Raw genomic sequence first — 144,179 nt, 5'->3', positions numbered from 1 at the left:
CCAGCATGACAAAGCCACTTCTGGCGAACCAGAGCAGCCCACAGAAACGCCGTTTACCTTCCCGCTGTAGTGGTTCCTATTTATCTACTTGCATTTTGACATGCTTTTGAACTGCTAGGTTGGCAGGAGCTGGGACTGAGCAACGGGAGCTCACCCCGTCACAGGGATTCGAACTGCTTACCTTCTGATCAGCAAGCCCTAGGCTCAGTGGTTTAACCCACAGCGCCACCTGGGTCCCACCAGTGGTCTTAGTAGACCACCTAAAGAGTCTTTTGCCCATTGTAGCAGTTGCAATGCACCATGATAGATGCTGTATGGTTTCAAATTGCATTTTCACTGCTTCTTTCATTTCTCATGCTGTATTTTATTGTATTACAGTTTGCATTCCATAGAATTCAAATAGCAATAGAATAAAGTATAATAAATAAAAGAGTCAATCGTATTTTAATTAAAGATTGATATAAATATTCTATGTGGACATGCTGTGGACCACCTGGATAAAGCTCATGGACCAAGGGGACTGCAGTTTGGGAATCCAAACAATTAAAATCCTTCAACTCAGCTCTTGCTGGCTTTCCTCATCCTGGTGCCCTCCAGATATTCTGGAATCTAACTCCTATCAACTCTGACAATTGACCATGCTAGCTGGGGCTGGTGGACGTTGTATTCTGGAGAGTACCAGGTTCGGAAAGGCTGTTGTAGGCTACTGTGTGAACTCTGAGACACAAGGCGCTTTAAATATTCTGTGCTTGCAAGAGATCATTAGTAAAGGTGTTAGAGAAGGAACGTCTATTTCCTTTGCAATCTGACAGATCTACAAAAGGGACTCCACGGAGAGTTAGGAGTTACACAGAAAGTGAACTGAGGTGCCAATTCAGTGTTCTGTACTCTCGCTTCTGAAAAGTCCATTAGAGGTGTCCCAGAGCTTTCTAGGGGATTTCCTATGGTTTAATGCATCATAACATCTCGCTCAAAGTTTCAACTCTCATGTAAATTTCACAAGATGGAAGTCTGGAAATTAACAAGAAGTTACAAAGCCTGCCCACTGATACACACACGTCTCCTCTCTGCCTTCAGAAGGAACAGGACAGGGCTGGCTTCTTGAAAGCCTGGAGCAAGAAAGTCTCCTGAGAGGATAGACTGGAAATAGATGAGGGGTTGAATGTGCTGTGGAGAGAAATGTTCAGATCTCTAATGCAGAAACGGGAGATTTTGCTGGGATATGGAGGAAATGGTTCAACTCCCTGCCTTCTCACCATGGTCCTGATCCTTACACACACATACACACACACACACACACACACACACACACCACACCCCTGCTGTTTAGTAAGGTAAAGGTAAAGGGACCCCTGACCATTAGATCTAGTCGTGACTGACTGGGGTGCGGCGCTCATCTCGCGTTATTGGCCGAGGGAGCCGGCGTACAGCTTTCAGGTCATGTGGCCAGCATGACTAAGGCTGTTTAGTTGATATGTAGAAAAATAATCAAGTGTGGAAAACTTGTGGCCCTTCAGATGCTGCTGAACTAAAACTCCCATCAGTCCTAACCATTGACCATGCTTCCTGGGGATGATGGGAGTTGCAGTTTCAGCAACATTTGCAGGGCCAAAGCTTTCCCATACCTGATGTATACGAACATATATACTAACATATATGGTGGGGGCTTCCCATAGGCATCCCATTGGCTGCTGGGAGATCAGGTTGTGGGACTAGTCAGGTCATTGGCCTGACCCAGCACTATATTCTTATGTTTAATTTCACATGTATAATTTGGCCTTAAATCTGACCTCCACAAGCCATGCTGCAAATTCTACATGTAAGGTGTTTGTTTTATGCACCAAGCATGACATTTAAATCAGGACTCCGTTTCGAAAGCAGTTTGCCCTGTGGAATGGAGGCCTTAGGCTTGACATTAAATTGACATTAAAACAACAGTGCAGTCCCATGTGTATGTACTCAGAAGTGAGTGCCATTGAACTAAATGGGGCTTCTCTCCAGCTGTAATAAGTCTAACCATTGCTGGCTAGATAGGTGTTGCTGTTGTCCAGGGTGCTGAATAAAGATGGTTGCTGGTTCCTGCCTTCTTGTGGAAGATGCAGTTTAGTATTTAGGATGCAGTTTAGTATTTAGGATGCCAGAGGTCCAATCCTTAGCATATCTATTTTAAAAAGTCTTCGGGTGAAAGGTAAAACACTTTATGCTTGAGAACTTTGGGAGCTGCTGCCCAACAGCATAGACCAAGGATGGGGAACTTGTGGCTTCCAGATGTTGTTGGACTGCAGCTCCCATCATCCCTGATCCATGGCCATGCTGGATGAGAGTCTGTTCCACTCAGAGAGATTAAATTCCCAGAGTTCCCTGGGGAAAGGGACTGTTTGTTAAACCACTCTGAGAATGGTAGCTTCTGTGAGGGTGAAAGAACTCTCAGCACCCTTCCCAGGATTTGTTGGGGGGTGCCATAACCGTTTAAAGTGTTATGGTACTGCTTTAAATGTATAGCACAGATAGGCCTAAGCAAAGCTTTGCAACCAGCCACTTTTAATTAATAAAAAGATAAGGGTGATTAATAAAAAGATAAGCATTTGGGCCGGGGGAAGAGTCCCAGAAATGTTGGCAATTTTATGAAGCATTATGGTTTTTTTAAAAATCATTATTACCATCCCTCCCACCCACAACTGGATTTAGAATTAATGCCCTTTTGGAAAGAAAAATCCAAACAGGGGAGCCAGGAGAAAATTAGATCTTAGATCTACAGACTGCAATACACTTCTGCAGAATCTGGTATTGAAGAAACATTTTTACTCTTGCCTCTGCCGCCTCTTTTCATGTCTCCAGAAAGGACTCTGCCTACCACAAGTATCAGTTAGATAAAAATACAGACTTAGAAAATAGTTTAAGACTCTTCTCGGAGGCAGAAGTGCCAGAGAAATGATATATTTGAATTTCACCAGCTGAAAACAAGACTGGAGTTCTCTATATTGATAACTGTGAGATAAACTTAGACATTTCATTAGCGGTTGCTTGTTCCCAAATCTTGTGTATGTGTGAATTATTTATTATTATTATTATTATTATTATTATTATTATTATTATTATTATTATTTGTACTCTTTTCATCTGACAGGGTTGCCCCAGCCACTCTGGGCAGCTTCCAACTGCCTTCAGATGTCTACGGAAGGCCATATAATTGTTTATCTCTTTGACATCTGATGGGAGGGCATTCCACAAGGAGGGCACCACTGCCAAGAAAGCCCTCTGCCTGGTTCCCTGTAACTTCACTTCTCACAATGAGGGAACCGCCAGAAGGCCCTCGGAGCTAGACCTCAGTGTCCAAGCTGAATGATACGGATAGAGACGCTCCTTCAGGTATACAGGGCTGAAGCCCTTTAGGGCTTTAAAGGTCTACACCAACACTTTGAATTGTGCTCGGAATATTATTGTCCTTGAGAATACTGAAAGGAGAAATGCCCAGGATGGTTTGGGACAAATTTTCCTGTCCCAACAAAATGAATAATCCTCCTATTCTCTTAAACAGGGATTTCTGAAAACAGCAATGCAGGACAGAAAACAAGTGATAATGCTTGGTGCCACCATTTCCGGTGTTATTAACATTTTTTCTGCAGAAAACAACACTCTTACCTAAGCTGCAGAAAACCATTTCAGATTCTATCTGTGCCCAATGCAGGAGGACACAGTTAAGATGTACATGTTTTTCTATAAGGTTTGTTTGTGCCTGGAGATAAATAGGGGGCACTGGGGCACTGAAGCTTGAGCTCCTGTACACCCCTTTTGCTTTCATGTGAGAGGTGAGAAGCCAATTGCTTCTGAATGTCGGAATCCAGCAAAATGTGTTTTAGGAATTTAGCAAGTGCTATGATGCAGGCCCATCACTACAGCTGCCCTTTGTTTCTTCCTGCATAAAAGCTAGCCATGACATTCCCACAAATGCCCCCTCCTCTCAATTTGGCAGTTTTTAAAAAGCAGTTTCCACAGCAATGCTTGCTTCTTCTTCTTCTTAAAAAGAAAAAAAGAAAAACTCTCCACATGTCTCTTCAACTCGCCATGCCGTAAGCATAACCAATCACAAAAGGTTTAGTTCCCATGACAGTTTGAGAGAGGCAGACCTCTACTCTATCTTTCTTGGATTTAATTAAGCCTGCTGGAGTGGAAAAAGCCAATAGAAAAGGGGGCCAAATTCTCTTTTCTCCCTCCCCCCACTCCTTTGCAATAAAAGTTGCCCTGGATTTATACCAGACAAACTGAAGCCCACGAGGAAAAAAAGTAGGGGGGGGGGAGATTATTGGGGAATGGCAGGAGAGGAGAGGAGCTTCGAAGACAGTGTTATTTAGTAATAAAGTGCTGCTTTATTTTAATTAATCCCCAGGAAGCAGTACTGTTTTGTAAAATAAGTAAATGAAAACAATAAATACACCAGATATTATTTATTTATTTATTTATTTTGTAAGATTTATAAGGCGCTCAATTGCAATAAAGAATTTTATATACCGCTTAATAAACAGAAATAAGAAAACAATAAAATTATCAGTAAAAATATAAATATAAATTTGAAACCACTATTTGAAACATTTGAAAAATTGTTATAATCAACAATAAGCTAAAAACCAGGTTAAAACACATCTCAACATTTTACATGCCTGGAAAGGTTTTTAGCAGGTTCTGAAAAGTGTATAGTAAAGCTGCCTAACGCCAATAGGCAAGGAAGTCTAAGAGATCACAATGTAATAGCACATTCAGCCACATACTAATTAGGAGAGGGATTTCCACTAAAAGCAGATGTTAGGACTGGGTCTTTTAAAGGGTATTGGTGTTGAATGGACAACATACTTGGCAATAGGTATGCCTCTGATAAGGCCACTGTAATGAGATGCATTGCATTTCTATTTAAATTGTTGCCATTTTAATTCTTGTTATCTATACGTGAAAATTAGCATATGAAAATTTTATGAAATTGGATGATCTATTTGTTTTAGTTTTGGGAGAATAGTTTCCTCTTTCTTTCTTTCTTTCTTTCTTTCTTTTGGCAAAATAAGTGGTTACTTTAACTGCATAGGCAGCTGTGCAGTGTAAAGAAAGTGAGTTGGCCTGTAATTTCTCAGAAAACAGTATTAGCATATTTTTGGGAGGCTCCACCCAAGCTGTTGGGCAATTCTAGTGCCCATCCCCGAATACATTATGGAAAAACCACCTAGAGAATTTGGGGAGGTCATTTTTTTTTTGCTCAGCTCTAAAAGACAGTGACATCATAAGGTACAAGCACTCTTCAGCCCGCCCCGAGCATTCTAATGCCAAGTGTTAGTCGAGGCATAAATGCTGCTCCTTTACCTTCTGATTGTCTTCGGCGCAGGTGTATTTGCGTGTGCATGAGTGCACTTGAATTCAAATTGCATTGTGATAACATTAAACACTTCTATGTTGTGATAAGATTAAACATTTGGCAAAACAAGCATAAGCTGTAATGATTTAACCAAGGCTTTGTTGGAGAACATGAAACAGGAAAAAAAAAGTCTCACTGGGTGATCATCCCCAGGCACGCTCGCTTATAATAATGCGGCAGTTAACGCTGTGCAAACATCATTGGGGGAGGACAGCATCCCTGCAAAATCCTGCTTTCAGGGTATACAGGACCATTATTATACCTCCCCCCCCCCCCGTGATTGTTCTTAATTGAAAATGTGTGCTGTCGTCACCCCTTGCTCTGAAAACTTGGGGCACCAGACGCCTGTGGGAAACCAGTAAGCAGGACAGAAGCACAAGAGCACTCTCTCCTCCTGTGGTTTTCAGAAACTGGCATTCAGAAGCATTGCTGCCTCTGACTCTAGAGGCAGAACGTAGCCATCATGGCTAGCAGCCCTAAGTAGCTGTCTCCTTCATGAACTTTTCAATCCATCCAGGTTGGTGGCCATCACTGCCTCACCTGGGAGCAAGTTCCATAGTTTGACTATGGCCTATGCCCTGCGTGAAGGAGTGCTTTCTTTTACCTGTCCTGAATCTTCCAGCGTTCAGCTTCATTGGAAGTCCATGAGTTCCTTCTTGCCTGTTGCCTGACCCCACAAGATCAATGTCTCTGCTCCACAGCTGTTGAGCAGAGGCATCGATCCTGTGAAGGACAGGTGAAGCTACACAAGTGACTTGCCTGCAGGAGAGCTGCTTGCAAAGCAGCGCCATGCAATACTGGATCCTCCCATTTAACAGCTGGTAAGCAGTATGGTCCGATCCTGCATGGTTCCAGTCGCTGCTCCTTTGTGAGTGGATCCAATTTTGGAGGGTACGGTGCACACACACTCTACACACTTTTTAAAGACTCAGTTTGAACTATATGCTAAAATAGGCTCCCAAAACCCTTAGCCCTAACCCTAAATTCTTTCAGGGACAGATCTCGGATGGGGTGAGTGGTCCCAAAGAAGGCAGCAGGTGAACCACCCTGATCTGGGGGCCACAGATTGGGACCACGGGGCAGATCAAGGGGTCTGTGTGCAACCCTCTCAATTACCTCCCATGTTGGGAATTAGCTCTTTTCTCTGTTTTTCTTTAGCTATTTCATATACTCCCCGCCCCCCCCAAAAAGCAGCCCTGTGTAATTTCTATTTGTCTGCCTTTTGAATCCTCATGGTCTAAAAAGACTCCAGCCAGGAATGTTTAACGTTCAGTTTCTCCTTTCATTATGGCTGACAGTTCTCTTGAAATGCTATTTTAAGTTTCTGCCTATGCTTTCATTAAGTTTTAAAGAAGTGTTTCTTTTAAAAAAAACCAACAAAAAACAGTACATGCATTTGCTTTTTGTTCTGAAATGGAAAATGAGTCTGGAGCATAGCTTTCTGGAAAACATGGTCAATGTTTTGTCTGTTGTGCTGAAATGCCATCATATTGCCATGGGAGGCTTTATATCGTTCTAGTTTACTTCATAAAAGTTAGTGAGGGGTGAATGACTTTGGCTCAACTCATACTGAAGTTCCAGCTCAACATTAGCGGCATATCTGGAGAGCGTTTTATTCCACGCATTATTGCTTCAGGCCAACACATTATTGCTTCCGTTTGGCATATATCCTTTCATAAATGTGCCACGTTTCTTTTAGTGGGGACCTGAATGTATTGTGCATGCAATATAGTACAAGATTGCACATGTCCCCAAAGGCTGGATAGATTTTAATATATATAAATGACTATGTTTATGCGGCTGGTCCCTTTTACTATTATTATGTGGTGACTAAGGATGGGCTCAGTGGTCAATTTCAGTTTCTCTCTGTTTCTTGTTTCTCCAGTTGTAAATTCCATTCTCCACATTTCAACATCTGTTCATGATTTTCTTTTTCATTCAAAGATCCTCCTGCAAGCCCACCAACATTTTCGTGCAAATTTCTCCTAAAATGCAAATGTTTGCATGCAATGTTGCCTCTGCCTAATGTACACATTTTGGCAAAGCAATTTTCCTGGATGTGATGCATTTTGTTTGCTATTTTCACTAACGTATGCATTTTATGTGCACTTAACCCGCATTATGTACATTTTTGTATACTGTACATTACTTTGCTGGAGAACAGCAAGGCTAAATGCATGGCTGTGTTTTAGAAAGTGAAAATTAGGTAGGTTTGTGTTTAAATGCCAACCACATTGAACTTCTCCCCCAATCCTGAATAGCAGTAGCCAGGAAGAAAAGATAATTGAGAGGTGACATTTGAAGCGCCATCACATAGATTATCAGGCAAGTTTATTCTCTGTTGCTCCAGAGTGTAGGATCTGAACCAGTGGGGGCAAGTTAGAAGAAATGGGATTCCCAACTCAGCTTTAGGAAGTACTCCTGGTGGTTGTGCTGAACCAAAGGTGAACTGTTCCAGAAGCTCTGCAAACGTCATCTTGGTAATCAGGATAACCCCACAATTAATTGGTAATTGTTACAGCAATGAGATATTCACTTGCTTTGATATAGGCTAATTGGCTTGCTTTGACACTATCTTTATCTGTGGGCTTGGGGTGCTGGGCTCTGAGCCCAGAAAGGGGGTCTATCTGTAAGATTTGGGTAATTGCCACCTATAGTGGACTGCAGAAATTTTATATTTATTTATTGCATTTAAATCCCACCTTTTTTTCTTCAAGGAGCTCAATGTGGCAAACATGGTCCCCCCCCCTCATTTAATCACCACAACAACCCTGTGAGGTAGGCCAGGCTTAGAGGCAGTGACTGGCCAAGGTCACCAAGGCTGGATCTATATTCACTCTAACCATTCTTAGAATGGTGTTTTTGATATCGTTCTAAAACATAAAAGCATTTGGTTTATCCCTTTCTGTTTTACATGGGCTACCCACTTATTTGATGGGGAGAGCTCTACAGTGCCCTCTGGTGTCACATTTTAATAACACATTATTAACGTTTAAAAAAACGTCATATGCCTGTATGATTATCATAGCCCTTTTAAAACTGATTTTTAGCGTTAAAAACCATGAGTGTAGATGAGTTCCCAGGCCCTAGTCTGACACACTACATCACACTGGCTCTGAAGCCTTAAGAAGAGAAATGTCGAAACCGCCGTCCACCTGCCCATTTGTTTGTGTCTCTTGTTACTGAGCATTAAATTAACTTCCATTTGATCCAAGTATACCAGTAGCTTTATGGAAATGGTTGCTCCAAAACTTCCAAACAAAAGAAGTCGCACAAGCACACACAAACTTTGCATAAGCTAAGATCCTGTATCATAAAGGAAAACAGCTGGTTCCTTTTACTTTACAGCATTTAGCTAGGTTTATGGAGTGCTGTTCTGGTTCCACCCCTCCCTCCATTTCTATAATCATTTTTAGGCACATTTTCCTCCAATTATTGCAACAAAAGCACCTTTCAGGCTCTAGAAAATGATGCTATTTTCTTACAGGAGCTAGCACCTTTCTGTCGGAAAAGGGGGGAAAGTAACAGTGATGCTAAACATTGTCGACGATTGTTATGGAAATCCATTCCTCCGTATGCTGTTGTCATGGCAGCTGAAGATCAAGACGACGCATGTCACATACAGTAATTTATACTGATTTGAAAGAATGTTTTGGGGAAAACATTTAAATACACTACCAATTTTATTTCAAAGCCTTATCCCGATTCATCTTAATGTTGTTGTTGTTTTTAAATAAAGTAAGATGCATCATCTGGTTTGATCCAGGTGTACTCTATTATTGATGCTCATTGAATTGCTTTAATGGCCAATGTACTGGGCAATTTTATTACTTAGACATTCAGAATCTGCTTGTAGGAGGAGTTGTTTTTGTTCTTTTCCTGCTGCCCCCAGTTTAATTTTAGCCATGTTCCTGTCCACATCAAAGGATGGCATGATGTCACATAGTTTTCCCCCCAAGTAGTACAGATTACAGGGATGCAAAATTACTTTCTTGTACTGAATCCCCTTTGATTCATAACAGGGATGGGGTAGAAGATTAGATTCTCCCCGTCAAGGCACATGGAACCCATCTTTAAGCTCTGAGCAAATTAAATGCATTTTGTCAGCAATCTCTGTTTACATAACCACCATTGACAGCAAAGCAAATGCTATGTTTAAAAAATATTTTCAGGCAACATTGCCTTGTAGTGGTGTGGGGGTGGGTGGGTGGGTGTGTTTGCATTGCTTTTCTAATTGTAGCAGAGTTTTATCCATCTCTATGCTCAGCTGTTGTTGGAGCAATGGATGTTGTTGTGGGGAGCACCCAACACTGTTCAGCATTCTGGAAATTTCAAAATTAGGATCCTATCCTATGCTCTCTGCTTGGTGCCTGCATAAAGATGCTGCAGAAGATAAAAATGCAGAATTTTGGCTGTTTCATGCTTCAGGGTTTGTTTGTGTTTACTTGAGAGGTGGAGTGGTTTTTAACAGAGGTTTTAACATTTAGTCAATTTGTCGGTTAGATGACTCCATGATTTAAAACATTTTTTAATTCACCCTTTAAATGCTCAGCATTTATAATAATGTATTGTGGATGTGGCAGTCCAGCAGCAGCAGCAGCAATAAGTAAGTAAGTAAGAACTGGGCTGAGGTCTGAGCTGTGGCTCAACCCCAGCAAATCATGAGCTCTGGAACTTCGACCCCCAAAGCAGGACCTCCAAATCTGTGCCTTCTGAATGTGGGCCCCCTAAGGAATCCCCAGACTGACCCCCCTCCATGTTAGAGACCCACATCCCTAAGTTGCCATGTTAAGAGAGGGAGTATGCAGGGCCGGCCCTAAGGCAAGGCTGGGTGGCGCAATGCGCCAGGGCGCCGGGCCGCCAGGGGGCGCCGCGCTGTGCCCGCCAGACAGCCCGGCCGCCCTCCCTACTCCTTGCCTCCCGCCCGCCGCGGGTTCGAGTCCCGGCCTCAGCCTGGCAGGTCGGGTCAGGGGAATGAGGAGGACAAGAGGCCAGGTGCTGTGCGGCACCGCCCCCCCCCAGCAGAGGCCTCCACACAGGAGGAGCCGGCACCGGTGCCCCGGAGGACAACCAGGCAGCCCGGCCCACCCGCTGCGGTGCCCCTGAGCCCAGCCCACCCTCAGCATCCAGCTCGCACATACCATGTCCCTCCTCTGCGTCCGCGGTGAGTTGGGGGGGGCAGTGGCAGAGGGACCTTTGTGCCACGGCACTCGATGTGGTTAAGAAGGGCCTGGGAGTATGCACTCCCACAGGCAACCTGCAATCTCTGCCCTTGGTGAGGCCCTCAGTGCTGATTTCAGCCACACTTGTGTACATTTGGGGTGAGATCTCACCCGAAATTGTCATGATCTTGCTTGAAATCACCACCATTCAGCAGCAATGACAGACCATGCAACGGAAGTAGCAGGTCTAGTGGTGGCAGCAGCAGCAGGGTAGGCAAAATGGGATGCGCCGCCTCGCCATTACTATAGAAACTGGGAAGGGTGGGCAAGGGAAACTGGGGGCACTGTGGCATCAACATGCCAGCATCGCTTCCTGACAGAGGATGTGGGATGCAGGGTTCAAGGGAAGGATATGGGACGTGGTCCCAAAGCTCCCCCTATAAGGCACTGAGAAACTCTGCACACTGATGGGAGTGGCAGGCAATGCTTGGTTATACCTCAGAGTAGCACGTCAAAATCAGTCATTGGCATCACTTAAAACTGTGGTTACTCCAATAGAGGCTTATCCAGAACTTGTCTTCGAACAGCATATCCCAAAGAGGAGAATTAAAACGGAGAGGTTACTGTAACCTCAAACAATAATGGTATCTTAATAGCATTCTAATGAGGAGATCATAAATGAACATTAACATCATTTTGGCATTTTCTAATTCAGGCTGTAATGGCTTGCAAATGATAATTCAATGGGTGCCACTCTGCCCACCATTTAGCTGAAATTGTTTTGGCATTGTGATATCATAGCCTAAATGCACAGTAATTGGATCATATTATATTCTCCATAATCCTTTGCTGAGATTCTTCTGCTATTATGATTTCACATAGAGGGGGACATCCTCAAGTGGCTTCCTTGGGAAGAAAAGGCACACAGCCCAGTTAAGAAAGTGGTCAGAAGACATCCATAGTAAAATGCTGGGGATGGGGGAGAAAATCAGTTTGGTTAACGAGCCCTGCCTAACTTGTGCTTCCTGACCCAGGCCATGAACCATAACACAGCTGCCCTTCAAAACTGACATACCTCTGAATTTTGCAATGTGGTTCTCCCACAAACAAATATAGAATCATACAATCATAGGAACCATAGAGCAGGGGTCATTTGCCCAATGTGGAGCTTGAACCCATGACCCTGAGATTGAGAGTTGCATGCTCTACTGACTGAGCTATCCCAGATGTGTATATCAGGAGGAAGCATGCATAAAAAGGCACAAGACCAGATTCAGCACCCTTTCCCATTCTGGCGTGCCTTCTTATGACTCTGGACTAGGTGATCCTTGTGGTCACTACCAGGTCTGCAATTCTATGTATCCACCCAGGTGGCGCTGTGGGTTAAACCACAGAGTCTAGGGCTTGCTGATCAGAAGGTCAGCGGTTCGAATCCCTGCAACGGGGTGAGCTCCCGTTGCTCGGTCCCAGCTCCTGCCCACCTAGCAGTTCAAAAGCACATCACAGTGCAAGTAGATAAATAGGGACCGCTCCAGCGGGAAGGTAAACGGCGTTTCCGTGCGCTGCTCTGGTTCGCCAGAAGCAGCTTTGTCATGCTGGCCACATGACCCGGAAGCTGTCTGCGGACAAACGCCAGCTCCCTCGGCCTACAGAGCGAGATGAGCGCCGCAACCCCAGAGTCGGACACGACTGGACCTGATGGTCAGGGGCCCCTTTACCTTTACCTTTTACCCTTACCCTGATAGCAGCCATTTCTCCATTCAGTCTGCACACTTAGTCTCCTATGCACACTTAGCTGGGAGTAAGTGCTATTGAATTCGATGGAGCTTTCTTCTAAGTAGACACTACTAAGATTGCCCTAGAAACACCCTTTCCCTGGAGCTTGTGATTGCATGAGGTTTCATTGCAAAGTGCATGGGGAAGGATAAAGGAAACATAATTATTAGTGGTGAAACACAAGTCATAAATGAGAATAGTGATGTGTTCTGCATCTTTCAAAGACAGTAACATTACTTTGGGGAGTGGGGAGGTTCATTCCCCAAAGTATTGATTAAATAACTATATGCATTTATTAAATTATTGAATGAGCTCCATTAGAGTTTTTTCCCTGGGTTTGATGTCAGTCCCCACCACCACCACCTTCATCCCAATTAACTCAAGCGTTCAGATTAATTTTGTTTGGTTAGTCAAAGGGAAGATCTGCAGCACCTTCATTTATATAACAGCAGACGGTTGTTGAAATTGTTCCATTTAACAGCAGGGATACCAATTCACTTATGTCAATATTATAACAGGTATGACTGATGCAGCACATTAAGAGGATTGTTTTAGAAAGAAATGAGTTTTGTGGGGAAGCCCTAACCTGGTCATCACATACTAACACTTTCTAAACTCACAGAAGCTTTACATGGGGTGGAGGACTGGATGCCATTTCAGACATTCTCCTAACCCTTGGCAACTTATGCCAAAGTATGCCTTTCCATGATAAAGAACTTTGAACAATTTAATTCAGTAGCCAAATCTGGGAACTATAGGAAGCAAACAGCCTTATGCAATGACAGACCAGTGTCAGATCTTGCTCAGGAATGTCTTCAATCCACTGTAGGCTCTTCAGGTTTCAGCCTGGAGTTTTCCCTGCACCTGGAGAAGCCAGTGATTGAACCCGGGACTTTCTGCAGGCAAAGCAGGGGCTGTCCCACAGAGCTGCAGCCCTTCCCCTAACAGTTCAATCTGTTTTTTTTTTCATCCAGTGCTACACACTTCACATACAGGAGGTACCGTCTGAAATATGTTGTGATGAAGCCCAGATTAGATCTGACCTTCATGCAGGTTCCTCAAATTAAATAAGCCTCTTCAGCAGAATATGTGCTCTGGCAGACTCCATCCATATGCATATTGGAGATAAATGTTATTATTGCTCTGAGATTGCCTATTATACACATATCCAAGCTGTATACCTCCTTCATCCCTTATCTGCTAAAATGAATTATTACCCTTGGTTCCTCTTGTTTGAATAGGTAGCCACCTGTTGTCAACAAAATAATTCAAGTGAGAACTGGAAAATTAAGCTGCTTTCCCCCTTCCAAACATGATCAGCCCTCTCCATTCATGAAGTTACTGGAAATAATGCATTGTGGGGTGTTATTTTTTTGCTTGCCACTTCATGCTCTTTGATGGTTACTGGGCCCTTGGGTGACTGAGAAGATGCAAATTAATACCGTGCCACATCCTTGCTTTGAGTATAATGCCAGGTGGGCAACAGAATAGTCTCTCCTTATCGTTTAAATGGCAGAAATGTTAAGGACTTAACAGAAATATGAAATCTAAAGCTTTGCTAAGTCACCCTGTACATGCTGACAATCCCACTGTTCCAACACAGAAAACCTGTGGCTTTCCATGTTCTTGGAAGTGTCTGTCTGTCTGTCTGTCTGTATGTCTGTTTCCAAGAATCATAAAATCAAATGGTCCTGAGGGGTAGCTCAGCTGGTAGAGCATGGAACTCTTCATCTCAGGGTTGTGAGTTCAAGCCCCATGTTGGGCAAAAGAGTCCTGCATTTCAGGGACTTGTACTAGATGATCCTCATGGCCCTTTCCAATTCCTACAAATCTATGATTCTATAAAATGCCATTTTTGTAAGCGATCAGACCCAGCATAATATATAGCTTCTGGGATCCTTCAAAGGTCCACCACTGATTCCTGTCTTGACCATAGACATTGCTAAGTACTTGGGACACAGGCCCAGGACACAACTCTGCATAAAATTTCCATATGCTAATTTATATTTCTATCTCTACATATTTCTGAGCAAATCAAGAAAGCAGTTAGCTTGGGTCTCTCCACCGCTGCATATTGCTGTCCTGTAAACCGGGGACAGGGAGCCCATGGCATTCCTGGCATTGTTAGATTCCAACTCCCATCTGTGCCTTCCAGTGGGAAGGAAATAACAACAACAACAACAACAACAACAACAACACAACAACAGCTAGTTCACAAGGAACTGCTAGCTCTGCTGCTGCCCCCAGCCAGGCTCAAAATCACAAAATATTTGAAGTCTGCATTGCATCTCTCTAAGGATGGATGGTTTGAGAGGATATAGAGAATTGCCTTCTCTGAGCATTTAAGAGAGGCTACAAAACAAGGCCATTTTGATGCTGCATGGTTTTCGTTTATATGCTTTATGAATAAAAATAGAGCACTGTATAGGCCCCCAACAACACATGTCTCTATGTGGCAGAGCAACCTTGTCAATATATATGACTCTGGCTTCCAAAATGTCCCTTTGAGGAAGCTATTTTATTATGATGCCTGTAAGCATGTCCTGAGCCTTCTGTTTATTTTAATCCAACTGCAGTATTGCGCACACGAGCCATTGTTCTTTGTTTCTTTATTGTTTGAATATCTTTTTTATTTTTAAAAAAGTGTATTTGCTGGACACTTTATGCAAAAGAAGTCTCAAAAGTGGCTTAACTGGATAAAATACAAACACATAAGATCAATTAAAAGCCAAAGGAAAAGGAAAAGCAACAATATGCAAAACAAAAAATTCTAAAGTGCGCATAGAACCAAAGGCAGATTTGAGGGAGTGCAGCTATGACATCCAAGGGAAGGTGAAAGGGAGAGAAGGGAGTCGGATTTTGGCATCACACAGGGCACGACTGAGACGTCAAGGTCCGCCACTGCCTAGAACCAATACAGGCTGTCCTAGCTGAGGCTGATGGGAGTTGTAGTCCAAAATGTCTGGAGGGCACCCAGCTGCCGAAGACTGTTTCAGCATAGGAGGCAACAGATTATTGCTGTTGCTGTCTTACAAGTTTTTCTTTCTATTTTAGTTGCTTTCATTCAGTCCTGGAAGGACTGTCTTCATGTTACGCTCTTCTTCTTCTTCTCTGATCCAAATAAGACTATTACAGATGCTGCAGCTAAATTCCTGTTGAGAGCCATGAAGACACGAGCTGAAATCTTATCCAAATAAATGTAACAGCATTTTCCTACCTGCCAATAGATTTATTTGATCTAGTGTCTCGTTTTAAAATGCGAACAGGAGTCTCATTGTGAGACCTGTCGCCTAGTGTGATAAAGCAATTGAACTGGATAGTGTTTAAGAAGAGTTGTCATACACATTTTTTTATTTAAAAAAAAGCATTTATTTCTCAATATCAGGAAAACGTTTATTTTTATTTTATTCTATACACTCCACAATTTATGCTACTGAGGTTGAATTGCCCACAAGGAGTCTTGTGATGCTGAAGCTAAAATATACATGAAACTGAGGACCATAGCTTCCCTCTCAGGCTTAACATTCAGCCTAGGGCTGCTTGCTCTCTCCTGTTGGGAGCTGCCCAGAGTGGCTGGGGCAACCCATTCCAAAGGGCAGCATATCAGCAATGAAACTATTATTACTGAAATTATTATTACAGACGTGGTTCACCAGGTAAGGCAGAGCCACTACGCTACCTTCTTGGCAAGTAGGTCACTGACCTCCCTGTGAACTTGCCTCTACCTTTCTTGCTCCTGCCAATCCAGGAAGCCAGCGTATTGTCTGCGCCTCACCTAGTAAGCCGCCTTGCAGGATTGTTGTGTTCTTTTGTCTGTTGTTGTTGTTGAGTCGTTTAGTCATGTCCGACTCTTCGTGACCCCATGGACCAGAGCAGGCCAGGCACTCCTGTCTTCCACTGCCTCCCGCAGTTTGGACAGACTCATGTTCGTAGCTTCTTCAAGAACACTGTCCAACCATCTCGTCCTCTGTCGTCCCCTTCTCCTTGTGCCCTCAATCTTTCCCAACATCAGGGTCTTTTCCAGGGATTCTTCTCTTCTCATGAGGTGGCCAAAGTATTGGAGCCTCAGCTTCACGATCTGTCCTTCCAGTGAGCACTCAGGGCTGATTTCTTTTGTCTAGTGAACATCTTATACTACTATTATGTAAACTACTTAGAGGTTTGTTTATTTCTTGTTAAGCAGTATATTTTATAACCCTTGCTAAATTTAAATTAATACCTTCTCTTGTAGGGAGAAATTTGAAATTCACAAATAAGGAGTAATACTTGCATTTGTATTATTATTATTTTTTTACACGCAGCTTCAACTATTTTTAAGCATGGCCAATGTGTGAACCTGCAACCATGATATGGTCCAGGCAGGGAAGGAGTGGCTGTGTGAATATTAGCCTTAGACCAATTTATAAGTCCAGTGGGGGGTGTCTCTTTCAAAATGCTAACATTCAGAAGGTTTGTAAAAAAATAAAACATTGACAGCCATTATATATTTTTTCACTGCAATTGTCATGCAGCCTAATAAATCATTATGCAAAGTATTACACATCCGCTTGTATTCCTGAAGCTAGCTGATCTGAAGGACTGCTAAATTAAGCAGCCCCAATTCATCTCTGCTCTTTAGAGAACCAAATAAAGGGCAGCCTCAAAAGGGAGGGGCACAGAGGCCAGACAGAGGCAGATGATAAATTATTGTCGAATAAAGCTGTCCCCTCCAGGATTCAAAGTTCCCAAGATGTTTTGAAGGTTTGTGTGATTTTTCTCAACATGCTGAGACCTGATCCACAAAGGAGGTGGTCGCTAGGAGGCACTATAAATGGAGAGAAAGTGAGATGGATCAGGCCAGTGGCCCATCTAGTCCAGCATCCTCTTCTCACAGTGGCCACCCAGACTCCTTAATAGGAAGCCTGCAAGCAGCAGCTTAGTGCAACAGCCCTCTGCTGTTCTGTGGTTCTGATATTCAGAAGCAGAGGTGGAACACAGCTATCACAGTTCGTAGCCATGAGAAAAGTTGCTTGGATGGGCCAGGAAGTTGCTTCACATCTTCATGATACATTTTGAATTCACTTCTTCTTACATTGCTCAGATGCATCTAGACATCTAGCTCAGTGGTAGAGTTCATCCTTTGCATGCAAAAGGTTCCAGGATGGACCAGGTCAAACTCTTTGACTGCTTATCCCAGAACCTTCTGTTGATGGGGAAGGGTCACAGCTCAGTGGTAGAACGCAAGCTTTGTATGCAGAAGGTCTGCATTCTTGAACTTTGAGGTGGCGCGGCTCAGAGCACCCTCAAGTGGACCACCTCCTCCATCAAAAAATGCCCAGGTCTTCATGTTAAGGCTGAATTCTCTACAGTTAGACAATGGCAGGAATCTCCAGCTCAGTCTGGATTTTATATGGCCACTTTAAGGCTAACAGCAGCAAGCAAAGGATAACAGGGGGCTGTTTAAATGGTCAAGTCTTATTGTCTCTAGAGATGGTAAGAAGAAGAACTAATAAGTTTACACCAACTCATTGGTGGGGGGAGAAAAAAATCTGTTAATGATCATTTGCCATCTTTGCCATAGTTTAGCATCTTAAGCCTCACTAGAGTAGATAAATGAGATCATTGGGGCTGGGGGAATCTTGCTAATGACCGAAGAAGTTGAATGTGCTTTTAATTCATGGCCTCAGCCTTTGCGTGTTTAGACCTTTAAACCTCCCCCTTAAATAAATTCACATAAGCCCCAAATTTTGGTTTGGTTTTTGGCAGAATTTAGGCCACAACTTTATTGATTACAGCAAGTGAGTGGTTGCAAAGGCTCTGGTTCGACTAGCTTCCTGCACCATTGCAAGTAGCGCTAACCCAGAGCTCCATCATAGGTCAGCCTAGGGTGAACACCTGGAATGGCAGAAAGCCGGGGACATGCTATGTCCACCACCGAGATGTCCCCCTAGACTCAGGCATGGGCACAACCCCTTGCAGGGTTGTCCAAACCATTGAGTCCCTGGATTCCTTTAACGGAATACCCTTCACATAGGGATGGCGAGAGCGTTCCCCCATCCCTATCACCTGAACTAGAGCCTATCCGCAACCTTACAAGTTGTGACGATTTGCTACACGGCAGGCGAAACCCAAATGGCACCAGCCAATTAGCCAAGTGGGGACAATTCCTGCCTTGCCCCTGTCCCAACGACACACGACAGCATAGCAAGGTCAAGCATGCAAGCCCTAAATATCGGGAGAGGTGGGCGGGTATTCTGGTGCACTGACCAAGAAAGAAAGCTCAGGGTCATGTGCATTGGCATATATAGGTCCCTTGATCCATTTTGACTAGTGTCCCATTGGTCAGTTTAAACCCGGCATCAAGGGACCTACCAATCGGGTGTTGTGGCTATTCGATCGTACCCCCCCCCCCAGAACACAAGGGTTTAGTTGCCAGGTCTCACCGCAACACGTGCCCTCTTTGAGGGAGGACACGATCTAACAGTATTGAGCACATGTCATTTTAAATGATGTTCCCTCGGCACATGTGGACATGCTACAATCATAGGAGGCTCAAGGATTCTGCTGGATCAGGCCCAAGGAGGCTCATCTAGTCCAGCATCCTGTTCTCACATTGCCCCCCGCCAGGTGCCTGTTGGAAACCCACAAGCAGGACCTGAGCACAAGAGCCCTCTCCCCTGCGGTGGTTCCCATCAACTGGTATTGTCAGTTACTGTCTCTAACTGTGGAGGCAGAGCATAACCTTTGTGGCTAGTAGCCATTGATGGCTTTATACGCCATGAATTTGTTGGTCGCCATCACTGCCTCCTCTGGGAGTGAGTTCCAAAGTTTATGCACTGTGTGAAGAAGTGCTTTCTTCAATGGATGTCAAGGTAATTAACCAAAGACTGCATTAAAACTAGTCTATTTGAGGAATCCCAAAACCCTTCTATTCCTTGTGGCTTTTGGAGCAGCAGAAGTAACCTGAAACAGTAAGGGTCATTTCTCATGTTTGTGTTTGTGTGTTTACACATACGGAATCAAGACGTTAGGAGGTTGTAAAAATACTTATTTGTTCAGTGCCTTGCCTGTGCAATGGTCATCTGACCAGCTTGCTTGAAGAAACAGCATCTTGCATAAACCAAACCTCTTCTAGTCAGTCTATCAGTCCACATCCTTCTGAATCATGACCGGGAAAAGTATTGTCAGAAACTTAAAAGTACCGTAATACATGATTGTGTTGCAAGGCCTACAATCTTTCACTTCGTAGTGAGCTCTCCCCAGGTTCCAAAACACACATAGGAACTGCATAGGAATAGGTTGGCCTACTCATGCTGTAGAGAGTGATCAGTGCCCCTGTGACATCAGCAGCCATTACTGAAATCCCCATCCTCACTTCAGATCTATTTGCATGCTTAGCAACCAACAAACTTCATGCTAAATAAAGACGCAAAACGGTTGGCAGGTTTGAAAACAAAGCACAAAAGGGTGAATGTGGCATACAATTACCAGCACAGTTGCTTTCTAGAAACACAATTGTGTGACAGCAGGGGAAACAAGGGACACAGCTGACAGTGTCAGTGAATAAAGAGAGAGAGGAAAAGAAGAGAAGGGGAGAGAAAAGAAGAGAAAGCGGAGCATAGTCACCTGGGAAGAGCAACTATGGTTTGCTCTCATCTACCAAGTTCCGCTTCCATAAACATCCCCACATTTGATGGGCATTCTAACAGGTGTTTCTCATAGCTACACATAATCCACACTTCCATTTGTTAAACACCTATACGCAGAGCCGGCCTGCCCCTGACACAGAGTAAAGCACCCACCTCAGGCGGCAAAAGTGCAAGAGTTGGTACTCTGCCCACCACACCACTTCTGCCGCTGAGAGGGAGGCATTTCAATGTATGGCGTTGGCACTCATCTTACCCGCTCCCAGGTAGAGAAGCTGGGTGAGCAGCAACAATGAGGAGTGCCCTACCTCCCACTGAGTTTGACAAGAGAATGTGGTTTTCAATGCTGCCTTACAAAAAACACCCTGGAAGTAGAAAACTAGCTTGGCAGACAGAGGACTGGGCTACATCCTTTCTCCCTGATGTCCTAGATGTCTACTAACAGAGATTTTACTATGCATTCCTTTAAAAACTTGTCCACTGACTTGCAGCCTGAAGTGGTCCTATCCACAACCATGTGAAGGACTTCACCATCTCATTCTGCTACATGTGTAGATCTGGCCCACTGCAAGTGGGGGGGGGAACCACAGCAAAAGTTTGTGTTGCATTCTTATTTTTACCTTCCACCAAGTTTTCTGTAATTCCTGCCCCTCGGTGACCTCATTTAGCAAGGTGGAAGTCAAATTTTCCTGGTCTATTAAGACTTCAATAAAACCACCCATTCACAGTTAACCAAAATTGTACTCACATTTAGAGCAGAATATTAATTGTCTGATAATGAGAAGATAAAGCTGCTTCTCTCTGCAGGTGCACCAATCAATTGTAGTAAAAATGGGGAAAGTTGGGGGGGTGAATTTTTTTCTCTTATTGCATGTGAAATTAAAAAGTGATTTATATTTTCTAATAAAGTGCTTTTTCATTGATCCCCTTCTGAAAATGTATGGTTTCATTTGCACTCTTTTAAATTACAACAGTTTCGGATTGTATAAGAATGATTTTTCCAGTATAATTTTTTTGGCCTCCAATTGATTATTAGCTCTAATGTGACTTCAGAAGATGTTAGGGGGGGGGGGACACGGAAGAATTCTTTACTTTTAATAAACTTTGAAATACACGATCAGCAGAATGATTCAGCTAATACACAAATCAGCCCAGATGGCTCTTTTGAAGAAAAGTCTTTATTGACTCCATAGACTTTTTCATTGGCGTACAGTGGTACCTCTGGTTATGAACTTAATTCGTTCCGGAGGTCCGTTCATAACCTGAAACCGTTCTTAACCTGAGACACCACTTTAGCTAATGAGGCCTCCTGCTGCCACCGCATCGCTGGGGTGCAATTTCTGTTCTCATCTTGAGGTAAAGTTCTCAACCCAAGGCACTACTTCTGGGTTAGCAGAGTCTGTAACCCAAAGTGTTTGTAACCCAAGGTACCACTATACAGTTTTACTTTGCTATGACTCTTCCTCAAGAAAATAAATTATTTGCTTGAATACAAAGAAATACATAAACTTTCTTAAGATTTTTAAATTAGGTAAAACAAATGTAATAGACTGCAAGAGGTTCCCGGTGATTCCATTTGATGCTGGCTTGTTTTGTAACGGCCTGGGTTTTGTCAGCTGCAGATCTCAGTCTGAAGTGCTAATTAGAAGAATAAATCTATTCTGTAGTTCAGATTAACTCCGAAAGTTGTCCAAGCAACTTTGAAAGCGACTTCAGCAGGCTGTACTACGCAAAAATGCTGTCACTACTTCTCCTTCCAGCTCTGCCTCAAACCCCAGGTTTTTGTGCTGTTTAGTACGGGACAGTGAAAAATACAATGGTACCTCTGGTTATGAACTTAATTCGCTCAGGAGGTCCGTTCTTAACCTGAAACTGTTCTTAACCTGAGGTACCACTTTGGCTAAAGGGGCCTCCCGCTGCCGCCGCCGCACCACCGCGCCATTTCTGTTCTCATCCTGAGGTAAAGTTCTTAACCCGAGGTACTACAGGTTACCGGAGTCTGTAACCCGAAGTGTTTGTAACCCAAGGTGTTTGTAACCCGAGGTGTTTGTAACCCAAGCACTGTAAAACAAAGTAAATATCATAATATTAAATTAAAATATTGCAGGACAGCAAAGCATATTTCTAATATATTTTATGTCCTATAATCCAGAGCTTCCAGTCCAAGCCATGGGCTCCAGACAGAAGCACACAGTTTTAGGACAGAGCTGCCTCCTACATGAAACTGAGTCAAACCACCAAGTATAGCAATGAACACATATCACAATGAACATGCGTATCATAATGGCATCAGAACACTGGTCAAACTTAACTAGACCAAGGGTAGCCAATGCAATGCAATGCAGATGTTGTGGACCTCAACTATCATCATCCCTGACCATTGACCATGCTGGCTGGGGCTGGTGGAAGTCCAATCCCATCTTTAGGGCACCATGCTGTCTACCATTGAATTAGATGCTGCAGAGGAGCGGAATGGGGGATGGAAGTGAAACCTGTTAGGTTTTTCCTTCAAGACTGATGTGGTCAATGGTGCTACACAGAGATGTGTGTTTGTAACCTTCTTCTGAATGTTTAACACACCTGTGAGCTTTTGCTAATTTGAATAATTGAAGGTAGAGTTTGCCTACTGTAATGTGATTGGGTAATTGACTATTTTGAATTCTGTATTTAAGCTACCCAAATGGTTCATGGGTGTGGTGGTGGTGGTGATGTATTGTGAAATGAGAGGAAAGGAGTAGAGGAGTGTGGTGTATATAATTGTAAATAAAAGCAAGCAAAGATACTGAAGACGACTTTGTTATTTCGTCGACCCTGCCGCTGTTGCCACTCGGTTGGTGCGTATTTTGCCCAACATCCGGTTATGGGCCCAGAAACTGCGCATGGGTGTTTGAACTGCTTGCTAAGAGGGCTGCGAAGCTGAGCTGTCTGCCAGTCGAAAAGGAGCCAGAAGTATATCCAGGATGGATGACGGCGAAAAGACGGCGCTTACCTTTCCTCAACTAACTGATGGTAATTATAGTCTTTGGTCCTTTAGAATGAGGGGATTACTCGAATGTAAGGACCTGTTTAACTACGCCACAGACACCCCTCCTCAGCCACTTACCCCTGAATGGATACGGGGGGATAACAAAGCCAAAGAGAGTTTGGCTGCGGCCCATTTGAGAAAAGAGTCCGCATCAGCCTTGGCTTTTTACCGCCAGCTTTATCAGGCAAAGCTGCAACCTGGCGGTGACTTGGCAGCTCACCTGAGACATTTACAGGAAATCAGGTTGGAGCTTTTGAGAAGAGACGTTGTGGTTCCTGTTAATCAATTTTGTTTTATAATCCTCTGCTCATTAAACAAAGAGTATGACGCAGTCGCAAGCCAGCTCGCTTTGGTCCCTCCTGACCAGCTGAGTATTGAAGGCGTGACTGCAAAACTGATGGCGGAGCTGGACAGGCGAGATGCCTCTGTTATGCCAGTTCCCAAAGAGCAGAATGTTCATTCAAATGACAATAGGGATGTTGTAGCTTTAAGAGCCAACAAGAAATGTTTTGCCTGTGGCCTTTTGGGACATTTTGCTTCGGAATGCAGAGCAAAGAGTAAAAAGACTTCCTCTAGGTCGCAAAAGGGACACACAGCCACTCAGGCGTGGAAGCCTTCACAGCGACCGCAGCGAGGTAGTCGACCCGAGCCGAAAGCATTCTTTGCAGAACCACAGCCTTGTGAGGTTAAAAGAGGTAATTGGGACTCTTTCATCATCGATAGTGGCGCATCGCAGCATTTGAGCAGCAATCGCAGTCTCTTCATAACTTACACACCAGAGACTGGAAATGTGCATTTAGCGAATGGAATAGTTTTGCCCTCACTTGGAAAGGGTACTATAAAACTGCATAGTTTGAATATTACTATATCAGATGTTGTTTATTGCCCTGAACTGTGTGGGAACTTATTATCGGTTTATCAGTTTGCACGTCAAGGTGTTAGAGCTAAATTTACTGAAAAAATGTGCCGGTTTTATCGGTCCAACAAGCAGGTTCTCTATGCAAAACAGACTCATGGGCTTTACAGGCTCAAGTTTCACTCCTCTTCAGGAGGAAGCAATAGCTGTTGTGGTGTAGCCAATAGGAGCAGGCAGGGGTTGGCAAATTGCCAGCCACATAAAAACTGCTTACATGAAGCTCACCGCAAGCTTTGTCATAAAAACTTTGCAGATGTTTTGAAAACACGGGATATAGTGCATGGTCTAGAGATTAAACCGTGTAAATTTTACATGAACTGTCTGTCATGCTGCAAACATAAAATTAAGGTGGCACGAAAGGGCAAAAGCACTATGAGAGAAGTAGCAGAGCCTTTTGAAAGGGTTCACTGTGATCTAGTAGGACCATTGCCAGAATCACTTGGAGGGTCCCGATTCTGGCTAACACTTGTGGACCAGAAAACCAGATATGTTTGGACATATGCAATCTCTAAGAAGTCTCAAGCACTAGAAATGTATAAAAAGTTTTGCAATTGGGTTAAGACTCATTTTGGTAAAAATATACAAAATCTGTACTCTGATCTTGGAGGTGAATTTATGTCGCAGGATTTTGAAGAGTTCCTAAATGCGCAGGGAACAGTACACCAAGTGTCCTCACCCAGGAGTCCCTGGCAGAATGGGATTGCTGAGGTTGTTAACAAAAACCTACAATCTGGGATAAAAACAATGCTCCATGATGCTCAACTTCCTGATAGCTTCTGGGCTGAATGTTTGAGCTGTTACACGCATACAAAGAATCGATCCTATCATTCTGCATTAACAGTAACACCTTATGAAATGCTTTTTGGAAAGCGTCCCAATCTAAAGTATTTGTGTGTTTGGGGCAGTGATGTTATGATGCATTACCCAGCTAAAGGGAAGCTGCAGGAAAGAGGTGTCCCAGGTAAATTTATGGGATATCAACAAGGGAATTATCGCATTTATTTACCAGACACAAAAAAGTTTCACCTTACCCGTAGCATTATACCATCAGTACACTGGGATGGTGTAGCTGAGTTTCAAGATAGTGATGGTCTTAAAGAAATATCCCCAAAGAGTACAGCTGATGCTAACGAGCAGCCAGTTGATACCGATCCTGACAGTAATCAGTCAGAGATTGGAGAATGTGAGTTTAAGGGGAACAAGAGGCAATGGACAACTCAGACCATACTTTAAGTCCAAAGCCCTCTACTAGCCATATTTCTGAAGTTTCAGAAGGAAATTTAAAAGCTGACAGTGAAAGTTTACCAGAGCTTAGGCGCTCCAGTAGGATAACTAGACAGCCTCAACGTTACATCAATGAACAACAGCTACAAAGGCAGAAACGACAGGAGCAGTTGTTTAAACGTAGAAATATTGCTACTGTTGATGAGGAAAGAGAGGAAGTTGCAAACAATGTATATTGTAACCAAGTTAATTTTGAACCAAAAAGTTTTAAAGAGATACACACCATGCCAAAGTCACAAGCTCAACAATGGATGAAAGCGATAGACTCTGAGCTTGCGTCTCTAAATCAAAATAACACCTGGACTTTTGTGAAGCAAACACCTGATATGCGGGTCATAGACTCAAGATGGGTGTTCAAAGTAAAACTTAATGATAAAAATAAAGTAATGAGATATAAAGCTAGGTTAGTAGCAAGGGGTTACCAACAATTGGAAGGCATTGATTATGAGAATGTGTTTTCTCCGAGTGTGAAGTTTGAAAGTATAAAGTTGATGATGCTAGATGCTGTTAAAAATGGGTGTGAATTGTACCATTGTGATATTTCCACAGCTTATCTTAATGCTGATTTGCATGAAGACATATACATGAAAGTTCCGGATGGTGTAGATGCTGCACCTGGAGTAGTTTGTAAATTAAACAAATCTCTGTATGGCCTGCATCAAAGTGGCAGGAATTGGCACGAAACTTTAAAACAAACCTTGATTGAATTTGGGTTTGTGCAGGGGAAAGCTGATAATTGCATTTTTACCAAACAATGTGATAATTCTGTTGTCAAATTGGCCGTTTATGTTGATGATTTATTATTTTCATGTAAACATTTAAAGGAATACCAGTTGTTTATTTCTCAACTTGGTAAACGTTTTGATGTAAAAGATTTGGGGAAAGTTAAGAATTACCTGTCCATGCAAATAGACAGGGCTGCAGATGGTTTTTTTGCTGTACATCAAACTGCAAAAATTAAGGATTTAATAGAAGTGCTAAATTTGGAGAATGCAAAAGGAAAAGAAACCCCATTAACATGTGGATTTACTTTTACTAAAGAGGATGCACCTTTTCATGACAAAACACTTTACCGGTCGATATTAGGAAAGCTGAACTTTATTCAGCGCGTGTCCAGACCAGACATATCTTTCAGTTTTAATTTTCTTTCCACATTTGTGGAGAATCCAACCAAGCAGTGTTTTCGAGCGTTAAAAAGAGTGGTGCTTTATCTTAAACACACGCTGCATTACAGGTTACATTTTAAGGCGCATAATGATACAGGGTTCGATATTTTTTGTGATGCATCTCATGCGTCTGAACATTTCAAATATAAAGGTGTGTCTGGTTTTGTTTACAGATACAATGAATGTCCATTTGAATGGAGAACGCGCAGACAGCATATAATTTGTATGTCAACCACAGAAAGTGAACTTTGTGCATGTTCTGAAGCCATAAGGGACATTGAATGGTTTTTGCAGTTGTTTGCAGACCTAAAAATACAAGTAAAATTACCAATACCTGTGCACATTGATTCCCAAAGTGGAATAGCCATTTTGATGTCAGAAGGCAATACCCAACGTACCAGAACGTTACGATTACGTTTGGAGTTTGAAAAACAAATGATTAATGAAAAAATTATTACTTTTGAATACGTAGCTGGACTAGAGCAAATAGCAGATATTTTCACAAAAGCTTTGCCAACAGCTACGCATCTTAAACATACACAGAAGATGCTGAATGTTACTGCTACGCATCATTGACCAGCAGGGGGTTGTTAGGTTTTTCCTTCAAGACTGATGTGGTCAATGGTGCTACACAGAGATGTGTGTTTGTAACCTTCTTCTGAATGTTTAACACACCTGTGAGCTTTTGCTAATTTGAATAATTGAAGGTAGAGTTTGCCTACTGTAATGTGATTGGGTAATTGACTATTTTGAATTCTGTATTTAAGCTACCCAAATGGTTCATGGGTGTGGTGGTGGTGGTGATGTATTGTGAAATGAGAGGAAAGGAGTAGAGGAGTGTGGTGTATATAATTGTAAATAAAAGCAAGCAAAGATACTGAAGACGACTTTGTTATTTCGTCGACCCTGCCGCTGTTGCCACTCGGTTGGTGCGTATTTTGCCCAACAAAACCTACCTGTATCGAATCAAACCACAGAGTCCAGTTTCTACTCCAGAGATGAAGAACCCATGGTCCTCCAGTTGCTGTTGGTCATGCTGCCTGGGGCTGATGGAAGTTAGAGTCCAACAACATCTAGAGGACCACAGGCTCCCCACCTCTGGTTTACACCAACTAGAAGTTGGTCTGCAAGAAACCTTGCCCAGTCTTACAATCTGGTAGCTTTTTAACTGAAGGACCAGCGACCCTTTGCTTGCATTTATTTTATTTATTTTTTGCTATAGGCCCCCACCTTGACACTGTGTGTGTGTGTGTGTAATCAGAGAGAGAGAGAGAGACCGAGAGACATAGAAAGGGAGAGATAGGACTTTCTTTTTTAATTCAATATGCTTGAAAATGATTAAAACTTCTTTTCTTATGGCCAAAATATACCTCTGTCTTTGAAGGTTAGTGACTTTGCTAGAGATCTCTAACTGTGCTTTAAAAATACTTATGAATAAGTCATCAGCATTTTTTCCCCTCCTCTGTGGTATAAATCTATTTCATACGAGGAATTTTTAGCTTCTTAATGATATAGTCTAGCCATACCATATTATTGCACATTTAGAAGTAATTAGTTTTCCAACTGCAGTAGAGGAGAGTAATGCATTTAAATTAAAATTGATTTTTTAAAAACGTACTCAATGTTTCTAATGGTGGGGAGGGCATCAAGCTTTATTTTACAAGCTAAAAAGAGAAAGTATCTTTTTTCCATACTAATCTTTTTGAGCCATATGCCATACCCTCCCTTCCCCCTCCCATTAACGGGTGCAGGGGCACAAAATTTCATGAAGCTGCTTATGTACCTGTCCCATCATTTTAATTAAGTAGCCCATCCCTTGTCTGTGATTGTACCCAGATCTAAGGTATACTGTACTTGGCTTTCATGATAAGCAATCCTTGCACATCTTTTAGCAGGTATAGAAATGAGCTGTACTGTGCTGGTGGAATGGCTAATGAATCCCCTAAATGTTCAGCCTAGGACGAGATGGGTAAAATATATAAGAAGCAGGGAAATGCTTGACCAACAATGACTAGCACACATCCAGTATCTGCAGAAGCACCAACAAAACCCACCATAATGGATTTCTTTAAGAACTGAAAAAGCCTGTCACTATGACAGAGTAATGTTATCTGTGCAAGAGTTGCAAATAAGTATGTGGAACTCACATAGGTGCAAAAACTACCACAAAAGCACAAGTGCATGTAAGAATGAGGTGTCTCCATTGTAGCTAATGGGTAGCCTGTGTGTGCCTGCAGAGCTCTGCATTGGAGACACAGACTTCATGAGCATAGATTCCATTCTGTTGAAACCATTGTCAATGCCTCTTTGATGTGCTGAAGCATTAGTAAGACATTATCCAGGCTCAGCTACTGAAACTGTTGCATTGTTAATGAAATTGGTTTTTATTTAAGCTCCTTTAATTCACTGCTTCTTCTCACATTTCTGCCTGAAGGAGGGAGAAATCTTCGGTTTTAGAACTTGTGTTCTATCGTTGCAAACAGACGTTGAACCTTTTGCTGTATGCATGTGTACCGAAACCTAGAGGTGCACTATTTATTTGGCAGATTGGTTAGATTAATTGATTAAAAACAATGGGTTGAACTGAAAATATGCCTCGGATAGTAAGGAGGGCCCATAATAGAGGCTCTTGGGATGGGTGGCTTTCATGTTAAGGAGAAAGACAAGTTAACCAGTTCTGGATGGGAGTGGACTCCCTCTGAAGGAGCAAGTGCATGGCTTGGGGGTACTCTTGGCATGGAAGTATCCTCTGTGCCTTTTACCAGCTACATCAGGTTCACCAGCTACAGCCACTCCTGGACATGTATCTTAAGCACCAACTTGAGCAAGGTAGGGGGGGCACCCACCGCTCCTGCACACACTCCCCCCTTCTGTAGAGTGCATCTTGCTCTGCCACACACAACTGGGTACAGGCCTTCCCTTCTACCCCGCCCGCTTGCCTGTTGCTCCCCTTCCCCCTGCCCACACACAAGAAGTTTCTGCCCACTCATCCACTTCTCCCACCCCGCCCTTTCACCTGCCCGCCTCTCCTACCAGTCTACCTGCCCATCTGCCTCTCCCCAGCTGCTATAGCTCAGATGCACTTGGAAATGGTACCTAAAGCTGGGCAGCAAGCCGGGAAAAGAGGGTGTTGCCTGGCTGGGGGGCGGGGGAGGTGGCTGCCCAAGGGAAGTAAGTACCACTGAACCCAAGTTTAGGATTTCACCCTTGTTTTTATTTAATTTCCTGAAACGATAGTGATACACATATTGTTTTTCATTGAGAGATGTATTTGTTTGTATAGGGGGGGGGAGTGTCGAGGGGGTAGATGAAGAGGGAACTACCCCAGACTGGGATTTTTACATTACCCTTTTAGTTGCAGTAATGGGTAATGTTAGAGTTAAATATTGACTCTGATTATTATTATTATTGGATGGAGCTAAAACTCCTCCCTTTAGCTTGTTCTTGTAGTCGCTTTCATTTTGTTATGCAGTTGTGAATTAACCTGTTTTTCAGCAAACAACCTCTTGTTCTTGGCCTGCAAAGTGACTGACCCCCTGTCTTGTAGTAAATAAGCGCTTAACGCCAGTGAATTCTAAGGGAGCCATGGATGCAGTTCTGAAAAATCGCCCATCTTTTTTGCAGCAGGGCGAGGGGTTGGTTGATAACGCAGGAGAATGATCCTGCTGTATTGCATCAGTGCATAGACATCTCTCTCACTGGAGGGCTCTTAATTCCTTTTACACCAGTGCCATCTAGTGTCTCCTCATTCAAAAGTGCCAAGGACCATATTTGAGAGCAGACGGCGCGTCGTTTAGCTCCAGTGAGTTAGAACATTGCCAATGGACTTTCAAGTCTTTGATAGCTTTGCATTCAACAGATATTCCATGGCTGGGGGGTGGGGGGGGAGATAAAGAGTGTTCAGATGGTTAGCTGCCTGCACGTAACAACATGTTTACTTGGCAGATTAGCTAATTATGATCTTAAAAAACCACACAAAACAGATTATTGAGATGTGGCACGTTGACTTTGCCTCACAATCCAAACGTGTTATTTTTTTTAGATTGATTGGTTTCACTCGTTAATCACATGAACCTCAGGTGTAAGTCGAAGAGGGATTCTAGTTTTACATTAAACCCCCCTCCTCGTTTCTGAAGCTGGAACTAAAAAGCAGGATGCTATCCCAGGCCTTTGGTCTGATCTAGCAGGGCTCTTATATTTTGCTTCTACTGTGATTCAGCACATTAAACCTGACCTGGCCTAATCCTCCTTGGTACCGTTCTTTCTCCACTCAATCTTGCAGGATCCACATCTGACACAATGAACCATAGGTGCCAACTCCCAGATTGAAAAATCCGGGACCGGCACTGGAAGTCGCGCTGCGGCCATTTTGGAACTGGGCAGAGCAGCACTGGAAAGTTGCTTCTACGCATGCTCTGCCCATTTCCAAAATGGCCGCAGCGCCAGAAATCGCTTCTGCGCATGTCCAGAGACTCCAGACATGTGCAGAAGGAGCCTCCCCGGGCCGGTAAGAATCCGGGGGATTTACGGGGGGGGAGGTTTAAATCCGGGCTGCCAGTGGGAAATGGCTGGAAAAACGGGGGTTTCCCGGGGAATACGGGAGACTTGGCAGCTATGCAATGAACATAAAAAGAGCCTTGCTGGATCAGGCCAATGGCCCATCTAGTCCAGCATCCTTATCTCACAGTGGCCAACCGGATGCCTGTGGGAAACCCACAAGCAGGAACTGAGCCCAAGAGCCCTCTCCCGTCCTGCAGTTTCCAGCAACTCCTATTTAGAAGTGTGGCTGCCTCTTATCATGGAAGCAGAGCACCCAAGGGTCTTATTGTGCAGCGCGTAAGCCCCTCCACCCCCTGTGCACCATAGATGCAATACCAAGTTTAACTCTTAAGTTTCTACCTTGTGTATGCTGTCATGCAAAGAGTTAATAACGCCTTTCTACAGTCCCTGGCATGAGTAAGCATTCAGTGTTTTAGTTACAATGCAAAACTAATGTTGGAGGCAAGTTAAAACTTGCACAGTTGGCACAAGGAGAGGCCTGACAAAGGAGTTGAAATTAAGAGCTTGGAAGGTCTAGGTGCATCCTTGTGCCATTTTAATTAGTCAGCCAACTTACCCCCTGCTAAGCACATTGTTAAAAAGGAACTCTGGCGTGGGTAGACTTTGAAACAAATTGCGCATGATGTGCTCACTCTCATTTCTTGGGCTGTGTGCACACCCTACATCCAGAGCACAGTCAATTCACATTTAGTGCACATGACTTCTCCCAAAGACTCCTGGGAACTGTAATTCGTTAAGGGTGTTGGGAGTTGTAGCCTTGTGAAAAGTAAACTAGGGTTGCCAGGATTCTTGGGGGAGAGTCATGTGATTTAATTGCATTGTGTGTAAAGGTAAAGGACCCCTGGACCAGGGCCATCTTAAACATATCGGTCACCCTGGCGCCGTGGTGCGAAGATCACTCCGGCGGGCCCCCCCCCCTGCCCCATTTCCCACTGCAGCTGTCTGGTGGGCGCAGCTGCGTGGCGCCCCCTGGCAGCCCAGCGCCCTGGTGCCCTGCGCCCCCCCCAGCCTTGCCTTAGAGCCAGCCCTGCCCTGGACAGTTAAGTCCAGTCGAATTCAACTATGGGGTGTGGTGCTCATCTCTGCTTTCAGGCCAAGGGAGCTGGTGTTTGTCTGCAGACAGATTTTCCAGGTCATGTGAGTAGCATAACTAAACGCCACACAGAACACTGTGAGGAGTACCATAGCGCACAGAAACACCATTTACCTTCCTGCCGCAGTGGTACCTGTTTATCTACTCGCGCTGGTATGCTTTCGAACTGCTAGGTTGGCAGGACCTGGGACAAAGCAATGGGAGTTCACCTCGTTGCGCGGATTCGAACTGCCAACCTTCTGATCGGCAAGCCCAAGAGGCTCAATGGTTTGTGGGTTTGTGTGTACACAGCCTTGGTCACATATAAAGCAGGGAATGGGGAGATCTATTTTTTACATTAAAAGACGCACGTTTTACATCAAAAGTTTGTGTTCTAACAACAAACAGCCTCTTGTTCTAAGTGAAAAGATGCTCAGGGTGGTATTCAACTCAGAGTAGAGCTGTTGAAATGAATGAACATGGCTAAGTTAGATCCATTCATTTCAGTGGACGCACTGAAACTTGAATATCACCCTTGGTGTGAAATGCATGGAGACAGTTCCAGGTTCAATCCTTCAGTTGAGAAGAATGTAGCTGACAGGGCCGGCTCTAAGGCAAGGCTTGGTGGCGCAATGTGCCAGGGCGCCGGGCCACCAGGGGGCATCGCGTGGCTGTGCCTGCGGCAGCCACGCTACACACTGCACCCACCAGACAGCCGCGCTGGGAAACAGGGCAGGGGGCGCCGGAGGGATCTTCGCACCAGGGCGCCAGATACGCTTAAGACGGCCCTGGTAGCCAACACACAGTTTGGAAAGCTCTGCCTCACAGAATTTGGAGCCTAATCCCTAGTATGCCTACCAATGAATTCTTAGGGATAGCTGTTGGTTCAGGGGCATATACCAGTTTGCACAGGGTGCCTGAGCAGGCTTGGTGAGTCTTGAGGCCACATTATGTGAACTCAATCAATTTATTACAATCAATAGACCAAGAATAAAAAGCATGCAGTACACAAGAATCTCAGAGCAAAACAGATGGTGAAATACAGCATGAAAACAATCATACAAAACTACAATCATCTCAGGTTAGTTCCTGAATATAGTTCTTCCAGTTTTAAGTGGCGAGTTGTTGTCTTGTTAACTCTGCTGCCAATAGAAACTTAGCCACTACCAATGACACATTTGAGGGTTTTTATCTTCCATTAGATAGTCAAGATAATAGTAGTTATCTGGTAGTTTGGTCAGCAAAGGGCCAATTGTAATGCTGCCAAACTCCAGACTCCAGCAAAGAAATTACAGACCAGAAGGACATTTTCTATAGATTCTACTGCCTGGTGGCAAACCTTAAGGAAAGAGAGTTGCCAGCACACCTGCCCCAAAATGCTTGAGATGGAAGAATGTTAAATCTAGCCAGAATAAAAACTCTGCAATGTTTTTATTTTTAACCACTTGCAGTTTCCTAAAGTAGGCAGCTAACTAGAATGTATCATCATAAGAGATATCCTTGTGTGAACTGAGCATACTCTCTCAATGAAGCCTATGGCTAAGTGCTCTTCCAGAAGACCTACTTATTAAGCATTCGTTCTGATTTCTTTCTGCAAAGCTTACATGGAGGTTATATTATATCTGATCTTTACTGAGCATTCATTCTGATTTGTCTGCAGGGAGGTTATACAACTGTGAGCATTAATCCTGAATTCATCCTGACTTGCTTGTGCAATAGTTACACATTTCTCCATCCCTTCCCTAAAAAGTCAATTTGTTTGTTTGTTTGTTTGTTTGTTTGTTTTTCAAAAGTGGCTTTGTTGCACTAGGGTGACAAAATGCTTTAATCCACTTTAATTGCCCAGACCTACATTTCCCAGTATACCCTTCAGTCCCTCCCACAAAGTACTGACCGTCAGAAGTGTCCTAAGACATGGTGAAGAAAGCTGTTGTTCGCTACTACAGCAGTTCTTACCGAGAAGATTCTGAAAAGCCCCAGGGTTACCCAGAGCACAGTTTGAAAACCACAGAAAACCAATATAAGAATAGCCCTCGTCAGACATTTGGTATGCATGGGTACAGATTGCATGAAGTGACTGTTGAAAAGGTGCAAGCTAGTCCTGTCCCTCTAGAAGCTGGTACATGAACTGACAACAGGGGAGATTATGCATCTAGGGCTTCCTCCAAGGAATCAGAAACTTTGATTGACTGTTTCCATGAATGAACTTGTCCTAAGTGTACTCACACTTAGGTTGACCCTGACCAGACAACGACCAAGAGTCGTGGCTAAGGTGTACATTGGTTTCTAGATACCCATGGGTACCAAATGTGAACAGAGCAAACATCATATGCAGTTGTTTTTAAATGCAAAAACATTACAGTACATAATACCGAGGAAGCTATATTAAAGAGAAAAAGAGAGATCAGGTATAACAAATGTTGATCACAACTCATAACCTGAATCCCTTCAACCGTTTGCCATTTAGATCCAAGATCTTGAGCAATCAAGTCCAATTCATGGCTGTTAATTTGAACATAGGGTTGGAATTTCATCGACTGTATTCACACATGATACTGAAGATTAGAAGACGTGATCATATACAACTCTACTGCAAGGTAAGCCCTATTAAGCCCAAAGAGACTTACTCAGAGGTAAGAATGTATACGATTGAACCCATCATGACTATCTGGCCTTCAGCAGTCATGTAAACCTAAATATAGAAAATAAGATGGATAGTATGGTGATTTATATTTATATTTCATTTGCTTTCCTTGAAGTTAATTGTCTCACTTCAAACCTGGCCCAAAATGTTCAGAGAAAGTACTTTAAAGGTATGCAGTGCCTTCCCTTTCCTGAGCATTTTTGCTACTTGCGTTAAAACTACTTCTCTTGAAGTTCCTTAGATTCTTTTTAATTTCATGTGAAATCCTGTGGCAAACAAAACCATGGATAGTTTTAATTCTCTTGCACGAGATTTTGATTCTCGTGGACGTCCTTCAATCTTCTGGCCAAGTAGGAACCTTCAGAATCATTTAGAATTTTACTTTTGGCGAAAAAAATTCAGTGGCAACTCAAGTGGAATTGCAGCAAAAATGAGTCTGCCCGTAGGAGCAGCCAAATCACCTTTGGATTTCAATGTGGAGGAACCCCCAGTCTGACATCCAGGTGGAATATGAAATTGCTCCTTCCAGAAGTATCCCTTGAGCAGTCTTTAAGGAATGTGTAATTCATGAAAGAGTTTCTCCTTTCTTCCCACAGTCCTGATTGGGCAAGTAATGAAAATGAACCTCTTTGTTCATCTCACAGGCAAAGAAGAAAGACCAAATTGATTAAGTTCATTTGCTCAATCATAACAGGCTATTTTGGGAGGGGGCACCTCCTTTGCTTCAGCTTTTGCAGGTACCTTCTTTGGCAGAGGAGTTCTGTATGGAATCTGCCTTTGTTTCGGAGTTGGCATCCTGGTTATCTTCTTCTCCCTGAGGTGGGTCACCAGGCTTTTCAGCTACCTCCACGACTGTCGTTCTCTTACTGGCGGTGCAGCCCATCGTGGTCGTCAGTGGCAAAATCAGCCAAGGCCAAGGCTTCACGAAGGAGAGAATCTGAAGGCTGTGAGCATCTGAGTGGTTTCCGTACGTGTTCAGAGCTAAATAGCTCTTCCCACTAGAAAACACAGAACTAAAAGATGTTTGGGTTCCTTTGACAACCTATAGATGCTGCCACTCAAATCCTCCTTCATAAAGGCCAATAGTTCATTCTTTCACCTCTCCCACAAAGCAGCCTTGCAAACTAAGAAAAGAAGCTGACTTTCTGACAGCGCAGTGTTCTAGCCCACTGACTCACAAAGATCACACCCCAAAGAATTCTGTTTAATTTTAACTCTGAAAAAGCCCTGAAGCCTAGCTACCCAACAAACACTTCTGGTTACGGTAAAGGAGCCCTTGTTGTTATGGCAACACATTGTCTGGCCTGGTAAATATTTGCTGTATTCTACCCTGATACGATCTCTAGCATGACAGAGATATTTCTGTTATAAAAGCACACATATAATCAGGCAAGGGCTTGTAGTTTAGCAGGATTAGTCCCCCACAAGGGGCAAAGAATATACCACTATTGAATCTTATATTTATTTATTTATTGCATTTTTTGCTCTGTCGTTCCTTCAAGGAGCTCAGAGTTGCATGTAAGGTTCCCTATTTCATATTATCCTCAAAGGGACCCTGTGATGTAGGACAAGTTGAGAGGCAGAGTCTGGTCCCCCAGTGAGTGGGCCTGAATCAGGACTTGAATCCAAAATCCTCCAGTCCTGGTCTAGCATTCTAACCACTACAACACACTAGCTTACTATATAGTGATAATTACTTATACAGAAGTATTCTACCCCCAAATGGAGTTGACACTCTTTCATGGGGTTGTAGCCAACTAACTTTTATTCAGAGCTGGTCCACTGAAATTAATAAACGTGTTTGCTTTTTTAAGATTTCTTACCCACCCTTGACCCTAAAGTCAGTGCTTTTTTTCTATTAAAAAAAATGTTGAGGGGTACTCTCATTTTCCTACTCAAATTGAAGTACTGCCCCTCAGTGAGGCGAAACTTAGATTCACAAAATGTTTAGGGGTATGCGTACCCCTGCGTCCCTCCAGAAAAAAGCACTGCCTACAGTTATAACAATAGAAAGCATAATAATAATAATAATAATAATAATAATAATAATAATAATAATAATTTATTATTTATACCCAGCCCATCTGGCTGGGTTTCCCCAGCCACTCTGGGCGGCTTCCAACAGAAAAACGAAACAAAATAATCCATTAAACATCAAAAGCCTCCCTAAACAGGGCTGCCTTCAGAGGTCTTCTTTCTCTTTGACATCTGATGGGAGGGCGTTCGACAGGGCGGGCGCCACCACCGAGAAGACCCTCTGCTTGGTTCCCTGCAACTTGGCTTCTTGCAACGAGGGAACCGGCAGAAGGCCCTCGGTACTGGACCTCAGTGTCCGGGCAGAACGATGGGGGTGGAGACGCTCCTTCAGGTATACTGGACCGAGGTCAATGATGAAAACAAGGTAAGATAGAGTTGCCATACGTCCGGGATTTCCTGGATATACCGGTATCCAGACATATCGGCAGCAGAGTCTGGGCGGAAATCTCAAAAATGTCTGGGAAAATCTGGACGTATAGCAGCCCATGTTGGCCGTTTTTGCCGATTTCCCATAAAAATAGCTTTACAACGGCCAAACGACTTTGCCTTCAAAAAAATAGCAACCCTAAGATAAGATCACTCCAATACATAAAACTATTCCAATTGGAACAGAAGAAGAAAAATATGTTAATCATGCCCATAAATTTCAATGGGTCTAAAATGCAGGTTGTTTCATTGGTAGAACACATAGACCGTTTTCACACCATACATTTAATGCAGCGTCATACCGCTTTAAACAGTCAAGGCTTCCACCAAAGTATTATGGGAGCTGTAGTTTGATAGAGGTGCAGAGAGTGGTTAGGAGACCCCCACACACACACTTCCTCTCCCGGAGCTGCAGTTCCCAGGGCAGCTTAACACAATCAATCTGTCTCCCCAGAGAACTTTGGGAATTCTAGTCCCATAAGGATTCTGCTTTAAATGTATACTGCGGGGGGGGGGGGCTGAGTTGTATCCAGCCCCGTGGTAACCTTAATAAAGTCTGTCCTTAATTTTCCAGGGACGATCTCCCAACCACACAATTGGATACAATCCTTTGTGTCACATTTCCTCTTCTCCCACCCTGCCCCGCTCCCCACACTCTACTGCTCTTGCTATGTCTTATTTATGTTTATACCTGAGAAACAGCCTTTTGTGTACTGATGTGTTACAAACATTTCGCATAGCATCAGCACCGGTGCGGGCTGGCTCCAGCCAACCCCGTCTCCATAGCAACACAACTCGTTCTCCCTACCCCGCCCCCCATCCTGAGTTTCCAGTTCTCAAAGGAGAGACGCATAATAGTCCAACAAATGAGAATGTATGTTGCATGGTCAGTCAACTTTTATTTTTTTATTTTTTTTTAGCAAAAAAAGAAATAAGGAACCTCTTCACTCCTGTGTGAATACAGAAAATAATAAAAATAAATAAATTCTGACACAAACATATTGTCTGTGCTTTATAAGAACCAAAGGAGACAAGAGTATGCATGGATGCATCTGATATTTTTCAGTTACTCTCATTTTTTCAATCTTAAGTTTGCCACATTAGCTTGCTTTTCTTTCTTTCTTTTTTTAAAAAAATAGCTCCTCATGAAAATTCAGCAGCAGCTTAGGGCGGGTTTTTTTCTTGTAAACAAATTTTTGTAAAGCAATTTCCCCGAATATAACACAATTCATCGCTGTTGTTTTTACTGGTGTATGCATTTTTTTTTACTCATTACTTGGCTGGAGAACTGCACTGCAAAGTCTAGAGGACCACACATTTCAAAGGATAGCTGTCTTTCAGTCTGCATATTGTTTTGGAAAGGGGAAATTTGGAAACTTTGCTTTTAAATGCAAACCGAATAGAATTTTGCTCCCAGTCCATTTTAGATTTACCACAGTTTGTGGTGGAATTTTAAACCTAGGCTGTGGTTAATTTTAACTGTATTTTGTTGCAAACCAGTGGTTGGTTGGTTGGTTTGTTTTTAATTTTAAAAAGGTGCCAGTACGCACTATGAAGTTGCTACAATAAGTGCCACACTTTTAACATGGGGGAGGGAAAGGTGCCGGTACTGTTTTCCCTTGAGTACTCCCAGAAAAAGCACTGGCTAAGGTTAACCACAGTTTATTGGGTTTGGACAACATGGCAAGCTGTAGTTGGTTGATGTTAAAAAAATATTATTATTATTATTATTATTATTATTATTATTATTATTATTATTATTAATTTAATTTCTATACCACCCTATGGAACGCGGGTGGTGCTGTGGGTTAAACCACAGAGCCTAGGGCTTGCCGATCAGAAGGTCGGCGGTTCGAATCCCGGCAACGGAGTGAGCTCCCGTTGCTCAGTCCCAGCTCCTGCCAACCTAGCAGTTTGAAGGCACATCAAAGTGCAAGTAGATAAATAGGTACGGCTCCAGCATCTTTGAAGAGGGGAAATAATACCGTCTTTAATTACTCTGCTAACTTTTATGAATTTTTATTGGTTTACTATTTTTTAAACCACTTTTATGGACCTGAATGTAAATAAATGCATTGTTTAATGCGGATTATATGGCTGTAGCACCTTCACTTTTATGGATATGCAGTTCTCATTTTCTGCCGTTTTCAAAGGCAGAATATTAAAACCACCAGACACAAATCCTGTGTCTCCTTTATTAAATTCTCTCCACTATCTCTCAGAGGTCATATGGTTTCCATCTTTTTTAAACAAGCAACTTTTGACAAGTTTTATTCACCTTCTCAATAATCCCCTTTTCTCATTATATATTTTGGGCTTCTTAATTAGTTTTTACACTTTTCAAGCTCAGAATCTTCTTAATCCTTATTTATTTTCCCTGTGTTTTATAATGTTTCGCTCTACATGTAATATACCATCTCCGCTTAATAGCTTTCACAGTTTCTTTTAACAACTCACCTGCTTTGGTGTGTCACCCTCCTTTCTGATATTTTTTGCACAGTCTGAGCTTCATAGGAACTTCTATACCAGTAGAGGAGCCCATAACCCAATTTTGTTGTTGTTTAGTCGTTTAGTCGTGTCCGACTCTTCGTGACCCCATGGACCATAGCAGGCCAGCCACTCCTGTCTTCCACTGCCTCCCGCAGTTTGGTCAAACTCATGTTTGTAGCTTCGATAACACTGTCCAACCATCTCATCCTTTGTCATCCCCTGCTCCTTGTGCCCTCAATCTTTCCCAACATCAGGGTCTTTTCCAGGGAGTCTTCTCTTCTCATGAGGTGGCCAAAGTATTGGAGCCTCAGCTTCACGATCTGTCCTTCCAGTGAGCACTCAGGGCTGATTTCCTTAAGAATGGATAGGTTTGATCTTCTTGCAGTCCATGGTACTCTCAAGAGTCTCCTCCAGCACCATAATTCAAAAGCATCAATTCATCGGCGACCAGCTTTCTTTATGGTCCAGCTCTCACTTCCATACATCACTACTGGGAAAATCATAGCTTTAACTGTACGGACCTTTGTCGGCAAGGTGATGTCTCTGCTTTTTAAGATGCTGTCTAGGTTTGTCCTTGCTTTTCTCCCAAGAAGCAGGCGTCTTTTAATTTCGTGACTGCTGTCACCATCTGCAGTGATCAAGGAGCCCAAAAAAGTAAAATCTCTCACTGCCTCCATTTCTTCCCCTTCTGTTTGCCAGGAGGTGATGGGACCAGTGGCCATGATCTTGGTTTTTTTGATGTTGAGCTTCAGACCATATTTTGCGCTCTCCTCTTTCACCCTCATTAAAAGGTTCTTTAATTCGTCCTCACTTTCTGCCATCAAGGTTGTGTCATCTGCATACTATCTCAGGGCATTGACCAATGGAAAGTCCTTTAGGAGGTAATGTAAACGCTCCCGCTGGTGGTCAACAAGGGCATGGCTCGTGTACACAAGGAAACCATTTTTATTGCAATCCTGCTGATTTATGTAAATTCCATAAATAATGCAGATTCTGTTTGTATAATCATATGAGTGTGGATACAAAATATTTTTAGCACCAGCAGAAATAGTAGCAATTTCTCAGAGCCATCACAGAGACTGCAATCTTTTTCTCACTTTCCCAGGAGTAAGTCATCTCAACAAGTCTTACTTCTGAGTAAAGGTGCACAGGGCTGCACTGTTAAATACTGAGCCCCACCACCACTTAATATTTTAGATTTCCCATCCAGGTCCTTTGACCGAGCAATTTTGATTCATGCCAATTATTCCTTGCTTGGTGGTATAGAGAAATCCTACCTAATATCAGCCCATCTCATCAGTTACTCATAAGTCAAGCCTCAAGGCAGAAGAATGCTATTGAACGCAAAGCCAAACATGCCCCACAGCTGTTTACCATCCTTATTGGACACAAGAAAATGGTCACCCTAGAGGCTCACATTATTCTCAGCTTCATCCACCCTCCTATTCTGATGAACTGTCTGATGAATAGATGTATTGACTCTAATGGTGAATAGATTGATTGAAGATAAGGCTGGGGAAGAAATTCAAATCAGTTACATTTCACAGCGAGCTTATAAAGTTTGCACTTTCCAGAACGTGAACTGAAGCACAGCCATTCTTTGAACTTTGCACTTCTGTGAATTTTGCAAAGCAGTTAGTTCTCCACCCAAATATTGCAGATTGTAAAAGGTAAAGTTTGCATATATGTATGTGCATATATTAGTGTGAAGAACAAGAATATTGCCTTGCAGCAAATGTGTAATTAGGCCATATTGCATATCAAAATATGTATATTAGGAGAAATTCACACAAAAATGCTGATAAATTTTCACAGGGACTTACAAAAAACAATGCAAACTGATGTGGAAATTTGAAGAACAGAAGGAAGGAAGAATTGGAAACTGAGAGAAGCCAAAATTGGTTTCACATATACCTAACTGAAGATGGATGATAGATAGATAGATAGAGATAGATAAGATTAGATAAGAGACAGACAGACAGATCTATTGCCAAATCATGATCTTAATTTCATCTTCAGAAACACACATTAAGCATGTTAAAGTGCTTTGTATTAGAGGAGATACTTATTCACTGTACTGTGGATTATCAAGTTGGCTGATTATGATACTATTCAGTTACAAATAATAAATTCTGCAACTATCCCCTTGGTCAATTAAATTAGGCCAGACTGCAATTCAGATTACTGTTTCTTCCTGTGCCAATGTGCACCTGTGTTGTTTTGACTAATCCCAAAGAGGTATGGGGAACTTGTGGCACTCCAAATGTTGTTCAACCCCAACTTCTATCAGCCCCGACAAGGATGACCAGTGACCAAGGATAAAGGGATATGTAGTCCAGGGGCACAGGTTTCCCATCCCTGCTCTAGAGAACAGGATTTCTTTGATTTCAACATGTGAGAATTCAGAGGAAAAGGCAGTTTACTAAAGGACTTGTAGGAAGTTTTAGCAAGTTAGACTGTCTAGCTCCAAAGTGTCTACAGCAGAGGTGGGCAACCTTAAGCCGGGGGACAACTGTGGACCTTCAGGCCTTTATATCTGGCCCTCATAACTTTCCCTAGACATAACACCTCTCACTGGCCCAGCCCTGAATGTGTCTTGGCTGGAATGTGCCTGTCAGCTCTGATATCAGAACTATTCCATTTTAGTTTGAAGCTGGGGCTCCTCAGATCCAAGAAACTACTTTGCTCGCTTGACTGCACAAGCCTTTGTTGAGTTCAGATGCAAGGATCCAGCATTTTCACAGACAGAGTAGGCTGGTTTCAGAAGACTTCCTTTCCAGATTACTTGTGCTAGTGCAAATCATGAACTGTAGGATTGCCTTGGCAGCTAACGGCAGCTTCTCCCCTTGAAATGTGCACTGTGCAAATAGTAACAAACTTCTAACAGCAAAGTGCTTGCACTGGTCTAAAGTACACTTTAAAGGCATTCTGATAGCAAGTAAATTTCCATCGTTATCCAGGCGACATATTGTGCAGGGGAAATGTGCAGATGTCGGTGAAGATGTCATGCCAAGTTTTAAAAATATACAGACATACCACAAGGGGGCATCAAGACCTCAGAGCTGAGAGCTTTCCCAGCAAACTGGACTTGGTTTCATTTTGAGGCACACAGACATCACAGCTTCTCCATGGAACACGATGGGCTTGTGCTATAGCTTTGTTCAAGCAGAAACCAGGGGGGAATACCACTTACAGCAAACAAGTTTTGACCAACAATGGCATTAGCAACATTTAACTTACAGTTGCGGGTCGTTTCACATTTTTACATGCACAGTACGTTGGAGGATGGCTGTTGTATTTAAAATATAAATTGTGAATGAATTCAATAGGAGTTTGCATGTACCTTATATGTGGAAATACTGGGCTGGCAACCAGGATTAGCTGAATAGCAAGTATACATACCTGGTTGGTGGTTGTGTCATGTGGGAAGGAGCAAGGTGACACTACTGCAACGTGGTCCTGTTAGTGCCACTTACACTGGTGCCACTACTCTTGTGCCGGGGTACCCTGAGCCCATCTAGCCATAGAAGCAGTGCCGGATTTATGTATAAGCTAAGCAAGCTACAGCTTAGGGCCCCACTCTCGGGGGGGGGCTAAAAAGTTTAAAGGGGGGGAAACTGGATGTACATTTCCAAAATATAAGATAAAAAAACAAATAAAATAAAACCTACATACAGTTGGAGCTTGATAATGATTTCACTATTAATATACTTCTTCTTAATTGTATTTCACTATTAATGAAGCTGAGGCTCCAATACTTTGGCTACCTCATGAGAAGAGAAGACTCCCTGGAAAAGACCCTGATGTTGGGAAAGATGGAGGGCACAAGGAGAAGGGGATGACAGAGGACGAGATGGTTGGACAGTGTTCTCGAAGCTACGAACATGAGTCTGACCAAACTGCGGGAGGCAGTGGAAGACAGGAGTGCCTGGCGTGCTCTGGTCCATGGGGTCACGAAGAGTCGGACACGACTAAAGAACAAAGTAATATACTTCTTCTTAATTGTATTTCAGTTCAACAATTACTTTGTTAAAATACATATTTTGTTAGTGCAAATGCTTTAGATACCTATTAGGTCCATAAATTACCATGTAGCATATATTCAACACAGAAAAGAGCGACAATTTGTTGTTGACAAAGGACAGCTGGACATATAAAGGGCCCCATTACCTTCAGTAGCTTAGGGCCTCATCAAACCTAAATCTGGCCCTGCATAGAAGGCAGGTGTTGGATAGTTAATTCTTTATTGACAAAACTGCACATATACAGCAGCTCCTAATGTGCCAGGATACACACCCCAAACACATGCTTCTAGCATCAAGGCAGCTATTCCCAGGTCCATGCCATGTGGAGCAGTTGCAGCAACAGTAGGAACACACACACACACGCACACACACACACACACACCAGCTTATGTACCATCCTCTGACAGGGTGTGCTTATACAACCTGAGGCTTCTTCTACCCAGAAGCCATCATTGTTCTTCCCTCTCCAAGCCTCTTTTGGTCCTAGAAGACATCAGGTCAGGGGATGGTGGGGATTTGACTAATTCTGCCACCGCCACCCTCACCTGGAGAGCCTCTTCCTCTGCTTCTGACACATCCTGCACCCTCCGCTCTGCCTCTGACCCATCCTCGTTCCTGCTCTCTGGCTCCTGCCTTACGAGAGGCACCAAACCCCATCATGGCGAATAGTCATTGACAGACTTATTCTCCATGAATTTCCCCGATCCTTTTTTAAAGCCATTCAAAAGAGAAAATGTGCCCTCGAGGTGCTTTATTTATTTATTTATAATTAAGCAGTGTGTGTTTTTTTAATGAAATACAAAAAATACAAAAAAAATAAATGTGCCTTGAGAAAAAAATCACAACCATATTTTTAAACATACAAAAGTTTAAAATACTAAAAGGGATTAAAAAGCATGTAAAAATGCATCTTGTTTCCCAGGATGGAGAGATGTGTGGATAGAAACCTCTTGACTTTTGCATGGCTGGACTGTAGCCTACTGTACAAAGGAAGGTGCCGTTTGTGTTGCGCCGCCCACTTTTGCCTCTGGACCCGCCCGCCACTGACATGTCTCCCCTCCCTTTCGCTCACCCTGGAAGGGAAGGTTACCCATGAGGCAATGCGGCTCTCCGGCTGAAAATGTTTGGAGCACGTTATAATATATATGCGAAGCACTGGATAGTGAACATTTAAAATTTGCTTTTGTTTGAACACATAGTTTCCCACCCCACCTGCCAATCCTGGTCTTTTGAACTTGCTGTACCAAGAATCAGTGCAGGAAGATTATGAGGCAAATGTCATATGTTTCTAGGAAGCTAAACGGCCATGGGTTGCCCATCCCTAACCAGGTCAGAATGTGATGTTGTACTTAAGGTTCATGAAACTACCGGTAGGGAGGAAAGGATCTGCCCTTTTCGGTCCTCTCAGTTTCACATTTATTGAATCTTAAATTCAGCTCTCTGTATTTCTGCTGCAATTTGCTTTAAAAAAAAGAAGAAGAAATAAACCTTATTAAAATTCTTCAGCATCTTAGTGTGAATTTCTCCTAACACATTTTTGTTTATAGTTTTAAATAATATGCAGGTTTTTCTTGCAATTTCTCCTAATACATATAATGCATTTTGCATGTTGTTTTCAGTAGCGTATTTTATGCATATTTTCACCTATATATGAACTTTCGTAAACATCGTTTGGTTCAAGAATTGTATCACAAAATTGAGAAAAGTGTGCAATTTCGAAGGATGGCCATGTTTTAAATCTCATATTGTTTCAGAAATATGAAACAATAGGTGATAAACTCAGTTTTATGTAATGTGAGGCCCTTCTCTATGTCCCCTCTCCCTGAGAGGTTTGGACAGTGACAACAACATGAGAATTTTCTATTGTGGCTCCCCATATGTGGAATGCTTTCCCCAGAGAGGCTTGCCATTAAGTAATCTATGGCCTGTTAAAAATGGGGGGCCTGTTATTATGATTATTTTTGATTGTTTTTGTTGTTTAGTCATTTAGTCATATCCGACTCTTCGTGACCCCATGGACCAGAGCACACCAGGTACTCCTGTCTTCCACTGCCTTCCGCAGTTTGGTCAGACTTATGTTGGTAGCTTCAAGAACACTATCCAACCATCTCGTCCTCTGTCGTCCCCTTCTTCTTGTGCCCTCAATCTTTCCCAGTAGAGGAGCCCATAACCCAATTTTGTTGTTGTTTAGTCGTTTAGTCATGTCCGACTCTTCGTGACCCCATGGACCATAGCACGCCAGGCACTCCTGTCTTCCACTGCCTCCCACAGTTTGGTCAAACTCATGTTTGTAGCTTCGAGAACACTGTCCAACCATCTCATCCTCTGTCGTCCCCTTCTCCTTGTGCCCTCAATCTTTCCCAACATCAGGGTCTTTTCCAGGGAGTCTTTTCTTCTCACAAGGTGGCCAAAGTACTGGAGCCTCAGCTTCAGGATCTGTCCTTCCAGTGAGCACTCAGGGCTGATTTCCTTCAGAATGGATAGATCTTCTTGCAGTCCATGGGACTCTCAAGAGTCTCCTCCAGCACCATAATTCAAAAGCATCAATTCTTCGGCGACCAGCCTTCTTTATGGTCCAGCTCTCACCTCCATACATCACTACTGGGAAAACCATAGCTTTAACTGTACGGACCTTTGTCAGCAAGGTGATGTCTCTGCTTTTTAAGATGCTGTCTAGGTTTGTCATTGCTTTTCTCCCAAGAAGCAGGCGTCTTTTAATTTCGTGACTGCTGTCACCATCTGCAGTGATCAAGGAGCCCAAGAAAGGAAAATCTCTCACTGCCTCCATTTCTTCCCCTTCTATTTGCCAGGAGGTGACGGGACCAGTGGCCATGATCTTGGTTTTTTTGATGTTGAGCTTCAGAGCATATTTTGCGCTCTCCTCTTTCACCCTCATTAAAAGGTTCTTTAATTCCTCCTCACTTTCTGCCATCAAGGTTGTGTCATCAGCATATCTGAGGTTGTTGATATATCTTCCGGCAATATCAATTCCGGCTTGGGATTCATCATACCTGCCAAGTTCCTCTCTGAAAAATAAGGGACTGGACCGAAAGTAGCATACCGGAAGTAGCGCGACGACCATTTTGGAACTGGGCGGAGCATGCTCAGAAGTGACTTTTGATACTGCTGTGCCCAGTTCCAAAATGGCCGCCGCACCAGAAGTCGTGCTGCAGCCATTTTGGAACTGGGCAAAGCAGCATCTAAAGTCGCTTCTGAGCATGCTCTACCCAGTTCCAAAATGGCCACCACGCCAGAATAAACCGGGGAAAACAAAAAAATCCGTTTTTTCGGCTGGGGATAGCTGGAAAAACAGGGGTTTCCCGGGGAAAACGGGAGACTTGGCAGCTATGGGATTCATCCAGTCCAGCCTTTCACATGATGAATTCTGCATATAAGTTAAATAAGCAGGGAGACAATATACAGCCTTGTTGTACTCCTTTCCCAATTTTGAACCAACCAGTAATCCCATATCCAGTTCTAAGTGTAGCTTCTTGTTCCACATAGAGATTTCTCAGGAGACAGATGAGGTGATCAGGCACTCCCATTTATTTACGAACTGGCCATAGTTTGCTGTGGTTCACATACTATTCTTTATTTTATGTTTTTATTATTATGTTCCATAAAATGCATTTTTAATGTTGTACACCTCCCTGAGATCTTTTGATAAAGGGCAAAACAAACAAACAAACAAACTGAACTTCTCCCCCACCCTTGCATGAGATACAAAATGGTAACTCTGTCTAGGTATACTCACCATCCAAAACAATGGCTTTTGTGTATCAAGTCACTAAGCCCATGATATGCATGCATTTGAGTGTTACACCAGAAGTGATCTCATTTCAGTCCAGACAATTGAATTAAATCCATATAATCTGCTCCTCAGTATTTACGCTTCAGGAAGCAAAAACATTCCTGAACTGGCTCTGTGCTAAATTATTTCCTGCCTAGTTTGAGCCATCTTTTCTGTGATTCATGGAACAATTACTGCAAAATGAAAAAAAAAAATCAGGTTTGGGACTGATAAGCAAAAGAACCATATGCTTATTGGTCCAAAAACAAAAGAAAGTGAAAACTGAAACAACAGAAAAATGGGTTCTTGTAGTGTGAGTTGGCTAAGTTTGAAGTGAATCCTACAATGTTCAAGGGGACTTACCCCAAATTAAGTATGGATAGGGAAACCACCTTCAGCTAATTATGCTAGTCTCCTGGAAAGAGGTAATTTAGATAATTACTTTAGGTTACAATCCTACACCAATTTACTTGGGAGTAAACCTCATTGAACTCAATCAGACTTTATTTATGGGCTACATAGTGAGTGAATTAATCAGCCCAATGACTGGAAGTATTATGATGTGTTTTAAGTGTTATCTCAATTAACTGGTCAGCATATTTATTAAAAACACATGTGCTTTTAAAAATGTCACCATCTTAAGAAGCATTCTCCCCCATAGAAAGAGGCAACTGGGCTCTTGCCACATTCCAGGGTCAAGAGGCATGAGTGAATGGGCAGTAAAATGGCAAATGCAATTCAACGAAAAAAAGTGTAAAGTTGGGGCAAAAATCCCTTAATTTCACATATGCACTCATGGGGTTTGAACTGGCAGTGTCTGATCAAACAGGAGTGGGCAACTGGATCTGGCCAGGTTTGGTACCCACCTGTCAGCCATCTGATATCACAATGATCACCAGGTGACTTTTTATATCCCTGAGGATAACATACCCGAAATTCAGTACATTACAGAAAATGGCTACTCTGGCTGGAGCTGATGGAAGTTACAGACTAAAACGTCTGTTGCTGAAAGCTGTCCTAAGCGTTTAGCCAGCACTAAGCAAACAGTTGAATGGGAAGTTCAGTGTCCACAAACAAAACTAGCTGTACTCTCGATTGCCTTCAAAGTGTCAAATGAAGAGTCATCTGCACTGAAGAGTTTGTTGCCTTTATGAACATGGCTGCAGCCATTATATCAGGCTGTATCATGGGAACGAAGACCCAGGGCCTCTCCCATCAACACAGCTGAGAGGCCAGCAACTTTTGCTTGCATTAGAGGACGTTGGACTAAATGACCCTTTGGGATCCCTCCCAACTCCACAAGTCTGATTCTTCTCGATTTCCCTCCATCCCGGCGGGCTATTATAACAACTTGTAGCTAAGAGCTTGAACCTAATTTTGCTTATTTCCTCCTCCTTTCCACCCCATTCTCCTTTTGAGTCCTTTATTTTTAGATTGCAAACCTGAGGGCACGGACTGTCTGTTTTAATTATTTGTAAGCTGCTCTGGGAACCTTTCTTTTTTTTTGCTGAAGAGTGGGATTAAACAATTCTGTACAGAAATAAAGTAAAAATAGAATTTCCTCTGCGTGGGAGACACAGCAATTTGCTTAGCGCTCAACACATGATTTTCGCATATTTCACAGTGGAGGTGTGGCTGTGGGTACTTGAGTGCTGTTCACCCTCAATTGTGAAGATGGAGTCAGACTTTTGAGATGTGAGCTCCTCTTCTCTGGTGAGATTATCCCATTGCTTACCTGAGAGGGGCAACTTCTCCATGCAGCCCCACCTGTTGCAGTGGAATTGAGGTGGGTGTTTGTGCCAGAAGTCCTGAAGCAGGTTACCTGTGTGTACTCTTAAGAAGAGACACCCATTTGCCCTGCCTGCTGCTAGCCTTGGCTGTTGGCTGATTGTGCAAAGTGTTCCCTTTGGACAAAGTATGTTTTTATCAAGTTCTCCTTCAGCAAAGTCCACATGTGTGTCCAGGTTTACAAACCCGGGGACAAAGTGATGTTGCCCCGAGTTGTGTGTGTTGTTGTATGAGCTTTGTTCTTTGGCTGGAGCTTATATGCCTCTGTTGGTGTGCCATGATTGGCTCTATAGTCAGAATCCTATCTTCTGATCTGGCTGTGGGACAGAGGAAGTGAAGGCCATCCACTACAATGGGACCGTTTTTACTTAGTCATAAGAACATAAGAGCCGTCTGGACCAGGCCAATGGCCCCTCTAGTCCAGCATCCTGTTCTCACAGTGGCCGACTAGATGCCTGTGGAGAAACCTACAAGTACCACCCAGGAACAAGAGCATTCTCCCTTCCTGTGATTTCTGGCAACTGGGATTCAAAAACATTACTGACTCCAGCTGTGGAGGCACAGCATAGTCATCATGGCTGGTAGCCATTGATAGCCTTTTCATCCATGAATTTGTCCAATCCAGTTCCGGTTTCCGCCTGCAGGAATGGCTGACCTGTTTTCCATCCCTCCGACCTTCATAAGGAATTTGGCGGTTGCAAGGGGAGTAAATGGCAACCCCCCTACCTCTCCGGGGGTTACGGAGAGGGGCTGCTGGCCCGCGATGCTCTCTAACCCACTCCGACTGTTAAAGGAGTGGGGGGGGCTTGGGCTGAAGCACTTATGAGGAATGTCGGAACTCCCGGACGCTAACCTGCATGGCGGGGATTTCCATGATTAAAGAAGATAATTAGGCTTAAATCCATGGACATACTTCAGAAGGAGGGGCAGAAGCTCTGTTTACTGCCGAGGAATTTACGCTGCTGAGGGTGAGGAGTTAAAGGCTGTATTTTATCTGGAAGGAAGATTGATGGGGACGGAATGCAAGGGAAGTGAGTCTTTTTTTAATTTTTTGCATATGAGTTACTTCGTACCTTCCCAGACGTGATGTCCTGGCTTGTTTGGAACGAAAGAGAAATAAAAGATATCTGCGTGAGTTGAACTTTATAAACTGTTGATACTGAGTATATTTTTTGAAGATGTGGAGTTGCTGACGAGAGAAGCCCCCCTCTAGCTGGATGGGAGGAGTGCCTGGAAAGCGTTCGGAGGATTTATGAGATGTGACGCACTTTGAATTTGAACAGCGACCTGAAGCTAAGTTCAGCTATAGGGCAAGGAGAGCCACTAATTTATCAAGAGTCTATGCATAATGTGATGGCTGGATCTTCTGCCTGGAAAAGCTGTAAATTTCATAAAGATCGTTAATCTACATAGTTATGAGAAGAAAACGAAACTGATTTGAGTTTTCTAAGATGGCGCTGCTTCGTGTTGAAAGACCGACGCAACAGGGACGCTCCGGACCAAGAAGATTTATGGGGAGGCTGGACTGATTAACTCACACAGGAGAAAGAACATATGTAAAACCTTGTTTGATATTTATCTCAGCAGCTGGGAAAAAATCAGTGAAAGAGGAAAACATCTATGTGACTGTAAGGGAAAGATCGGGATTATTATAGACTTTGAGTGATGATTTGGACTTTAGAAAAAAGACGGCAGTGGGCAGTTGCGAGGAATCCCCAATTTCTTGAAGCATGGGAACCCCGAAAATTTTAGATGATTTGGCATAATATTCGGTTTGATTGATATGTATTTGTATAATTTGAAATAATGGATGTGATATAATTGTTTTTAATTGGAAAATTAATAAAAATATATTATAAAAAAAAGAATTTGTCCAATCCTCTTTTAAAGCCATCCAAGTTGGTGGCCATCACTGCCTCCTGTGGGAGAGAGTTCCACAGTTTAACTATGTGCTGCATGAAGTCTCTTTTTTCCCCTCGCACTGGGGACAGGACTGACCTCCAATCCTCAGTCTACAGGAATCCACACCGTAACATTTCCAGTCCTCTTCATCCTCCTCTATAGTCCCAACTTCACCCAGTAAATCCACTATGTAATGTTTTGTTCCTCTGGCACAAAGATATTTGAGACCCTATCTCTGTCCAGTTGGCATAATACAGGGATATCCGATAACCAGTAAATCACTAACAAAACTATAGACACAGAATTAGGGTTGCCATATTTTGAAGAGGAAAAAAGAGGGCACATTTGCCAACTTCTACTTTTAACTATGGATCACTAAGATGAATCTACCCATGAAAAAGAGGGTGTGTCCTGCAAAAAGAGGACATATGACAAACCTACACAGAATTCTGTTGTTCCTTTAGGAGATTCTTTGCTTGCTGGTATCAGGGAACAGTCTTTCCCACCCCACCCCCCTCAAATAAGGTTTGGATTTTCCTTTGGAAAATTCCCGAGTTAAGTTCTGCCTCCTGGCAGAGTTTCAGCATGTGGTCTCTATTTTAGCTTACAGTCTCCACACCTCTCACTGTCATAAAGTTGCACTGCACTGGAAAACACACACACACACACACACACACACACACACACACACACACACACCTCCCCCCCCTTTACCGTATTTGTGCTAGGCAAACTCTGGTTCTGTAGCAGGTTGTAGATCCCTATTTGCCCCTCACCCAACTTGAAGCTCTCCAAAAAGTCCTCCTGTTCCTACCTTCTAACAACACACTGAGCAGAAAATAGTGACAAGCAGTTTAAAGTAGGATTTTCTGGGGGAGGTGGTGTTCCCCTCCCCACAACGCAGCCACTGCCAGCACCTTCATCAGTTCCTGTTGCAGCACCTTCTTCCACCATAACACCAAGGCAGCTTTTTAGCTGCAAGCAACATGAATTAATCTCTGCAAACAATACTGAAACATCAGCAGAATGAACCAGGGACTAGTAGAGAAAATGTATTACTAATACATCCTGCAGCTCTTTTAAGCATCAGAGTGTTATGCAATATCTCTCTCTCATTTACCTACACAGCAGCCATGCTATAAATTGAGTCATTAATACTGCAATCTTGTGCACGTTTTCTTGGCAGAAAATCCCCCTGGACTTTGGAGGACTTACTTCTTAGTAAGCATAGGCAGGATTGGCCTGTAAGCCTGTCTTCTCTAACAAAGAGACGGGGGTTTCCTTACAACTAAGGAACTGTAACTTTGCTGGTTTATACATGCCTTGTCCTTTGCAGAATGCACGGTCTAAAGACAAATATCACATAGGGCTTAGAAATGGGGGAAGATCAAGGGACAGGGGAACCACTAGGACCTGGATAACTTACACAGGGACCCTGTGCTGATGTGGAAGACAGATCCGAATGCTGGTTCAAAATAAGAAGGCCTAACCTACCTCACCTGGTTGTTGCAAGGATAAAAATGGAGAACCAAGTACACCACCTTGAGCTCCTTGGAAGAAAGGTAGAGTATCAATGTAATAATGATGGCACCCCCACCCCCCATCTTGTAGTGCAATAGAAGACCACAATGGATGCTTAAGCTTCCTCTCTGGGCATGAATCATGCCCATTGTGCATCCAACCTTCCTGGGTTTCTCAAACCAGTGAGAGAATGTGCACTTTGGAGGTACTTCTGCACAGTCATCTCCTTTGCCAGATGATGAGGGCATCCGTTCTTACAAGAAATCACAAACAGTATTTTGCATGTTAGCTAAACCATTTATTTTTCATTCTGGCAGCTCAATTATGTGGAAATAAGCTCTAATTAAGCTAATTGAGCTTTACTTCCAAATAAATTAGTTTCAGATTGGGAGGTGCCAGTGGTGGTTTTTTTTTTGTTATTTTTGCCAAGCTTGTTATGTATTGCAGCACAATCCTATTTGTTACTTGTAAGTAAGTCCCATTGAGCTCAATAGGGCTTACTTCCAAGTAAGTACTGTACACATAGAATGAAACCATGCAGGGTGACTTAAGTCTAATTAAGTTTAATGGAATTACCAAGTCTGGTTTGGTGCAGCCATGAAGTGCAACCAAATGCAGGTCTGCTGGAAAGTAAGCCCCACCGAGTTCACTGAGACTTACCCCAAGTAAACACATGTAAAACTGCAGCCCTTTTCAGGGATTGTTACTCCGGGATTGATCTACCCACCTTCGTGTCTTTGTACGGCGTGTAAACATGTGCATATTAAATGTCAGGTGGCTCACAGGTTACACATTAAAACTTACTCATTCAAATACAATTAGGCAGATTGCAAACTTTTTTATTCCAAGCAAAATTCAGTTGGGTTGGTTCCATTGTATGTAAGCACATGGCTGCAGTAGCACTGCAATCTTAACCATATTTATTGGAAATCATGACCCACTGTTCAGTGGGGCTTCAGAGTACACATATTTAGAATCGGGCTGTAAGGGGATATCATCACTAACAACTTAAAGTGGTTCAACAGTCTTCTCACCTTCCCAGAGGACCCTGAGAATTGTTGATTTGAGGCTTCAGATGTCTGACAGAATTCTGAGCATCTCATAAAAATAAAATTCCCACATTAGGCTAAGACAAATGAAGGCTGACAGGCTAAATATTTCAGTCTGATATTCTGAACTTACTGATGATGGTATCATTCATTTCCATGTTTATCATTTTTTCCTTTGAGGCAGCAACTGGGAGCCTGGACTCCTCCAGATGGCACTGGACTCCAACTTCCATCAGCCCTGGTCAGAATGGACAGGAATGACAGGCCCAGCAACATCTGGTTTGTAGACTGACCTTAAATTGAAGGCTGTTAGCTGGGGCAAGAGGCACCACACAGCTGCTGTTTTATTATTAAAGCAAGAAAGGACGTCAGATAAGTATGCAAAACTCTGTAATAATTTTGCTAACATGAAAGGCAGGCCTTTTGATTTTTTTTTTAAGTGAGGGGCAATTGTATAACAGGGAGATGAGAAGGCGACAGCTATCTCCCCTCAAACCCGGGGCACATGCAGAGGATCAACATATTTCCCTTCAAGAGAGAACCTAGAAGGTGATCTCTTTACTCGCCCTCCCACTAAGCTGTCACAGCTGGAAATGCATCCTGCGAGAGGAAGAGCATCCACCATAGCTAATAAGGCAGCAGGAATTGTAGTCTGTGTCAGTATGAGAAAAAGAAGGAATGCTGTCGTTGGTGTGTTTGTCAGGAAGCAGGGAGGGAGCGAGCAGCAGGGCTGCCAATTGTCTGCTAGAGGGAGCCACAGGCAACCAGAGCCTGATCTCTCCACCAGCATCAGTACAATTTTGCCATAGCACGCCTGTATAAACTTTCCCATCTGAAGCTCTCAGCCACCGCTGGAACACACACATACCTTACATACCGTGTTTCTCCAAAAATAAGACACCGTCTTATATTTATTTTTCCTCCAAAACAAAACACGGTGGCTTATTTTCAGGGGATGTCTTATTTTTTACTACATGTCCAGCCTAGCCTCTTCCTTGGTGCCCTCCAGAACTGCGCCTATCACTATGTCTTATTTTCGGGGTATGGCTTATATTGCGCAAATGCTTAGAAATCCTGCTACGGCTTATTTTATGGGTATGTCTTATTTTCAGAGAAACAGGGTAGCTAATTATAAATACTCTAGTTCTGGCCTTGGTTACACTTCTTTTCAGATTTGAGACGTTATTTGTATTGTCCTCGTTAGTTCTTCATTCTCTTAGAACAGAGCTATGTTCTTATAAAAGGGAATTAGATGATTTCATGGAGGAAGATAGATCATTTCCAGACCCTCCAAGTGTTCCTATCTTCCAGGGAAAGTCCTGGATTTACAGAAGCCGTCCCAGTTTCTGATTTGATCCTGATATGTTCCACTTTTCCTTAGGATGTATCTATTTTCAGCAGAGAAATTTTGGAGGCTATGGAGTTATGCGACCCCTGAGATAAGTAACTATACAACCTTTAGAAGACATCTGAAGGCAACTCTGTATAGGGAAGTTCTTTTTTATGTTTAATTCTTTATTGTGTTTTTATATATGTTGGAAGCTGCCCAGAGTAGCTGGGGAAACCCAGTCAGATGAGTGGGGTATAAACAAGAAAAGAAAATAATAAAAGGGGGGTTGGACTAGATGACCCTCAGGGTCACTTCCAACTCAACAATTCTATGATTCTAAGCGCAAGGGAAGCCCCATAGAGAGTTTTGTTTTTGTTACCATGTTGTGTATTTTTGTGTTTTTATATTGTAAACTACCCTGTGATTCTCTGGTGAAGGGCAGTGTAGAAATTTAATGGACAAATAAAAATAATACAAGTAACCAATGCATGAATTACCAAATGTAAACATATACATAGATGTATAAGCTCCCCCACCCAGGCTCATTTCTCCCACAGATGTCTATGCTCCCTCCCCCGCCTATTCATTTAAATTAAAATGATATTAATAAAAATATTTTTTTTCTTATATTTATATTATTAATGCATTATTTCTTGAGTTGTAGCAGCACTAGCAGGATTTCCTGAGCCTCTCCTGCCAAGTCCCCTGCCCCGCCCACTCCCCCCCACGCAAAAAAATGGGGCGGGCAAAAGTCTTCCCCTTTTTCAACTCTCCCCCCGCTGCCAACCACCCACTGACTCCACCGCTCACCCTGTCTTCTGACCAATCAGCGAGCGCGTGACAAATATGCAAATACAACCTCCCTCCTCTCTTACCTTATACCACCCGTAACCAACCACCACCTCCCAACCGCCAACAGACATACACGCGAGCCCTCCTTCTCCTCCCTCCCCCGAAAAAAAAGAAGAAGAAAAAGAATTAAGTGTCCCCTCCCCGGGTTGGCTGGGGTCACAGAGCAGGCGGTTGGCGGCGCGCGCGCGGCTTCCCTCTCCCTCTCTGCCCCTGTCACTTCCCCTAGTGAGAGGGAAGGCGCTCGCGAACTAGAGAGAGAGTCCGTGAGGAGAGAGGAGAGGGAGGGAGGGGGGGAGAGGGAGGCGAGGGCGGCTCCTCCAATAGGCTATTGGCGGACGACGACGGGAAAGGGAAAGGGGAGGGGACGGGGGAGTCTCGGGGTGAGCAGGGAGAGGGCGGGGGCAGGGAGCGAATCACGCCGCGTCGCGCCCCGCCCCCCTTCCCCTCAGCCGCCGCCGCCGCGCCACCTCCTTGCCTCAGGCAGGGCCTTTGCCAGCCTGCCAGCCACCCGCCCTCCTCCTCAGGCTCAGCCACCGCCACCGGGTAAGCACTTCCTTCTCTTGCCCTCCCTCAGGCAAGGAGGCGCTGAGGGAAGGAGAAAGCCCGGGTGGGCGGGAAAAATTAGGCGGGGTGGGGTGGGGGGTTGGTGGTGGGGTGTGTGGGGGAGAGAGAAACGGGGGGATTCCCTGAGGAAGAGGGGAGTGGCCGCCTCCTCGCCCACTGCTGCTGCTGCTGCCGCCGCCTTCTTCTCCCTTATGCCACCCTTAACCACATGGAGGAGGAGGACCGCGAGTCCTCTCAGGCGGTGGCCGCCGCCGGGGTCGAACTGTCATGCCGAGGCGGGCGTGGGGCATCGCCTCAGACGCCACCTCTTCCACACACACACACGCGCGCGCAAAAGGGAGGGAGAGGGCGAGGGAGGCTGCCCTGGCGGGCTTGGTGAGTACGTGAGAAGCCGAGGCCCTGTCGTGCCTTGCCCTTCCCACACGCTCACCCTCACCCATCTCCAGGGACGCTGCCAGCCTGAGCTCCCACTCTGCGTTCACACGAGGAGAAGGAAAGGCGCAGCTTGGGCCTTGCTGCTGCTGCCGCCGCCGCCGCCGCCTCTCTGTCACACCTTCTCTAAGCTGTCTTTCCCTCACTCTCTCTTCCACCTTTTTCTTTTTTCCCCCTTTCCCCGCGTCCTTTCTTTGCTCCTCCCTCCTACCAACCCCCTTTTGCCTTCAGTGCTTTCTTCCTTCACCAGTTTTTAGCCCAAGACGGTTTAGGGAAGGAAGTCCTTTTACTTGTTTGAAGGGGGGGATTAATGAGCAATGATTGCAACCCTCTTATGCCACACATACACTCCATTCTTCTTTGAGTTATCCCTGGCTTTACCTCCCCATATATATATGAGAGAGTCAGGTGTATATTGCCTACAGCAGGAATCAGCAACCTTTTTCAGCTGGGGGCCGGTCCACCATCCCTCAGACCATGTGGTGGGCCGGACTATATTGGGGGGGGGGTGAACAAATTCCTATACTCCACAAATAACCCAGAGATGCATTTTAAATAAAAAGGCACAATCTACCCATGTAAAAATATGCTGATTGTCGAACCGTCCGCGGGCCGGATTGAGAAGGCGATTGGGCCACATCCGGCCCACGGGCCTTAGGTTGCCTACTCCTGGCCTACAGCATAATATAGAGGCTGCATACCTATCTAGTGCTATATAGTGCTATTGTAGCAGTATCCCTCCCGAATACCAGTTGCTGGGGATCAGGAGCTAGAAAATGTTATTGCCCTTATGTGCTGCTTGTGAACTTCCTGTGGCCACCATGAGAACAGAGTGCTGGTCTAGATGCAAGGCTAAATAAGGCCTCTGGTCTGATCCAGCAGGGTACTTTTTACCTGTGTATGAGGTGTATAGGGTAGTAATGAGCACCACCTCCCACCCAATATGCATGTGTCACACACACAGAGAGGTGGTGTAATAAATGGTGGACATGTGCTTCACATCAAATTTGGTGAGGACACAGAACGTCCAAGTTAAAAGGTAGAATGCCGCTATATCACAGCTGCTGGGAGGAAGAGAGGGCTGTTACTTTAATGCCCTGTTTGTGGGCTTCTTGGAGGAATCTGATTAGCCACTGTGGGAAACAGGTGCTGGTCTAGATGGGCTACTTTAATGTTTCTGCAGGGATATGTTTTGCATGTTGAGGAGGTCATTAGAGTGGTTTGAAGTAGCTTCCTAATCACCACCCCACTTTACAACAGGTTTGGGGGCAAGGTATACTTCTTCTCTGGTGGCGTGGATGTAGTTGGCTGCCTGCTACATTGGTTGGCAAAAATTATCCTCTGGTCATATCTCCAGATCAGAAACTCACATATGCATTTTACATACTCTCACATGGTCTTTGGTGCCTTCTTCTACTACTGGTAAATTGGCAACTCTTCTCCATAAAATGTATTTACTATCTTCCACTTGTCAGGAACTGGGAGTCACCTGGTACTCCAGTCTGTAGCACAAGACCCACTTCCAAGTACCCATGCAGTCAAGAGGAGGGGCTGACTGATAAAGGGGCAGAGCTCATACTTAAGGGTTGAAGCCATGCACCCCAGGAGGAAATGGAATGTTAAGGGAAATGCTGTGTTTAAGGTGTGCTTTTGAATCCTCTGCCACCAAGCAGTTGGAAGAACTCATCCCAGCAGCTTCACTTTACACATTGTGCTCCATGACCTGTTCACCTACCTTCTTCCTTGCCAACCCAGCACTTTGATGTCAGTGTACAAAGGAGGAGACAAGCACCTGGAGAGTCTCTGCCTAGTACTGGTGGGCTGTGCAGCTATTGCTACCCCCATTCTCCTTTCTCTCATGGCTTGGAGCCAAGCATAGGAATATGGGGATACAGCCTCAGAACAAATGGGAAGAGCCCTTTGGACATGTACATTGTGTCACACTCAGGCTTGCAATGTGTGAAGGGACAGTAGAGCTGCATAGGGAGACACAGCTACCAAATATACTCATTGGAGTTACATTTTAGCTTAAAAGTGGTCACTCCCTCTTACGTCTCTTTTCCTTCTGAGTGTGTGCTGTTCCATCCACTGTATTCTCTCCCTGCAGACAAATAATTGAAGGAGGAACAGCTTTTCAGTAGCGCATGCTCCAATTTCAAGTAGGAGGAGGCTGCTTCTCTTCACAAAACAAAACAGCAGTGGCATCTCTGCCAGGACCACCCTGTGATTGGACCTCTAGCCCTGAGCCACCTGTTGAAGACCAGAGCACTGTTGTAATAGAAAGGTGGTCAAAAGGTGGAAAAGTTACTTACAGCTTGCTGGAAAGTTGGGATAAATACATGTTGATTTCAGTTGTTGGGAAAACAGAAGTGTAGAAATTTAGTATTGGATCACAATATAGCAAGTAGGGTTGAGACCAGTGTGGTTGGGAATGTTAACAGAAAGTTATAAGAAACTTCTCAAAATGAAAGTAGCAGCCCTAGTGCTCATTTTTATTTTGAAAATTGTACTGGAATTGCTTTAGCACTAGATGGTAGATGTAGTGCAAGTAGATGAGTGCATAATAACTTTTGGATAAAATCATGTACAGTACTGTAAAAACATGTCAATTTATATATTTAACAGTGCTTTATCATATTTTTATTCAATATGACCATAGTCTGATAAGATTGGATCATTATTTTTACAGATGGGAAAAGCTGGTGTGACCTGGCATTTCTGAACTGAAATTTGAATTCAGGCCTAGGTGCAGCACATTGCTCCATGGATCATCTAATCAGATAAAAAGTTGAAGGAGTATGTGGGAGTAAAGAGTAATAACATATTGTAAACTGTTTGGATGACACTGTCTTCTGCTAATGAGGAAGTAGGGATAATGAAGTTGCTTATGTCATTTGATAAAGGTCTGTTATGTAGACCAAATAAAAGGATGAGGTATAGACTCTTCATCATATAGACATTTCTGTTGATGGAGGTTATTTAATTGGAGTAATGTAGGGATTCCAAGCTGTAATCCTCATGTGCTAGATACTGACTAAATTTAAAGGGCTTGGAATATGAGTGGTTTTCCATCAGTAGTATTAGTGTAGTGAAAGTAAAAGTAGTTGGCTGGTATTTATTGGCCAATATTTGAAAAGTCTGAAAGGTGATTGTCCTTGAGAAAGGTTGGTGACTATTGAATACATTTTCTAGAGTTTCAAAATTCATGGCAGTCATGTTTATCTTTCTCAAGAGCCTTCTTGTATTGCTGCTTTGTAGCTCCACTTGTTGCCTCATGTGTCTTTTTCTTCATTATCTTAGGTTATAGGGTTTACAGACAGTTAAACATTGATATTTCTGATGCTATGTCTTGTGTATTTTCTGTAAGTGGTAGATTAAACTTTTGCATGTGATTACAATATCACAAATAATATCTCAATCAGATGCATCCATCCAAAAGAGGGACTGGAATTTTCTTTCTGGTCAACATGTAATAACCTTCCAGTAATAACCACATTGATACTGATACTCTTTCTCATTTTAAATATGTGGAAAGTACAGAAATGATCATTCTCATGAAATTAATAGGAAATGAAAATACACATTGACAAAAACTCTGTTTAGAAACTTAGTTTGTGACTATTGGCCTGCCATTTGTACTGATATCTCATAAATGAAAGAACTATCAGTAGTGTACAGTGGTACCTCGACAACCGAACGCTTCGACTTCCGAAGGTTTCTACTTCCGAAGTCGACAACCCCGGAAGTCTTTTTGACGTGCGCGCCCCGCGCCTGTGCAAAGCGGCATGCGCAATCGGCGCATGCGCAGAAGCGGCGCTTCGACAACCAAAGACTTCAACTTACGAAGACGGCCGCGGAACAGATCGTCTTCGTAAGTCGAGGTACCACTGTATATTGCATGTTGTTACATTAATGCTTGGTATAAAGAGGAAAACTAGACAGATTCACACATTTTTGAAATATAGTATTCAGTAACTTTTTTGTACAAAATAGTGTAATAGACTGTTTTATTGCTGTTAATCAACATAGAAGTGAGACCTTGCAACTAAAGGGCCTCCCTGTGCTGTCTTCCGTTCAGTGTGCCATTGAACCTCAAATAGGAACCTTGTAGTTCAGGTCTCTCAAGGGTGGATGATTTTCTTTCAGTCAAACTTCAGCATTTCATTGCTATATAGGTGGTAGGGTTTTGTAGAGTGGAAAAGGGAATAAATGCCATTTCCCTATTTCCTGCCCTCTCCAAGATACGTGCAATAAGCTGTCAGGGGCTTGAGCAGGCTAGTTTCTTCTCCTGCCCTTCAGTCCATCTGTCCATTCCCCCTGCCCCACCCCCCACCTGGCCCATATTCAACTGAAACCCTAATACTTAAGTGTCTCAACTGCTATCTGCCATAGACTTTACTGAAACTCACATTTTTGCTTGGCCTCTGGTTTCTGGCCCCTGGACAGAAATAAAAGCTGCCTATAGAAAGCAGTGGTGAAATCTACGATTTTGGGGCAGCACTATGTGTCTGCTTTCTCCAAACAAATAAAATGTGGTAGCCAAGACAGGAATTCCTATGTTTGCCATATAGTGTGAATCTGCAGACAAGGTATTGACTTACTCTAGTATTTCTAACATATATAGGCCAAGCTATCATCAACATACAGTGGTACCTCAGGTTACAGACGCTTCGGGTTACAAACTCCGCTAACCAGGAAGTGGTTGCTCCAGGTTAAGAACTGTGCCCCAGGATAAGAATGGAAATTGTGTGCCAGAGGCGCAGCGGCAGCAAGAGGCCCCATTAGCAAAAGCACGCCTCATGTTAAGAACCGTTTCAGGTTAAGAACAGACCTCTGGAATGAATTAAGTTCTTAACCCGAGGTACCACTGTACCTGAAAGCTCATGGGTTCTTGCTGGTCAGGTTTGGGTAGTTGTTGATGATTTAAAGCATTTTAATTTATATTTGCAAATTTTCAGACTTTGGTGATGGTAGAGAGATCACCAAGAACCCCATTACCTTATTACTGAGTGGCCATGCTTGATTTCAAACGGATAACACTCAGCAACCCAAGTTCACTATTAGTGGGAATGATACACATACAGAACTCTGCATAAACCAGGAAATGCTGGGTCTACAGTAAAATTTATAGTTCACTATACTTCCTTTTTGTTGCTTTTGTGGCACTGACCTGGTTCTTACATTGTAAACCAAACAATTGCTGAACATGAATGTGCAGGCTTCTGGACTGCTTTGCTTCTCACTAGTTGTTTTGCTGCTGTGTTGTACTGAACTAAGCCAAACCATGGTATCTTAGCTTGTTATCCAAATCTGGACTCCTGATTTAGCTCTCTCCAGACTAACCACAAGCTGTAACCAAGGTTTGTTCTTTGTTTACAGCTCTTGATTACTCTGGAGAGAGCTAAACTACAAACTTGGGTTCAGACAAGATGATAGGCCAATCCATGTCTTAGTTCAGTGTGGTGCAGCAGCAAAACCATCAGGGGAAGCAAAGTGGTGGCAATCTCCTCCCTGGGAGCTGCAATGTTCTCATGTTTATGCTAATCCATGGGTCTAAATGAATAGCCTACTTCTTATTGTCAGTTTAAGTTTTAAGTTCTTTTAGATGTTTAAATGTTTTAATTTTTGTATGGATAAATGTTTATTTCTGACTGACGGTCGAATAAAATCTGATTGATTGATTGATTGATTATGCTAATTCATGGTTTGGCTTAGCATGACTTGCAAACCATGCCATTGTAATGTAGATAAAACCACTGATTTGAAGTCAAAGGAATGTATGTGTAATTTAACTCTCATTATTGTCAAGGACTTTTGTTGTTTCTGAAAATTGCATCAAGTTACTTAATGGATGAGGTTTAAAAAGGTAAAGGTAAAGGACCCCTGACAGCTAAGTCAAGTCACAGACGACTCTGGGGTTGCAGCGCTCATGTCACTTTACAGGCGGAGGGAGTTGGCGTTTGTCCACAGAGTTTTTCAGGGTCATGTGGCCAGCATGACTAAGCTGCTTCTGGAGCAATGGAACACCGAAACCAGAGCATCGCACGGAAACAAAGTTTACCTTCCCGCCAGAGTGGTACCTATTTATCTACTTGCACTTTTTGGCGTGCTTTCAAACTGCTAGGTTGGCAGGAGCTAGGACCAAGCAACGGAAGCTCACCCCGCCGCGGGGATTCGAACTGTTGACCTTCTGATCGGCAAGTCCAAAAGTCTCAGTGGTTTAGACCACAGTGCTAATTAGGAGGGGAAGGCTATTGCTTGAACTTGAGTTTGTAGAATATTTATCTTTCTGATACCTGAAAAACTGAAGAAAGAAAACTTGGAGTGATGTATTTCTGTGATGTAATTATGTTCAAGTCTTAGGATTGCACCCTTAGTGAATCTGCCCTTTGATATGAGGGTGGTTCTTAATAAAAGTCTGTTCATGTTTTGTAAAGTAAGTAGCACACTGCACATGCTATTTTAAATACACAAATTTTCAATGACTTACTTTTCGTTGCTTGTTATGAAATACTTCCATCTCTATATCCCTGTTTTTGTAAAAGGTCTTAAGAAAACATATCTGTTTTTTTAGACCTTGGGTCAGATTGTATAGAAGACAGGTGGGTGCCATCAATTTCTCAGTCTTTTAGGAGTTGGATTGCATTATGTTTTCCTCTTTTTAAAAACGCTTTTTATTCTCAATTGACATATGTTTGAATACAGTACGAGAATTCTGAGTGATTTCTTAAGGGTTTATCAACTGCCTTGGTTTTGGAATCAAAGTTGAAGTGAGTGTAGAGCCTGCCATTTCCCCCCATCCAGGAGTCATTAAAATCTCCTGACTTTCCACAACAGAAGCCTAATTTTTCTGTTGGTGGCAGTAATGCTAGGATACTTTGCTAATGGTCAGTTCATGTGCACTTGAAATAATACTTGGTAGGTGGAAATAATTTGAACCATTGGAAACCTTTACCTAGCATTCTTATTGTGTGCTAGAATATTAGTCTGCAACTTGTTTAGCTTTTCTGTAGCTAATTTTGCATTGGAGGTAACATTCATGTTGAAGAACCAGTACTCACTGGCTTACAATGTAAATTGTAACTAATTATACCATAAGCAACATGTTAAATAAATGCATCTCCTATTCCGCTTGGAAGCTTTACATTTAAGTGTGGTAAGAAAATGATTTTATAACCTGTATGTAATTAGCATGTAGTATATGAATTATTAGGGACCCAGGTGGCACTGTGGTTAAACCACTGAGCCTAGGACTTGCTGATCAGAAGGTCGGCGGTTCGAATCCCTGTGACGGGGTGAGCTCCCGTTGCTTGGTCCCAGCTCCTGCCAACCTAGCAGTTCGAAAGCACGTCAAAATGCAAGTAGATAAATAGGAACCGCTACAGCGGGAAGGTAAACAGCGTTTCCATGTGCTGCTCTGGTTTGCCAGAAGCGGCTTTGTCATGCCGGCCACATGACCTGGAAGCTATACGCTGGCTCCCTCGGCCAATAATGCGAGATGAGCGCGCAACCCCAGAGTCGGTCACGACTGGACCTAATGGTCAGGGGTCCCTTTACCTTTACCTTTATATGAATTATTATAATGAGTGAATGTGCCTGGTTTGGAAGTACCCTAATAGAGAGGAAACATACATGAGGAATAGCTCAGTTGGTAGATTGTGAGACTCTTAATCTCAGTGTCATATGTTAAAGCCCCACATTGGGAGAAAATTCTTGCATTACAGGGGGTTGGACTACAAGATCCTCATGGAACCAAGGTCTAGGATTCTCAAATGGATTACAGGGCTAAACTGCCCACCCAGCAGATTCCATGGGGGTCAATTATAATTTCCCCCAAGTATTCCAATTGTAAAATCATTTTAGTCCACAATTAGTGTTATGTCCTATTAAAAGTGAATATTGATGTGTTTCCTTTTTTTCATATTTTGGGAAAAGTTGACCAGAAAAAAATGTAGACTCTCTTACTGTTTATCTGACTTAACTGCCAGATAATTGGAATGTGAGTGAAGCAGGAAGAATGTTTCTTTGCTACAACAGCTTCCAAACTGGCACAGTAAAAGCTGATGGGATGGGCCTGTTGTTGTCACATGATGACAGGAAGGCTAGCTCTGGGTCCAATGGATTTTGCACTGGCCCAGGTCCATCTGTCTGCTCTGGAGGATACCTCTACTGTATCTGCCAGCAGAAGCTTCCCACTAGCCAGGTGCACTGGAGCATTCTGATATAGCCAGACAGAGGGGAACCTCTATCTCATTCAAACCCCCTTCAGCATGGTAGATCCAGGGTTTAGAATGCTAAGTAAGAACCTTCCAAAATTACTAGAAAATAAAAGTTTGTATGAAAACTTTTAGCCACAGCTTGTGGAAATAAAGGAAGAAAGCTGGCTCTTTACATTTTAGAACACCATATGTGTTTACAAGCCTTTCTGTTTTATTCTGGAAATGCTACAAACAATATTTCATGCAATAACAAATGAGGTAACAATATTTCTTTACCAGTAAGCGTGCAAGTATAATGTTATAGAAACCCTTGTTGTCTTGGTTTCTGAAAATATGTAATTTAAGAAAATACCTTCTGGGTCAGATCTCTGGTCAGTTTGTTTCTACTTGTAGCTGTAGCCTTAGATTAAGTTTCTAACATTGCAAGACACTTTGAATATTTTTATCTCAACTGACAGCTAATGTTGGGAGAGTCATTGAGGTTCCTTTCATCAGTTAATTTCTTAAAGTTTTAAACATCTAATGTTGTCAATGTATCAGCAGAGTGAGTCTCACATTCCTGTATTTTCCACTGGAGGTGGAAATAGAAGCAATGTTGATTTACGAAACTGCCTTAGGAATCAGAAACCTTACAAAATTTGGGTGAAAAAATAATTATAAAAATACTACCAATATAATCATTAAACTTAGTAAAACAGTAAAAAAGCCTATATCCAGTTGTTATTCATTTAAAGCTTGAACCAATAAAAAACAGTTAAGCAAAGCAGAAGAAAGCATTCCAGGACCAGGGTACTGCTCCAGAAAATGCTGTTTTGTCGGTTTTGAAGGCACAAGAATCTCTCTCTCTCTCTCTCTCTCTCTCTCTCTCTCTCTCTCTCTCTCTCTGCCTTTATTCAGTAAATACTTAACATTGCAAAATATTGATTTCACAGAATTGAAAAATATTGTTAACACCAGAAACTAATAGCCAGTTTTATTTTCTTGCTATCGTATGTAGACAGTACATCCTGAGTATTTTGAGGACTAAGCATTTGACTTAGTATTACTAAGTATGGTGTGTGTCTTGGAGAAATTTTGTTCAAAGCACTTGTATTCATGCATGTAATTATTATGTATCTCTTGTATTTTGTGGAGGGAAGAGGAGAGGAAAATTTGGCCTCTGAATTTCCAAATATTTTATAATTTCTTGTTTTTTTAAAGAAGTGTTCATATTGGTTATTATTTCTGAGTGTGTTCAAATAATTGTCTATGATCCTTGCTTAGTTAAGAAACGTTTCTCACTCTTCTCAGACACAAATGGGGGAAATAATGGGTCCTAATTAAAGAGCTTGAAATTAGAGGACAGCTTGAGGCATATAATGAATGTCATGTTAAAATATTTACAGATAAATATAGATCATAGTATAAGCAGGAATGAAAATTGTATATATATTTTTGTGAGAACTTGAAATAAATATTCCTGAGGTTGTTATGCATGATCAATGTTTGTTATTAAATATATGTGTATACACACACATTTATCTGACTACCATGTTATGTATTTTGCATACCACCTCAGAAATACTTATTTAAAAGGCTACAAAGTTATTTGCAGACTGTTAGCTGTTTTTGTCTTGCAGTTTGGTTATGTGATGGCTCTATCTTAACCTTCATAATAATCTGGGTTTTCCCCTTTTTTCTTTCCCAGTTCTTCTGCTGTACTGACAGTATTGCTACAAGGAAGTATTTGTGATTGACCACAATGTGACACAGTGTGACCCACCAAAGGGAACCAATTTTTACAGTACTTCAAATGGTATGGTGATTGTTCTGAAGCTAGAATGTATTTATCAAGCATCTGTCTTAGAATCATTCAACAAAATGTATTAATTGCTGAGGTGATTGCAGATCTATATTTTAACTCTAGTAATGTTGAATAGCGTGTGCCACATCTAGGTGGTTATTTTTATTTGCTAAATGACAAGAGGGAGTAGTTTTGAACTGACTGTCTTGGAGATTTATGGGTTTAGTTGCCTCTGCCTAAGCAGGTAACTAAACAGGGTCTCACAGGAACATATATGATAGAACATATAAATACTGCATCCCTGACATAAACCAAGGCTTATGCACATGAGGTCATCTTGTGAACCTTGCAGCTGAAATGACATGTCTTCCTTGATTACAAGAAGAGGCTCTGGGACAGTATTTCCCTGTAATTTCTGATAAAGGTATGAGTTGGACAGAATATATGCTAAAAAATTGTAGTTTGATTAATTCATATTTTATTATTTTATATGTTATATTGGCTTAACAACAAATCTGTTATTGTGCATGTTACTACTATGGAAATTCCAAATCTGTGGTTCTACAGCTCCTACAGTATTTTGGAAATAAGTTGTTTGCTGTCAATATTGTTTAAAAATAAATAAATAAATAATTTAAAAAAAATAAAAACAAAGTAGTTTAATTAGTTGCTACTTTGTATGACCCTGCTGCATGAGGACAGCCAAGATCCCTAAGTGTTTCTATTAAAATAAATTGTCATCAAGGCTGTGAAACATAGGGCTTAGAAGGAAGGATGAATCCTGAGAAGTGCAAGCAGGGCCTTTACTCTTGCAGTGTGGCTTCCCAACTCCCTCTTCTCCACTGTAGTTATCTGCAACTCTGAAAATTCATTCATGAGGTTTGGGAGACTCTCTTCACTCTCCCCACCCACCCTGGCTCCAATCCCTTTACAGAAGGGGAATCTGTAGTGCTCCATATATTGTTGGACTCCAGTGTCCTTACTGGCTGGAACTGATGGAAGTTCAGCAACATATGGAGGGTCAGATGTTTCTCCTCCCTGGTTTACAGCATTGACCATGGTATAGTGTTATTTGGCATTAATGCTAACCATGATTAATTTTAACCAGAACGTGCAAACTTTAATCTTTCTTTAAAATTCACGGGAGGAAGTTCATAAAACCAAAGGGTACTCTCAATCTCATAAACACTCCTATTTTTTATTTTATTTAAATATTGGTTAATTTTGTAACCTCATTGTTACAAATACAGTGGAACCTCTACTTACAGACATAATCAGTTCCAGAAGTCTGTCTATAAGTCGATCCGGGTCGCTGGTAGAAGCACCATTGTGCGCAGGTGCATTTGGCGGCAGCACACTTCTGCACATGTGCAGCCGCTTCTGCCCAGGCACAAACGGCAGGAGCCACTTCTGTGCATGCACGAACCACGGCAAACCTGGTATTTACTTCCGGGTTTGCCATGGTCACAACTTGGATCGGGCCCAAGTAGAGGCGGTCGTAAGTAGAGGTTCTACTGTATGGATTTTTCAGGAGACTGCATTTTTTAAAATTAAAATTTAAGTACAGTGGGACCTCGACTTACGAACTACTGTACTCAACATCCGACGTTTTTGACTTACGAGCGGAAAAAGTGGCCGCGCGCTTACGATTTTTTCGACATCCGAACGTAAAACCCATTCACAGCTAGATGCGGTTTCCTCGACTTGCGAATTTTTAGATGTGGTTTCCTCGACTTACAAATTTTTCCATTTCCAATGCATTCCTATAGGAAACCGCTTTTCCTATGGGAAACTCGACTTACGAAGTTGTCAACTTTTGAGTGTGCATTCGGAACAGATTAAATTTGTAAGTCGAGGTCCCACTGTATTTACTTATTTGAGGTTTGTGGTGACAGGACATGTGCCATGAATGAGACCGACTGAAGTACAGCTGTTCAACCAGTGCAATAATGATAAAATGTGATGATGCACTAGCACACAAGTTCTTGTTTTGTTTTGTTTTGATCTGAGTGAGTCTGTTGTCAGTTCCAGTTTATATTTGTACTTGTGGAATGTTTAGTTTGGGCATCCAATTTTTCTACTTTTAGGCTGTGAAGCATTTCAGATAGCATTCCTAAGCAAATATATGGTATTTGAAGTCAACTGAAGCAAGCAATTATTTTGAAATTTTGTGGTTTTCTTCAATACAGTACTGTAATTTGTCTTTCAGATCACTAATACTAATGAATTATCTTTTGGGGATCAAGGATTTCCTAGGATTATGTAAGACATTTGCAATGGAAATGCACTTCATATTAATGGGTAAGGATTATTTTGATTATTTTACCAAATTTAACAGCAAATGAAAGACCAACAAATTCTAACCTATCTGAGCTCTAAGCATTGTATACAACTTATGTCCAGTTATATTGTGGTTCTGCCAGTTTAATTGTCATCTAAACAGATGGTTTCGAATTACCTATTTTTCTACCATGTCATTGAATTACAAAGATGACATATATAGATTCCCCTGGGTAATAGATAATTTGTGTTCCTGGCCTTCATTATTTTCCAGGGACGATTGGCAAGAATAGGAGTCGATGTTGTATGGTCTCTTTTATGCAGTTCAGTTCACCAGGAATTCCAGAATGGAGTAAACTAAGGAACTGACTTTTTATCTTGCATTCTTTGCACTGAAAGGTGTGGATATTTTCTCAAATTTCTTGTTTCAGGAAACTTTCAGATCTGTCAGTGCAGTGGATGTAAGTTGAATGAATTGATGCTAATACACTTACCAAATGAAAACATGATTTTTTAAAAAGGCGTAATCATACTTCCTGAATTTCAATGCCTTTTGGGAAATACGCATGCTCAAGCAATTATTATCACTGTTGGACATTAAAAGAGTGTATATGGTTAACTGATAATCCTCAGAATAGTATGGTTTACACTGTCTTCTTAAAATTCAGGTTTCTAAGACTCCTGTGCAGATGCTCAGGCAATTCCAGTCTCTCTTTCTTACACACACACACACACACACACACACACACACACACACACACACACTCTGCAGATTTTCCATGGCTTTTCATGCTGCATGTGTTGTGAAAAGGGGCACAATGGCTGCAGTGGGAAGGAGTAGCCCCTGAACTCCATTGAATTTGCAGAAAATCTTCCTGCATCTCATTGAAGTTTCAGCTGAAGTAAATGTCAGTGATTTTAAATAAAACTTGATTCTTAAAGTTTGTTCTGTGTTACTTGGAAGTAAGCTACATTTGAAATTCCAGGAAAGTTATTTAGGATAATAATGCATACTTGTGTAGACTGAAATGTTAAGCAATTTAATCTTGGATAGAATTCTCAGGGATGTTGGAGCAGATGACACTGATAAACCTTTAGTAATTTGGATTTTGTGGATCATTTTGTTGGTGGTGATTTAGCATTTTAAGTGGAGTTTCCAATCTGGACCTTGTATAAATCCTTGTAACATAGGAACTTCAATGATAAATTGTGTTAGCATTGATCTATATTTCTTGGAACAGTTTCATTGTTTTACATCTCTGCAAACAAAGTAGTATTTTCAGATAGTAAGTCCATACTGATATGCATGCCCAGTTTGCAGGTAGAGAAAAAATATAAACAGTGAGGTCAGATAGAAATGAAATGTAAAAAATACAGTGTTGTATTCCGTAAACTCGTTCAGTTAGTGCAAGGACATCTGAAGTTCCTCTCTGTCTCCTTTCCCCATGTGCCCCCTAAATCTGTTCCTGGGGCTCCCCCAAATCTCTGGAATAGATTTGGGTAGGGTGCTAGCAGGGAGGAAGGGGTACAGAGCCATTGTGCAAGTGGAAACTTCGTGTTAACAGAACAAATGCATTGGATACTATCCACAATTGGTGACAGTTATGTTAAAACTTAATTTTATTCAGTATAACTACAGTGGCAAGTCACAACAGCAGTAGCTTCCATTGGCTAGATATTTCTGGATTAAGCAGAAGTTGGATGACCATCTGTCATGGATGCCTTAACTGAGATTCCTGCCTTGCAGGGGGTTGGACTAGAGGACCCTTGGGGTTCCTTCCAACTCTAGAATTATATGATTCTATGATCTTGGACTTGCTTATTTGCTTTTTTACATATGGTTAACTGAAATGCCTTAAGTGACTGTACTGAAGTTAAGAGGTATTACTTTAGTCAAGAGCTATGGAATGGATATGCTGATATAGTTTGTGGTGGGTTTATGTAGGAACTACCATGGTAGCTAAATTAATTGATATGGTCAGTTTTTGTGTTGCTGCAACATAAATTATAATGCAGAAATGTTAGATAATGTGTAGAATGTATTATGACTCTACCTGAGGTGGAAGATTGAACAATAATAATGTTAAATGAGAGTATACATCCTCAAAATGTGAGTAGATGAACCTGATAAATTTTGAAGACCCCCCCCCCCCCCCGGTAAAACTGCTTGAAAGTTCAGCAGCTTGGTAGGGATTAAACCCTCCACTTAAGATCAAAACAATGTCACAAAAATGTATCAAACCATAGTTTTCACAGTGCCAGCTCAACACCTATGGGAAGCCTGCAAGAACAGCATTCTGTATTTCCTTGTGATTTCCCACAACTGCCTTCAACAGTGATGGTAGTACATAGCCAGCCAGCCATGAATTTGTCTAATCCCCTTCTAATACTGAACTGAGTCATAACAGTAATGTCACTGACAAACAAAAACATAAATAGTAAAAATCCAGTATTGATCCACATTATCTTGGAGGTTTCATATCATTGCAAATAAAATAGATCAGGAATCCCTAAACTCGGCCCTCCAGATGTTTTGAGACTACAGTTCCCATCATCCCTTACCACTGGCCCTGTTAGCTAGGGATGATGGGAGTTGTGGTCCCAAAACACCTGGAGGGCCGAGTTTGGGGGTGCCTGAAATAGATTTACAGAAATTTGTTATAGCCCTTTTGATGACAAATCAACAAATTCCTTGAAAGAATACATTTTTAAAAAGTAAGAAGTTGTAATAAATCTTATTTTAAAAAGTAGCATGAGCTTCCTGAGCTAGGATTGTCATGACATTTACTGAGATGATGGGAGGGGACAGCCTGGAAATATAAATAAACTATGGTTGTAAGTATGATGTACCAAGGAGGAAATCAACAGATAGACACTTACATTCAGACATCATATTAAACCATAGTGTAACATAATAAAAAAAATTCCTTCCAGCAGCACCTTAGATACCAACTAAGTTTTTCATAGGTATGAGCTTTCGTGTGCATGCACACTTCTTCAGATACACACTTCTTCAGATAAACTGAAGTGTATCTGAAGAAGTGTGCATGCACATGAAAGCTCATACCTATGACAAACTTAGTTGGTCTCTAAGGTGCTGCTGGAAGGAATTTTTTATTTTATTTCGACTACGTCAGACCAACATGGCTACCTACCTGTAACTAGAATCATAGTGTAACATGATGTTAGTGATCCTATGCAAGCCCTTGGGTTCACATTTTCTCCCATCTGGTAGGAATTATGGGTTCCGGTCGGTTTAGCTTTTGCTTAACAAGTAGTTTTATCAGACCTGAAAAACTAGGTTTACAAACAAGCCACATGGTTAATTTGGCATCATTGTTTAGAAAGCTAGTTCAGATTAACCAAATGTTAGAATTCTGATCTAATGCTAAACTGTGGTTAAGTCAAATCAGAAGAGAAAACTTACAATCATGCAAATGCACTTAAAGAGGAGGGGGAGTGGCAGGGATGGTGATGGTGTGGGGGGGGGGCATTTGAACCTTAAGTTCTTTCCCATCATGCTAAACCACATACAGTGGAACCTCTGTTTATGAACATCTTGGTTTATGAATTTTCAGTTTACGAACGCCGCGGACCCATTTGGAACAGATTAATTCACTTTCCATTACTTTCAATGGGAAAGTTCTCTTCAGTTTATGAACGCTTCAGTTTATGAACAGACTTCCGGAACCAATTACACCCATGCTTCGGGTTAAGTACGCTTCAGGTTGAGTACTCCGTAGACCCGTCTGGAACGGATTAATCCACTTTCCATTACTTTCAATGGGAAAGTTCGCTTCAGTTTATGAATGCTTCAGTTTAAGTACTCCACGGACCATCTGGAACAGATTAATCCACTTTCCATTACTTTCAGTGGGAAAGTTCGCTTCAGTTTATGAACAGACTTCCGGAACCAATTGTGTTCATAAACCGAGGTACCACTGTACTTCACATATATTGGTGCAATTTACAGCTCATTTATTTTAGAGCAGTCTTTTAAAAATCCATATTGACATGGTTGAAGATTGTTTTGCAATCACTGTGGAAGCCCTTATATGAAACTTATTATAACATAGCACTACATTCTATCAACTTGTGTCCCAATAAACCATGGTGAATAAAAATCAATATTTTTGAAGCTAGTTTTTTTAAAAAAATTGACAGATTTATTCAAATATAATCAAACATCAAAATCTACAACCATCTCTTAAAATTGAATCCATGATTGTTTGTCAAACATTTAATTAAAGACTCCTTTTCTATGTAAAAGAATGAAGTGGGGGCAAAATAAAGCTATGAAATCAAGTGTTATAGATATGACACAATTGATTGTTAACTGCATGTATTACCGTGTTTCTCCAAAAATAAGCCATACTCCGAAAATAAGCCATACCCCGAAAATAACAACAAAAAGGAGGCAACACGTCGACCAATTCCACGGGCGAAATATATCTGTTTTTATCTTTGCAAAATATAACAACATGCGAGACAGTGATCCAAGGTAATCATACTGTTTCGGTTTTTTAACTTAGCGTTTGTAAGCAATCTGCGGAACAGGGGTCATACACATATTTAACCCCTGCTGGGGTAAAAACAGATATATTTCGCCCATGGAATTGGTCGACATGTTGCCTCCTTTTTGTTGGTATTTTACTCAAGTCTGCAACACAGGGGTTGTTTCATTAGCATACCCCGAAAATAAGCCATAGTGATAGGCAGTTTAACCTTGTAGGTTAAACTGTACCATACATAAGAAGAAGAAGAAGAAGAAGAAGAAGAAGAAGAAGAAGAAGAAGAAGAAGAAGAAGAAGAAGAAGAAGAAGAAGAAGAAGAAGAAGAAGAAGAAGACATCCCCTGAAAATAAGCCACTGTGGTTGTTTTTTTAAGGAAAAATAAATATAAGACGGTGTCTTATTTTTTGAGAAACACGGTATTAGGCATACAAAGGGTAGTTACACTCTATTAACCAGATAGTTACTTTCAGTGTCATGGACAAACACAGGTTTTCCCAGTTTGATTGTTAACCAACCCTTCCTTCTGAAATGTTCTGGGCATTTAATTGAAGATTAAGTTATCCTGCTTAATGTCTTTGCTTTTGTATATGGAGGTGACTAGAACTCCTTTGCTCTAAGCAGATAAGATTACTGTGTAAAAGGCATGACCTGAGATTTCAGCTTGTGTTCCTATATAGTAAAAAGATTACGTGTCTAATGCAAACATATGTATTTTATAGCAATTGATTAGTGGCATGCATATTCAGGAAATATATCAGAAAGTTGGATATTTGGGTTCACATCAGTCCATCTGCAACAACATTTCTGTATTTTAAGTGCCACATGACAGGAGACCAAAACATGATTTGGGGGGCGGTGGTAATTTAAAATACAGCCCCAGACATTAACATTTTAAAGTAACTGCTTAATTGCTTTTTTCCCTCTTGCCTAGGGTATTTTAAACACTTCAAGACATTATTTCTTCAAATGTGCTAATGGATGTGGACATGGCTTAGATAAGGTGTTGACCACTGCAAATTCTCTGTTGCTGTGTGCTGCCGAAAGGCTAGCTGACTCCATTTGGAGTAGTGTCAAACTAGCACAGATATATCAAGATGACAGATCCTATGATGGACTTTTTTGATGATGCCAACCTCTTTAGTGATACCTTAGAAGGTTTGTCTGATGATGCTTTTGTACAAACTGGACCTGTTTCACTTGTTGATGAATTGAACTTGGGTGCAGAGTTTGAACCTTTACACATCGACTCGTTAAACCATGTGCAGGAAACTCAAACTCAACAAAAGATAAATGAATTTGGGCAGCTAAATCAGTATGATTCATTGAAACTTCAAGTAAACCAGTCCTTCAGCAGCCCAGCTGAAAATGTTTTATCACCACACACTGAGTTTAATTGCTCACCCATCCATCCCCAAAGCCAAACCAATGGGATGTTTCCTGATGTGGCAGATGGAAGCCCAATGTGGGGACACCAAACTTCTAGCAGTGTTTCAAATCAGAATGGATCCCCTTTTCACCAAGGTCGTTCACAATCTATGCAGCAGAACAAAAGCTTTGTAGCGCACCATGATTTTGCCTTATTTCAGGCCAGCGAACAGCACCATCCGTGTGCCTCATTGCAGTCGAAGCAAAACAGAAATGGCATCAATGCAGGAGAGGACACTCAAAGTCAGTCAGAAAACTTCATGGAGGTTAATGCGTCTGTTCCACATAGAACCAGTGTTTCTCATGCACCTCAAGGTGCTACTCTTTCAGACTCACAACAGTGTATCTCTGCTCAGCAATTTTCTCAGACTACAAGTAACTCACCTCACTTTTGTGGGAATCAAGAAGGAAACTTTGATGGACACTCTTCTACTATAACTCCATGCTCTGTTGTTAATACACAGTTTTCACCTCCTTATTCCTACTCTAGTAACCATGTCTCTCCTACCAGTCTTCTACAGTCTTCGACAGCTCTTTCTGTTAGTCAACAAACTCATTCTCTATCTGATTTTCCAGAGAGTGATGCCTTTGTTCCTCAGATAGGGACCAAGCAAGAAAATACAGATAACCTCCTTAACTCAAGTCCATCTTTAAATTCAAATAATTTCCATGTGTTGCATTCAGCACATCCTCGGGGCAGCTTCAGTAGTTCAAAGCTGTCTGCAGTGAACATTAACTTTTCTGCCCCTGCTGGCTCTGGTCCTCAGCTGAGCTATTTCAGTGATCCTATAGAAGGCAATGGTTTTTCGTCTTTGGATGAGAACTTGCTTCATCAAGTTGAATCTCAAGCTGAATCATTTACGGAACTTGATCCAGAAACTCTTCTTCAGGAAGATCTCCTTCCCCAGTTCAATGAATCTACATTCGTGCAGGACAGCTCAAGTAATGAGTTAGAACACCACCTAGAACATCATGTTACCCCACAAGTGACAGAGCCCTCCCACCTTGTTCGGACTCAGTCTCAAAATTGCAATCATCCCTGGTATCCTCCTAGTTCTAATCAACACCTGCAAGAGCGAAAGCGTGTAAATGTTCAAGGGCAGGTAGGTAATGCTTTTCTGGGAGGGTTATATTTTGCTATAGCTAGTACATTTTTACCTTGCTATTAGTCAAAAGTAGTTAGTAGTTCAACCAATATAAGGAGGCAGAACCATAATCCATTAGTAAGAAGAACTATCCTGAAGTATAGGATCCTGTTTAAAGGAGGGGGGTTGGAGAGGTTTTGATAACTTTTCAGCTGTTTGAGATGGAATACTAAATAGCATTTAAATCTTAGCTCTAAATGCGTTTTGCACACTTCACTTTAGAGTGTCTTCCATCTCAAAAAATACAGCATTCTGCCATATCTTCCAAAATTGAATACACATTTTCAGTTTGTTTCTGTGCGAATTGGCAGACTGTTATTTTTGCTTTCGTTACTGCCAACTGTTGAGTTTTGTGGTATAAACTGGAAGAAAAAAATACAAAAAAGTGTTGAGAAATAAGCTTTATAATGCTGCTTGCTTTGTTTTTCCCCCATCTCAAATTCATTGAAGTTATGAAACAACTTTATTGTCTTTTTAATAACCCATATAGGTATGACTCTAGCTTTGAACATTGTTGCCATGAAGAGTTGTATACATAACTATTAATGTTTAAATTAATAAGCAGAATTAAATATAAATACGGTAAATAACCAAAAATGTAACAATATTAGCTGTATATAATACATAGCTGCCAAGTTATCCCTTTTTTTAAGGGATTTTCCCTTATGCTGAATAGGCTTCCTCGCGAGAAAAGGGAAAACTTGGCAGCTATGATATAATATTGATGGAAATGCTGCATTCTGGTTTTTCTATTTATGTAGGTGGCTGTGGATTTTAATATTTTATTATGAGAACCTAGTATTTACTTTCAAAACATTTTGGAGTAAATTATGGTGTAATTTATAGTAAAGGTAAAGGTAAAGGGACCCCTGACCATTAGGTCCAGTCGTGACCGACTCTGGGGTTGCGCGCTCATCTCGCATTATTGGCCGAGGGAGCCGGCGCACAGCCTCCAGGTCATGTGGCCAGCATGACAAAGCCACTTCTGGCAAACCAGAGCAGCACATGGAAACGCTGTTTACCTTCCCGCTGTAGCAGTTCCTATTTATCTACTTGCATTTTGACGTGCTTTCGAACTGCTAGGTTGGCAGGAGCTGGGACCAAGCAACGGGAGCTCACCCCGTCACAGGGATTCGAACCGCCGACCTTCTGATCAGCAAGCCCTAGTCTCAGTGGTTTAGCCCACAGCACCACCTGGGTCCCTTGTAATTTATAGTAGTGAGCATAAAACACCCCTTTGATTTTAAATTTGTTATTAATAGTGACTGCTATTTGAGCATAAATTTTCCAAGAGAGTATACTTTTTGACATTTTGGCGTGACCAAATACTAGTGTAATATATTCTTTATATTTCATTTGACTTTCCTTTTGGGCTGTAAAATACTTTTTTCTTGCATGTTAAGCATAGCATGAATCTAGGAGAATGCATCTTTCTTTTCTTTGAAAGAGCAGGTCTTGCTTAACAGTAGTTAACTACATAACAGTTAGATGGCAGAGGTTCTTGATGTTGTCAAATCACGGAGTCTTTAAGGTCACAATGATTAATATGGTAGAATGTCTAGGGAACATAAATGATATTGCTTCTCATGAGCCCTAAATATGAGATCACTGAACATCTGAAATTTTGCACAATGGGTGACAAGATAATCATTTGTATGAACTGAAGTGATATGTCAAACACTAATTATTATGCTGGCCATCCTAATCTTCAATTTAAGCCAGGGTGTCTTAACTCACAGGCCATTTATTTTCATTTACAAATTTATAAACCACTTCATACCCTGAAGCCACTGACCATTTTTAGTAGCCAGCTAAGCATCAAGACTTCAGGTGCCTGCCTAATTTCAGCTGGTAATTGATTCTAGAGGGCTAGAGTCGCTACACAAAAGCCCAGTTTCAGGTGAACATCTGGGGCATGCAGAATTCTCAGCCATGCCCCTTCTGAGGAGCGCAATGGCTGGGCAGGGATATATGGGACGAGGCCATCCCTTGGGTAACCTGGCCCCAAGCTCTTGACCTTCAAAAGTCAACATGCAGAAACATGCACACCAGTTTTGTGAGGTCATGTTTAACTCTCTTTGCACTTCCCAGATGGCCCCTGTTGTGTCCATTCCATTCCCTGGCTGTTTTTGTCCCAAAACTGCATCCCTAAGCTGTTTGATCTTGCTGATATTTTGCACTTCGACATACTGGTAAACTTCCTGCTAATGTCAGGTGAACTGTGTTTTGCTGATTATGTTCTGGGGATAGCACGTAAATCAAATTTCATATGGTAAAAACACATTGTGTTCAATGGCAGGTGGGATTGCCAAAGTCTTTTTTCCTGGATGCCCGCCCCTTTTAAAAATGTTTTTATTTTTTATTGCCAAACATATAGCTGAATCCGCATGAATAAAATGTGTGTAAGTTGCTAGTTACCTGTACTGTATTACTAAAAAGATAATATCTAGCGTGCAGCTGAAGCATCTGCTCTTAGGGACAATCATGAGGTATTGTCACAGTGGCCGGAGCAGGCTACTTCAGAGAAACAACGCTACGCAGCTCTGCATTTTATTACTTTATTGGTGCTGCGTATTTACAGTGCTGAAGTCATTGCTATTTACACAGAACGATGGGGTCATTATGTTGCAGAACCTCCGAATGGCTTTTGGCGCGTCTTTCCCCAACACAAAAGCCTTGGAAGACCCATCCTCTTTCCCCTCCTCTTTCTGCGTAATTCCGGAGTTGGGGGGATGGGTCTCCCCCCCTTAATTGCCCCTTCCTGTCCCACCTGGGACCCTGGCTCCGCTACCTTGCCTGAGCCTCGGACACGACTTCCTGCTTCCTCACTGGAATCGGAGCTCCCTCTGCTTTCCCCTGTGCTCGGGGATGGGCTTGAACTCAGGAGGGGAGGGACTTCGCGATATCCCCTGTCCCTCACATCCACCCCCCTCCCAAGCTCTCCTTCTCCCCTCCCCAAGTCCCCTCCAGGTGTCGGTGACGACTCGAAGCCTAAGAACTCAGTACTTTCCGAACCCGTTGGTGTGAACACCTCCCCCCAGTCCTGCGAGCCCCCCCCTTCCGCCTGGGAGGACTGGAATCCCAAAAAGTCCGTGGCGTCCGAGCTAGTGCGGGTAAAAATGTGCTGCCAATCGGCTTCTTCCTCTGACTGGGTGGATCTCGGTGACACCCATACCTCGTCTTCTGGTTCCTCAAACTCCGCTTCCCAGCGCCATGGTGAACTGCTCTCCCGTGCTTCCCCCTCCTCCCCCTCCCTTTCCATGTGCCAGGGCTTGGGTCTGTGGGGAAAGAGGGCGTGAAATTCTTCCACCAAGAATTCCTCCTGTATCTGAGTGGCTGGGACCCATTCATTCTGAGACGGTGGAGCGTCCTCCCATGCCATGAGGTACTCCAGGCCCCCCACCCCTCTCCGTGAATCAAGGATGGCCGTGGCCTCATTGAGTTGCTCCCTGCCTCCCCTCTCCTCCCCTCCCTCGGGGGTTTGTTCGCTGCCTCTGAGCCTGCTGCTTTCCCTGTACGGCGACAGCAGCGATCTATGAAACACTGGGTGCACCCTCATTTCCTCTGGCAGTGCCAGTCTGAAGGCCACTGGGTTGACCTGTTGCGTGACCGTGAAGGGGCCCAACCGTCTGGGCGCCAGCTTTTTGCACCTCCCTCTGATGGGAAGGCCCTCCGAGGACAACCAAACCTTGTCCCCCACCCTGATGACCTCCCCTTGTCGCCTGTGGCGATCTGCCCCCTTCTTGTACGCTTCCTTGGCTCTCTCCAAGTGTTCTCTGAGCTGCTGGTGCACCGTCTCCAGTTCCTCTGCCCAATCCTCAGCCTGCGGGCCCCCCTCCTCCTCCTCCCCCTCCCTCTCTGGGAAAGATCGGAGGTCCCGCCCATAATTGGCCTTAAAGGGCGACACCCCTGTGGAGACGTGCACTGCATTATTGTAGGCAAATTCTGCCAGTGGCAGGCGATCCACCCAGTCTGTTTGCCTCTGGCTGACGTAGCATCTCAGGTACTGCTGCAGAATGGCGTTGACCCTCTCCGCCTGTCCATTGGTCTGCGGGTGTCTAGCCGTCGACAAGCTGACCTCCACCTGCAGGAGGTTCATGAGCCGCCGCCAGAACCTGGAAACAAATTGGCGGCCTCTATCCGAAATAACTCGTAAAGGTAATCCATGCAGTCTGAAGACGTGGTCAACAAACAGTTTGGCTGTCTCTTCTGCAGAGACCGCTCTGGCACACGGTATAAAGTGGCACATTTTGGACATAAGGTCCACCACCACCAACACTGCGGTCTTGCCTCTGGAAGAAGGCAGATCTGTGATGAAGTCCATGGACACCACTTCCCACGGCCTGTGTGGTGTGGCTAAGGGCTCCAGCAATCCTGCTGGCGCTGCTCTGACCACCTTTGCCCGCTGGCAGGTGTCACAGCCCCGTACATAGTCTCGAACATCTTCCCGCACCCCTGGCCACCAGAAGTGTCTCATGACCAGGTGAGCGGTTTTGTCCCTTCCAAAATGACCCGCCGTTGGGTTGTCGTGCAGCTGCTGGAGGACCTTACGTCTAAGCTGGGTGGTGGGCAGGTACAGTGCACCCTTGTAGAAAAGCAGCCCCCTGCGTTCTGCAAAGTCTTTTGCCTGCTCCCTCCCCCCTCTCAGTTCTCTGAAGATGCGGTTGGCAAATTCATCCGCTGCCGTTAGTGCTGTGAGTTCTGCCTCGCTCACCACTGCTGCTCCGCAGGACCATGCTGACGGGGGGAAAATGTGCCTGGGTGCCGGTGGCGCCTCCTCCTCCATGTACTCCGGTTTGCGGGAGAGGGCATCCGCCCTGACATTCTGCTCCCCCGGGATGTAGTGGATGGAGAAGTTGAAGTTCGAGAAGAACTCTGCCCACCGTATCTGCCGCTGGTTGAGCACCCTGGCAGTTCTCCAGAACTCCAGGTTCTTGTGGTCTGTGCACACCTGGATGGGGTGCTTGGCGCCCACCAGGAAGTGTCTCCAATGCTGGAACGCAGCGTGGATCGCAAGAAGTTCCCTATGAAACACCGTGTAGTTGCGCTCTGGCTGGGTCAGCTTCCTGGAGAAGAAGGCACAGGGTCTCCACTCTCTGTTGGCGTCCAGTTGCAACAAAATGGCGCCCACAGCTCTATCTGAAGCATCTGTCTCAACGCGTAGGGGCGCATCCTGTACCACGTGGAACAGGTTCTGGTCTGAGGCGAACACCCTCTTGAGGCTTTCAAACGCTGCTTGCGCCTCAGGTGTCCACCTGAACTTCTGCTTGCCTCTCAGGCAGTCAGTGATGGGAGCCGTAACGCGAGAGAAGTTCTTGATGAACTTCCTGTAGAAGTTGGCGAAGCCTAGTAGGCGTTGGGCATCTTTGCGCGTCCTGGGGCTGTGCCAGTCCAGGATGGCCTGCACCTTGTCCTTGTCCATCGCCAGCCCCTTGTCTGACAGCTTGTAGCCCAGGAAGTCCACCTCTTTGGTGTGAAACTTGCACTTCTCCAGCTTCACATACAGGTGGTTCTCCTTCAGGCGCTGCAACACCTCCCTGACATCTTTCACATGCTGCACTGGGTCATTGGAATAGATAAGGATGTCATCTAGGAAGACCAAGCAGTTCTTGAAGAGGAGGGACCCCAGGACGTGGTGCATGAAGGCCTGGAAGCATGCTGAGCCCCCTTGCAACCCGAAGGGCATCACCAGATATTCAAAAGAGCCCAGAGGCGTGAACATCGTGGTTTTCCATTCATCGCCTTCCCGGATCCTGATCAAGTTGTACGCCCCCCTCAGGTCTAGCTTGGTGAAAACCTTGCCCCTGCGCGCCGCTGTCAGTAGATCATCCACTCTGGGCATGGGGAAAGCCACTGGCTCTGTTACTGAATTCAGCTGTCTAAAATCCACCACAAGACGGCGCTGTTGCGTGTCTTTCTTGTCCACCCAGAAGACCGGGCTGCCCCCTGCTGCCTTGCTTTCTCTGAGGAACCCCCGCTTGAGGTTCTTGTCGATGAAAGCGCGCAGATCCTCCAGTTCCTGATCTGACATGGCGTACAGCTTGGCTGGGGGTATAGTTGCCCCTGGCACCAGGTTGATCTGGCAGTCAAAAGGCCTGTGAGGGGGTAGGTGGTCGGACTCCGCTTCGCTGAAGACCTCCTGCAGGTCCCAGTACGGCTTGGGGATCGCCTCACCCCCTTTGACGTGCATGGTGGCCACCGTGGCTATCGGAGGCCCCTCCCCTGGTTGGTGCTGCATGCAGTGTTCTAGACAAAAGTCTGATCCAAACGTGATGCATCTCTGGTGCCAACTGATGGAGGGGTCGTGGCGCGCCAGCCAGCTCATGCCCAAGACGATGGGGGGGGGTCTGAGATGGTGGTGACGTTGAATGCCAGTGTCTCTGAGTGCCTTCCCACCGTCATTCTCATGGGGGGGGGGGTTTTGATGAGTGATGGCCCCTCCCAGCAACTCTCTGCCGTCAATGGTGGCTACGTGCAGGGGAAAATCCAGCTGCAGAAGCTGGATCTGGTGCTCTTCTGCAAAGTTTCTCGAGAAGAAGTTGGCTGAGGCACCACTGTCAATTAGGGCGAGGACCGTCAGGGGATAGCCATTTGGGAGCGTTAGCGTCACTTCTAGAACCACTCCTGCTCTGGGAGGGGTGGGCTGGCTCTGCTCCTCGCTGCGCGGGTGGGTGGGCTGGGGCTGTTGTCTGCTGACTGCGCCTGGCTGCTGCCCCTTGTCTCCTGCAGCCAGGCTTTCTCGTTTCCCTGTTGTGGTGCTGCGTCAGTGGGGGAGGGCACTACCGTTCCCGCCTTTCCTTGCCACTCCCTGCGATGTGGGCAGTCTCTGACGAGATGCTGGGGGGAGTTGCAGAGAAAGCAATTCCCGCCCCTTCCCTCCTTGCGTCTTGGCGCCGCTGGGGTTTGAAAAGCCCCCCCGCGCGCGCTATCAATCTGCATGGGTTCCTGGTCCTGGCTGGCCCCAGGCGTGGCTTGAAAGGGTTGTTGGGGGAGTGGCTTCTCCTGCGACCGTGGGAACCAAGCCCGCTTTGCGCGCGTTGCTTGCTTGTCGCTCCACCGGGATTCCTGTCTCACCCCCACCGCCAGAGCCGCTTTGCTCAGCTGATCCATATTACTGGGCTTTGGACCTCTCGAGAGCTCATCCTTCACCTCCTCATGCAAGCCCAAGTAGAACGCCGCTTGCATTGGGGCTGACTCAAGTTCCCACCCCAGTCTGTGCACCAGCATGGTGAATTTCGCCCAATATTCGTGAACTGTCATTTTTCCTTGGCGTAAATTATGAAGTTCCTCCTTAGTCTGGTCCATATGACTATCGGACGAATACATAGTTTGCAAAGCTTCTAGAAATAGTTTGACATTTTTCATGCAAGGATTCTTTGTTGCGATTAACGGTCTTAGCCACTCCCTGGCTGCCCCGGTAAGGTGCTCCACAATAAACGCTACCCTGTGCTCATCATCCGGGAAGTCAGCATGGTGCAGCTCAAGAGCATACACAATCTCAGTCTCAAAGCCCTGATATTCCCTCGGGTCTCCATTGAACTTGCTTACTAGGGTCCCTGCTCTCCTTCCTGGCAGCACTTGGACTTGGGGGGCCCCTCCCGCCTTGTTTTTCTCTGCATCCAGCTTGTTTTGGAGGTCTACCGCCACCGCCCTTAATTGCTGCTCTCTTTCCTGAAGCGCTCTCACCTGTTCCGCAAGTTGTAGCCGGTCGTCCTGGACCTTCTTGGTTTCTTCTTTAGCTGCCTTTAGTTCCCCCTGCGCCTGCTGCGCCAGCTGCTGCAGGTCTTGCTGGGCTTTCTCCGCGATCTGCCGCCATTTCTCCGCCTCTGACACACTCATCCCGGCAACTCCAAAGTAGCCCAAAAAAAAGATTCGGAGGTTGCTGTCACAGTGGCCGGAGCAGGCTACTTCAGAGAAACGACGCTACGCAGCTCTGCATTTTATTACTTTATTGGTGCTGCGTATTTACAGTGCTGAAGTCATTGCTATTTACACGGAACGATGGGGTCATTATGTTGCAGAACCTCCGAATGGCTTTTGGCGCGTCTTTCCCCAACACAAAAGCCTTGGAAGACCCATCCTCTTTCCCCTCCTCTTTCTGCGTAATTCCGGAGTTGGGGGGATGGGTCTCCCCCCCTTATTTGCCCCTTCCTGTCCCACCTGGGACCCTGGCTCCGCTACCTTGCCTGAGCCTCGGACACGACTTCCTGCTTCCTCACTGGAACCGGAGCTCCCTCTGCTTTCCCCTGTGCTCGGGGATGGGCTTGAACTCAGGAGGGGAGGGAGTTCGCGATATCCCCTGTCCCTCACAGGTATCATCTCTTCAGAAGACCTCAGTGGGAGCCAAAAGAAGCAAGCATCTCAAAGTAACTGAGATTTGTGATAAGGGCTGAATGAAGCCAGCTGAGCTGAATGATAGTGTATTTTATCGTCAGGGAAATCCTGGTGTAGGATATCCTCCACTACCAGTGCTGCCCTGAGAAAGAAAAATGCTGAATGAGTATGTGTCTACTGAAACAATCCCCCACCCCCCACCCCGTTCTGACTGCTTGCTTGCATGTTTGCAGACTGCTCATCCACCCCCCTTCTCTGATGAGCATGTGGATTGGTGTGTGGCATGTGGCAGTTTAGGTGTGGTCAATCCTCACTGTATCCCTCAGGCCCAAAAAAGTTCGTGCGCCTAAGTTAAACCCCTGATTTAGTTGCTTACGTCCTAAATAGTTTTACTTTCCCACCTGCAAACACATATCTACATTTGTTTATGTTTTACCTGAAAGACAAGAAAAAGCAACTCTTCCAAAAAACTTCCCTGGATGTAATTCTTAATTGTCAGTGCTGACCAGGTGAGTACTGGTAGTTATTTTAGAAGTTTTGAGTTGCAGAGCTTGCTGTTCCTAGAAAGTCTGTTAGGAAGTACAGTACACCATTAGGAGAGGTGAAATCAGTGTTTTGCCAGTAACCTCATCAGCCTTGAAAATAAATTATTAGCCTGCAAAAAAACCCAAAAAAGGTACTCTGCCTGCTAGAGGATGACAGAGTGAATAGTGGAGAGCCCTGTTGGGTTCAGAGGAAGGAACTTCCTTTCTCTAGTAGCCCTTTTGGTTTCTGTGCTTGGTGCAGAAGAGAGATGAAGCATTTCATTCACTTGCATGGAAACCTGTGCACTCACCTGTATGCTATTTTTTTCAGCTATGACTACCAAGCTAGTGCTAAAATGCAAAGCTAAAGCTGGTGAAGGCTGCTAGTGAAGCAAATTTTAGCATAGAGAAATTAAAATGTGGTGACATTGACATTGCTTGAAATATTACTGACTTAGTGCTTTTAGATGTTGGCTTATGTTATAAAGCTCTGATGAAAAATTAAGCAAGATACATTTCCAGTTATGTGGATGCATCTATGGGTGCTACAAAATGACATGGATATGTAAATGAGACCTTATGAAGAAGGTTGATGGGTGCTACGATGGTTAATAGGTGTCAGTTAAAAGTCAGAAATTGCTAACAATATTTTGAAAGTTATAAATGCAGGTGCAAGTTTCAAAAAAGCCTACAGTTTTTCATAAGCTGCACCTAAAATGTCAACACCTAATTTTTCTCATTAATATCAGTGCAGAGAGGATGATAACATTTGCTAAATATGTTAAGAAATCAGTGACATTTAATTTGTCCTCTTTTATTATTCAAAATAATAAAATTACTCCATGACACCATGTACTGTTGCCCATTTTTTTATTTGTTGCTTTAAATTTCGGTCTGCACAAATTAAATCCTGCATATAATAATTTAACATACTTAAAAGCAAGCAGATACAAATTCTTCCTATTAATGTTCTTTACAAATTGGGGTATGGGGTATGGACAAATTTTTAAGTTGTCAGGTCAGCTTTTACACTGTAAGTATATTACAAAAATGTTTTATCCATTTTTAATAATATAATGTTTCTAAAGTCACAGGTTAGACCTTGGTGGTTGTTTGTTGTCTTTTTTGTCAATTCTTTCTTAGTATGAGTCCTCCGTGTCCTGGATTTGCATGGAATGACTGCCAGCAGTGAAATACGATCCTAGCTATTGCTTGGTGTACTGCACTGCACAGGCTGACTAGCACTCTGCCAGGAAACTAAGTAACAGAAAGCAGAGTTGTTAACAGTAGCTTTCATCCTATTGGCCTCCTCTGTGCATACTCAAAGCAGAGTACAAACAGGAAGTGGATTCCAGGAAGGAGAGGGTAGGCTGGAATTTATGGATCATTCCAGTGTATAAGGAGGATGTGGGTAGGATCAAAGCCAAACTAAACCGTATGTTTAATTTCTCTGGAACTGGAAGATATTAAACACTGTACTCAAATCTTTTGCAAAGTTTAAGATTTAAAATAATCCAGTAAAAAATAATATTCAGAAACAACTGTAAAATAAACACTCATTTTGGGGATCATGATAAATCATGGTTTACTGTAATGGGAACAAGCCACAATGAGTCTTACGCACACTTGTGTTTTGCTCCCCTTATGTCTAAATCACCTTTATAACCCATGGTTTGAAGTTGATTTGTTAGAAACAAACCGAAGTTAAGATTAATCACAATTCATCAATGACAAGTTGAAATTAATTGGGGGGGGGGAATAGATGTAAAAGCTTCCAATATCCTCATGGCTATGCTGGAGCAATAGAAGAGAGGGGGAATACACAAGCTCAAGGTTCACTGCCAGTTTATTCAACCAACTCACAATCATATGTCTCTTACTTAGCAAAGTAGAACTGATTCTTGACCGTTCTTCCTGTTAATATTCCTGAGAAGTGAAACTTAACTGAAGTGTTTCAAAATGCATAGCTTATGTTATCTGAAGGAATATACGGTAGCAGAAGTTTTCAAACTGTGGTTTTTTGAAAGGTGGATCAAACTCAATATCTGCACTTGACCCTAAAATTAATTTATTTTCTTTCTTCTGGAAATAAAGATAAAAGCACTTTTGACCAAGGCCAGATTAAGGAGTATGCTAACAAGGCCCTGGTTTAGAGCCTGTAATTTTCATAATATGGTGTTGGTGTGAGCTGAGATTTTCACCTCTTGCTGCTCTGAAATCCAAATGCAGAAGCAGGTTGAATGCCAAACTTGACTTGAGGGTAAAGTAAATTTAACATCCAATTTTTCAGAAATTTGTGGTTACAAAAACAGGCACATCCATCACATTAGAGAAGCCAGATTGCGGTTTATAAAATACAGTCATACCTTGGGTTAAGAATGCTTCAGGTTGAGTACTTTCAAATTAAGTACTCTGCTGACCCATCTGGAACAGATTAATCCACTTTCCATTACTTTCAATGGGAAAGTTCGCTTCAGGTTAAGTACTCTTCAGGTTAAGTACGGACTTCCGGAACCAATTAAGTACAGTGGTACCTCGACTTACGAACGACACGACAACCGAATTTTTCGACTTACGAGTGGGGCAAATGGCCGCATGCTTACGAATTTCTTGACATCCGAACGGAAACAGCGGCGGTTTTACGAATTTTTAGATGGGATTGCTTCGACTTATGGATTTTTCCGTTTCCAATGCATTCCTATGGGAAATCGCGTTTCCAATGGCGCTTTTTGACTTACGAATTTTTCGGCCTACGAAGGTGCCTTCGGAATGGATTAAATTCGTAAGTCGAGGCACCACTGTACTTAACCTGAGGTACCACTGTATCACTTATTTTATCACGTGCTTTGATTTTTAAACATAAAATAAGTGGTCCAAGACCCCAGCAATGTTTAATTGGTCTGCAGAGGGAGAAATTAAAGAACTTCTTGTATCTAGTATATAACATACATATATGACTTAATTTTCTTCCAAATAATTTTCTTCCAAATAATTTTCTTCCAAAATAAATTTAACAGATGTAATAAGAGGAAAAACAAAGCTTTATATTATGACTACAATCCAAAATACAGTCATAAAGGAGTAAGTCTCATTAAATTAAGTAGGAATTGCTTCTGAGTAAAGAGGCTTGTGATTGCATTGCATGTGTTTAATTGCAGATTTATCAAGAAAGCTGTGAAATAATATAAAATCCATATTTTGAGTATAGGTGGGATAATAAAGATATTTTCTGGTAGTTTTTTTATTTTAACAATATACAAGTTTAAATTTCAAACACAATGTTTCACCCAAATCTGACATGAAATGGCACATGTAAAGTTCTTTAAATGGTCATGTGATTCATGCCAATTCAGGTAACATTAGTTGCTCTTGTTAAGAACAATGTAAATTTTGCAGACAATAAATTGCTCTGATATAACTGAAATCCCATCACATTTTTGTCTCTTGAACCCTGTAGTGAAAATGCATTCTATTGCAGTGTTAGAAATTAGCCAGGCAGCAGGCGCATTTTGCGACTGGCGCAGGTCCAATTGTGATCACATGGAGATCTATGGACACCAGGTTGGCAACTGGGGAAAGCAAAATGTCACTTAGAGAAGGATTGAAATATTTTCATTGAAGATTGAATTTGCTTTATTCTAGATTGTTTTATTTGATGTTTGTTGTAATTTGTTGTAAACCACTTTGATATTTGTTATTTAATATATAAAGCAGTATAGAAATGAAATGAATAATAATGACAATAATAATTATCACCTCCCCCAGTGGCACCTAGACATTCCATTGTGGCGACCGTAACCTAGGTTTAAGGTGCCATTTGATGATTAGATTATATATTTGAATTTCTAACACTGTGCTGACAGTTTAGGAATCCTTAACAATCTGTTTTGTGTGTTTTGCAGAAGTTCATTCTTTGCATTAGATTATGGTATCCTCTCTTTTGTAGCACTACTGTTCATTGTTTTTCTTTCACAACTCTCATGATTTTATATTTGATCTATGTGTTTTTTTCTAATGTAGGATACTGTGAACATGCATTTTTTTGTGAGAAAGTATCCTGGAAAATGAGTGGTGGTAGTGATGATGATTTCATTTATTGAATTTGTATACTGCCCTCCATCCTTAGCTCCCAGGGCAGTTCACAACATAAAATTACAAAATAAGAACCACAAAAAATAGTAAAAATAAGATCAACAGCAAACCAAAAATGTGAAAGATATGCATTGAGGAAATCTATCCAGTGTTTTAAGCAAGTACATGCCCTGGTACAGCTGTTATGGCATGAATGTGAGAGCTTTGATGCATGCTGGGAGTTCTGCATGATCAGAGGTTTTCCTATTCACTTCAGTAGTCTAATAATGCTCCATCCTCATAATCCTTTTATGGAGAGCATCCTCTAACAGTAAAGTCTGTGGGGAACTCCTTGTTATATGAGCTCTATACTGACAATGAAGTTCTGTATAGATTTGAATTGAAACTAAACCTCGATATTCTCTTGTATTGTTTATACGATATAAAAATATAGTTTAGCATTTGAAATTTATACTATAGTTTCTTATATCGTGTTTATCGTGGGACTCCCATTTGTTTAATTACATGTGGCCTACACTTCTTGAAACTACAGCATCTTCCAACGATTACAACAGAAATAATAAAAATAGTTTATTATTTTAAAATAATAAAACCACACATCTAACCAGTCAGAATCTTGCAACATTTAGTTAAAAACTTGCATATACAAAAATGAGTTCACTTTCATGTGTTACAAGGAATTGGAATCAACCCATTAAAGTTCCCAGCTAGTAGGAGATTGGATCAGGGGCTCTCTTCCCTGATCTTATCAGGTTTAAGCCCAAGTTTTTATTGTACCAGGAAGGTAGTTGGAAGCCAGTGCCATTAGCTATAAGTTTGCCTATCTGGCATACCATTCCAGTTAAAAGATGGGCAGCTGTATTTTTGCACATTTTTACATTAACTTCGTAGTAACAAAAGCATTGGCAGTGAATGAAATCTATTCCCAGACTGTCCATGGGCCGGATTGAGAAGGTGATTGGGCCACATCCGGCCCACGAGCCTTAGGTTGTCTACCCCTGACTTAGGACCTCTGAGGTTAGTGAGTCTGAGCAGCTGAATCTTACTCAGTGAATGATGATGCCAAATGTGCTGGAAGTTAGCAGTTCACATCCAACAGCTCTCACTGAGCACCTCTGAGGCAAGGGAGTGAAGCTGAGTTGCTGGAAGTCACTTAGCCCATTATGAAAGAAAGAGCTCCCACTGAGGACCTCTGAAGCCAAGTCTTGATAATAATGTAAGAACTGTGTCCATCCTGGTACATGCAGGAAATACACAGGCAGGATATGAGGCAGCAGCCCTCTCCTCTATGGGTTCCCCAATCTGGTGTTCAGATTATATCATAGAATCTTAGAACTGGAAGGGACCCCAGGGTCATCTACTCTAACCCCCTGCAATGCAGGAATATCAACTAAAGGATCCATGACAGATGGCCATCCAACCTCTGCTTAAAAACCTCCAAGGAAGGAGAGTCCACAACCTCCCGAGGGAGACTGTTCCACTATCAAAAATTTCTTACAAAATAAAAAAAATTCCTTCCAGTAGCACCTTAGAGACCAACTAAGTTTGTCATTGGTATGAGCTTTTGTGTGCATGCACACTTCTTCAGATACACTGAAACAGAAGTCACCAGACCCTTATATATAGTGAGAGGGTGGGGAGGGGTATTACTCGGAAGCCTGGTGGGAATGGGTGATTGGCTGATAGGTGTGGTAAACCTGTGGATGACTGTTAACTACTGTAACTGGTCTTACAGGAAAAAGCAAGGGGTGAGATGGCTAAAAATAGCTTTATCATGTATAATGAAATAAGAATCCAATGTCTCTATTCAGACCAGGTCTCTCCATTGTTTTAAGTTTGGTAATAGGTTGCAATTCAGCAACTTCTCTTTCCGGTCTATTTCTGAAATTCTTTTGTAATAGGACAGTTACTTTGATATCTTGAATAGAATATCCTGGCAGATTGAAGTGTTCTCCTACCGGTTTCTCTGTCTTGTGATTCCTGATGTCAGATTTATGTCCATTTATCCTTTGGTGTAGCGTTTGGCCTGTTTGTCCAATATAGAGAGCTGAAGGGCACAAAAAATAAAAGGCACAAAATGTGTAGAAAATATATATATATACAGTATAAGAAAAAAACATCCTCACCCATACATTCTTTTCAGCAAGTACCTGCTTGAGACACCAGCTCAAAGACTGAATTGTAGGATCCAAATTGAAATGATTATTAGTATATTAAAACTATTTTTCAAACTCATTATTGTGTGTAGCACTTTGACATCTGGTTGTGATCTTTAGGTGCTTGACCCATGAGTAGGGTTAGGTATATTCCAATCCAATTATCAGTGAACTAATTTCACTGGACACATTTCTTCACCATTCTGGGACAATCTTCTGCCATGCACGCTTAAGTTGTCTCCCCTGTTCTCTTAGCTCTTTCAATCGTCCAGTAAATCCAGGCATGCAGCCCTGCTATGACATGGAAAGAATGCATGGTGCTGCTGTATTTATGCCCAAGGTCAGTCTTCATTGCAGAGGCGAGTAAGACCAACTGCACATAAGTTTATTAAATCTCTCAGAATTTTGGAAAACAATTAGATATATAGGTCTCCAGGGATAGGCAAACCTAGCTCACTTCCCACTCGGGGACCACAAATTCTGTGTGGCCTTGGTATCTACCGGTAATCATTTTCTACAAGTCAGCCGTGAAGTACCGTATATTCCTTCTGTGAATGATATGGTGCACATTTTCAAAACAGATACAGTTTTCATCAGATTGAATAAAGCTGTATATTAATAACTTTGACTTTTATAAAGATTAATACTTCTTAAACTTTTATTTTCAGTCTGTTATCCATTTTATGGCTTTTGACCATTTCCTCTATTTATAATATTTAAGGCTGGCCTCCTCCTCCTCCTCCTCCTCCTCCTCCTCCTCATGCAACTGTATTACAGAATTATTATTATAATAAACAATAATACTTTTTGTGGTGTGGATGTCAGATTTCGGTGTGTTACTTGAGTGTGGTGTGGAATGCATAGGTATTATTTTCAACTACTGTAGCAGCTGGAAGAGTAAGAGTTAACTACTGTACCACATGTAGGGAAGAGCAGTCTATTGAGGGTTAAATTACAGAGTCTAATGGAATAATAACTGGTAGCACCATCTGCTGGCCTACTTCCGCAGAAGGAGTCAGTATTTTTAACGACATCTCTAATATTCATGCTGATGCATTTTGATGCTTTGTGCATTCATTTCTTACTGTGTTTTGTTGGAACCTGGATATCTACTTACAGCTATTGTTGAAATTCTGCCGTTCCATGGAGGTTGACGGTTTCTCATACGGTAGATAAACAGAGGACTCTTGCTTGTCAAGGAAGGAATATGTTGATAAATCACAATGTGTATTTGTGGAAGGTTGTGTCTATCCTGGCTTTCGGCTTACTAAATAGGCCATTTAGCAATCTTCTTTCAATGCTTTTCTCTTGAGCACTACCTCGGGTGGTGAAAAATCAGAGGGCAAGCCTTTGTCTAATGCCAAAAATGTCTTCAGTGAAGAGGCCAAGAGGAAGGGTAAGTGAAAGCTTGAATGAGTGGGAGGAGGAGGGGTTCTTTGGGCTAAAAGGCTAATGGGATTGAATAACCTTCCTTATTACTGGCTGCTGCTGCGGGAGTCGTGCTGCATCGCCATCTTGAGCTTGTTGCTGTTTTCTCGAGTCTTGGTGATTTGTTGTAGCCTGCAGGCCTTGAGGTGGCATTTTACTTAGCTATCATAAACCCTGCTTTCTTCTTCGTGCTGCAGCACTGCTGTTAAGCTTTGATGAGGCACGTATAGAAAAATGTATCCAGTAAAGCGAACTGGATCTGGCCTGAAAATGTGTTTGGAAATTCCTGGCTTTCCCCTATGCTGTAGTCAGAGGCACATTTATGGGTGAGAACATAGCAGAATTGTTATCTGCTTTTTTTGTCTGTTTGGATAGGAAATTCTTTCCATTCCTTTCTTACGTTTGTTTTTTTAAAAGCTGTCCTCCATCAGATCTTCGAGAGGCTGCTATAATTACCGTATTTGTGCTAGAAACAGGAGTTTCTGTGTGCGTACATTTAGAAACAACAACCAAACAAAGGAGCTGTTTAACTGTTTCCTGTGATCAGTTCTACATGAATTTCTAAACAAAGGGTATTTTTTTTAACTAATTGACTGAAATTGTTTTAGCATTATATGCCTAGTTTACCTGTGAAAGCTAATTCGGCTTAAATATATTGCAACTGAATGTTGAACATTGTATTATGTACAGATTTTGTTATGACGTTAACTTTTATGTTATGTAAGTTTTTATAAATTTGCTTTTGCTTCATCAGTATGTGGTTTCTGTATCTGGCTAGACATTCAAGATTCGTAAAACAGTATTTTTCATGTATAAACATTATTTTTACATGGGAGTTGTATTTGGCTTATCCTGAATATTTTTTTAATCAGTGTGCCATAAATAAAATGTTTTATTACATTTAAAATACAACTTAAATGGCCACCAAAAATGGTAAATGTATGATGAAAATTCTTTTAAATTATGTTTATATTTTTATTCACACTGGTGTGAGGGTGAGTAGGTTGTGAATGTAGATTAATTTTCAACTGAAATGAGATGCCACAGAAAATATGGACGTAAAAAAGATGGTAAACAGTAAAATGGAGAATGTGAATAAATACAGTTGGAACAGGAGTTGTATTACAGCCCACCCTCATCAGTGCATGAAGACTATAAACTGGACCTTCCCCAGGCACAGATGCTAATTTAGTGGACACCCCCTTTTTTACAAGGTTGTGAACAATTCAGCCTATGAATAGAGAACAATTCAGCTTATGAATAGAGAATTTTCACACTAGACAAAAGTTTCTAGAATTTAGAAGTTACAATTTTTAAAGATTTATAACTTCAAACTACACCATTTTTACCTTTTACTTTTCTATAGTACAGCTGCCAGCTCTATTAAAATGAGAGAGAAAACTTAGAATACTTCTTTGAGTTTAACATTTAGATGTCGGTTTCCCACATGCAAAGACCTGGTCTAATACACAGTAATGTAGTAATTTTACTTAACTTAAAGCTACAGTATCCCCTCGATTTTTCTTAATACAGGTATTGGCTGTGACAAATAATGCAGATAAAAAGTTGGATAGCTCCCACCCACCCACCCACTCAGGAATACTATAGCTTTAACAGATGGTGTTTTTATACTGACTTCTGTATGATTTTATGATAGAATTTAAATGTTTTATTTTTATTGCATTTGCATGAAATATCTAAGTATATTATATGTGATTAGGGTTGCAATCTGCAGCCCACTTATCAGTAAGCCTTAAAGAACACAGTAAGTCTTATTTTAAGTAAACATGTGTAGGATTGTGCTGCATGACTGCAGTTAGAACAAGCACTGGGACCTTCTCCTGACTAAACATGTATAAGCCTGCACTGCAAATGTACAGTATAAGACAACACATTTGTCTTAGATGAATAACCTATATATTTTTTTTCTTGCAGCCTCCTTCCTCCAAGAAAACAGATGGTTCTGGGACATATGCTAAGTTGCAGAATACCCAGGTGAAATCTATGTCTGAGAAAAAACAGAAAAAAAAGGTGGAATCTGAAAGTAAGCAGGAGAAAGCTAATCGCATAATATCGGAGGCAATAGCAAAAGCAAAAGAGAGAGGGGAGCGAAACATTCCACGAGTAATGAGTCCAGAAAACTTCCCAAGTGTTTCAGCAGAAGTAAGAGAGGAAAAGAAGGGCAGGAAAGTTAAATCAAAACCAAAAGACAAAGAAAGCAAAAAACCCAAAACTGGCTCTTCATCCAAAACTAAAGAGAGAGCAAAAATTGGGTAAGTGGGCTAACATTCTGTTGTCTGACAGTTTAACATCCCAACCATAGCCAACATTTATGTGGAACTTTATTTCAGCAGGGCTTATATAAAATAAAACATGCATAATATTGCAGCCTGGGGGTATTTGAAAGAGTTGAGATAGCACAGAGTGGATTTTTTTTACAAGGGTTGAGGAAGTAGTTAGATAAGTTGTGAGAGTCTAGTTTTTCCTGGGTCATTGTATATCAGTGCATGAAAGCAAAATGCGCCAGGAACTCTTAAGCTACTGCAGAAAGTGTTGCAACTGCTAAATGGCATATCTGCTGCTGATTTTTAGTCCAGTTCCAGTCCTTATCCTTAGTATGAGAGATAATACAATATTTGATGTATGTATTCATTCTTAAGTGAAGTTTGCATGAAGCAGAATCCTAGGCTCTGTGGTATTTGCAGTCTCTGCAACTCAGACTGGGCAGGAAGATACCCTGCCAACAATTTATTTCAGGTCCCCTTTGTTTTCATACATAAAATCCTAGCCTTAATCAAAACCAATTTTGGGCTGGCTGGCTTTGTATATAATATGCAGGATGTCTCTCTGTGTGTCCCTTACTGCTAAGAGCTTTTGTTACTACAGTATGTTGAATTCAATTGTTAGAACTAGGGTATTCTAATATAGTGTATTAATTTTAAAACTTTCTCTTATTTAATAATTGTGCTGTGGGATAATTTTGTAAGCATTTTGGCCATGTGTTATGATCAAGTGCTATAGTTCTTAGCATTTCTCATAGCAGTATTCTTGTAACAATTGGCTTCTACACCAAATATGTATTGTACTTTGCAGTCCTTTTTCCATTGCTGTTGTGCACCTATGTGTGCAGATACTGTATAGATATATACTGTATAATGTACAGTGGTGCCTCTACTTACGAATAACTCTACTTATGAATGTTTCTACTTACGAATGGCGCTCCGTCCGCCATCTTGGATGTGGTTTAGATAGGATTTTTTCTACTTATGAATTTTTAGATAGGGTTGCTTCGACTTACGAATTTTTTCTCCCAATGCATTCCTATGAGATTCGACTTACAATTTTTTTCAACTTGCAAATGTGTGTTTGGAACACATTAAATTCATAAGTAGAGGTACCACTGTATTTGGGTTTTGTGAGGTTACCTGCACAGCTTGGAATGACTGTTGATGCAGAACTTTTAAACAATCAGATGGGTTGATGTTTGTCTTCTCCCTGGGACCTGCAGGGTTCCATTTCATCAGTGCTTGTGTTCAAAATGGAATTGAGGATGCTACATAAACTCTTGGAATGAGGGGCCACAATGTCATTGATGGGTTTCATCCTCAGATCAAGCTTCCACGTTTGAGTGCTTATGTATTTTTTGCATTGACTGAAATGTCATATAGCAGAAGTGGACAGATATGCTTTCCATCTGGTATGAATTCCGCAGTCCTTTCATTTACATTCCTTTTCAACAGACATAGCTGTTTTTTTTGTAACTACACTGAAAGAAAGAATATAGTGAAATAATTTTTTAACCAAATAGATTTAAATTTGAAGTGTTTATAATATTATGTATGTTTTTTTAAAAAAAAATCAACATTGAGCATTGAATTTTAGAATAGTGTAAGCGTTTTAATATATACTTTGTTGCATAGTTCTACACAGGTTATCCTTAGGGAGAGTAATATTTCTGACTTTTAACAGGGAAATACTTATTGTTACTATTTAGTGTGTATTTAAGTATATTGAGTTGTATCCAACTAAATCACACTCAGGTAGTACTCCTGGAAGCATTGGACTTGATTTAGCCATGACTTGAACTCACCATGTTGTCTTCAAAATTGTACATACTAATACAATGTTAGGAAGAATGAAAGTCTAGACATTTTAATTGGTTGTGGAATATCCAATGTATAGTCCTGCCTTTGTCTTCTTCCATTCTACTTGTATATATTTTGCCATATTTCTTATTTTGCCTGGATTAGCCTTCTCATCTGCTTTTATCAAGCACACCCCTCTTATTTAAGTTTATTTATACAGTGCCATCTATGTACATGGTACTTTTCAAAGAACAGGTTTGACAGATAACAATCTCAAAGGGCTTACAGTTTAAAAATAGATAAGAGGGAAATGGAGACAGGGTAAACAGGGAAAATACGTAACTATTTGGGTTAGACTTTGTTAAAGTACATAAGATAGTATGCCTAAATTCTTTGTCATGACCTGCTTATGCAGCAAAGCTTTCTTTTAACTAATCTGAAGTCCCTTAACTATATATTCATTGCATTTCCAGAACCCACTAACACATAGCTGTTGCCAGATAGTTCTCTCCTTTCACTTATAAATTGTTGATCTAATGCAGGTTGGAAGCTTTTCCTTCCATTTTGTATTAACCATTGTTTTAGCATTTCATATGAATTTGGACAAAGCGGTTTGCTAAAACCAACTTCAAACTTTGATCTGTGAAGCACAATTCTTTTCAATACATTTATTTGATAAACTTCATCCAAAAATGGATTTCAGGGTGGTATGCACTGAATTTAAAATCTACAAATACAATATAAAATGTAACCAATAATCCATCAAAATTTAAAGTAATAAAAGCTATCTAGTTGGCAAAAAAAAAACTCTATTTAAAAATGCCTGGGGAAATAGAAATGTTTTCCCCTGACATTGGAAAGAAAGCAGCATCTGTGCCAGGAAGGCATTCCACACTCAGGGTACAAATAAGGACCCCTTCTGATTATCTTAATGCATCTGTAGGTTGGTTCCAGAGGAGGCCCTCCTTCAAATATTTGCACCCCAAGTTGTTTAGGGCTTTAAAGGTAAGCACCAGTACCTTTAATTGGGTTTTGTAGTGAAAATGGAAGAAATGAGAGTTCTTTTAGAATTGATTTAACTTGCCTCTGCATAAATCAACCAGAACCCTAGTAGCCAAATTTTTTTATAGTTGAAGCGTCTGAACTGTGTTCAAGGACAGCCCTACATATAATGCATTACAGTAATCAAACTTGGAATTTAACAGAGCATGGATCAGCATGGTCAGGTTGTTTTAGTCTAGGAAAGGCCAAAGCAGATGAACTTATCACATTTTAGGATTTAGACAAAACACCAACCTGTGGTTAATTGAAAATAGAAGCAAAAGTTTCTGCTTTACTATGACACAGGCAGGCCTGCCCACACACCTCTCCAGAAAAAAGGGGGAAATGGTAACTTATTTCAAAATTCCCCATAGGAGAATCTTGTTCCATTGAAACTGGAAACACCTAATCAATAAGGGGAAATTATTTACTGCAATTTGTATGAAGTGATTTGTTCCAGACTGATGCCTGCACCCAATTCACTGCAAGAACTTAATACCATTTCCCTCACCATAGTGGTGTCCCTAGACCAATCAGAATTCAGTCAGGATGCTTTCAACAATAATGTTGTTGCTGCAGTACTGTTCTGAGAGAGAAGCTTAGCTAACACATCGTTTTGGAGACTGGATTGAAGTAGCAGAAGGAACAGGCAGATTGTGTTGTGTTGGTTGAAAGCAGAGGCAGAGAACTACTACAAGATAGGAGGACTGCACTTTCTGTAGAATAGAAAGTTCTCCCCCTACACCTTTGTTTTCCATTCCCCCCCCCTCCAATCCCTAGACATGCTCTCTCTTCACCCTACTTCATCCTCACTGTTTCTTGCCACTCCTGGACTCTTCCCCTACTTCAAACTCTCTCCCTCTCTCCCAGCCCCCTTAAACTCTCTCGTGTTTTTGTCTCTATTCCGACTGTTCTCTGTTGTGGCCTTCACCTTCACCAGCTGTTTGCTGACTTGCCCTGCCTTTTGCTCCATAAGCCGCCATGAGTAGTTGTATGAACAGAGAGAAATTAAAGATAATACTAGAATGGGAGATTGAAGTGTGGAGTATGACTATGTCTGCTTCAAGAAAGTCATTCTTATCATTACACACACACACGGCACTCCTTACTCAATATAGTCTTAGGCAAACTGTGCAGTGTTGGGGCAGGTGCTTCATTGTGAAGTTGAGATAGCAAACATTAGTGAGCAGCCTCATAGTACTAACAACTGAGCTAATTTACAGGGCATATAACCCAAATGACATGCTGGGACAGATACAGGAATTAGAAGGGTGAGGAAGCCAAAGGGAATCCTGGATAGAGCCATAGGCAAGGTAAGGCACAAGCAAACAGACAGGTGTGAAGAATAGTGTTATTGGAAGCAACACAGAGTTGTACAGAGCTTGTAACAAGAGGAAGTTTATATATGGACAAGGGTAAACCTTGGTTAACTAATATAATGAGATAGAGCAAGATAGGGGTTCTGATAAGAGGTTACAGTGGTGCCTCGCTAGACGAATTTAATTCGTTCCACGGGTCTTTTCTTATAACGAAAAATTCGTCTAGCGAATCCCATAGGAATGCATTGAAATTTTTTTGCCCATAGGAACGCATTCATTGAATTTCAATGCATTCCTATGGGAAACCGCGATTTGCTAGACAAATTTTTCGTAAAATGAATTCGTCTAGCGAGGCAACCTCCACTAGAATAAACCTTTCATTAAGCGAAAATTTCGTTAAGCAGGGCATTCGTTAAGCGAGGCACCACTGTACATCAGTGAAGTAACTGCTGTGGTGGGAAGGTAAATGGTGTTTCTGTGCGCTCTGGTTTCTGTCACGGTGTTCCATTGTGCTAGAAGCAGTTTAGTCATGCTGGCCACATGACCCGGAAAGCTGGCTGTGGACAAATGCTGGCTCCCTCGGCCTCAAAGCGAAATGAGCGCTGCAACCCCATAGTCGCCTTTGACTGGACTTAACCATCCAGGGGTCCTTTACATTTTTTTACCCTTACTTCAGTGATGTAGGCCATTGAGGAGGAACAGATTTCCTTGTCCCCAGAACTCATTGAAACCTTTGTTGTCAAAGACCTTGTAGAGAACAAAACTGATTTACCAAGTTTCCAAAAGAAAATATTGATAGTGTGCAGATCCCCACTTCATAATACTCATGTCTATAGTTATAATTTGTGTTGCTGTGGGAGAAAGGATGCATTCCACATGTCTAAGGCACCACAAAAAAACAAGATTCTTTATGTATTCTTATTTATTTATTTATTGACTTTCTTTTGCACCTTTCCTCCCCAAATGAGCTTGGGGCAGCAGTCACCAATGTGGTAATGCAATACAAAATTCAATAGTATCTTTCAGCCATCAATTGCCTGGGAAATAGGAATATTTTTAAATACCACATCCACCAGAAAGTTAATAATGAGGTAAACAATGAGGGCATTCCACGAACAGAGAATCACCCTTGAAGAGACCCTGTCAGGGGTCAACACCAACTTGACAGCTTCCACTTTTAGTTGTTACCCCTACACAGCCTACCTAATATTTACTGCTTCTGATGTACAGCCTTAACATATTCATGATTAACCCTGAAAAAGATGTGTAATGGTGTAGTTAAAATCAATAGTAACTGTGAAGGGAAATGTTAGTACTAATGGCTTATCATATGCAGTGCCCTGTGCTCTGTTGTCCTTAATGAAGCATACCTTTGGACATTTAGAGATTGGTTTGGATTTTATGGTCTTCAGGTACATTTCAGAATTATGAGTCATAAAGTTGGAAAGATGAATCATGTGCAAGGTCTGTCTGCAGCAGCTGTGTAATGAGAAAAGGAAAAAATTCTTTTTAAATGGGGGTTGGGGAGTACAGAGGATGATGGGGCTATCTGCTGTTTGGTGCATATTTTCAAGTTGGGGTTGTTTGCTGCTTACCTGTTTGCTTTGTTACTTAATGGATTTTGTGGTATGATTATTAATGCAACTTAGTGTGAGTACGGATTTTTACGGTTTATTATTTATATGCATGCCTTGGAAAGGGTGTGTGTGTGTGTGTGTGTGTTCTCAAATGCCAGGCTTTTGACTTGTTTTTTTATGTGTATAATGTTTTGATTTGATGTTCAGTAGCAGTGGTGTCCAAAATATTTTTCTCCTGAGGGACCTTGTCTGGCTCAGGATAGGAGCTAGATTATAGTTCTTGAGTGAATTCATCAAAGGCTAGGAACAAACATAAAAGTATGTTCTGTATGTAGTCATTGTACTGCTAATTGTCATTTTAAAAATAATAATAAAATATCCTGCAATCTGAGTTTATATACTGTGGATATGAATTCAAGCAGAGGTAGAGAAGCAAGGTGGTCTTAATGTGCCATGTTGCACATTTAAATTTTGGTTTTATGGAGTTGCATAATTTTACAGTAGTAAGTTGGTGACATTAGCAAACAATTTTCTTCAAGGCTTTTATGATCACATTAATCAGAGATCTAATTAGGTTTTCCATGGCTTTTGCCTAGAGTTGTCATACATCTGCTATGATTCCTTCAGAACAAAAATTAATTTTTTTTTGTTTAATTTGAAGAAAAGCACTAAATTAGTCAATCAGATTCTTTTCAGTAACCTTGGGGCTGCTATTTGGGTTAAAGGGACTGTTATCACAAAAAACTTTACTGTGGGTTTCCTTAACTGAATAACATTAATACAATAGTAAGTCTTCAGACTCATTGGTAACAAAAACTAGGCTTCTGTCATAAAAAGAAATGTAATGGGCTTCCTGGATTGCTATTCATTCTTAAAAATGATTTGACGTTTATAAGTGATCAATCATCTCAGCCATATGTGACTTGTAATGTAAAAAGCTAATGAAAACTAGTGGCGTTGCTCTGCTGAAATAAGATCAGGGTGCTTTTGCTAAGAACCTGAATGTTTAAAGGGATCCAGATATTCTTCCTTATTTCTGTAATTGCTTCTAGCAAATTAGATGTTTTGTACATGCGCCATCTACAAATAAGATTTTATGTTATTAACTTTTAAATTTCATAAGCTCAGTAAATTGCTGAGTAATTATAATGGGTGCCATCTGATCTAAATTGTCCCCAAAGTAGAATGTAACTTGGGCAGGTACCACTATTTGCATATATAGGGATTGGTGAACCATTTGTTTAAACCAGCTTCATTTATTCAATTCTTTCTTTTAAATATGATACAGTTGAAAATGATTGAGTTGCCCCATTTTCACTGCTTTGAATTATCTTCCAGTGGCCAGTCATGTTTACTGTTTTTGATGAATAGTAACTGCAGCAAATTAATAAAGGCCAATGCTTTTTTATAAAAGGGATGGGAAAAGTTCTGTGAAGCAGCGTAAATTTCTATAGTAAAACAATTATGTCATTGCTACATAGTATGTAATTATCAAATCTACATTATGTAAAGCGTGCATCTAAGGACATCTCTTTATCTGAATTTGGGTTTGATTGTAATCACATTGTGATTATTTTGAGAATGCATTGAAAAGCAGCACTTGTCAGATTTTAAATATGGAAAATTATATGTATTTGCAGCCCTCTGATTAAAACCAGATGGAATGATATTAATATTGTTCCTTTTTCTGTAACCCTTTGAATGTAAACTCAGAAATAATTAGCACTGTTGCATTAGGGCTATAATTTCCCCTGCAATTCTGTAGTCATTATCAGTTGTTGCTAATGAAATGGTTTCTGTACTTACAATGTTTCAAAATTTCAAACTGTCAACTTGAATATATTTTTTAGTGTGCTTACTCTGGATTATGTATGAAAATACTTTAGACTGATGCATTGTGTACCTTTTATATCAATAACTTTTTTGTTTTATGTGTTAATAATAAGCACTTCCAGGCAATATGTATAGATATTACTCTACAGTTGTCCATTCTTCTTTTTTTCTGGAGAGAAAAATTGAAATCTCCTCCTCCGGCTAGCACCACATCAGGATTAGGAGGAAATATGTTGCAGCTTGACAGTGCATCTTTGATGTTAAATAAAGAAAACATTTAGTATCTTAAATTTTATGACCAGGCTTAACTTTGTATTTTGTTTCAAAACAGCAAGATTATTATTACTTTGGGGAAAAAGCAAAAGAGAAAAAATGAGTCTTCAGATGAAATGTCTGATGCTAAGCAGACAACTCAGCAGTCATTCAAAGACGAGATTTCTCAGGTATTCAAAAATTAGCACTTTTATTTTGAAAATATGCTTAAAACATTAACTCAGTCCCCAACCCCTAACAGTTTGGTCAAAACTGTTTGGTCAATATTTGCAATTCCATTGTAGAAGAGAAGATCAAATCGACAAATTAAAAGGAAGAAGTATGCAGAAGAAGGTGAAGGAAAACAATCTGAGGAAGAAACCAAAGTTTCTGTCAAAATAAAAAAGAATTCTGTCCCTTTACCTGCTGAGCAGCCTTTACAATTATTTGTAGTAAGTGAAACTCATTATTTATGGGGTTTACCTCTTGCAGTTCTGTAGTTATTTTCAAAGGCTGCATACACTCAAACATGTTCATTGCACAAAATTTTTTCTTAATCCAGAATATTTCATACTAATTCTCAACATGCTGCTTTCAGTCTAGATTGATTATAGATCCTGCAGTCTACAAGAGTGGGTGTGATTACTTTATATGCATTTGAAAACCCACTCCTTGCTTAGGTTTTCCAAACCTTTTCTTCCCTGCACATGCCCCAGGTGAGGGAAGAAAGAAGTAATGATTTGAATCTTTGTATATGCCCACCCCACAACATAATTGGGCAGGTGTAAATACCCCTCCCCCCAAAAAAAAATATATATCCTGTGCTGCACAGTACAGCCAATCTATGATGTGGAAGACCAATCAACCCCTGTTGTCTTACAATAGGCAGAGCAATATAAACAGTGTGTATTTTAGGAGTGGGACCACTGCCACCTTTGCCACCATGAGCCCAGCAGAGAAAACAAGTCTTTAAAATACTTTGATTTATACTACCCATTTTGCCAGTATAACGTTTACCAGGTTGCTAGGCCACATGACAAATCACATGACTGAACCAGAATGGAGGGAGACTTTGAGACTTTGCCTGAGCCAGGGTGAGGGAATGCAACCAGTAGCCCAGAGTCAGACAGTGATCCACCTATTCCAAACTTGGGGTTTGGATTGCTCCTAGAAATGTGAACTAATAAAGCAGCAGTCCATCAAATTATGTTGCTTGTATTCCTTACTGAAACAGTAGCTACATGGGAATAGTGCATTATGCATTGCACCATATACTCCCTCTCAGATAAGTTTGCCTCTGTGGAGAGATTCCTTGTATGGGTGGGAACTCCTATGCATGCGTATAGGTCTTACACCCATAAGAAATTTCAATGGAATCGGTACTATTTTTGTGTGCCCAGAATAGTGCATGGGCAAAGCTACCCACTTTGTGGAATGAAAGGGTCTATTTACCCTAAAGTGCACATGGGATCTGCATCAATTAGCTTATGTGCACTATGTACTGAATAATACTAATAATATATATCGGTGCTATTAGTAAATCTAAATGTGTTTGTTTGTTTTGTGAAATATTAGTCCTAAGAACAAAGTAGTTTCTGTTCTAAAATTGTAAGAATTAATAGATCCATAATAATAACAACTGTAGAGAGAGATTGAATATATTGAGTTTTATTCATTTGATTTTTTTACACATTTATGTATAATCCTTCTCTGCTAATATCTGCACTCAGGACTGCTTTTAAATGGAATATAGCCTGTTTTGTTTTTGTTTCTTTGCACCTGATTAGGAGAATCCAAGTGAAGAAGATGCAGCAATTGTAGATAAAATTTTATCTTCCAGAATCATAAAGAAAGAAGTGAGTACATATGGGGATATGGGTTTTGGTTCATAGTTTTTAAAATACTTTTATATAAATGAATCTTAAACAGAACACTGTGTACTCTTTCAGATTCCTGGGGGAGCGACAGTGGAAGCCGAGGAATTTTTTGTTAAATACAAAAACTAGTAAGTATTGCAGTTATGTTATTTAAGTTAAATTACAAGTTTGAGACCATCAGGCTGGCTGACAGTTTCAAGGGCTAGGTGGAAGAGATCTGCACATAGTGTTTATTCCCCCCCCCCTCATTTTCCATTATAGCAGCATGGGTTCCTTGCAAAGCAGGGACCCCCTTCTACAAAGAGTAAATATTAATTAGAACTAGGTAGTTACACCCCTGCTTGTAAATTAAGACTGTATTCTGCTTTTTGCTTAAATTTTTTTTACTGTTGAATATGGTTCTAAAATAAGAGAATGCAATTGTACGCAGGTACTTTGACACTGTGGTTTTATTTTAAAGTTCAGGCACAGAGAAATAATCATGGAGCATAGTGTATTAAAAATATGACCATCATTTCTCTTCGAAGGATTTATCTAATATTGCTAAGGGCATGTGTTGGAAGAAATATAACAAACTGCTTGCAGCAGTGTGCTAACATACTGTTATGCCATTCTAGCTCCTACCTCCATTGTGAATGGGCTACTGAACAACAGCTTTTAAAAGATAAAAGAATCCAGCAGAAAATCAAACGTTTCAAGCTGAGGCAAGCACAAAGAGCCCATTTTTTTGCAGATGTGAGTATGCGGGAGGGAAACAAAAAACTACAAAGCTAATTAAATACTTGATTATCAGAAGCCTACACATATTTTGCTGTTTAGTATTTTGTTACATTCATGTGTGTGTGTGTTCTCCTAATTTTAATTATAGACATTAAACAGTATAAATGGGTTTTATATTAAAAATAATGAAAATGCAATATTTTCTTGGGTAATTTTAGCACATAATGCTGATCAATAACTTTTCTGTACTTTATAGTTGGATATTAACAGCAAACCTCAAGCCACTATTTATATACTTCAGTGCAATTTACAGTGTTCTGGAATTGAACCATGCTATGCTGTTAACTAGATCAATTAATTCATTATAAAATATACTCAATTTCAGATGGAGGAAGAACCTTTTAATCCTGATTATATTGAAGTAGATCGTGTGTTAGAAGTGTCCTTTTGTGAAGATAAGGACACTGGAGAGGTATGGATATAACCAAAAAGAATCGTATATAATCTAGGGCACACATTTCACAGCATCTATCATGATAATTTTTAGAGTAGTGTGTGCACTCACATATATATGTATGACCTGTGCTGTATGTATCTGTGAACATGTTCAAATCGTAAGCATCCTTAAGCCATAACAATAGGATAGAGTAAAAAGATAAAAGGGAATAATTAAATAACCTCTATAATATAGGCATGGTGAACCTCTGACCTGCATGCCAAATTTGGCCTGATACAAACTCCTATTTGGCTACAAGGCCATTTCCCCAAATCACACACATGTGCCCCGAATCAAAGCCCCCACACAGGGAACTTTGAGACATGGGTTATCTGGCTGACATTCTGACACCAATTGATTGGCCTATGGAGATGGGGACAGATAAAAATCTGGCAAAAAAAATGTTCCCCATCTGTTGTCTAATGTTTATTCAAGCTTACAGTGTGGAAGGCATATAAAAATAATTAACCAGGGGGGGGGGGGACAAGGGGAAAGCAAATATGTGAAATGTGTTGAAACATCTTACTAAATTGAGGCAGCATATATTCTTCTCTAGTATTTTGTTAAGTCCGACTAATCATTTTCACCACTACAGCCTGTTACTTACTACTTGGTAAAATGGTGCTCATTGCCATATGAGGACAGCACATGGGAGCTGAAAGAAGATGTAGACCAAGGAAAAATAGAAGAGTTTGAACAGCTGCAAGCTTTAAGACCTGATTCAAGGCGGTTGGTAAGGATAAATCATTTATCTCAGGTGTGGTTTGTTGTTGGTAAGCAGAGGTGTCAACTTGCACAGAAGGTGATGAGGAGCAAGGGATGGAGCCCAACGCAGCAGTGTGGCTTCAATGGCCAGCGGATCCTCCTCTCTCATGCTCGGCCTCCTCCTCATCTTGCTGCTGCCACCACCACTGGCCAGGGGCTCCTTCACCTCTGCGGCATGAGGAGGAAGAGCTGGCCCCCGAACTGCACTGCGCTCTGCTCCACACTCAGCCTCCTTCACCCCCTGATTGTTCTGAACATTGGGGGAGGCCCCCACCAAAAAATTATTGCGGCCCAAAAGAGCTGGGCACCTACGTAGGAGTTGGCGCCTATGTCAGGAAGAATTTCCACTCCCATTTGCATGTTTTGAGCCAATCCATCCTCAACTCTTTCAGTCTGTGCAATATACGGGACTGTGTGCATAACCCCTGAAAGAATGTTTCACTCCAGTTTCTTTTTTCAGGTGAATAGAGAGACAAAAATGTCATTTATGCTATGCTTTATTCCTAAGGATCGACCTCCTTCTAATTCATGGAAGAAGATAGAGCTGTCCAGGGAATATAAAAATGGCAACCAACTCAGGGAATACCAGTTAGAAGGGCTCAACTGGCTACTTTTCAACTGGTATAATAGGTATGTGTTCTGAATTAATCGAATCAATTTTTATGTTAGTATTGCTTCAAAAGAGGCATATTTAAATAGAAACAATGAAGCTAGGAAACATTTGTATTTGAAATTTGTGTCAATTAGCAGTCTAGTTTTCGTTCCTTTTGGCATGTGTTACTTATTTAATGAACTTCTATTTATGTGTGACTTGGAGCATTTGTACCCCACTCTTCAGCCAAAAAAGGCTCCCACAGTGGCTTACATACCGTCAGTTTAAAAACACAGTCCCCACTGCACAGGCTTACAATCTAAAAAACAGCACGCAAAGAAAAATGACAGAGAAGAAATGCAATGGTAATGTATTACTAGCATATTGTTTTTAAGTGAATACAAGTCTTTCTTGCTGGAAGCGTAATAACACAATAATAATAGATGTGGAAGAGAGATAAGAGTAAGACAATATTTAATCTATTCCCATGCAGAAATACAGTACCTATAGGCAGCATACAAAATTCAAGGAATCAGGTGCTAAATCACTACTCATTCTTTGCCCTGGGAAACAATGCAAAGAGACGCTTCAAATCTTTCTTATACTTAAACATTGACAGCCATCCTGAATGTGTGTTCTTCTAACCCTGCTAACAATGTTCTTGTGTTTTCAGACAAAACTGCATTTTAGCAGATGAAATGGGTCTTGGTAAAACCATCCAGTCAATAACATTCCTCTATGAAATCCTCCGGACTGGTATAAGAGGGCCTTTCTTGATCATAGCTCCACTTTCCACCATAGCCAACTGGGAAAGAGAGTTCCGCACGTGGACAGATCTTAATGTTGTGGTATATCATGGAAGTATGGTTAGCAGGCAAATGATACAACAGTATGAGATGTATTTCAGAGATTCACAGGTAACATTCTATTTTGCCTTATAGCTAGTAAACCAGTTTGATTTCTGTACATAGTGTTATCATTTATTTTTTTGATTTATGTGGTTTTTATTTAATTGAGAATCTGTTTAGACCATCAACTTAATGTACTAAAAATGTTAGTGGTATATGTAGGCATAAAATTATTCTGTTTCTGTATATCCTGTCATAGCAAAATATGTGGATGGTAATTTGGCAACCTGAGACTGCCATTATGATGGTTGTGCATGGGTGGAGATAATTGTGGCCTTATATTCACCCTTTGAATTATTGTTTCGCTAGTTTATTATATATTGTTTCAGAATGTGCAGCTTTGGCTTTTCTTTTCTTTTTAGGCTTGGACACCCAGCTTTCCCCCACATTTTAAAGAACATCCCAGTTATGCAAGCACAATTTCCCCCTCCAGAAGCAATGGAAAGGTTCTAGATAATATCATAATTGTATTCTGTTCATTCACTCTTCCTAGGGTCGCATCATTAGAGGTACATACAAGTTCCAGGCTATCATTACCACATTTGAAATGATTCTTGGTGGCTGTCCAGAACTCAATGCCATTGAATGGCGCTGTGTTATTATTGATGAGGCACACAGATTGAAGAATAAAAACTGCAAACTTCTAGAGGGGCTCAAACTCATGAATCTTGTGAGTGTTTACTTTTCATTTGCGCGCGCGCGCACACACACACAATCTATATCTGAATGTTAAACAGGAAAACTGTTTTCCAAAATTACAGATTTGATCATTGGTTTGAGTAAATGTGTTACACATGTTCAGTCTGCAGTTCACCCCTTTCCCTTAAATCTGTAGGGCTTATGGAGGCCAAGTTCTCAATAGTTTCTCCAACTTCTTGACCTTCAAAAGATGTATAAATATTTTATTCTTCTAAATCAGGGAGTTGTATGCTCCTACTTTCACAAAGTTAATGTTGTTTTACTACTGTTTCTGCATGACTGTAATCATGATTGGGCATGGAATCATGTGTTTGCAAATACAAGCTAGTTTCCCCAGCGCTATAAACCCTTCAAGCTATCTACCTTGTATATAGCATGTCATTTGTTTTATTGTTTATTCTTACCTTGTTGCACTACGATGTAAATGTCTTTTTTTAAATGTAATTTGTATTGCTGAAAAATATAAATAAAAATTATAAAATAAATCACACTTACAATAACATACCATATTTTCACTAGATCATCTGCTATTTTTAAAATGTGAAATTCAGTTGCAAGCATTAAATCACTGAAAGTTTGAAAATTCCTTATAGCAGGAAAATTTCAAAGCAATTTATAAAATGTGCACAGACTTAAAATACATTTACCTACATGCTAAAAAAAACCCATATTTTTGGTATAATATTGACAGTGCATCTTCTCTACACTAAGTACCAGGGGTGGGGAGAAATACTTCAGTTTAAAAGAATGGTTGATTAAATTACGTAGCTTACAAGTTTTGAATAAAATTACATAGGGTGGAATTTAGTGCCACACTCTTCCCATCGTTCTGCCTGCAAAGCATTTCAGTTTGCCACACAAAATGACTCTCCATCTCCTCCTGTGCACTGTTCTGGAGATTCTCCCCACCGCTGCTGCCAATTGTGGGGGGTGGGGAGAACCGAGGAAAGCCTTGCTGCACAAGTAGAAGTCCTTGTTCAAGGTTTCCATTGACTAGATTTGTTAGGTGACTCCCACCCATAGATTTTCTGGGTGAAGCAGGAAAATAAAAGACCAAACAATTCGAGGGAGAATGGAAGACATTTAGGAAATAACAAAATTATTTACAGTGTGTGACAGACAAGAATCCCTTTCCATAATGATCTAATTCAAATAATGTAAATATTGTAATAAAGCTTAGTGTGTATGTGTTATTATTTTTCCTTTGTACTGCATGCTTTAAATAATAGTTCTATTTTGGGGTCAAAAGGAATAGAATATTGTAACAGCTTACTAATATTAAGATATTCATTAAAATCCACAATGCATGAAAACAGCTCTGACTAGTCCAGTTTCACCAGCAATCCTTACAATCTTTATAAATGATGTAATGTATTAAAGGCAGAAAAGTTATTACAATGCTTGTTTATCATAGGTTATTTTATTTATAAATTAACGTATGTGTATTGGCTGTATACTTCCTCTCAAAGATTCAAGATTATGCATAACATACCCAGCTATATTTTAGACATTCATGCAAAATATGCATCTTCTATAGGAGCACAAGGTGCTATTGACAGGCACACCACTGCAAAACACAGTAGAAGAACTTTTCAGCCTTCTTCACTTCCTTGAGCCTTTGCGCTTCCCAGCAGAATCAACATTCATGCAAGAGTTTGGAGACCTTAAAACAGAGGAGCAGGTATTTAAAACTTTTTATTATGTTACAATCACACACAGGCCTTGTTCACATGTCACAGTAAGTAATACTTTGTCTTAAATCTTGGTTTAATCATGAATGTGTCTTGCCCTTTTTGCGTGCATGCATGCACAGCTTCTCTTCCCTCTAATGACTCAAACAAGCCATAGTATGATTTGTTGGATCACAACTCCAGAATGTCATTTGTTCCATGGTCTAGGTTTGGATGGAACATTGGCAGGGGGGGGGGGGTTATATGTTAGGGGAGCAGCTGGGCAGTGACACAGTGGGGAGGCACATTGATGTGGTTTGTTGTGATGTATGAACCAGAATACATTCAAAAATTAGAATTTAATGGGCTGTTTGTCCAGTAATGACTATCAGCTCAACCGTAACAGTAAATCCACCTCTCCCATCTTTATCACCATTTGAACTAATGATAAGTAAATTGAAAAATATTGTGATCAGCCATAGTATTGCTACAATTCATGGTGGGTGCAAGAAAATATGCAGAAATAATATGAATTTGAATCTATACATTGTGTGCATTCTTACATGTGTAGAATCTGCATTCTTAGCTAATTAATGGAGGATAAAAACAGGAAATCACATTTTATTAGAATTCAAACCCAGAGCATAAGGCAAAAATCATATACTGTATAGCCTAAATTACCTCCCCAGTCTGGCTGCAAGGTACCACTACTTGTGTGCAGCACCTTCTGCAGTCCCTGCAGGAATTGGATCAATGGAGGAGGGAAAGAGGCTTTCCTGCCTTCTCAGTGCTAGTTACTGGCTACTGGGTGGCAAGGGTAGGGAAGTCTTTCCTGTGTCTCCACTGCCTCCCCCCACTTCTCCATGAGTGGAACTGACCAGCGGAAGAGATGGATACAGAGCTAAATGAAGGCTGAGAAGAGAGAAAGCTAGAATGTAGCCACTTTTGCAGGTGCTGCAGCTAAGCACCTATAATCGAGTCTCTGTAACTTAAATGGGTGTGTGATGTGATTGGCTATATATTAGTTAGGCTCTGAAGTGCTACTTAGTTGCCCAAAATAATTTGAGCAAGGCTAGAAGAATTTTTTTTACTGTAATTCTTTTGATGTAAAACATGATCAAAGTTAGAAAAGAGTTTTAGAATTTTTCTGCTTGCCAATCACCTTGTGGAACTGTTGATAAGAACTGTAGGACTGAAGACTCCTTTAGTGGAAACCATGTTCTGTGCTTCAAATACAGCTCCTTGGATTATTATAAAGAGAGCTAGTTAGGAATCTGGCAAAATGCAATGATAATGTTAAAATGAAATTAAGCTGCTTTCTTAGCTATGAATCACACCACCACTTCAACAACTCAATCCATGTGTCTTGTTTAGGACTAAGCTGGTTCACATTTATACATACGGAACAATCCTAAAGCTGGCCAATGTCAGGTGAGAAGGCACTGGCAACAGTGTAAGTGCTGCTCCCTTGGCAGAGAGGAAGTCCCCCATATACCTGTGGAAAGCGTTTGAAAGGGGCACGTTGGGGGCAGATTGTGGGAGACTTTCGATCCATGGGATCCACAGCCCCTTCATTCTCCCAACCAATGTGCCCCAGAATAATGCAGAAAAAACTGCTAGCTCTGGAACTGCTGTAATGATTTTCGCTCACTTTATAAGCTTATGGAATGTAGCAATTTATATAGGGTTTCCGCTAATTTTTATTTCATATAGGTGCAAAAGTTGCAAGCTATCCTGAAACCAATGATGCTAAGAAGACTGAAGGAAGATGTAGAGAAGAAGCTGGCACCAAAGCAGGAAACTATTATTGAAGTGGAATTAACGAATATCCAAAAGAAATATTATCGAGCCATTTTAGAGAAAAACTTCGCATTTTTGTCAAAAGGTGCAGGCCAAGCCAATGTACCCAACTTGGTTAACACTATGATGGAACTCAGGAAATGCTGCAATCATCCATATCTTATCAAAGGTAAATGTAAAAACGTTAAATTTTACTTACTTTAGGCATTTTTCTTGTGATGTAAAGTAATGTTTCCCTTGGAGTTATAATTTGGATATGTTGCCATATTTCAAACAGTGAAAATCCGGACTTCTCTGCTGAGCTTTTTTTTGACAAAGTGGTTGAACTTTGTTGGCAAATTTTCCATAAAATTAGAGCTATTTTTAAGGGAAATGACACTGCTGACATGGGTTGCCATACGTCTGGATTTTCCCAGGCATTTTAGTGATTTCTGCCTGGACACTGCTTTCGAATGCAATATTCCAGTTGTGTCCAGGAAATTCCGGACATATGGTAACCCTGAATTAGGATGAGTGCTATAAGGGTGGCCATAGTGAACTGCCTTGAGACCTGTAGGTATAGGGCGGTATACAAATTATAATTAGAACAACAGTAACAATTCAATTATTAATCTGTTGTATCATATTTTACTGGAGGAACAGGGGAACTTTGTATTTTTAAAAATTGTGTATAAGTGCTTTTGAATTTAGTTGCATATGCTATAGTTTTGAAGGTGAAATGTAAATAGCTACTATGAGAATCAAGTGTTACTGTGAGCAGTGTCAAGGGATGGGGACTGAAAAATGAAAGACAATGTGATCATAAATACTGTTATGAAATGTGTGGAGTATGCACTCACAGTATTATGATGTACACTTTGTATCAAAGCTATATGAAAATGTCAATATCTTTTAGAAGAAGCAAATCATACCTACTTTATGTGACAGGTGCTGAGGAAAAAATCTTAGGAGAGTTTAGGGAGACCTATAATCCAACTGCTCCTGATTTCCACCTGCAAGCAATGATCCAGTCTGCTGGAAAACTGGTCCTCATTGACAAACTTCTTCCAAAAATGAAAGCAGGGGGCCATAAGGTGCTTATTTTCTCTCAGATGGTTCGCTGTCTTGATATCCTTGAAGATTATCTGATACATAAAAGGTATGATACTATTCATAGTGCAAATAGCCATACTAATGGTATATTAAACAGTTTTGAATGGACTTGGTTCATTCATCTTTGAGTCATCATACTGAGATATCAAATGATAATTTGCCTTTAAATTACCAGTCATGCACTTCCTTGCACTACAGTTTCTGGCCTGATCTTGCACAGCAGGAGAGGGAAACTTTTTTCCTGTTGATGACCACGTGGGACTAATCTGTTGGGGACCATATGCCTATGGTGGCATGAATATGGTATTAATGGTGTATCTATAAGTGACTGTGGAGGCCAATTCTGGATCCACATGTCCTTTCACAGTGGGGACATAGGTTTCTGGGCAGGAGTTGATCACGGTGAGGATTTGCCTTCCTCTTAGCTCGCTTCTCCTTTTGGTCCTGAGTTCGTGCTTCTTCAAAATCCATGACACCTTTGGTAGAGGCTATTCCAATTGGAGTGCTGTCCCTGCTATACCCCAAGGCACCAGCACAACAGAGCCATAGGTTTATGTATTAGATAATACATATAATTACCTGATTTTTATTTTATATAGAAGACAAATATAAACACAATGTTATGTCAGCTTCTCATAAGAAAGAGGCTAAAAATAACCTCTCTTTTTGCTCCAGCAGAGGTTCCTTTCATCATAGAGAATTTTAGAACTCCAAGTCAGTGTGGTTCAGACTCTACAATTTAATGGCATGTCCCAGATTTCCTCCACCTAGCCCCCATAGGCAAAGGGACCAGAGAACAGTTCTGACTCAAGGCCTCCTCTGGTTCTTTTTTCTTACTTGGACAGTCTTGGCCAAGGATGCCTAGGAACATAATACCCTTAAGAACAACCTAGTCATAGAATTTCTGTTTCCGTCCCCCAATTCTGAGTCTTGAAGTCTACTGAAAAACTATTATTTGGCAGACTATTCACTACTTATTAGAAATAGGGAACAGAGATTCAGTTCCCCAGAAAAGAAATTATCCGCTGTCTGCTCTGTGTTCTTCATTGTCTTCAGTAAAGGATGGAAATTAAATTCTGGATTTGAAATATGAAAACAAGCATATAACAAGAGGATAAGGAGAAGGGGACGACAGAGGACGAGATGGTTGGACAGTGTTCTTGAAGCTATGAACATGAGTTTGACCAAGCTGCAGGAGGCAGTGGAAGACAGGAGTGCCTGGTGTGCTCTGGTCCATGGGGTCACGAAGAGTCGGACACGACTAAACAACAACAACAATATAACATAGGTTCAGGATGGAATCCTCCACCAAGGCAATTAAAATTGGGAACACTGCCAAATGCAGCCATGACTGAACTTTAGGGTTACCTCATGCCATTGAATTTTCAACAAACACTGCTTTCAAGGCACCTTATTTGGATGACCTCTTTGGGTCCTCATCTGGAGACAGAACAAACAAAGATTTGTTCCAAGCTAACCTCCCTCCAAGACTATGGCTTTTTTATCAATTGGCAAAGGAACAATCAAGTTCCTTCAAGGAGGCTCCAATGCCTTGAAGTAGTGTTCTTATCTTATGATATCTGAATAAAGTTTTTCAAGTTTCTATAATGAAAATACCATATTTTTCAGTGTATAAGGTGCTCCCATATATAAGACTATTTGGGGGGACTCCAAATTAAGAAAACACCTCAGCACTACCCGTGTATAAGACGAGACCCAATTTTAAACCTATTTTTTTGGTAAAAAAAACAAAAACCCTAGTCTTATACAAGGAAAAATACGGTATATGTGAATATATATTAAATGCCCCAAGAAAATTATTGTTGAATGCTTATGGGGATGGAAGTTCACATACTTGTTAAGAATTCTATTATTCAAAGCATCTGATGAGTGAAAATAACATTATTATGTTTTACTGGTTCACCTGAATATGGATCGGATGCATTTTAACACACTTTCAAGATGGTGTGTAATAAAAAACCTGACCAAAAAAATTACAGCTTCTGCTTGCAGTGTAGGCTCATTTGATTAGGACAGTAGGACAGTAGTATTCAGAAGTGCATATGGTTATACTTGTATTCTGATTTGCAATTACAGCCTTTCTTTAATGGCTTTTTCCTCCTTCACTTCAAAGGTACCTGTATGAGCGAATCGATGGAAGAGTAAGAGGGAACTTACGTCAGGCTGCCATTGATCGATTTAGCAAGCCAGACTCTGATCGGTTTGTTTTCCTTCTCTGTACCAGAGCTGGTGGATTAGGCATTAATTTAACTGCAGCGGATACTTGCATAATTTTTGATTCTGACTGGAATCCTCAGAATGATTTGCAGGTAAATATATTTGGGCAGCTTAGCCTTCTGCCATAGGGCTAAATACCTAAGAAACACCTACAAATGAACCTACTTCATCTGATCCACAAAGAGAGCAAGTGTGAACAAGCAGGATTGCTTGCAGGTGCTTGCTAACTAGCTAGGTCATATGAGGAGAGACATTCTTAAATCTGCAGTGCGTTCAGACCATTGTATGTACTCTCAAATATATTTAAGCAAACCATCTATCAGCAGGATCTAGGCAGCCCTTGTTGGCTGCCAATACCATATACCTTCTTCAAGGAAGGGAGTCTTGTCCTGAACTTGGCATTGTGCCTCTAAAACACAAATTGGAGGTAAGAGGATGTGAAAACAAGCCGTTTCCCCCTCTAGGTCTTAGCTAGTCATAAGGAGTCAGAAGCTTTCAGTCTTGTCTCTGCACTTGCTGGATTCTTCAAATACCTAGCAACAGCAGAGACAAAAGAAGCTTCCAGTTCCAAGCTGCAAGGTATGGATGGTATGGTGAGGGCTTTTCTCTGGTTGTTAGGTGCTCCAAACTCCTGAAAAGTCCAAACTGAAACAAGTCCTAAGCTTTCTCTGAATTTTAGAATGTGGGTCAGAGGGATCATCCCACCTCCTCTGTAGCTCCAGGTTTCAGTGGCAACTTGAGCCATGCCAAACTAGTCAGACACTATCTGAGCACTTGCGATGGGGAGCAAACTTGTGAATCCCTGCCACACAAGGTAGAGAAAAAATTCTATAATACACAAAGCTAAAGTCTGTTTGTATTGACCTTAATTTTATTTTTTATTGTTTTCATTTACAGCTTCAATTTAATTGTATTTTGTTTTAACAATGTCAATTCAAGTAATTTTATATTTAAGTAATAATATATCGTTATATTACATTTCTACTTGACAATGCGTACCTTTTTCTCAGGCCCAAGCTCGTTGTCATAGGATTGGTCAGAACAAAGCAGTGAAGGTCTACAGACTAATAACTCGGAACTCTTACGAAAGAGAGATGTTTGACAGAGCAAGTCTGAAGCTTGGCCTGGATAAGGCTGTCTTACAGAGCATGAGTGGAAGAGAAAATAGTGTTGGTGGTGTATGTACCCATTTCCCCCTCTTTCCTCTCCCCCCCCCCAAAAGGAATTTGAAATGGGTTTTTATTTTTGTAACTGTATCATTTACTCAAGAGAACAGGGGAACAGTTCAAAACTTAGTCTGAATGAGATCTTAAAGCTTTGCACCATTTCCTAGCTCTCTTCTTTTCTATTACCCCCACATAAAGTCCTGTTGCTTTTGTAACCAATATATAACCAAAGATTGGCCATGTTGGAGAGAGAATTCTATTGTTTGACACTTTAGACTCTGTTGTTGGATGGACGACCTTAAGGAACAAGTAGGCAAAGTATAGGTTGGGAATCCTTGAAATAGTTTACAGTGTATACAATAATAAGATTTTGATGCTGTAAGAGACTTTTAAAAAGATAACAAAAATAATACACATAAGGTAATTATGTATTGGCTGTAGTTACATACTTTGGAAAGGACAACCAATTTCTGTCAGTAACAGGCAAGATTTACTGTAAAACTATTTTTTTAGATATCCAGTGGAACTATTTCAAAATATAACAATTATAATATTTGAGCATTTTTATGTATCCAGCTGCATTAATATCATAAGACTTACCAGTTTCTCTTTTACATAGATCCAACAACTTTCTAAAAAAGAAATTGAGGATTTGCTTCGAAGAGGTGCATATGGTGCCATTATGGATGAAGAGGATGAGGGTTCTAAATTCTGTGAAGAAGATATTGATCAAATCTTGCAGCGTCGCACGAAAACAATTACAATTGAATCTGAAGGGAGGGGCTCCACATTTGCTAAGGTAGTTACAAGCTCTTCTGGTGTCCTTTTCACAGAACACAGAGAAAAGTATAAGCATTCAGAACAGTCCTCTTAGAAGTTAACAGATTGTGACTGACTTAACTGTTAGGTTAAAATACCTAATTGGTAGGCTTCACTTGAACGTAGCTGGTGTTTTTCCTTCCTTGAGAGTATGTGATACCTAATCTGTGATACTTGAAATTGAACAAATATGCTGGTGACATTTTATCTTGTGCCATTACAGGCTAGCTTTGTTGCATCTGGAAATAGGACAGATATTTCATTAGATGATCCCAACTTCTGGCAGAAGTGGGCCAAAAAAGCAGAAATAGACATAGACACCATCAGTGGTAGAGTAAGTATTTATTTATTTATTTATTTATTCATTCATTCATTCATTCATTTTTGCACTGAACTTACAAGCTTGAGTGTTCTTTTAATTGTCCTATTCAGTTACTTTGCTTTTTAAGTTGAGGCTTATTGTAGCAGTTTTGATTAAATCACTATTGGAGAACTAAGTTAAGTTCTTTGGACGGCAGTATCCTAACTAAAAACATTTCCTACACTAAAATAGTATATGTAGACCTACAGTATGCTTAGAACCGTATATTCCGCATATAAGACAACCCCCAACTTTTCCAGTTAAAATATAGAGTTTGGGATATACTCGCCATATAAGACTACCCCTCTTCCAACGCACACCAAATAAAAATTAAAAAAACATCAGATTTGATTTCAATATGGTAATCCCTGGAGCGCTGCTGCCAGTCAGTGCAGACAGCACTAAGTGAGATGGAACAATGGCCTTGCTTGGTCTTTAAGGCAACTCCATATTCTCCTGTGGGGAGAACTGGGTTTCATTGAAACTTAATGGCCTTTTCTCCACATCCTTTCCTGGGAGAGTTGCCCTTTCGCTATGGCTTCTCCTCACCCCCCCCCCCAAAAAAATCACTAGGGAAAGTCTAAAATGCAATGAATATAAAACCATAAAAACACACACGGGCAGAAGGGGTTCAGATCTGAAGCTACAGTGGGAGAAAAATTAAAGCCTAATTCATGGAGTTGTGTATTGGGGATTGAAGATTAAAAACAACTCAACCCAGAGTAGTCTCTTCTACTCCAGTTCCTTCCACACTTTTGGTCAGTTTATATGCCATAGAATTAAATTGCAAAGCTTGTCTTGGACTATATTACATGTTTAAATACCACCTCATCTTTTTTTAAAAAAACAAACCTCTCATCATACAAAGCGAGTGCATCAAGGAAAACAGTTCAGCCCAGCCTTCCTCCTCAATGTCCTTTTTTATGTTCAGGGAGATTTTCTTGTGGGATAGCATTCAAACATTCAATTTATCCAACTGCAGCCTGAAATGATACTGTCCAGGTAGAGTTTTACAGCTTATATGACTGAATGAATAAACTGACTCTTTTTGAGGCTTTCTCTGGAACAACAAACACTGAAATAATGGCTAATGCTGCCAATTTCTACAAAAGTCCAATACAATACAAGCAGCACGCAAGATTCAATCAAGTTCCAATCAAGTATTATTAGTACAAAAAGAAAACAATAAGAGAACCATGTACAAGTGCTGACACAGAAACCAAAACCAAACGTCAAACAGATAGCATATACAAATAAATACTGAAAGGCAAACCAGTCTTTATGGTCTTTGAGGTTATATAACGGTCAGCTAGGTGGCAGCAGGTCGAACGAGGTGTCAATGGTAGACAGGCTGCCGGCGTTTTTCGCCTCTTTCGCCCATATGACGGGCTTCTTCAGTAGTTTCTCCTTCTGCTTTCAGTTATGTTTAAAGCATTCAAAATCGTATGAAACCACTTATCTTGGCTTAGGCCACAATGCTCAAGTTCTTTTACACAAGGTTCTCTCATGCGGCTTTGATACATTTACATATTCAATTTCTTATATTCAGAGTTTTCTTAGTTTGAGCATGTATTGACTAAGCCATGTCAGGAGGGGGCAATTTGCAGTAAAAAGGGGTAGGTAGAGAGTATGTTTCCCCACCCAGTTAGGGTTTCAGGTGCATGCTTATAATAAGATACTTTTGTTTTTGTAAAGTGAATGCAAGAGTTATGGAAGCACTACTTAGAGTCAACTGTATATAAACTACAGTACCGGTATATGTTTAATGCCCATACTAGAGGCTACTGCCCTGCCCTGACTGAAGCATTTGGTAAACAGTGCTCTTCATTCACTTTGTGGAAGAGGGAGTAAAAAAGCTTCTCACCCCCATTGTTTTGGGGGCATTTCCACTCACCCCAGTGACCCCACAGTTCCTTTTCCCTGGTAGGATTCCAGAGGGCTGAATTGCTCCTTCCGCCCACCTACACAGGAGCGCTCGCTCGTGCAGGCGCTCCTCGACCGTGGCTGTCAAAGCAGCAACGCGCGGGGAGAGAGAGAGAGACGGAGAGATCAGGCAGGGAGAGTCAGCGATCAAAGCAGCAATGCGGGGGGAGAGAGACATGGAGAGATCAGGCAGGGAGAGTCAGCGATCGAAGCAGCAACGCGGGGATAGAGAGACACGGAGAAATCAGGCAGGGAGAGTCAGCAATCGAAGCAGCAACGCGGGGAGAGAGAGAGAGACACGGAGAGATCAGGCAGGGAGAGTCAGCGATCGAAGCAGCAACGTGGGGGGAGAGAGAGAGAGATCAAGGCAGGCAGAGGCAGCAAGAAGGAAAAGGAGCCAGAGAGAGGAGAGTGGGGACACCAGCGAAGAGGCTCCACTCGTTCCCTGGGCGTTCATACGGTCACCGTATACGGCGGGGATGCGGCCACGGCCGTTTTTGAGCTCTCCTGACCATACGCGACGACCACAGATTCTCCTGTCCGGTCTTATATCCGGCGTATAAGATGACCCCCGAGTTTTGAGATGATTTTCTGGGGTTAAAAAGTCGTCTTATATGCCAGAATATACAGTATTTTGTTTACTCGAAGAACTAAACCCCCCCCCCCAATCAAACTTGCCTTATTTTGATCCTTGGAGATAATCTGGAACTAGATTCTGTCAAAAGGAAAATGTATGTTTAAATAGACCACAAACTTGATCTATGAAAGCTTCATTACCACAAGGATACAAATTTTGTACTATAATTAAAATATCTGTTTTTCTTGTTGTGTCATGAGCTTTAAGTGTACTTTTCATTACTTGAGAGAAAATATTTTCGAAAAGGGCAGTAATGTGTCCTGTCTACCTGATCTTTGCTGGATGTTTCCTTACCAATTCACAGAATTGGGAGTGGGAAGCGACAGAAATGTTCTCTCTAACTCAGCAATTATTGACTATTCTTTTTTTCTTTTTCTTTTAAAATCATTTTTATTGATTTTTCAATAAAAACAGCCAATTAACATATCCATCAAATCATAATCATAATCCAATTAAAAACAATAAAATAAAATAAAAAAGAACCAAATTACAATCCAATTTTTAATTATTAATTTTCCCAGGCTTCCCATAGTATGGACCTCTGAAGTATATCTCCAATATCTTCATTCCTGCCTTCATCTTCTTGTTCTCATATTTTCCACATTCCGATCTTAACGCTTTAAAGTTATCCGTCCATGGCTATGTGATTCTCAATCATGTCAGAAATCATATATCCTATCATCCATCAAGTACAGCTTTATTTGTGTACTATATAGAAGGGGGGTTGCTAGACATCCATTTAGCCTTCTCTCTCGCTCATAATGAAGAAATTCTGCAAACAGATGCACTGTCTGTTATCCCAAATCATTGTCTTAAATCATTATAAAGTCAGCTAGCAAGTATTTCCCACTTACCTAAAAAATGGGAGGAATTCTCATTTTTCCGTGCTGCATCATATTAACAAGTGCCATCTTGTTTCTTCTTTTATCTTTATCAAGTCTTTCAGATCTAAGTAAAGCTGCGCAATTGAATACTTAATTATAAATAGAAGTCCATCTGTACTTTTAAAAAAAAGGTTTCTTAAAGAGGCTTGGGATAGAAAAGCAATTGTAGGTATTGAGAAGAAGAAAAAATAACGTACCAATCACCTCTGTAATCCAAACACCATGATGAGTATCTGTTTGAAGTCCGAGCTTAAATACCAGGGACTGTGCAGTTCTGCAGGTTTTTTCTCAGTCTTCTTCGGTCCAGACTATGTCTCTTTATTGTCCAAATTTAATAATTTTATCAAACAAATATTTCCAGCTATGAGAATGACTTCGGAGAGTGCCAGCTGTGTCGTGCTCAGGGACCCAGCGTCCTGCCGCTTGCACCTTGATGCAAGCTGGCAATATTGGACGGTCTACGGGTCTACGAGACAGCCCTCCCCCACCCTGGCAAGTCTGCCAGGGCTAATTACCCCCATATCAGTCCTGAATTACCGGCACGGCTGAGGTCCGATCATGTGGGAGTCAGTCAGCCATTTCTCACTGCCAGAAACAGGAAGCAATTATTGACTATTCTGATCATGAATCAGGAATACCATATCATCCTATGCTGTATTTGAGTGTTCGTAGTATTATTGAAATGCTACCCATACCTAGTTCAACATGCTTTTGTTGATATAGTCAGTTGAAGCCAGTATTAATTCTACTCAGAATAGATCCATTGAAATTAATGGACATGGTTAATGTTGGTTGATTAATTTTAGTGGGTCTTCTCTCAGTATAATTATGTTTGATGTAGTGAAGACACCCTTTTGACAGTGTCACATTTGCCAGGGATTTTATATATGGCAACCTCAGAGAGGATATTCTCGATAGACACTCAGATTGTGGAACTGTCTTGCCCCTCAAATATGGTTGAACCATGTCTTACAAGCTCTAGACACCAAGCGAAGACCTACTTGTTCACCCAGGCTGTTAGTTGAATATCTTGATATTGCACTATGTAAATGGTTATTTGTCAGTGTACATGCTGATTTTCTATCTTACTGTTTATTGGGAAATAGATGCTAAGATTTGTTGTGTTTTAAAATCTTGTGTTTGGAATATTTTAAAATGAAAAGCTGATTGCAAAGTTTATAAAAACAAGTAAAATAATAAATAAAATATCAGACAAGGATGTTTTGATGAATTTTTATCATTTTGTATTTTGAAAATGCTCACTTCTGTTGACTCAGAATATTGTTACATTTTACAGAATAGCTTGGTTATTGACACGCCTAGAATTAGGAAGCAAACAAGGCCTTTCAGTTCTACAAAGGATGAACTTGCTGAGCTATCTGACATTGAAAGTGAAGGGGATGATAAACCAAAACTTCGGAGGCCTTGTGACCGCTCCAATGGATATGGAAGAACAGAATGTTTTAGGGTGGAAAAAAACCTGCTAGTTTATGGGTAAGAATGTTTTTTGTTTCTTTGGTGTAAAGAGAGGCAAAAATATACAATAATAAAATTATTATTGTTGTTGTTTCTTAAATTTCTTTTTCTGTATGGATGGTGTCCCACTTTACACTTGTTATTGTACCAGATTCCAGCAGTGTAGTAGTGATGCTGCAGTACAGTTACAGTGTAGTATGTTGTGGCAATAGACATAATGACTAAAATGCTTACTTATTGATTCAGCAGACCTTAGGATCAGGCCATGTTGCTTTTTTCTATTGCAGAGTGTAACACACACACACATAATGTTACTATAGTTCTTCTCATAAAGAACTGTAGTAACAAAATGTGCCATAATATTTGGGTAATAGAATAGTAGTTATAATAAGCAAAGAGAAAATCTACCTGTGGATATGTTTAAATTATTTATAGATGCAGAAAAAGCTGTGAGAGACCAAACTAATGCTCACAGTCTCACAGATTTGCATAAAACTAGTAGCTTTCCCTATTAGTTTGCAGGATGATAAGGGGAGAAAACCTTAGATTCTCAAAGCAACACCAAAGGGGAAAGTGTTAATGTGTTAGAAATATAAAATTTATCTTTACCTCTTTGCAGCAAAACATTCTACAAGTACAGTAGTCTTAAAGATGCCATTTTTGTTTAAAATATTGATCCAGTGTTAAACTCTAAACAGGTGGGGCCGTTGGAGAGAGATTTTGTCACATGGGCGATTCAAGAGACAATTGAACGAACAGGATGTAGAGATAATCTGCCGAGCCCTTCTAGCATATTGCCTTGTCCATTACAGAGGAGATGAAAAAATAAAAAGTTTTATATGGGACCTTATTACACCAACAGAGGATGGGCAAACTCGAGAGCTACAGAATCACTTAGGTAAGAATCTGTAAGGGTACTATTTTTTGACATGCTTGTGATGAAATTAAAGACTCCTCAAAAGTACTGAAGCATGATACACCTTGTGAAATAAAATGGGGAAAGATGTATTAGAAGATGCGTGTATTCTTCTAATTTCCTATTTTGTGGCTTTGGGGAGAAAAACAGCTGGTGGAGACCATTCTGAATGCACTAATGTATGGGGAGGGTTAAATGACCCCTTCCACTCCATCTGAAACCGCAGCTGCTTTACCTCGGGGAATGTTGAGAGTAATCATGGTATTTTATTACATGTAGGTCTACCCTCTTTTGACGTTTAGCATTACTGTTTGAATTGTCTACACTTGCAATGTTAAGGGAAAACAGGTAGTATTCTCGCTCTTCCTGAAACAAGCAAGTTCTGTCATACCATGCAGTTGTTACATTGTATTTTTCTATGTTGCATAGGTTTGTCAGCTCCTGTACCCAGGGGCAGAAAAGGAAAAAAAGTTAAAACTCAGGCCAGCACTTTTGATATTCATAAAGCAGAATGGCTTCGAAAGTATAATCCAGAGCATTTGTTGCAAGATGATGGATATAAAAAACATATAAAACACCACTGCAACAAGTAAGTAGCAATATAAACACATGATTTAAAGTTTGTCTCCTTGATGTACAAGTAAAACCTTCATACTAAATGCTAATAATCTTTATTAATGTTAACAAGTGAGTTGCTATGGATTACAAAACTAGCATAATTGTAGTAGCCATGTTGTAAACTAGTCTCTATATTTGTACAGTGGTTACACCTTGTGCAGATGCCAAAAGTTGGAAGGGAGGAGGAGCAGACAGGAGGAGAGAACCTGTACATTTTGGCAGGAACTCTCCCTACTCCTGCAAAACAAAAAGTTGTGTGGCATTTGCAGGGAATGTCACCCTCCAAATCACAAATAGTGTGAGCCTGACAGATGTGCATACGAATTGTTCTCATGTTGCCAGAAACTGTTGGCAGCAAACAAGCTTAGTTAGCTGGGACTAAGCATTAGGCCCAAAGCATCAAGGTCATTAGGTATGGAGAAGGTGTGGGGGACTACTTTTATGGACTCATAACCATTAAAATGTTACAGGTGTGTGGAGTGATGAAACTGGCCTCAAAATACACTTGGGAAATTTAAGGTTTTGTCTTAAATTTGTTGATAATATTGCTGAGCATGTTTCCTATATATTTCAAAATAGTAGCTTGTTGAACTAAAATACACTCTGCCCGTGGCTGAAGAATTAATTGTCTTCTATGTGTTTATGTTTAGGGTCTTACTTCGAGTAAGAATGTTGTATTACTTGAAGCAAGAAGTCATTGGTAATGAGTGCTCAAAAGTTTTTGATGGAGTTGAAGCCAGGTACACCATGTTGAGGCTCTTTCCTTTTTCCTCCTTAACTGTAAATAAAGTTGTTTCTCAGAATTCTTTAATTGAGTTGACTTAACACCAGCTTTCTGGGTAACTATTTCAGTGAAATTGACATTTGGGTCCCTGAGCCAGATCATTCTGAAGTGCCAGCGGAATGGTGGGATACAGAAGCAGATAAATCTCTCTTAATAGGAGTTTTTAAGCATGGTAAGTGATAGGGATACTACTTGTTTCTTTTTCACATACAGGTTGCTTGTCTTTTGAATTAATATTAATAAATATCTGTTTCTCAGGTTATGAAAAGTATAACACAATTAGAGCAGATGCAGCTCTCTGCTTCTTGGAAAGAGTGGGAAAACCTGATGACAAGGCAGTCGCTGCAGAACAGAGAGCCAATGACTATATTGATGGGTATGATTTTTTTAAAAAATCACTATTTAAAGTGAATCACCCTCCTTCATTGAGCATGCAAACAAGATAAAGGGTGAGAATCAGCCAGAGCTAAGCCCTTTTAGCGGTGACTTTAAATGCAATTAACAATCGTAAAAAGAAAGCTACGCACTTCTCATTGAATTGAGTATGAGAGAGTTAAATGTATTTTACAGTCCCATTGGTTTTAGTAGGAAAATAAAATGCTTTGTTGTCTGGATTGCGTCCAAAGGTTATACTAGGGTTTGTTTGTTTGTTTGTTTGTTTTACAATAAATGTACAAAATGCTTTTACCCCAAACCAGTCAAATGTGGTCATAGCCCCAAAGGGTCATAGGGCATAGCTGTCATATTTTCCCTTTTCTCGTGAGGAAGCCTATTCAGCATAAGGGAATTTCCCTTAATAAAAAAAAAGGGAGAACTTGACAGCTATGTCAGAGGGCATGAGCTTACAGGCCATGGGAATGAGAGAACTCTTTGTATGCCTCTCATATGCCCATATGGTCCTTTCTCTGAGCATAACATACATGTAACAACAGTGATTCTGCAGTACAGAAATTTGAGGTTATTAGAACACTTGCAAGGTTAAATCTGGGATGAGGAACCTGTTGCCCTACAACTCCCATGAACCCCTGCCAGTACGGCCAGTGATCAGGCATGATGGGAATTGCAGGCCTGCAACATTTGGAGGGCCAGATTGTCCTCCAGATGATAATTATCAGGATACATAGAACAAAACTTTAAATAAAAATGTCCAAGTAGTTAAAACCATAATATATATTCTTTGTAGCAGGTTTTCCCCCCACAAAATAATTTAAAGTTTTCCAGTAGTTAAAACAATTGTATGAAAAAACACATACTTTACAAGCCTGTGCTGAATGTGTATTTTTCAGAGATGTAGAAGACCCAGAATATAAACCAGCCCCAGCAATGTTTAAAGATGACATGGAGGTAATGTGTTGTCAGTATTCTTTTTTCAGTTACACCAAAACTTAAGAGCTGATGAGACACTCATATTTGCTATTGATTGTAAAAATTTATATTGGTTAAAACAGTAATTTTTTAAATTAGTTTCTTGGCAACCTTTCAGTTAAACTATATGCAGATATTTTTGTTTTCTATGGAGAGATTTTGAGCCTCTTAATTTAAAAATGAAGTTAAAATAATCCATATTAAGATGAGTTATTACTATTCTTAGTCAGTCATCTGCAAGATGTGTGACTTGTGCTGTGTCTGAATCATGCCTCTGTTCATTCTGCTTTTTTAATTTAAAAAATCTTTTTTAGGATGATATATCATCACCGGGGGATCTTATAATAACAGATGGAGGTAAAAAAAACACCTCATGATCTTAATATACTACAGTGAATTATTATTTGTATTACATTAGAGCAAAAAACAGAGAATTACCAGCAAATTCTTATGTTCCTTAATTATAGATGGTCAGATGATTGAAGGGGACAAGCTTTATTGGCCAACTCAGTCTGCCTTAACTACACGCTTGCGCCGCCTAATAACAGCATACCAGCGTACTAGTAAGAACAGGCAAACCCAACAGATACAACCTGCATTTCCAGTCCAGGCCTGTGTGATGCAGAATCCATATGAAGAAGCTGCTCTAAATCCAAAAATGGCTGCCAAAATTGAAAGACAACAAAGGTCTGTACATGCTAGGTTTACCAGGTTTAAAAAGCTGATCACAAAAAACATTTTGACTACTTTCTAGTCTATCTTTCTTTGTGCTTTTGGGGGAAAGTTGTTGTTGTTGTTTAGTCGTTTAGTCGTGTCCGACTCTTTGTGACCCCATGGACCAGAGCACGCCAGGCACGCAGGGAAAGTTACTTAATTGGAATTATATTTCTTCTTGCTTTTCAATCTAGATGGACAAGAAGAGAAGAAGCTGATTTCTACAGAGTAGTTTCAACTTTTGGTGTAGTGTTTGATCCTGACAGAGGCCAATTTGACTGGACGAAGTTTCGAGCCATGGCTAGACTACATAAGAAAACGGATGAAAGTTTAGAAAAATACTTGTATGCATTTATGGCTATGTGCAGGAGAGTCTGTCGCCTGCCTTCAAAAGATGGTGGGTTACTTGCTTATTTTTTTCCTTTATGAAAAATAAACAGGCAGCAAAGGCTACAACAACTGTTTTATTGAAAAATGCTAAACCAAACTGTTCTTTGCATGAAGCAGGAGCAACAATATATATAAACAGTTTCCCCCAGCATGTAAGAATAGCAGTCTTTATGTGGACAGAACTCTATTGTATAAGGTGATATTGACTAGACAAAAATCCATCAGACTACAGTATTTTTATTGCATTTTTATATTAGGTAGTCAAAATGCTCAGCACAATTTCCTCAAGCAGAAGGCAGCATATACATGTCTGTGGAGAAGGAATTCTGCAGCTTAGTGACTGCCACAGAAAATGCCTTCTCCTGGTGCTGAAGGTATTTACGATTTTAAATGTTAATGTGAGTACCTTGAATTGATCCTGGAAACTAACTGGCAACTAGTGACACTGTTTTAGAACAGGGGTTATGTGAGTTCTAAATGGACCCTCAGTCAGTATTTCGGCTGCAACTCTTTGAACCAGTTGAAGTTTCCCAGTCATCTTCAAGGTCAGACCCAATTAGAGTATGTTACAATAATCAAATCTGGTAGTGAACAGAGCATGGGATATAGTTTCCAAGTCATCTCTGACCTAAAAAGGTAGTAGCTGATCAACCAAAATTTAAATTAACACTTAATATTACGTTAGACGTTCTAACCTCCTAATCATTACCTTAATTTATCAAGAGAAGAGGAAAGAGTGCTGTTATTTTAAAAGTTAAATTATAATTCCTGTTCTGAGAGTTGTTGATTCTTGTGTGTGTTTCCTGTGCAGAACTTGTGGATCCCAATATTTTTATCCAGCCAATTACAGAAGAGCGTGCCTCTCGAACCTTGTATCGCATTGAACTTCTCAGGAAGGTGCGAGAACAAGCTGTCCGTCATCCACAGATATTTGAGCGATTAAAACTTTGTCAGCTTAATCCAGATTTGCCAGTTTGGTGGGAATGTGGGACTCATGACTGGGATTTACTGATTGGAGCTGCAAAGCATGGGGTTAGCCGAACAGACTACCACATCCTTCGTGATCCTGAACTTTCATTTATGTCAGCCCAGAGGAACTACAGTCAAAGTAAAGTAGCACTTCCAATAACTCCTACACCACTTTTGCATCAGTATCAGATGGTGGTGTCTGCATCTCCTCTTGCACCTCAGGCAAGGCTGCTAGATATCAAAGGGAACACACTTGAGGATACAAAAGTTAAGAATGAAAACCATAAAGAAGATCCACATTCTTCTGGAGAGGAGTCCATATATACTGAGGATATGCGAACAGGAGTAAAGACTGAACCTTTGAGCCCAAATAATGGCACACCATCTCATGCCACAGACCAGAAACCTGTTGTAAAGGCAGACAGTGACAGGCGTATGGTTGCTGCAAGGACAGAGCCCCTAACTCCTAACATTGCTTCCAAAAAACAGAGACCTAACAAGAGGGGATCAGAATCCAGCTCCGATTCAGACTCTGATTCAGATAGATCAACCTGTTCTTCCAGATCATCTTCATCTTCATCCTCCTCTTCATCCTCTTGCTCACGTTCCAGATCAGGATCCAGTTCCTCATCTTCTTCATCTTGTTCTTCAGCGTCATCGTCATCTTCATCATCCTCTTCATCCTCATCGTCATCCTCATCCTCTTCGTCAGAAGAAAGCGACAGTGATGAAGAAGAATCACAAAAGAGGCGTAAGTGCTGTTTCGCTCATTTTCACACTCAGAAGGCTAATTAAGGGCTAATTTGCTTTAAACTTTTGCTGGGAGAAGGTTGACATAAGCCCCTTTCCCCTTAATATAGCATGTAAAGAAATATTTTGAATTGTAGGAAACTCGGGACTATGGGGGTGCCATATAATTCTGTAATCACAAACAGGCTGGAAAAAATATTGTTCTTGCTTTGTGAAAAGTAGAAATGTGGCTTCATGAATTGCAACAGCTGTTGCTGAAAGTTAAATTAGAACTTATTTTTTGCTTTTTCCCCATATTTGATTTCTTTTTTAAAAAAAATTAGGAATGCAACGACAAGAATGCTGCCTAGCCATTCATATTTGATTTTATGTAAATACATAATATGTATTTGATATGTTAACTTCCTTTGCTGTGCATAAAATTAATTTGCAAGAGAGTCTTTTTTGGGGGGGGGAAATACTTAATATTGGTATAAGAGCTCAGTAAAAGTATGGTTTATGCTTTTCTAAAGAGGATATATAGTATATACACTTTGGGCTTTATGATTGAATTATTACACTAAACCTCTAAAGTATTTTGGCAAAGTCAGACTTCTCAGCTCTTCAAAGTAAAATTCCCCATGTATTTTTTAAACAACATCAAGATTATGGATGTAGTTGCTGTTATAGGAATTCTAAGGTCTCATATATATAAATCATATATTCATAAATTTACAAGGCAAACACATACGGTACATAAGTATATAAACCACGTGTCTGAAATAGTACAGGAGAACAATCCTGAAACCATTTTGACTCTCCCAAATTAACCTCAAATATTTCTCTGCAGTGAGGAAGGAAATGGGAAAGCCCTCCCCATTCTCTCTTTGCTCAAATCCTGTTTTAAGGGCATATTTGTGTATGAATAGGGTGAGCCTGTGACCTGTATTTAGGAACTAAGTATTTACCATCACAAAAGAATGGCCAAGCTGTCCAGGTAGAAGAATCAGTGGCCATTATCAAGTATCCTTACAAACAGGAATTTTGTTGGAGACCGCCTCCTTCTGTGATGTATGTATGATGTTTTAGGGGTGGTCTCAGGCTACAGGGTGGGCAACTTCAAAAGTTTATATAAGGGCTTGAGCCCCATTGTTCTGGCTCCCTCCTCCTCCTGCATGTGGTAGTGAACACCCTGTTGCAATAGTTAATAAAGATCAAGCTTACTTGCTGCCTTGCTTCTCAATATTCTCTGGTTGGCCTCTGTTATTTTCTCCTTCCAATAGGACTTTATACTTAAAGACTCTATATGGGCTCTTGGATACCCCATAAGGGAAAAGGAGGAGTTTTTATTTCTTATAACACTGCATTTGCCATGTTCTGGAGTGGTGAATGAAACCAACTTTTGCTAGCATTCACTACTACAGTGTTGAGGCTAAAAAATGTAAGACAGGATTCAGAGACTATAAGGCCTATTCAGAAATTATTTCTTCCTATGGTTATCTCCAGAGAAGGGCTGGACTTAGAAATTCAGGCCAAGCAGTTATTAGCTTGATATCATGCTTTGCAGCCTAGAATGAAGCACTAGGTAACTGATAGAATCAGTTTATTTTGTTCTCTTGGGTTTCTAGCTTTCCATTGTTCCTGTGCTAGTTGCTGTGCACTTGGTTTATCAATTTCTCAGGGGTTAAAATTATTACCCATCAAATTTACCTAGTTATGATATTTTCTGTCTAAGGTTATAGCAGTAAATTGTTCATACCATGATAATCTCATGTCTTGATTTTCAGTGGAATGGCACTTGAGGACTGTTTTGGAACTACTGCCGTAGCAGTTCTCAGCAGTTCTGTTCCTCAGTCTTGAAATGATGGTTTGTAAAGAGCAACTTGTACACCAGTCCTCCTGTGTCTCATGCACAGTTGTCCCACAATGGCATCTGATTCATGCTGTACTGTTTGTGTACAATCCAAAATGTGAGAGCAGTGGGCAATGGTGGTGCTAAGAAGTAATTTCTATTAGAAGATACGATCTAGAATGTTTGATTTTTTTATTAAAAAATCTTTATTTTACTATTTTAGATGTTTGCATACTTGCATAGTATTCAAGGCTCCTGATTAAGATGTCTCAGTTTCCTTCCTTTTTGACATCCAGAAGGACTGGCTGATAAAATACCCTCTTTTGTCCATAGAAGCAATCCAAATTTTATCGGGATAAAAGCTATCAAGTGATATCAAATGTTAGTCATACGGAGAGTAGACCTATCGAAATCACTTGGGTCTACCCTGAATATGACTAACGTTTAATATCACCATTCGTATATCAAATCATTCTGTGTTGCAGAAATAGGGTATCCATTATTGGAAGTTTTATGTTCTAATAACTAAAATTGTTTCCCTCAGCAGAAGGAACGCCTCTTTTGAAAGCATATGATGAAGAGAGTGTAGCTTCCCTAAGCACTGTGCAGGATGAAACCCAGGACAGTTTTCAAATGAATAATGGAACACCAAATTCTAACTGTATCTTACAAGGTGGATATATGTTGGCTGCTTCCTACTGGCCAAAGGTAAGTTAGTAAGCCTGGATCTAAACACATCAAAGAAGTGTTTCAGTTTAAAACGTAAATTTAAACAGGGAAAAAGTGGGCTCCACATCGCCATCTGGTGGACAACATTATATTGCATAGACATGGCATATAAATCACTTTTTCTTTACCAGTCTAGCTGAGTCCTAAGACTGCATGTGTATAAATCTAGATAAATTTCCTTCCAAAAAATATTGAACTTGCTAATTCATTTTCTTCAAACTTCTGAATTTGAGAAGTATATAAATTTGGGCTTCAGTTGCTTCCTGACATGGCTGGGAAGAAGAATTAGTTATTTTATCATTCAGTGTCAGAGATGCCCACTGTACTCCTTTCACTGGCACTACTGCATTTTTTCTATAATTGGAAGCATTAGTACTACTGTGTTCTTGCCTCTTGAACTGGCCACCTCATCTATAATTTCTCCAGCATATGGTGATTCTTTTAGAAGATATGTGATATGGGAATAAATATTCCCCTCAGTCACATGCTGGTGACACCCTGCTCTTTGCCCAGCCACTCAGTTATGCCAGAGATCCCGTTGTCTGCCACCAAATGTTCACTTTCACTATCCATATTACTTCATTTTAGAAGCTACAGTCAATTTTCCTTCCTAAAAGGAAAGGGGTAAGGAGACACAAGAATCTGTTATTGCATCCTGTTCAGAAAAACCCTTCTGACTATTGGCCTGTTCAGACCTGTTTTTTCCCCCCAAGCACTGCCCCCAGCATTTCTGTTCTCTGGAAGTAACTATTAACACTTGGCTGTGGACAAGCTTCCATCCCCGTAACCCCCGTCCCCAAACAGTCACACCAATCCTAAACAGTGATGCTAGCCTGAGTGGAATTTAAAACACAGTTTGTGCATCAGTAGAGAAGGAAGGAAGTATTATTACCCTTCTTATGTACAATGGTACCTCGGTTTATGACAACGAGCCGGTCGCTCCCCGAGTTTGTCGCTCGCCGAAGGCACGCTTCTGCGCGTGTGAAAAACATCGATAGAGCACTTCTGCACGCGCACTGCACAGATTGCTTCTGCGCATCTGTGCGCGGGGAACCTGGATGTAAATACTTTGGGTCTGCGGCGGTCGCTCTCCGAGTTCGTCGTAAATGGAGGCAGTCACAAACTGAGGTTCCACTGTACAAAGCAAGAGAAGTCATAATGCCAAATTATGTCCACAATCAGAAGAAAATATTTGTTAAGTGATAGATCAAAACTCTCCTGATGATCCTGCAGCCTTGCCACATTTTGTTGGTTGTTTATTAATTACTCAGATTAATTTAGCAAGTTGTTTAACTGTTGAGATAGAAAAGTAGGCTATTAACTGCCTTCTTTCTATTCCTTCTAGGATCGGGTTATGATTAACCGTCTGGATAGTATTTGTCAAACAATATTGAAAGGTAAATGGCCTTCAGCACGGAGAAGTTACGACAGCAATACCGTGGCTTCATTTTATACCACCAAGCTTTTAGACAGCCCGGGTGCCGCTGCAGAGCCCAGTGAGCCCAGTGTACCAGCACCTCCAAGTGCAGATGTTAAAGAAGAAAATGATCAGTCACCACAGATGTCAAAGGTGAAGAAGCATGTACGGGAAAAGGAGTTTACAGTGAAAATCAATGACGTATGTTTATTTTTATCGCCCTAGGACCTGATTGCGATTGCGGTGTGCAGCATGCTTTACCTACAAGTGGCTGCCTGCTCTCAATCTTATTTCCTTCACACACACATTTATGGGTGTTTTTGGATAAATTTCTATGGGGCATCCCCCCTTTAAAAAAAAAAGAATTCAGAATTGATCAACAAATGACAACAATTCTTGGACTTTTGAAGCCTTGCTGGTGGGATGCTTTCTCATATAGCCTTTTTTTTTTGCTGTCTTTAGTACTGAAGGTGCTTTCCAGAGTGTCTAGCTCTTCTGAACTCAGTCTTGAATGTCTGAAAACAGGAACTTCCAGATATCCAGTTTTTAAATGCCCTTGGTGAACAAATCAGAACAATTATTCACATACTCAGAATTCCTTAGGCTCATATGCTAAAGGTCAATAGTAATGCATACTAATGAATACAAATCATTTATAATAATTAACTTGATATTCACAAATTTATGTTTTAATACATACTTATTTATAAAAGTATTCAGTTGCAGTCATTACTGACTAAAGGCTGCCAGTTACTTAGATGTGTGTGAGAGAGAAGATCAATTCTTCCTGAAAGAAATTGCAAATGAAGATCTTCAGCTATTTCATTGGTTTGTTCTTCCCAAAGAAATGTGCTAACCCTCATGTTTGTTTAACAGGAAGGAGGTTTGAAATTAATTTTTCAGAAGCAGGGGCTTTCTCAGAAAAGACCATTTGAAAGTGAAGATGGTACATTAGGACAGCAGCAATACCTTGCCAGGCTACAGGAACTCCAGAATGCTTCAGAGACCAGCCTTGCCAATTTCCCAAAGTCTTTGCCAGAGTTGGGTAAGCATTGTGTGAAAGCCAGTGTTTAATGCCAAAAGGTTTGCTACTTAGATATTGTATTAATAAATTTTTGGATTGCCATTCCAAGCTGTTTAACTGTCTGTCACCTAGTTTTACTAATGTGATAAGCTTGGTTCTGTGCTGTGACACTTCATACTGCAGGTGGGTGCTCAGCTGGATGCTATGTCGTACACAAAAGTGTTCCCTGCACATATTAAACTGGTATGTCAGAGAGAGAGAGAAGACCAGACTAGAATCTCTCTCCATGGCTCGCTAACAAGGAATGTTATGAAGTACCATTCAATCGCATCCCCGTTTGCAGTATGATGTGGTACAGTTTGAAGAGATTGTTTTGTAGCTCCTTACAACCATTTCTGTTCTTAACTTCCCTGAACAATTTAGTGTTATCAGTAAATGTGGCCACCTCACTTGCTTGTCCCTAACTCTGGAACATTTATGAACAAGTGTATTCTATTACTGCCATTGATGATTGCGTAAGTGAAAAAATGCATACACTTCAAATAATTTGGATAATGTTCTAGCTAGAACCTAACTGGAATAAGTAAGAATGTTACAGCTTTACAGGCTGAATGGCAACTCTTTTTGAAGGAAGAGCTGTAGCATAAAGTAATGGTGATAAGTGAGCTGAGAAAATGCTGAGGTTTTCTTTGGCCTTGACAAGATACACTAGGCTACAATCTGTATGTTTGCATGCCAGTTATTCCCCTGGTGTCAGGTTGTAATTGTGGAGAGAAAATAATATAGAGCCTATTGAAGTTGGGTACTTTGACATCAATATTGATAAGTATGCCACATAATCCTGGAGTAGTACAGCGGCGGGGCATATGCCCGCGCTGCCCAGGGTGGACGCGCTTCCGAGGGGGGGGCGGGGCACGAAGGGTGCCCTCCCAGGTACTGGATAGCCACTCACGTGCACAGAGTGGTGCGCACACCCTGCAGCCAGGGGCGGAGCGAGCTGCCCATGGCAGACATTCGGCCCATCACCCGCCCATGACTCCCAACCCTCCCCCAAGCTGTCAAAGGGAAGGGGGAAGGGGAGAATGCCGCCAGCAAAGTGGTGCAGCTCCCCCCTTCCCCCGACGGCTCAGGGTAGGCTTGGGAGTCGCAGGCGGGCGGCGCTCCAAATGTCACCTCCCTCAGCAAAGACACCCGGGGCAGTCCGCCTCCACCGCACACCCCTTCCTCCTCCCTTGGGATGGTATTCAACTAACTTTTCTTCAGTGCATACCCAGATAAATTAATGAACCTTAGTCATGTTCTTAATTTGAATGGGCCTACTCAGATTAAAACTCAACTAGCGTCTCATAGATACGCTAGAACCTTTTTCTATAAATTCATTCTACTTTCAATGACTTTTTTTGTTGCTGCTTTTTCAGTTGTTCATATTTATTTGGGGGGGAGTCTTTTGTTGCTAATTTTATGCAACTGATAATTTGATTAGGAACTTCCAGTCAATCAACAGCTACTGCAAATGGAATAATAGTTGATGACCAGCCTGTAATGAAAAAGAGGAGAGGAAGGAGGAAGAATGTGGAAGGAGTAGATATCCTGTTTATAAATAGAAACAAAGCACCTAACCACGTAAGCCAATGTGAATTGATATTTTAAGTATACATGCTGTTCTGATGTAAATGTTATTAATTTTGAAAGCTTTCATGTCTTTATATTGGCCAAATAGAAGCTGTCCTGCCAGCCTGCGTCAGTAGATTTCCTGTATTGTACTACTGGTATTAGCTTTGACATTGATATTACAAAAGGCATTGACATTCCCATCCAGCATCTTATTTAATCAGGTTCATGTATTTTTGCAAGACAAAACTTTTTTTAGCAGGGTTGACATCTTGAATATGTAAATGTGATGTTTGCTTTCCATTAAATATCTATCTCTAGGTTTTCTTAATAGAATTATAGAATTGTAGGGTTGGAAGGGACCCCAAGGGCCATGCAGTCCAACGCTTTGTAATGTAGGAATCTCAACTAGATTGTACATGACAGGTGGTCATCCAAACTCTGCTTAAAAACTTCCAGTGAAGGAGAGTCCACTACCTTCTGAGAGAGTTCATTCCACTGTCAAACAGGTCTTACTGTCAGAAAGTTCTTCCTCATGTTTAATCAGAATGTAGTTTCTTGTAACTTAAAGCCATTGGTTCAAGTCCTATCCTCTGGAGCAGGAGAAAACAAGCTTGCTCAATCTTCCTTTAGATCAGGCACCCCCAAACTTCGGCCCTCCAGATGTTTTAGACTACAATTCCCATCTTCCCCGACCACTGGTCCTGTTAGCTAGGGATCATGGGAGTTGTAGGCCAAAACATCTGGAGGACCGCAGTTTGGGGATGCCTGCTTTAGATACTTGAAGGTCACTATCATCTCTTCTCTCAGTCTCCTTTTATCCAAGCCAAACATACTCAACCATTCCTCATAAGGCTTGGTTTCCAGATAGTTTATAATTCTGGTTGCCCTCCTCTGCACTTGTTCCAGCTTGTCAATATCATTCTTAAATGGTGGTGCCCGGAACAGGACACATTACCCCTGGTGTGGTCTGACCAAGGCAGAATAGAGTAGTGCTATTACTTCCTTTGATTTGGACACTATACTTCTGTGATGCAGCTCAAGAGAGAGCTCTCAGACTGCAATCGGCAATCTCCAATCAACTAAGTCAGGCATAGGCAAACTCAGCCCTCCAGATGTTTTGAGACTACAATTCCCATCATCCCTGACCACTGGGCCTGTTAGCTAGGGAACATGGGAGTTGTAGTTCCAAAACATCTGGAGGGCCGAGTTTGCCTATGCCTGAACTAAGTAGAACAGTACTCATAACACTTTGTATTTCTGCAGGTTTGCCATAGCATTAATGTCCCTCAGGTTGCTCCAGGAATAAACCCAGCACTTCCATATGTACCATCCCACGGCGTGTGTGATGCAGAAAGCCCAGTTCCAGTTATTAACTTGAAAGATGGAACAAGACTTGCGGGTGATGATGCCCCTAAAAGAAAAGATTTGGAGAAATGGTTTAATGAACATCCTGGCTATGTTGAAGATTTAGGAGCTTTTATTCCTGTAAGTATTTCCATTCATTCCAACTGTGCTGTGATATTTGAATATAGCAAGCAAATTCTGTGTAATATTCATCTTTTAAAAAAGGATTGTAATTTTGAACACACTATGAGTACATATATGATAATTTAAGCATGGTTTGAGGCCAATTTAAAAAGTTGTGCTTAATATAAAACTCACTGTGCAGCATATTTAAGAAGTAGAACCTTTGTTAAGTAGGTCCTTAAGCATAAATATGTTATTCATAAGCAGCTTGAATAGTAGTGAGGACTCATATATATATAAATATATATATATATTTTTAATTCTGCTACCACAGAAAATGCAGCTTCATGAAGGAAGACCCAAACAAAAAAGGCACCGTTGTCGCAATCCTAATAAGCTGGATATTAATAGCCTTACTGGGGAAGAACGTGTTCAACTAATCAATAGAAGGAATGCTAGAAAGGTATTTCTTTAATTTTTGTCATCCAGACATTCCAGCTTGGTGCCCTACCTCAAGGACCGCCTCTCCCTATATAAACCGTCACAGACTTGCTTTCATCATCAGAGGCCCTTCTTTGTGTGCCTCCTCCAGAGGGTGGCAACACGAGAACGGGCCTTTTCTTTAGTGGCTCCCCGTTTGTGGAATGCTCTCCCAAGGTAAAAACATTCCTCTTCAACCAGGCCTTTGGCTGATTAATATTCTACTGCCTTTAAATGTGTCTGTGGGAAGGAAAGGTTATTATTTTGCTGTTTTGTTTCAGTTATTTACTTGTTTTTATCCTGTATTTTATTCTGTGAACTGCCCTTAGATCTTATGATGAAGGGTGGTGTATTATTATTATTATTATTATTATTGTTATTATTAATAATAATAATAATGTGTCACCATAACTATTCTAGAACAGACAGAAACAAAATAGCTTGTTAAGCTATGAGTGCAAACTGAGTGTTGGATCCATGAAGTATACTGATAAATGTTTGATCCATTTTTGATCCTTACATTTCAGGTAGGAGGTGCTTTTGCTCCACCACTGAAGGACCTGTGCAGATTCCTGAAAGAGAATTCTGAATATGGAGTAGCTCCTGAATGGGCAGATGTTGTAAAACAATCTGTGAGTACTGGAGGGGGTGTCATAATTTTGTAGCTTTACTTACCAAAGAAAGCAGGTTAGCCTTAAAGCAGTGTGATCCCTGTTTTAAGCAGTTTGGAAACAACTAGGAAAATTTTCAATCTTGAGACCACTCTTGCTTATTTGTATTGTTATGTGCCATGTACATTGAAGGCACTATATGAAGTAAAGTTCAAAAGCTGTAAAAGGCAGCTTTTGCAAATGACTTCATTTAAATTATTTTTCTGGCTTCCAGCTAACATTCGTAACTATGCTATATCTATTCTACCATATTATCGGCAGATTGCTATGTTTGAAATTGATTTTAATACTTATTTTCTCAATTTAGCTACACCATATTTTTAAGATGCAGAAATAGGTAGCTGCGTTAAAGAATGCAATAACACAAGTTTCATTTTTCCCCTCTTAGGGATTTCTTCCTGAAAGCATGTTTGACCGTATTCTCACAGGGCCTGTTGTGCGAGAGGAAGTAAGCAGGAGAGGGAGAAGACCTAAAAGCGAGATTGCTAAGGCAGCTGCTGCTGCAGCAACAGCAACAGCAAGCATACCGGTCAACCCTTTGTTAGCCAATGGGCTGCTGCCAGGGGTGGATCTATCTACTCTCCATGCCTTACAGCAAAATCTGCAAAATTTTCAGTCACTGCAAGTGACAGCAGGCTTAATGGGAATGCCAACTAGTTTGAACACTGCTGGGGAGGCGAAAAACATGGCTGCTGTGTTTCCTATGCTGCTTTCAGGAATGGCTGGCTTACCAAATTTGCTAGGAATGGGAGGACTCCTCACAAAATCTACAGAATCTGTTTCCGAGGAAAAAAAGGGAAATGACTCAAGAGAGCCCGACGGGAAAAAAGAAAGGACAGAGAGCCAAAATGCACATAATGGTGGAGAAAACTCTGTGTCGGGTTCTCCTTCCACATCATCTGCTGCTGCTGCAGCCGCCAGCCCCCTTGCTCTTAACCCCTTACTGTTGTCCAATATACTTTATCCAGGGATGCTTCTCACTCCAGGCCTTAATCTCCATATCCCAGCTTTGTCCCAATCTAATATTTTTGATGTACAGAACAATGAAAACAATGGCACAGGCACAGCCAAGCAAACAGAAGAAAAGGAGGAAAATTCTAGGGTTAAAGATCAAGAGGACAAAAGGGGAGCAGAGCCTAGCTCTCGCAATGAAAACAGCACAGATGAGGGTTCAGAGAAAGCCGATGCTTCCTCTGGGTCAGACAGTACATCGTCCTCGTCTGAGGATTCAGATTCTAGTGATGAAGACTGACCCCAAACTCTGCACTTAAATTATAAACTGATTTTGAATTTATTCTTGAATTATTTTGTTGTAAATAACCAGTGTTGAGTGAGTGCATCAATAATTTAATGAACGAACATTTCAGTATTTGTTTAGAAGTGCAAACTGCTTTCAAAGACGTTTTGCATGTAATATTTCTTGAAGTTCATAAGTTTCTGAACTTGTATGTACTATCAAATACACAATTGTGTAAAAAAAAGAATTACAGCAAAAGGCATTATAATTTTGTTTGGGGGGTTAATTTTTAAAAAAATGCTTAGTAAGAGCTGTATATTTAATATATTTGTAGTGAACACAAAATTCTTTATGCGCATTATTGATTTAATTTGAATATAGTTTTACAGCCTCCTTGACACCTATAATTTACAGATCAAAACTCAGCAATAATTTGGGCAGCTAATGAATGTCATGAAAGCTGTAGAAACTACATCACCATCCATTGTTTTAATTACAAGAAAATGCTCTAGTGTTGTGATGCACTGCTGATGTTTCCGATTCAGGTACAACTCTGTTTTAAAAGAAAAGTTTCCCATTCAGCCAATTAGATTGGCTACTTGTTACCTCAGCTGAGTTAGTTTAGGAAGTTTACATTGGTTTCTCTACTTGTTTTCATATTCTGCTTTGCTTTTTAAAGGCATCCTGTGTATGTTAATTTTGCAAGGGAAATTACCATTACCATTTGCACTCTTGTAATAATAGTCACAAAAATCCCTTTCTTACTTTCTTCGACACCATGGATACCTTTTTAATGTTAAGATTTTGCTCCTTCTACAGCCTTCATGTTGTTGAGGAGCTGTATCCACAAGCTGAAATAATTCAAAGTGCCACTTCAACACTGCATACTTCATGTTATAAGGATAAGGATTAGATCCTTGTGAAAATGGCTTGTTTGTTTTGTTTGTTTTTCTTTTGTGTATGTTTGTCATGTAAACTCCTGTAGTTACCAGTTAATAATGGTAAGAGGAAATGTAGTCATGTTTAAAAATACTCATATTTCTCTACAGGTTTGAATTTGACTATGTAGAATAATGTTACCCAAAATCAAAATTTAGGGTATCATCTATCTGTTAGTTGTAATAATGCTTAGTTGCCCAATAACCTAACTTTAAAAAAGCACTTTCAACAATGATGTGAGAAATGTGTTCCATGAAACCATGGTATGACAGTGCTTATAAAGCATCTGTTTGAATACAGATCCTTAGAACCTTACTGCATAAAATCAGATATGTGATAGGATTCCTTGTTCTGCTGAAGCTGCTATTACTCTGACATGGTAGAACCACAGATTCACACCATACAGTAGAACTGAGGTGAAAAGGTGTGAGCTTGTATTAATTTCACTTGTGGTCCAAGAATAGGCAAGTTGAGTGAATGGGTAAAAAAATACTGATGATATAGTAAGTGAGAAATCTTTTCAAAAGGAAATAATTTAGTATTTTGATAGTTCTGTTGCTTGCTTGTACAGTAAACAAGACTGTGTTGTTTTTTACCAAGATCTTTACCAATAAAAAATAAAGTTTGTACATGCAAAATTATTAACCCCTTTGACTAGAAAGCAGTATTACATGTAATTACAGTTATAAAAGTATCATTTGGATTGTGCTGGTTTACTGTATTTTCCCTCCCCAGAATAGTATGACTTGTTTGGCCCTTCAGTGTCTTAGCAATAGTCAAAACATGCCACAAGAAAAGGGGTAGCAATTATTCATCATGAAAGGATGTATTACATATTTAATATTTTGCCCTTTGTAATATAGCACTTTTATTTATCTTGTATGTATCCATGATATAGCCAAAGTTTTCCAAACACGGTTGTTGACTTAGTCAATGGAGTATTTCAACAATATCACTTTGCACCATACCCCTACGTACCTCCCCCCAAAAGAAATCCTAAACATAATTTTTAATAAATTTATGAAAGAAAGTATTTTCCTAATTATGGTCAAGTGAATTTTACTTACCATTCTAGTGATATCTCTCTGTAATAAGGCAATTTTACAGTTTCAATGTGTGACTGAAAGATTTGAATATGAAGTAAAGGTGTGGTTTTTTTAATCAGCATCAGTTGAAAGGTGAGAAATATGTAGCTCTGTCGGCTAAACAATATGCAAGTGTGACTGCATAAAGTCAAGGGTTGTAAAGGAGCCTTTTATTAGAATTACATTAATACTGAAATTTCAGTACAAAAGATATCCAATATGGTGAAGAAGTGTATGTTGGTAGTGACTAAAAAGAAATTTAGCTCTTATTGCCTTGTATTTCTATCCCTTGTTTCAGGCTTCATGATCCGTCTTAGTCCTGTTTTTCTTTTGGACATTTTGCAATATTTGCCAGTTGTGTTCTGTGTAGTCTGAATTTGCTTTCTTGTAGTTGAAAAAGCGTCTTAAAGTCATTTGTAATTTATTGATTTACTTTCTATGATGTTCTATAGAGCAAATGGAAGTTTAATTATTTTTTATTAAACATATTCTTTGACAACCCATGATGTTGGCCTCAATACATTAAAAATGCCTTTTAGTTATCACACAATGTAGTTAAGCTTGAGCAAAAAGTAAACAGTTATTACAGCAATATTGGAGGAGCTAAATATCTGAAGCTATTCAGTTTACAGAATTTGTGGTATCAATTTTCTGCAATTCATATGAGCGGCTTATACTGAATGTGCCGGTAATATGAGTTGTCAAAATAGTTTTGTCTTGCCAGAGGTATTATATGGTAAGGTTTTGTATTAAAACATCAAGAAATACTTTAAAGGCTATAGTTTAGAGACCAGGTGAATGCTGAATACTAGAAAATGTTCTGCATCCTGCACTTGTCTTGGCAATTAGTGGTGGAATGTGCTTCCCTAAGATTCATTCAGTTATACTTCATCATTAGAGTATAATTTGAAAAACATTGTAGGATTGATGCAATACACAACTGCACCTTGGCATTTGCCAGTTACCTGAAAATGCATAATCAAACTGATTTCATGGAACTAAAATGTGTGCATTAGGTCCTATCTGTGTTACGGCACATCATTAATTTTGGAACCTCATAAATTGGAGGACAATGTTAGCTAATTTAAAATGGTTCTTAGGTTTATATGATTAAAATATAAGAGAGTTAATCCAGCAGGTTGGGAATTGTTTGCATATAAATTTTCCATACTTTCATCTGCACTACATCAAACTGGTTTTGGGATTACCCTAAATTTCAGAAGCAACTTGGTGTAGGTGAAAAGAACTGATATCAACTAAAAGTATAACGCTGTATGGCTAGATGCTTCCTTGAGATCTTTGCCAACATACTGAGGCATCTAACTTAGACTCATGGCATGCATTTTTGTGATAATAGCAGCGTGAAGCATCTAACTTAGACTCATGGCATGCATTTTTGTGATAATAGCAGCGTGAAGTTCTTTCCTTCAGCCAACGCTGGTTTTGCTACAATACCATGTTAGAAATGTCATATGGATGGTTACTGCATGCTTTCAACCTCTGGAGTGAACTTTGTTTTGTTACCATATCAGATAGTGAATAATTTTATATGAAATATATTCTGCCATTTTCTATGGAAGTTATAAAAATACAAATTAAGTAGTGCAGTGGGGATTCTGGTAGTATGTATGCTAACACCCATGGTAGATTACTTTTAGCTAGGGGGTGCAATGCAAAAAGAATCTCATAACTGCAGAGTTGAAAGCGATCCCAGAGGTCATCTTCAAACCTCTTGCAATGCAGGAATTGCAGCCAAATAATCCCTGGCGGAGGTCATCCAACAACTGTTTAAAAACCTCAGATGAAGGAGAATTCACCACCTTCCATGGTAATCTGTTCCACTATTGAACAGCTCTTACCATCAGAAAGTTTTTTATCGTTTAGTCAGAATTTCCTTCCTTGCAATTTGAATCCTTCGGTTCAGGTCCTATCCTCCGGAGCTGCAGAAAATAAGCTTGAGTCAAGCCTTTCAGATATTTACAAACCATGGATACAGTTGGTAGGCATGTGCTTATAGAATTGTATAACATTTCTCATTTGTCTGAATGTAAACATGGCAAATACTTTTAAATTTATAAACAAGGGCTTTTGTTGATTATGGGCATGCTACAGATTAGAAAACATGACAAGAATGGAAACAACACTATGAGCCTGGTTCGAACTGTATGCTGATCAGTGGTTCTAGAGGGGGACCCTGTATCGCAAACCAATTTTT

At 41.2% G+C, this 144,179-nt stretch overlaps 1 protein-coding gene and 1 long non-coding RNA gene across 13 annotated transcripts; one reads left to right on the top strand and one right to left on the bottom strand.

Annotated features, from left to right (window-relative positions):
- Positions 1-55,992: 55,992 nt before the first annotated feature.
- On the top strand, positions 55,993-142,465 carry CHD9 (chromodomain helicase DNA binding protein 9). Of its 12 annotated transcripts, XM_035121166.3 has the most exons (42): positions 55,993-56,381; positions 58,942-59,129; positions 66,741-66,848; positions 69,046-69,137; positions 74,562-76,158; positions 94,670-95,007; positions 102,921-103,032; positions 103,147-103,293; positions 104,629-104,697; positions 104,791-104,846; positions 105,336-105,453; positions 105,824-105,910; positions 106,530-106,667; positions 107,208-107,329; positions 107,965-108,208; positions 108,693-108,869; positions 110,436-110,579; positions 112,282-112,537; positions 113,296-113,506; positions 115,595-115,790; positions 116,709-116,876; positions 117,484-117,663; positions 117,907-118,017; positions 122,786-122,982; positions 123,663-123,862; positions 124,310-124,469; positions 125,149-125,238; positions 125,351-125,454; positions 125,541-125,658; positions 126,569-126,626; positions 126,962-127,004; positions 127,115-127,334; positions 127,556-127,758; positions 128,563-129,471; positions 131,846-132,009; positions 133,376-133,648; positions 134,324-134,492; positions 135,955-136,094; positions 137,349-137,570; positions 137,887-138,015; positions 138,560-138,664; positions 139,092-142,465. In XM_035121166.3, exons 5-42 carry the CDS (start codon positions 74,725-74,727, stop codon positions 139,953-139,955), a joined length of 8,676 nt encoding a protein of 2,891 aa, XP_034977057.1. In that variant the 5' UTR covers positions 55,993-56,381; positions 58,942-59,129; positions 66,741-66,848; positions 69,046-69,137; positions 74,562-74,724; the 3' UTR covers positions 139,956-142,465. The 12 variants fall into 12 exon arrangements, with proteins under 12 accessions (XP_034977057.1, XP_088527997.1, XP_088527995.1 ...); XM_088671871.1 differs by lacking the exon at positions 58,942-59,129 and having other exon boundaries at positions 55,996-56,381; positions 131,849-132,009; positions 133,376-133,600; XM_088671869.1 differs by lacking the exon at positions 58,942-59,129 and having other exon boundaries at positions 55,996-56,381; positions 131,849-132,009.
- On the bottom strand, positions 89,708-92,563 carry LOC148685294 (uncharacterized). The gene is made up of 2 exons (XR_015950510.1): positions 92,424-92,563; positions 89,708-91,197 (listed from the first exon to the last, which is right to left on the bottom strand). It is a non-coding gene; the product is annotated as an uncharacterized LOC148685294 (long non-coding RNA).
- Positions 142,466-144,179: the final 1,714 nt, after the last annotated feature.

Source organism: Zootoca vivipara, chromosome 6, assembly GCF_965207765.1.
Source record: "Zootoca vivipara chromosome 6, rZooViv2.hap1.1, whole genome shotgun sequence".
NCBI lineage: Eukaryota > Metazoa > Chordata > Lepidosauria > Squamata > Lacertidae > Zootoca > Zootoca vivipara.
This window is presented reverse-complemented; position numbering and strand designations above follow the sequence as displayed.

Coding starts and splice junctions, on each gene's coding strand:
- CHD9 (XM_035121166.3), top strand. CDS start 74,725: ATGACAGATCCTATGATGGACTTTTTTGATGATGCCAACCTCTTTAGT. Junction 105,454..105,823: donor GAGCCCATTTTTTTGCAGAT/GTGAGTATGCGG, acceptor ACTCAATTTCAG/ATGGAGGAAGAACCTTTTAA. Junction 134,493..135,954: donor AAAGTCTTTGCCAGAGTTGG/GTAAGCATTGTG, acceptor TAATTTGATTAG/GAACTTCCAGTCAATCAACA.